Source organism: Gymnoscopelus braueri (genome assembly GCF_963280865.1).
Source record: "Gymnoscopelus braueri genome assembly, chromosome: 7".
NCBI classification, from domain to species: Eukaryota; Metazoa; Chordata; class Actinopteri; order Myctophiformes; family Myctophidae; genus Gymnoscopelus; species Gymnoscopelus braueri.
This window is the reverse complement of record NC_137608.1, coordinates 48,113,892-48,258,070: the sequence shown is the minus strand read 5'-3', so window position 1 is coordinate 48,258,070 and position 144,179 is coordinate 48,113,892. Positions and strand designations below refer to the sequence as shown.

The 144,179-nt window shown below is 41.1% G+C and overlaps 5 protein-coding genes across 7 annotated transcripts in view; all 5 read right to left on the bottom strand.

Annotated features, from left to right (window-relative positions):
- Positions 1-28,427: 28,427 nt before the first annotated feature.
- Positions 28,428-50,605, bottom strand: ovch1 (ovochymase 1; the record flags this gene model as incomplete). Its single annotated transcript, XM_080432650.1, has 12 exons — positions 28,428-28,586; positions 35,652-35,788; positions 36,922-37,017; positions 38,738-38,883; positions 42,494-42,725; positions 42,853-42,900; positions 43,708-43,861; positions 45,040-45,179; positions 48,098-48,287; positions 49,234-49,309; positions 50,011-50,194; positions 50,560-50,605. 12 exons carry the CDS (start codon positions 50,603-50,605, stop codon positions 28,428-28,430), a joined length of 1,608 nt encoding a protein of 535 aa, XP_080288776.1.
- A 7,412-nt stretch (positions 50,606-58,017) lies between these two features.
- LOC308088243 (uncharacterized protein) lies at positions 58,018-58,914 on the bottom strand (the record flags this gene model as incomplete). The annotated part of the gene is made up of 3 exons (XM_080432649.1): positions 58,018-58,324; positions 58,445-58,551; positions 58,629-58,914. The coding sequence occupies 3 exons, from the start codon at positions 58,912-58,914 to the stop codon at positions 58,079-58,081; spliced, it is 639 nt and encodes a 212-aa protein (XP_080288775.1). The 3' UTR covers positions 58,018-58,078.
- An 11,577-nt stretch (positions 58,915-70,491) lies between these two features.
- On the bottom strand, positions 70,492-107,227 carry LOC308088672 (uncharacterized protein). 3 transcript variants are annotated; one of them, XM_080433223.1, is made up of 9 exons: positions 107,122-107,227; positions 81,592-81,751; positions 78,353-78,599; positions 77,911-77,978; positions 77,042-77,347; positions 74,022-74,138; positions 72,827-72,985; positions 71,898-71,985; positions 70,492-71,810 (listed from the first exon to the last, which is right to left on the bottom strand). In XM_080433223.1, exons 2-9 carry the CDS (start codon positions 81,608-81,610, stop codon positions 70,952-70,954), a joined length of 1,863 nt encoding a protein of 620 aa, XP_080289349.1. In that variant the 5' UTR covers positions 81,611-81,751; positions 107,122-107,227; the 3' UTR covers positions 70,492-70,951. The 3 variants fall into 3 exon arrangements, with proteins under 3 accessions (XP_080289349.1, XP_080289350.1, XP_080289351.1); XM_080433224.1 differs by having other exon boundaries at positions 107,118-107,189; XM_080433225.1 differs by having other exon boundaries at positions 71,731-71,775.
- Positions 107,228-126,132: 18,905 nt separating this feature from the next.
- LOC308088242 (uncharacterized protein) lies at positions 126,133-138,948 on the bottom strand (the record flags this gene model as incomplete). Its single annotated transcript, XM_080432648.1, has 5 exons — positions 126,133-126,471; positions 126,591-126,700; positions 126,778-127,098; positions 135,328-135,621; positions 138,831-138,948. The coding sequence occupies 5 exons, from the start codon at positions 138,946-138,948 to the stop codon at positions 126,133-126,135; spliced, it is 1,182 nt and encodes a 393-aa protein (XP_080288774.1).
- Positions 138,949-140,811: 1,863 nt separating this feature from the next.
- Positions 140,812-144,179, bottom strand: part of LOC308088241 (CD5 antigen-like) — a gene marked incomplete at its 3' end in the record, with an annotated part of 5,057 nt that continues 1,689 nt past the window's right edge. Inside the window, exons 2-4 of the mRNA XM_080432647.1 lie at positions 142,782-143,087; positions 140,925-141,121; positions 140,812-140,835 (exon numbers count right to left, since the gene is read on the bottom strand). Coding sequence (XP_080288773.1) covers positions 140,812-140,835; positions 140,925-141,121; positions 142,782-143,087 — 527 coding nt within the window. The remainder of the gene's footprint in view (positions 140,836-140,924; positions 141,122-142,781; positions 143,088-144,179) is intronic.

The window sequence follows — 144,179 nt, the reverse complement described above, 5'->3', positions numbered from 1 at the left end:
TATACAAGATTTGTGTCAAGCATAGGCTATTCCAAATGTTTCAACTTTTTTCAAGATAATTTTGAAAATAGCAGGTCTACAAGCTCACAACGCATCGCATAGCGTCATGTTGTAAGCTTGTAGATCGGCTATTTTCAAATACCCAACTTATTATGATTAAAGTGGTTAAATAGATTTTTATGATGTTCATAAATTTTGTTGGGGACCCCCTGAAACCCCCTCAAGGACCCTACTTTGAGAACCAATGCTGTAGCCGACATACATTTATATCCATTCATAGGCGATAGATGTGTATTCCTGCATATGTTCAATGGTGTCTTATACTATTTAAGAGACCATGGCGCCAGGTGATGAGTAAAAGAATAGTACATAACAAACGTAATACTTTCAGTATTTTTTATTTTATTTTATCATCTTTTATGCAATTTTACACAAAATATGTCATAAATAATATACAGTATAGATCTAAGCAAAAAAAGATTAAATGTTCAATATAAATTATCTAGCATTCTTTTTGTCTCACTTCTCACCATAAATAGGTCTACTCTATTATTTACATTCGGTATTATCAAAGTTCCATACAACTGGCATATTTTATCACTCATCCCAATAAATAATCAATCATTGCAGTAGAAACTTCCAAGTTGGAGAGGTTGATGATGTCGCCCAAGTCTTGAAAAGCCAGGTCGATGTCGTCAAAAACCTCGGCCTGTTGTCGCCCTCTGCGGGGGAAAAACTGATACTGCAGCATGTCGCTCATGTCAGGCATGACGAAGCTGCTCTGTGTGTGTGCGTTAATATTATGCTCGGCCGTACCACAGCGGCTCCCAGTGGGCTGAGCTCCGTCTCCAAATAGAAAGTCATCGTCCTCTGGGAGAAAGACGGTGTTTGGAGCGACTTCGTTAAAATGTCCATTGAAGCCAGGCGTTTGGTAATAGTCCTGGGGACACCCGGGGACAGCCAGACAGTCCAGGGCGGTAGCCTGGTCTCCGGCGACTGGCGAAGTAGGACCGTTGGGTCTTGCCCGTCCCTGGCGGTGTCCCGGCATTGTAGGACTAAGCGTGGACTGGGGACTCCATGGCTGGGAGGCACTGCCACTCCATGCCTGGGGTAGACTTGGAGATGGGTAGCTCGGTGCAGAGGGGGAAGGGGTTGACATGGAGGAGGAGGATGATGGTGAGCTAGTAGGTGACATGATGTGACAGAACTGCGGTGAAGGGGGACTGCTTGGTGGCTGTGATGATGCGTCCCTGTTTTGTTTCTTGTTCTTGAAAAAGCGTGCGCGACGATTCTGGAACCACACCTGTAATACAAAAAGAAGAGGATGGTTAAGGCCACAATAAAGAAAGAGACACAATTACGCAACACATAACCCTCCGAGTTAAATGAACACAGAGGAATGGATTTTTTTCACTGTACCTGGATCTTATAATCCGGGAGCCCAGTGAGAGAGGCGAGGGCCTCCTTGGTCTTGACATCGGGGTAATGGTTGAGGGAGAAGACCCTCTCCAGCTCGCTCAGCTGCGCTTTGCTGAAGGTCGTGCGCTTTCTCCGGCGCTGGATGTCTGTGCGCCCCCTGTGGTACAACTGAGCATTAAGGGCCACTGCAGAAAGAACAACAAAAAAATATTAGATTATTATATAAATACCATCATTTAAGGTTTGACCTACTTTAGATACATTGATGAATTGAATACACATGACCCCAATGGAAACAAGCCATAGTGCTTTCTTGGGTTTATTCCTTTTAGCATCCTTTTGTATAGAACTATAGCCTACTCTCTGTGCTTTTTGCAAACTGTAAATAAAGTATTCAATCAATCAATCAAACAATGGATATATTTACTCTACATTTTACACTACATTCAACCGACTCTTTCCAGGGCAAATTACAACAAAAATAATACTTTTTTTACTTCAGAATGTGAAGGAACAACACCTAGGCTATGCAAGTTCTTCCTTCTGACAGAAACAGAGCAAAATGAGTGCATGTTGTTCCAAGGAATAAACCATAACAGTAACAACAGTTTTGTTTAAATTGAGTTCTTCTTACCTTTGGGCTCTGGTAAAAAGTCATCGATGTGGTACACATCCAGACATGATGATCCAGTTGACCAGTGATGTCCTCCTGGGTAAAGTGCACTCATCTCTGAAACATTAGTGTAATCCAATCCAAACGCCTCCATGCCTCCGAATAATAATAAATCTAAATGTGTATACACCAAAGAAATACAGGCTTAGTGATCCAGTGAGATCTTTTTCCTGGAGACTGGTAGGACTGTACTGACAAAAATAGTGCTGTCACCCTTTTTATAGTAGCACCAGACTACCCCCACAGACAGCCATCAGGCCTACCTGCCTCTCAACAGATATGATCACATGTCTTCTACCAACGGGTGCCTTTGAAGTGCTGTGCACCCTGGTCTAATAGGTGTCCCTGTGATCCCTGACGACCCCTAATGGGGCCCATTAAGGCCCAGAACGACCCAATGCTTATGATCCCAACACGGGCAGCAGGTGACAGGTCATGTGACAAAATGACAACACTCCTTTGACTTACACTGGAAATACTGCAGTAAAGTAAAAAATACCTCAAAATGTAATTAAAGTTACTTTACACCACTGCCTAACATGACCCAAGGTAAAAAAAACAATTATAATCATCAGTGTTAATGTATTATCTACTGTAACCCTGGCTGTAACCCAAATGGACACTTACGGGTCCATTTGGTTACATGTGTAGGCTACACTCTCGTGCATGGTCAGTGGTGTAAAGTAACTAAGTACATTTACTCAAGTACTGTAGGCTACTAACACCATTTTGAGGTATGGTTTACATTTAAGTATTTCCAATTTTCAGTACTTTTACTGCCTCATCTCAGATGCAAATATTGTACGTTTACTCCACTACAATTATTTGAAAACTTTAGTTACTATAGTTACTTTAGACTATTATTACAAAACATACAGTAACCACTTCAGCCCTATTTGGCCATTTGAAAATAGCCGATCTTCAAGCTCACAATGCATCGTGATGCGACGCATTGTGGAGATGGTAAAAGGCGTGAAAGTGTATTGGAGGAGGGGGCTTTGTACGTGTACTGTAGGTGTAGGTGACAAATCGGACTACTAGGCCTACTTGGTTCTTCTTCTTCCTGACCGGTAGTGTGTCGTTTCCTAGCCTAGACTTCAGAACGCCGGATGAAGGCCACGTCCAAAATCACAGTGCCAGACAGAGACAGAGTAGAATCCATAAACACCAACCGATTCATGTTTTTATTTATTTATGCATTTATGGCATGATCGAAGGCCACTTAATGCCACCATCTGTATGTCTATATAGGCTGTATAAGCTATATAGATAGACAGATAGATAGATTAGATATTTACTACATTTAGCTATTTATTATATACTATATGGCTACATAATCTTTCATTTCATTCATTCAGTGATTCAGTGATTCAGTGCAGATTTTGGGGAGAGGAGCCGGGCCAATTAGATTTTTTATTTTATTGTTATTATTTATATAGCCTATTTGGTTGACTATTTACCTGCTGTCATTATTATGTATTATCAAGCGACCCAACAGCAAAAGTCGTTCAAATTGCCATCCTTTACCAGGAGCAACATGAATGCAATAGGCCAATCCAATAATAATAATGATTAGCTGTACATTTTGTAGTATTTTTACATTGTGGTAACCTTTTGCTATAGGCCTAAATAAATGTATTTTAAGTAAAACCACCGATCTTATGCCTATAGTAGGTAATCTTATATCAAATCACAGGCTACAAATTAATGATATGAATATAAAAAGAGCATAACTGAACAGGCTACTTTCCATCAGGGCTGATCACATGGCGCAGCTAATGCCATGATAGATGCTCATTTACACCTGATGCTGCAGACAAAAGGTCGTTATGGCCTATTGTGATCATCATAATCCATGTTGGCCGCATGACATGCATTAAGACAACAATGCATCGATACCACGTGAATATGGGTCCATATGGATTATGCAAGCTATCGAAACTGGTTCGGGTCACATGCTTCTGATTGAGACCCATTTATGGCCGCTAACTATTAAATAGCCTATGAACAAAAACGTTTTTTCAAAGAAGTAGGCTACTGCTTGATTCCAAAAAGGTGTGAAGATATGAAGAGGATTGATTTACCACTATTCTAATGTGAAATATGTTGAATATACTTCATGATGATATTTTAATTTTGTTTATATTTTAGACCATGTTTGACCATCCTTATGCAGTGGTAACCAACCGGACGTCGATCACGATCGACACATCGATCTTCAAATCCGTCACAGTCGATCCCAATACAAACTTAGATTTGTGTATTGCGTTGCGTGGCCAAGCTCACAATGCATCTGTCATGTTGTGCTTGTAGATCGGCTATTTTCAAATAGCCAACATATATATGATTAACCCTTCATTCTCCATTGTATTAGGGTCTTTTTTGACCCGTTTTCAAGTTTGAATAGGTAAAAAGTACCCTTTACATTTCTTTATTGGAACGAGGCTTCATGATATCCTCAGAAATAGCCATTTTAACGCAACAAAATTATTTATCATCATTTTAATTAATTCTGATGGTCTAAAAAAATAAAAGTGACACGTCCGAAATGACCCGGCAAAGAAATGTGGCTCAATCCCCCCCCAAACTGTCAATGTTTACATGTTTGAGAGTGAGAGAGACTTGTCCTCAATTAGCATTTGCTATTAGGAGTAAAATAAAGTTTGAGTTTATGAAAAATAAATGACTTTTTACCTTCTATGGTAAACGGGTCATTTCGCATTTCACACCACTAGTGTCACTATTTTTAATAATTTTAACGTTTTTTAAAGTTAAAAAACTTTTTTTTTTTTTTTTTTTGTGTTCTAATTATTATTCTTAATTATTCTATTATAGCTAGATAACATCATTATCCATTGCCTTCATTATAGGAAATGTAATGAGATATATTGAAAGATGAAACCAATGTTTACATGGATATGAATGCATTACAAGTCAGCTATGAGGTGGGAGAAAAATAATAATGAAAATACTTATTTTTTGAGTATTTTGGGCTGATTTAAATCACGGGTCAAATTTGACCCGCTAACACCACAAGTGGATGCAGTTTTCTAACACAATGCAAGGGTTAAAGTGGTTAAATAGATTTTTATGATATTCGTTAATTTTGTTGGGGACCCCCTAGAAACCCACTTTGAGAAGCAATGCTGTAGCAGACACACATTTATATCCATTCATAGGCGATAGCTGTGTATACCTGCATAAAATCGTTGCTGTCCGGCAGGAACCAGCAAACTCAATTTTTCCGCTTTTGCATTTTTTTCCCCATAAATCAGTGCTATTGAACACCCTTTACGTCTGTGTGTTGGTAAAAAAAAATATTGAACCAATGAAAAGTATGAAAAAGTGCTTCTGACAAAAGCAGCTAACTCTGGATCCTCAAACTTTTTGGGAATCAAGCAGTAGGCCTACTTCTTTGAAAACCCTTTTTTGTTCATAGGCTATTTAATAGTTATAGTGCTTGGCATGGATGGCCCTTGGGATCATAAATGGGTCTCAATCAGAAGAAGCATGTGACCCGAACCAGTTTCGATAGCTTGCATAATCATATGGACCCATATTCAGGTGGTATCAATGCATTGTTGTCTTAATGCATGTCATGCGGCCAACATGGATTATGATGATCACAATAGGCCATAACGACCTTTTGTCTGCAGCATCAGGTGTAAATGAGCATCTATCATGGCTTAGCTGCACCATGTGATCAGCCCTGATGGAAAGTAGCCTGTTCAGTTATGCTCTTTTTATATTCATATCATTACTTTGTAGCCTGTGATTTGACATAATATACATTATACGATTACCTATTATATGCATAAGATCGGTGGTTTTAGCCTACTTAAAATAAATGTATTTAGCAAAAGGTTACCACAATGTAAAAATACCACAAAATGTATATCTAATCATTATGCAGAATGACCCATTTCACAATCATATTATTGGATTGTAATTAGTAGGCCTATTGCATTCATGTGTTCATGTTGCTCCTGGTAAAGGATGGCAATTTGAACGACTTTTGCTGCTGGGTCGCTTAATAATGCATCATAATGAGAATGAAAGAGGCAGCAGGTAAATATATAAATAATAATAAAATAAAAAATCTAATTGGCCCGGCTCCTCTCCCCATGAATCTGCACTGAATCACTGAATGAATGAAGTGAAAGATGATGTAGCCATATAGTCTATAATAAATAGCTAAATGTAGTAAATATCTAATCTATCTATCTGTCTATCTATTATATAGCCTATATAGACATACAGATGATGGCATTAAGTGGCCTTCGATTCCGCCATAAATGCCCCCCCCCCCCAATAAATAAATACAACCATGAATCAGTTGGTGTTTCATGGATTCTATTCTGTCTGTCTGGCACTGTGACTTTGGACGTGGCCTGCATCCAGCGTTTTGAAGTCTAGGCTAGGAAACGACACACTACCAGTCAGGAAGAAGAAGAACCAAGTATGCCTAGTAGTCCGATTTGTCACCTACAGTACACGTACAAAGCCCCCTCCTCCAATACACTTTCACACCTTTACTATCTCCACAAATTTGCGATGCATTGTGAGCTTGTAGATCGGCTATTTTCCAATGGCCAAAATGTAGGGCTGGTTACTGTGGTTACTGTGTGGTTTGTAATAATAGTCTAAAGTAACTATAGTAAAACAAATACTACAAATAATTGTAGTGGAGTAAAAGTACAATATTTGTAGCAGTAAAAGTACTGAAAATTGGAAATACTTAAAGGTAAACAATACCTCAAAATTGTGTTAGTAGCATACAGTACTAGAGTGTAGCCTACACATGTAACCAAATGGACCCGTGAGTGTCCATTTGGGTTACAGCCAGGGTTACAGTAGATAATATATTAACAGTCACTGATGATTATAATTGTTTTTACCTTGGGTCATGTTAGGGAGTGGTGTAAACAAAGTAACTTTAATTACATTTACTCAAGTACAGTACTTAAGTCACATTTTGAGGTATCTTTACTTTACTGGAGTATTTCCAGTGTACGTCAAAGGAGTGATTGTCATTTTGTCACATGACCTGTCCGTGTTGGGATCATAAGCGTTGGGTCGTTCTGGGCCTTAATGGGCCCCATTAGGGGTCGTCGGGATCACAGGGACACCTATTAGACACAGCGCTTCAAAGGCACACGTTTGTAGAAGACATGTGATCATATCTGCTGAGGGGCAGGTAGGCCTGATGGCTGTCTGTGGGGGTAGTCTGGTGCTACTATAAAAAGGGTGACAGCACTATTTTTTATCAGTACAGTCCCACCAATCTCCAGGAGAAGCATCTCACTGGATCACTAAGCCTGTATTTCTTTGGTGTATACACATTTTGATTATTATTATTCGGAGGCATGGAGGCATTTGGATTGGATTACACTAATGTTTCAGAGATGAGTGCACTTTACCCAGGAGGACATCACTGGTCAACTGGATCATCATGTCTGGATGTGTACCACATCGATGACTTTTTACCAGAGCCCAAAGGTAAGAAGAATTCAATTTAAACAAAACTGTTGTTACTGTTGTGTTTTATTCCTTGGAAGGTTGGGAGGAGGAACAACATGCACTCATTTAGCTCCGTTTCTGTCAGAAGGAAGAACTTGCATAGCCTATAAGTGTTGTTCCTTCATATTCTGAAGTAAAAAGTTATTTTATTTTTGTAATTTGCCCTGGAGAGTGTCGGTTGAATGATTGATTGAATACTTTATTAACAGTTTGCAAAAAAGCATAGAAAGTAGGCTGCAGTTCTATACAAAAGGATGCTAAAAGGATTAAAACCAAGAAAGCACTATGGCTTGTTTCCATTGGGGTCCTGTGTATTCAACTTTTTACCCTAAAGTTCACCCTTAGTTCAAACCTTAAATGATGGTATTTATATAATATTAATTATTTTTTGTTCTTTCTACAGTGGCCCTTAATGCTCAGTTGTACCACAGGGGGCGCACAGACATCCGGCGCCGGAGAAAGCGCACGACCTTCAGCAAAGCGCAGCTGAGCGAGCTGGAGAGGGCCTTCTCCCTCAACCATTACCCCGATGTCAAGACCAAGGAGGCCCTCGCCTCTCTCACTGGGCTCCCGGATTATAAGATCCAGGTACAGTGAAAAAAATCCATTCCTCTGTGTTCATTTAACTCGGAGGGTCATGTGTTAGGTCAAATCGTTGTGCGTCATTGTGTCTCTTTCTTTATTGTGGCCTTAACCATCCTCTTCTTTTTGTATTACAGGTGTGGTTCCAGAATCGTCGCGCACGCTTTTTCAAGAGCAAGAGACAAAACAGGGACGCATCATCACAGCCACCAAGCAGTCCCCCTTCACCGCAGTTCTGTCACATCATGTCACCTACTAGCTCACCATCATCATCCTCCTCCATGTCAACCCCTTCCCCCTCTGCACCGAGCTACCCATCTCCAAGTCTCCCCCAGGCATGGAGTGGCAGTGCCTCCCAGCCATGGAGTCCTCAGTCCACGCTTAGTCCTACAATGCCGGGACACCGCCAGGGACGGGCAAGACCCAACGGTCCTACTTCGCCAGTCGCCGGAGACCAGGCTACCGCCCTGGACTGTCTGGCTGTCCCCGGGCTGTTCGATGGACATTTTAACAAAGTCGTTCCAAACGCTGTCTTTCTCCCAGAGGACGATGACTTTCTATTTGGAGACGGAGCTCAGCCCACTGGGAGCCGCTGTGGTACGGCCGAGCATAATATTAACGCACACACACAGAGCAGCTTCGTCATGCCTGACATGAGCGACATGCTGCAGTATCAGTTTTTCCCCCGCAGAGGGCGACAACAGACGGAAGTTTTTGACGACATCGACCTGGCTTTTCAAGACTTGGGCGACATCATCGACCTGTCGGACTTGGAAGTTTCTGCTGCAATGATTGATTATTTATTGGGATGAGTGATTAAAATATGCCAGTTGTAGGGAACTTTAATAATACAAATGTAAATAATATTTAGACCTATTTATGGCGAGAAGTGAGACAAAAAGAATGCTAGATAATTTATATTGAACGCTTATTATTTTGCTGAGCTCTATACTGTATATTATTTATGACATATATTTAGTAAAAAATTGCACATAAGATGATCAAATAAAAGAAAAATACTGAAAGTATTAGAAGTGTTATACTATTTGTTCCTCCTCACCTGGTGCTGTGGCTTAGTTGGTTAAAGTTCCTGTCTAGTAAACAGGAGATCCTGAGTTTGAATCTCATCGGTGCCTATTCCAGTTGGTTCATTACGCTGAGTCGCTGAATCAGTCGTTTATTTTTCCACGACATCTAAAAACGGTAGCTTTGTGTTAAACCCTAATGAGGTGACATCTGATGGTTTTAATTTACAAATTGTACGGAAGTCATTAATCCCGCTGTGGCCAGACATAAAACAGAATGCTGTTGAGGAACAACTCTACTGTTTTCATCATGTGGTCAACTTCAGTTAGAAATAGCGTTCTAAAGGACTGAGTTAGCCTTGGATCAAGACTATCATAAATGTATTCGATCGATTTTGATATTTGCATATCTATGATCGTCTTGGGCTTTACCCCCCAGTTGTCGCTGAACATCCGCATGTCCGTATTTCTCCGAACAAGTACAAATAAGAAGCCGCGCCTCCGCCCAAGTGCAGCTTAGTATGAAACCCTGCTCGGCTTGTGTGTGTCTCTGTCCGTGTGTATCGTCTCTGTGGTGCACTGCCTGTGTGCAGCCGCGCCCCCATGTGACTCACGCTCTCATTGGCTCACGCCCCCATGTGACTCGAAACTCGTGCATAGGAGAACCATATACCCCCCATTAACTTCAATACGAGGCGAAGGCAGTCACGTGACTTTCTCTCTACGCTCTCCCCATCACGGTGAAATAACACGGATTACAAGTCCGTAAATACACAACATAACAATTTAAAAAAGACAAAAAAAAAATAGGGCTGCGTTCGCTTCCCGCGTTCGCGCGTCTTACTTGTTTGTAATAGAAAACAGACCATTAAACTACAGCCTGAATAAATAACAATACTGTTTTCAACTGAACATGAGCATAGCTGTCTTAATATATGAACCCTAGAGCCGCTATTCTGGGCAAAAAATCTGCGAAAATAGCACACAGCAACAGAAGATTTTGTATCATGTCTATTACTTTATTTGTCATAGAAAACAGACGATTAAACCACAGCCTGATACGTTTTCAACTGAATAGTTGTCTTATGACATATGAAGCCTAGTGTCCTTATTCCGGGGCAAACATTCGGTGAAAATAGCCGATCTACAAGCTCACAGCGTGTCGCTTTGAGAGCTTGTAGATATTATCAGTGATAGAGTTTTTGGGTATCTGGAAAAAAGGTAAGGGCCCATTATAGCCCTCTGGGGGACTCTTGCCAGTGAAGCATACAGGCTTTAAGTAGTTCAACATACAGTATCTACCATATCTTACACACCTCTGCTGCATCTCCACAACGATGTGGAAGCCTTATCCCTGGATAGAGAGGTTGTGTGAATGTGGTTTGAACTGTATGGAGGAGAGTAACTGTGTCAGAAACACAGTAGAATGACAGAGTACCTGCCTTGTGATCCACGTACACTGCCACCCTGGAGGAAAGAGGCCCTGACACTTTATTCATAACGTGGTTGTGGCGGAACCTGTACCCTTCATGACACGAAACAGATAAACTCCAGGACTTGTCATTGCATCCAAAAGCTGACAGGTTATGCTCTTTTCTGTTGATGTCTATGTAAGAGACTGCTATGTGAACCCACTGTCCCCTGCATTCTACTTCCCAGTAACAACGTTCAGGCAGACTCTCTCTACCCAACACCTGATGGTAATGTTTAAATCTCTCTTTAAATCTCAAATTAGGGTAATGCTGGTGTTGTTGTGTTCTGGTCACCTTCCTGTTCTCCCCCGACAGGGAAAGATAGTTGTTTAGTGTGTTCACGTCCAGTGACAGTGGGTAGGAATCTGTGAGAAGAACACATGACAAAATGTCAAAGCATAAAACTTCATGTACCTTATTGTGTTTAGAGTTTATACCTTCTGATTACTGTACAGCCTCTGTACCCACTCAGGTACGGCCGCCCATCAAACAAATAAATATAATTCAAACTATCAGTTTAAGTTGACCCATATAAATAAATGTCACTGTTTAAGGCTTTTAAACACATTTTGGGGCAAAATGTTATTATACCCACTTCTCCAGAAACTGATTAGGGATGTAACAATATAATAAAATGTTTCAATATTATTGTGGGCCGTCTCAGTATTATCGTGGGCCTGTGACAGCATCTGCCATATGTATTGAGGTCTAAAATTGAATCGTTTTGTTTGAACAGCAGCAACGTAATGAAGTAGTGAAACAGCCTGCCTCTACTTTGAAGCGACTCTCGCTGATCGCTTAGTTATTTAGCTAAACATCTAACCCGTGGTTGTACCCTTGCCATTTAGATTGCCAGCCATCTTAGCTTTAGTCAAACAGTGATGCCACTTCTGTCATAAAAGGGTGAACATTTGTACATTTGTTATTTAATTTATTTATATATTAAATGTAATGATAAATACATTGTGGACTTGTTATTGTGATGTTAGGGGCTGTGTCCACAGAAAGTGTTTTATGAGTGGAGGGGCGCTTTGGATATCATCTCTGTTGGGTGGAAACCTCATTTGTCCAGAACTGTTACTTTTCAGGAATAAAATTCAAAAATGGCAAAAGTAGCAGATCTACAAGCTCAAAACTCGGCACGTTTCGAGCTTGCGGATGTGCTACTTTTGATGCTTTTGTTTGACACTGTAGTATGATCAAGTAGGGGATTAATTTACGAAAAAACAAATGAGTTAGAAGAAAGGTTAGAATATGGAGATGAGAGGTTTCTGCCCGACAGCGACGATATCATGTCCATAGCGCTCGCATGCAGCGTTTATTGACAACATCTGAACCGATCAACAATTGCTGTCCTCAAATGTCCTGTCATCTGCGTTATCACAAATAAAAAACATGGCCTTCTGACGGTTGTGATAAATTACCGGGTTTTCAAGACACACCCACAAGGATGAAAAGAGCAGCGCTCCTATCAAAAGTTTAACTATTGTCTCATAATTCCGACCTCCCATTATTAAGACATCCCAATTGTCGGACGACAAACATTAGGTTAGTGTGAGGTTAGGGACAGTTATAATAATGGGGCCAGCCAGACTAACGGGACGTCGGGATAATAGGCTGTCGGAATCAGGGACGTGCAGAGGGATTTGGAGAGGCAGGGGCTGGAATTTCAAAAGGGCACCGAAAAATTACCATACATTTAGGCCCAAAAACCCAAATAACCCAAATAAATGTGTCATTGCGTGCTTAAAGTCACGCATCCAACAAGCTTTGAAATGAGCAGATTGGACCTTTACGTTCCAGAGATAATGGCCAAAACATCTTGAAAACGACCACTTTCGCCGATTTCGATCGAGTTTTGGCCATTGTCGCCCGTTTTTCTTTTAACCCGGGCTATGAAGGTCGGACGGCAACAAACTAGATACCTGACTAAAGTTCACTTTGAGCTGCATCCAGCACTACCACTGCCATGGCCTTACCGTTAGGCCGATAGGGGCAGTTTAAATTTCTTTTTTGGGGGTAATAGATATATATTTTTTCCCTGTCTGGAGAGGGCACCTTTTTACCGGTAAAAGGGCAGGGGCTTGAGCCCCCTTTCATGTCTATGTGTGCACGTGCCTGGTCAGAATAATGACATGCCCATGGCACTGCCCCCCCAAAAAAACGGTAGATGCAACGAGTGTTGAGGCACGATGCGAAGGCACTGGGAAGAGGAGCACTGCAGCGTGTCTTTACCATAGAAATGCATGGCAGACAGGCGCTGGCAGCTCAAAAAACACTCCGTGGACTGGACACGGCCCCTTATAGTATTGTGAGTTTTTGGTATCGTTACATCCCTACTACTGATTAATATGGACTCACATTGTAGAAGGATCTGTCTGGTCTGAGATGAGACTGCAGACACAGCAGAGGCAGCAGACGGTTGACCTCCTGGATTCCTCAACTTCTCCACAACCTGGAAGTAAAAAGTAAAGGAGGTGGACAGTCACTCACCGATGAAAACAACAGAATCGTGGATGAAAACACAGTGAGAAATGTTAGGATCATAGGAGTTATGGAAATGGCTTTCAATTACTGTTGATTGTTTTGTTACATTGTTGTGGTAGTAACTTGTAAACATATTCAAGTTGCAGGTAATCAGTGTGTTGCGAGATTTAGCAAAAGAGGCCAGGTCTATGAAAACAAGCCCAAAAGAAGCAACTAGGCTCAGTTTTACCACTTTACATTGGCTGAAGAGTGTTCATTTGAACCTCCTCACCTCAGCCAGCATGAAGTTCTTCCTCGGAACAGGTGTGGGACGGAAGCTCTCTTCGCACTGGACACAGCTGTAGGCTCCGCATCGGAAACAGCTGTAGGCTCTCTGCTGGCTCCATTGGCGCTCGATGCAGCCTCTGCAGTAACTGTGTCCACAGTATAGAGCCACCGGTTCCTTTAGGAGGTCCAGACACATGGAGCAGCAGAACCGGCCCGGGTCCAGAGCAACGACCCGCTGCTCACTCCGTCCGCACTGAGACGGGACTGCAGACACAGCGGAGGGCGAGGACGGTTGACCTCCTGGATCCCTCAGCTTCTTCACGACCTGGACATGAATATGCCAAGGAGGTGGTCAGTCACTCACTGATGATAAAATACATTACAACAGGAATCGTGGTGGAAAAAGTTAAAGTATCAATACTACAAGTAAAAGTCCGGAATTCTAAATTTACTTGAGTAACAGTACAAAAGTATTGGCACTAAAATATACTTAAAGTACCAAAAGTACTCATTATGCAGCTGATCTACACGCTCGAGCTTGTAGATCGGCTATTTTCAAATAGCCAAAGTTTAAATAGGGCTGAAGTGGTTAATGTATGTTTTGTAATAATCGAAATCTACAAAGTAAATAGTAACTAAAGTTTTCAAATAATTGTAGTGGAGTAAAAGTACAATATTTGCCTCTGAGATGTGGTGGAGTAGAGGTAAAAGTACTGAAAACTGGAAATACTCCAGTAAAGTAAAAACACCTCAAAATTGTACTTAAGTACAGTACTTGAGTAAATGTACTTAGTTACTTTACACAGAACAGGAATCATGCTTCATGATGAAAACACAGCGAGGAATGATAAAATCTACTAGGATCATAGGAGAGATTTCTAAACACCCTTTGACCTACATGCTGTTACATTGTTGTACAGTAACTTGCAAAAGTGTTTTTTTCTGGAGTACAAATGATACTTTATTGGGTTCAAGTACAGATGCCAGTTGTGAGGTATATGATACAGTTGCAATGTTGGGATGTGCACTGCAATCTTAATCCATCTAGAAATGCACAGAATCACTGTTTCTGTGTGGCTGTCCTCCTCATATCTTCAGAACGGCCCGGTCGACTTTGAAGTCGGTCGGATAAGCGGTTGTCCAGAAATATTTAAATGCATGCATACATATATTTATCTGTCTGTCTGTGACCATTAAATGCCCCATGGAGATCCCTAATATGATATCATTGTAGCCTACTCCTGTCAGACTGTCCCCCAAGTACTAATGGGTATTGGGTACACCAAGTGCTCTGACAAGGGGTACAATGGGTATCGCATATCTGGAGGGGCATGCGTTCCCAATGGGCATGGGCCTAGTTTGTATAAATATGACATCACAGTTAATCATGCATGGACACTCCCAAGTATACATGTTTGAGATGTGATCAGTGAATTAACGTTACCACTATTGCCATTACCGCCACTACAACCTTCTTCTCAAGTCTGAATCTCCTCACCTCAGCCAGCATGTAGTTCATCCTCAGAACAGGCCTGGGGGTGCAGCTCTCTCTGCACAGGGCACACCTGTAGGGTCTCTGCTGGTCCCATTGACACTCAACACAGCTCATGCAATAGCTGTGTCCACAGTGGAGAGCCACTGGCACCTTTATAAGGTCCAGACAGATGGAACAGCGGAAATGCCCCGGGTCCAAAACAACTACCTGTTGCTGCTGTTGTGACATTTTACTGACCAGTGAAGTAGGGACAGGCTTTCCTGGTTGTTGTGTTGTTCGGGAGGCGTGGCATTAAAGAGTGGCTGTAGAGAGAGGCCATGGAGATGGACAGAAAAGGGAGTGAGCTGAAGGAGTTTAGTGGGAGGCTACATACTGACTGACTGCAGACCTTGAGATTGCACTGCTAGAACTCCAGAGGAGTGGTGGACAAAGTATACAGTATACTCAAGTAAATAGGCTACTCAAGCATTCAAAAACACAAATGACTAAGTACATTTTCTTTACTATCAAGGCAATTTACTTAAATGTAACCCCCCCCCCCCCCCCTTTTTTTCTAATGGTTAATTCATAATTATGTTTTAGTAAGTTTGAGTCCCTTGCTGGAAATGTAGTGGAGTGAAAAGTACAGCATTTCTATATAAAATGTAGCAAAGTGAAGGTCATTATTCTGGCACCTGGGCAAGTATGAGCATGCATCACCGGATGGTCAAACACTCATCCTTTTCCTTTGAATGTTAACATAACATCCGTTTAAAGAATTGTGAGTGTGAAATACAAAAAAGGACCATGAAATAGCATAAACTACTAAATATTATGAAATACAATAAAACATGTAAAGATTCAATTCAAAATAGGAACATTTCAATGAGTTTGGTCCATGAGCCAACTGTTGTGACTAATTATCCTTTTAAACTACCAACACATTTTTTTATCTAGCAAATGTACAATTAAATAATACAACATGAAATGTATTTTTTCTTGTAAAGGAACCACTAAACATTGTAAACAAACATCAACTAATAGATTACTGTAACTTACAAAGCTTCCCCAAGGTTAAAACGCAGGTACCTGCTGGTCTCCAGCTTGCTTGCTGTAGAAGCTGTGTCTAATAATCTCTTGATTAACAAACTCAGTCTACTAATCACAAGACCTCCAAAACACATTTGACAGAAAACAAGGGATTGACGTATCAAATTCATGCATGTAACATGAAAAAAGTACTCGAGTAAATTTACTTAGTTACTCTCCAGCACTGTTGGAGAGAGTTACTCTCCAGCACTGTTGGAGAGGAAGGTTTCCACAATGTGTTGATTATTTCTACAGAAAATATAATAAATGAATAATGTACTCTTGCCCTGTCTGTGCGTCCTAGTGTCATGCTCCCATAATCTCTCACATTGGATGATAAGGGGACAGGAAGAGTATCTCATTAAAGGTGCACTTCACCAATATTGCACCCAAATCCCATTTTAATGAAGTTAAAATTAGGACAACTAGAAAAAGTGCTCCTCGGAGCACAGGTCTCCGCCAGGTCAGGTACGTTATTCTGGCCTCCTGGTGGCGCTATAATAGGCCAATGTGAAAAGGGTGCCAACCATGCCATTTATTCTTGCATTGACACTGCATTCATGATTTGAGGCATTTTGTTCCAAAAATGTGTTTTGCTAAATTAGACCTGCTGGTGGCGCTATAACAGGCCAATGTGAGAAGGGTGGCATTTCTTCCTCGGCTTAGTGGGAATGTGCGTGTGAAATTTCACGGAAATCGCAAGCTGTGTGTATACTTTGAGGCTTTTTGTTCAAAACGGACCAATCCTGCAAACTTTGGAAGCCAACCTTAGGCAATGAGGATGGAATATGGGAAATTGGACAGATCTGTGTTGATCACAAGACTATAGTGATACTGTGTACTGATTTGCATGACGTTTGGATCAAATTTGTAGGAGTAATATAAAAAAATGGGTTTTGCACAAATCAGCCTCATGGTGGCGCTATAACAGGCCCATGTGAAAGACTTGGGGCAGAAGTTCTGAATTGGCATCCAGGGAGTGTGTGTGCACAGTTTCGGAGCGACCGGGCCAACGGTGCCGGAGATTAGCTGGTGACAGACGGACACACACACACACACACGGACGGACGGACGGACAGGGGGTAAAACATACTCTCTCGCCATGCCTTCGGCCTGGCGGAGACAATAAACTTGATAGTGGAGTGAGTTGTCCATTTTCAGTGTTTAAAAATAAATAAAAAAATTAACACAATTTCCCCTGTGACATCACCGAGGTGAATGCCATGCCTTCCCGCATGGCACCATTGTGGGGTGAAGTATGAAATAATGCCCAGGTGCTCCGTCGTGCTTATTCGATTAATCGAGAAAGTAATCAATAGAATGCAGTAAACAATCGATAGTTGAACCCTACATGTGCTTTAAGATTTTGCGATAGATTGCATGCAATTCAGAGACAGTCATGAATGAAATTCCAAACAATATCTACGACTGTCAGTTGTCAGTTATGTTTTAATACAGCACTTTTACTTACAGATAAGAAAACGAAGCAAGAAATGCATCTATATAATCATCAGGTAACTTTATTTTCTTTCACAAATCAATATTGATTGTAGAACATAAATTTTAGACACAAAAAGTACAAAATCATAACGTAAAAGCAGCAGAAATGATCACAATGCAGTGTCATCAGTCAATACAGTAAAATCCATAAAATGTATTTGTTTGGGTAAAAGTAGGTGTTGCGGTGTGGATGTGCATATTGTCACTGTCGAGCAGAAAACTTGTATGTCCAAAACGGTTACTTTTAAGGAAATGGAAAGAGTAACCTGTGTTCCAATGGAACCAATGTAGTTATTTAGTCACTCTTAATTAGTTAATACTTTTCAGAGGTTGGTTACATATAAAACGTGTATAAAACACAGGCAGTCAGGCACACTTTCAAAACAAACAAAAAATTGCTGATCTTCAAGCTCAACCCGTCACATTGCAAGCTTGTAGATCGGCTATTTTTGCTACTTTTGTGTGACACTCTCGTATGACGAAGTAGGGCATTTACGGAAAAAAATAAAAGAATAAATATGGAGATAAAAGGTTTCTGTCCGACAGCAACAATATAATTTTCGTGCAGGCAGCCGCAGTGGGAAATTAACACATGCAGCGCCACATGCAGGGAGTGCCAGTGTTGTATCTGATGAACTGTGCAGAAGGCCATGCAGGCACGTTTATGTGTAAACCGCTCATGTAAATCTGAGTCCACGGAGGCTTTTTTCCCCCGGCTGAAAATGCCAAAGTGCTCGCCTAAAAACACTTCGAAACACCAGAGGTGAAAATATTTTGCTTCAAGCTTTAAGCAGGCAAAACAAAAATGCCACACGTGAGCGCCAGCACAGAATAAATGCTCAGCGCCACGCCAAGCCACGCTGCTGGTGTTTCCAAACATTCTGACGCTCCCATTGTAAACAATTCAAAAGCAATTTTTTTAGGGGGAAAAAAATATATATATATTGGTGTACACAGCCCCTGAGAGTCTACAAATGTAACCTTAATGGACCCACATTTGTAGACTCTCTTGGGTATCACTTTTTCCATACACAAGGTGCTTTGCATAAGACCAAGCCAACAATAATAATGTCCCCTTGACCCCTTACAATAAAGAGTATTTATTTCAGGCTATGGGGTGAGTGGCATCTTCCTCAAATGGCTTGTACTGCTCTGGATCCTGCATAATGAGAGTGTAGAAGACAGTACCTTTTTTTTTTTTTTTTTAGAAGGCGTGAGTCAGGACATAAAATATCATCGCTGTCAGGTGGAAAGCTCATATGTCCAAAACTGTTATTATTCAGGATTCAAATAAAAAAATTGCATAAAAATAGCTCATCTAAAAGCTCAAAATGCGTCGCACAGCGACGCATTTTGAGCTTGTGGATTGGCTATTTTTGCTACTTTTGGGTGATGCTGTGGTAAGACAAAGTAGGGCATTAGTTTATGAAAAACATGAAAAGTTAAAATATGGAGAGGTTTCTGCCCGACAGAAATGATAACATGTGATGTAAACATCATGGCAAACATCATGTTTACCACATTTCTATACTGTAGCTTTAGCAACCTGCACCCATCTTATTTAAATAGGCAACACAAATCTGACTGTCAGTAATCTAAAATAGTATGGCAATAATAGAAATATTGTTTGTAAAAAAATGTAAAAATTTAAGTCAACAAACTTACCTGAACTTGGGTAATAGTAGCAGAAAAAATATGAATAATCTAAATCTGTAAAGTAACGTTGAACATTTGCCACTGAGAGTACTTAACCGATAATAGTAACTTAACCACTTAAACCCCCAGCATCCGTATTGTGGGGAAAACCTTCGCAGAATATAGCAGATCTAGTCACCAGTATAGAGCCTTGAGGGACTCCGATCAACCAAGTATAGAGCATCGCAGTTCCCGCCCACTTCCTGGTTTTTCGTGGTGCCGGAAGGAAAAGCTCAATGCATTTTTCCCATTGACATTTCCAAAAATATTTATATCAATTAATTTAAGCCTCGAATCAAGCCATCCAGGGTCCTGGTGAATCATGACCATAACACGTTTTTTTCTGTGATTCTTTTTATTTTATATTTAATGATATGATATACTATATTTAATAAATACCCTCTGTTTTGCCGTTTTCAAAAAAGTTTTTTTCACAGAATCAAACGTTTTATGGTCATGATTCACCAGGACCCTGGATGGCTTGATTCGAGGCTTAAATTAATTGATATAAATATTTTTGGAAATGTCAATGGGAAAAATGCATTGAGCTTTTCCTTCCGGCACCACGAAAAACCAGGAAGTGGGCGGGAACTGCGATGCTCTATTGAGCGTGCCAAAAATCCTGAAGGGGGCGTCAACAAGTGTCTTTTGGTAGCTGCGGACATCTTTGAGGGGTAAAAACCAGGTTGACTTAACATTGCCCAATGCCACGCCCAATGCCTCGCCCCCGCAGGCTGATTTGCCCCTTCTGCTGGTGACGACACGTTGGCACGCTTAATAGGGTTTGAGTGGTTAAGTGCAGTACCTGAGTAAACGTACTTTAAACAACTGATGGTCAGTTGTGCTTGTCATACCTGGCTAACATGGTTGCTGTTAGGGATGCACCGATATATCGGCCACATATCGGCATCAGACGTTATTTGCCGTTATCGTCAACATCGGTATCGGCAAAAAAAAGAATCGATTGATTTTTTCTTTGCTGGTTAAAGTTACAGGAGTTTTTACTCTATGGTGTTTGTGATATGAAATGTAAGCTTACCATAATCACAGTAATTATCATGTCATATTAAAGGGCTTTTTTTTAAAACCAACTTCAGTCAGTTTCAGTTCAGCACAGCCGAGGTGTGTGTGTGTGTGTGTGTGTGTGTGTGTGTGTGTGTGTGTGTGTGTGTGTGTGTGTGTGTGTGTGTGTGTGTGTGTGTGTGTGTGTGTGTGAGAGACACTGCCCAGCTGGCGCTCGTTGACACTCGTTAATGTTACTTGCATCAAGGCAATTATGTTGTTTCTCTGCAGATTCCGAACAGTTATTTATTTTAATGAAGATGTATTTGTTTCCCTGGCACAAAAGGGGGAAATAACACCCAAAGCAAAATAAACAAATATCGGTATCAGTATCGGCTAAATTGTTATTTTAAACATCGGCATCGGAATTTCCATATCGGTGCATCCCTAGTTGCTGTGTTACTTAGTTACTTTACACTAGTGATTACCAGTTGCTTGTCATACCTGGTTAACATGGTTGCTCAGAGCTTTGATCCCCAACACAGCAGAGCTGATATTGACACACAGCTGCAGGACTGAAACAATGATCAACACTGCGGTCACGCCTTGGGCCAGCACCTGGGACAAGAACAATCATGGTTATCTTTTTTCAAATCAGTGGAGCCCCCCCAGATGAATATGATGTGTTTGGCAACGGATGAGACGCGTTGTCATTGTGTAGCCTTTACAAAAGGCATTACACAGATTATGAATTATATTAAATTAGATGTCAGGGCCGCTTTGCGTCTTTCCGTCGTCACATCATCATTCCATCGCGGCCCTCACATCTAGGCCCTAGATCTGAGGCCTGATCTGAGGCCTGATCTGAGGTTGGTCCAGACAGAGTCCAAAACTCATCAGATGTCAGGGTGTTCAAACTCTCCAAACTTTCCTCTGTCATCCCTTCTAAGAGTGATCCTGTGCTTGCTTACCCCGGACGAACTTTCGGAGCTTTTGTCAATTATATAGTAGTAAGATAGTAAGATAAGATAAGATAGTAAGATATTGAATATAGCATTTAAAAGAATGATCATGATACAAATAAGAAGTCTATGGATTCAAAGCCTTGTATGATTTTTTTTTTCCATTTAAAGAACTGGACAGCTTTCAGGTACTATAACTGCCCTCGTGTGTTAAACATAGCACTGCAAGTATCAATAATTTTCTTAGCGAATAATCTATCAACTACTTTACCGATCAATCAGATAATCGAGCTTTTTTATATTATTTCAATGCATCACTAATCACCACTTAAGCCCTATTATACTTTGTCACTCAGCAGTGTCCTGCAAAAATAGTGAAAATTGCCAACCTACACACTTGTGAGCTTGTAGATCAGCTATTTTGACTACTTAGAACAATTTTCCAATTTTTGGAAGATTATCGCCTATAATGACGAGCCCAAAATAGGGATTTATTATGAATCGATTATTTTATTAACCCATTAAAGACCTGAGGCCGATTCTACACACGCTTTCTAAATCAGTATTCTCAAACTTTTTCGTGCCAAGGGCCCCCAAATTGATATATATTTGGGGGCATAAATACATCTGAAAATGTTTTATGCCAGGGACCCCCATAAGAGAACATTAACATTTTTTTTGCACCCCTAGTTCAACACTCACAATCATAGCTGCTTCGACCTCGGTGCAGTAGATCTGTGCCATGGAGGTCGTGTCAGCAATGTGATCGCACAGTGACCACAGGTCACCCGGAAAGTAAGTGGCGTAGAGCACAATGGCTGTAATGGCGGCAGCAATACCGGCTACGTTCACCAACACGTTGACAAACATCTAAAAGATGTTTGAGTTGCCATATTAAATGTACAGTATATTGCACAGACACATTTTAACAAGTTGTTCATACAAGTAGCACTGATGCCAATTAAAAAGGTGGCTGGTATTATTCTGTCAGTTTGAACAGTGCAGAAGTACCCTTGAGTAAGGCACTGATAAATGCATATCGTCACTTTTGGGTGGAAACCTTGTATATCCACACATATTTTTTGTGGCACTTTAAAACAGCATGTAACTTTCCTCTTCTACCCCGGATTTGAACCTGGTTTCCTCCGTAAGTGCTGACATTTTTACCCGTGAGCAAATCGAGCCTGCCTGCTCGCTCAGGGAATCTTGTGTCAGATCCTGTGTCTAGGTGAGACATAAACTTTGACACGATCTAAATGTCTCAATAGAAGAGCAGGGAGACAAAATACAACCACCCCAATTGTATAAGTTATATTGTATTAACATATTCTACTATACAGATCGGACAAAATGACAATTTATTCATTAAAAAAAAGTTACATAGTGCTGCTTTAACTTCCACTTTCAAAGTTTCAAATTTCAATAGTGAGCTTGTAGATCGTTTATCTTTGCTACTTTTGTGTGACATTCTTTTATGACAAAGTACGATGCATGAATGGAGCGTTTTGTATATGCCCGATATATTTGAAAATTACAGTAACCTTTTGTAATCTTCAATATTTCTTTTTCTAAAGACATATGAACAAATAAATAGCTGAACTGCTTACCATGGGAGGACTGGGGAACTTCTTGGTCAAAATGCACAAGATGCCAATGCCAATAAACTAGAGAATAAGAAAGAGAAATTAACCAAGAATTCTGTTGTAATTGTATGGTGATTTTTTTCCCTTTACTTATGCCATAAATCAAGGGTTTTCAGGCTGCGACCCCACACAATAATCAAATTTGAACCGGGGACCCCCCACCCTGACAAGCTAATTATATTTAGTTTGACTCGGATCCACAGATAAATATTGTGAAAATAGCCAAACAACAAGCTCACGCCACCTCTTGTGAGCTTGTAGATCGGCTATTTTCGCAATGTTTGCCTCTTTCATAGTTGACAATTTGCCCAATTTGGTATCAAAAAGGTATTAAAATGTAACTTTAGAAATGGGCAGATACCCTGTATACACGTATACTGCATGTTGTTTTGTTTACTGTTGAGTGAGAAAACAATGTTGCACATTAAGCTAATCTGGGGACCCCCAAAAATCATTTGTGGACCCCCAAAAATCATTTGTGGACCCCCCCCCCGGGATCCCGACCCAGTTTGAGAACCAGTGCCATAAATTACATGAATTAATATGAGACTCCTTACCACACCACCAAGGACGTAGGGATACAAAAGGTCCAGCGCCATAGCTCTGTACAATCCCCCAGTATGATACGATCCCGCACTGCTACTGGCGAGGACGGCCCCAAGGCCAACGTTAAGACACCCAGCCATGATCTGCAGGGCCTGTGTGTGGAGGAAACGTCACCGAGTTGTAGTTAGTGATTAATATCAGAATACAGAGCTTAAACTCGTGGATTAAAGGTTTCATGACATGCTGGTTTACAAAACATTAAAAGTCTTTATCATGGTCCTTCAAATGTGTATTAAATGGTTTTAACTGAAAATTTCACTCCAGTGAGCCATGGCAGGTTTTTTTCTCTCCCGTGTTCTGAAGCCTTTTCAGCTGCAATGGTGTCGCTGTTGAGGGATTTTGCCTGTCAATCATCGCCTCTGCTCCGCCCCCCCCCAAAGGAGAAGGATAGGGGAGGAGAGGGGGCGGGATTAATGGACTGTGACATCAACAAGTCCACGGGCAAATCACAGCACTTTTCTGAGCCTAATTATTCAGAAACCCCCAGACCACAGAAAATCCACTATGTGTTCATTCAAAGTTCAGTTTATTTGGGTGTAAGTAAACCTAGAAAAAAAAACCTGAAAAATAGAAGAAATAGAAATTTGATGTCATGAAAACTTTAAAGTAAAATCAAATCTCATGACTGAACACATTTTTGTAATCTGTGCTTTGAGAAACAGCGTGAAAGGAGGAGCCCACCACACACTAGCGCTGTGTTTCATAAACAATTAGCACAATGTGTAGAATTATGAATGTTTTGGTAGCCATACGGCCAACCAGTTGAAGAAATTGCAGATTTAACGTTTGCTTTTATGGAATATGAGATCAATAGGATTCTCTGGAAGATTGAACATGTTTTGCTAGTTCGACCACTTCAAATACTCTTTAATATTAAAATAACGAATAACCGAAAACATTTTTGGTGCATGACAAGCTTCCATAGAAGACATTCCCAACTTCTATAGAATCCAAATGACTGAAATCGGTCACGGTGACTGAGAGCTTAAATCCAACCTTTTGTTTTAACAAAGAAATATCACTTACACTTAAATGCAAAGCCCTGTGTTAACTCATTGAGTACCATTCACGTGTTTCACGTGTTTTACCGCTATGGTGCAACGTGCCAACCACGTGTTTCACGTGTTTTTGAAAAAAAAATCAGAACCCAAGATATCATTACTTGAAGATTTGCAGCTCCATCCACTCCTTGTTTAACTTATAACTGAAAAAGGCTGTATCTCGCTTACAAAGCACTTTTTTTTTACTTTGAAAATAAAAATAAAAACAAATCGCACTGGCCAGAAATAGCCAGAAATTATTCTGGCACTCAGTGAGTTAATTGGTTGCACCAGACTGGCAAGTATAATTTACCCTTAACCCATTAAAACCGGGAACACATCAGTGTAACCACTTAAACCATTATTTTATATTTTCTTTGGCTATTCAAAAATAGCACTTTTTTGGGTTTTTTTTTTAAAGGCAAACATTTTTAACTCAAATATTTGCTTCTGGGGGGTCCCTGGAACAAAATATGTTCAGATGGGGGTCGGCGGCCAAATTCATATCGGTGGTCCTTGACATGAAATCCAATTCAAATTCATGAGGTGGTCCTTTACTTGACATGAAAAAGTTTGAGAACCACTGATAGTATAGTGTTAGTAATGTAGTAACGTTTTTCAGAAAACCGTGTAGGACTTTTTAAAAACATTTTGTAGACTCGGAACCTCAGGCCTTATAATGGATTAATTGTGCAACTTCACCAATCACTCACCCCCAGTACTGACTGAGAAGTAACCGCGTCGACCCTCAGCTTCTCCGACGTCGAGCAGCACACCGGGCTGTAGCAGAGAGCCCCGAGGATCTGGCACAGCGGGGGGCAGCCACTTTTGGGGTCGGCGGTTATAGTGACTGTCGTCACCCCCTCACCCTTGGTCATGGACATCGACATCCTGATCACTAATAAAAGGAAACTGAAAACAAAATACGGTAAAGAAGAGAATCATCTTTATCATCACAGGTTTACAGGTGTAAACAGTTTTTTTTTTCTTCTTTTTTTGAGCGTGCTCCATCAACTGTAGTTCCTGTGAGAAGAGAGTGGGTAGAGCAAGGGGTCCCAAACATTTCAGGCTGTGGCCCCCAAAAATAATCATGTCTGAACTGGGAACCCCCCACCCTGACAAGCACTTGGAATTGTAGGCATTACATATTTAGGTTGACTCGGATAAACATTGTGAAAATAGCCGAACTACAAGCTCACAATGCCTCTCGGCTATATTCACAATGTTTGTCCATTTCTTATATGAAAATTTGGCCAATTTTGATATAAAAAAGGTCTTAAAAGTCATTAATTTGTAACTTTAGAAATGTGCAGATACCCTGTATACACTTATACTGTATGTTGGTGGTTTGTTTACTGTTGAGTGAGAAAACAATGTTGCACATAATCATCTGGGGACCCCCCAAAATAATTTGGGGACCCCCAGGGGCTCCCGACCCCCAGTTTTGGAGCCACTGGGGTAGAGCAGGAGGTAAGGAGGTAAGGAGGTAAAAAAGGACGCAGGTCAAATATCAAAAGTGTTGCATAATCAAAGTGTCAAACTATATACATAGTGTATATATAGCATGCAGGTTATGTACATGATGTTTAGAACATTAGCATCGTATGCAGGTGTGTGCGTGTCCTTTTTGAGGAACATTAGAATCATAAACCTCATATGTCTAAAACGGTTTTTAGACTGTTCTTTTCAGGATTCAAATTCAAAAATATCAAAAGTAGCAGAACCACTAGCTCAAAAAAACACATCGCTTTTCGAGCTTGTGGATCTGCTGCTTTTGATGCGTGTGTGACGCTGTAGGATGATCAGGCAAGGCGTTAATTTACAAACAAACACAAAAAGTTACAATATAGAGATAAGAGATTTCTGCCAGACAGCAACGATATGCAGCTGTACACATACAGTAGGGCAGAGATTAAAGGAAGCAGCAGCAGGTAGTGTTAAGGTGCAGTTCAATAGGCCTGTTGAGTGACATAATATACATGTATATACACAATACAGAACGTGGGTCATAATGGTAAATCATTCATCTGCTTCAGTAGGAGGAAATATAACTCTAGACGTATTAGGTCTCCAGTCGTGACGTGTGTTGTAAGCTTGCAGATCTGCTATTTCCGCTATTCTTGGAAAACGTGGAATCATGGAAACGATTATGCAAAATAATTGTGATCATCTCACATAATTACGATTAGGCGATTATGTAATAACTAGAGATGTACTTCCACATCTTATATCTTTTTTTATCTGAACCACATTAACCCTGGAATCCCTATTTTGAAAAATATTCAAATTATTTTCCAAACCTTTGACAATAGTTGACTTTTTAGCAGATCTACAAGCTATTCACTGTATGACGGAAGTATACAGGGCTTATGGGTTACAGAGCATTTCTGTCTCGTATTGACTATGCAATTCCTAAAACATGCTGATCTCCATGCCATAACTTCAAAACATTTTCATACTTCATATTATTGTCTAATACAATGGTTCTCAAAGTGGGATCGAGGGACCCTTGTGGTTCCTTCAAGGGATTTCCGAATGGTCCTTTTACTCTGTAACTCGGAGTGTACAAATGGAACCCATAAGGGTCTGTTATGGGGATCCTTGAAATAAAAAAGGAACCAGTGATAATAAAAGCAGAGATACAGAACATGCACATAATGACATAACAGTCTTACCTGTTCGCAGCTATTTGGCTTAAGAACACTGTATGGCAAAATCCAGTAATCCACCTGTCAATGCTGGTTGGTGTGATTATTGTGCAGTTTATGAGGGCTTGTTCCGGATAGTACCTCCTCCAATGGTAAACTTAACCCTCTCCTGTCCACTGTTGGGCAAGGCTCTCAGGAAGAGTAATGCGTTACTAGTTAATCATTGATCCTTTAAAAAAGTTATAATACCACATTGCGCATTACTTGGTTTCAAGAGTAACTGGTCTAGTAACATGACAAGCTATGTTTTGTCTTTTTGTAAAAGAAAATCAGCATCTCCATAAAGCTCGTCAATAGACAGGAGCATAAAGTGATCTAAAATCTCTTGGTAGACGGCTGCATTGACTCCTGACTTGATAAAACACAGTGAACCAACACCAGCAGATGACATGGCACCCCAAATCATCACCGACTGTGGAAACATTAACACTGGTCTTCAAGCAACTTGGATTTTGTGCCTCCCCACCCTTCCTACAGAATCTGGGATCCTGATATCAAAATGAAATCTAATATTTACTTTAATATGAAAGGTAAAGTTTCATGGCTCGTTTAAAAGGCGTCTGACGTTTTGAGTGCATAAATGTACATACTTTTTAAAATAAATCAACATTTGCTTTAATAAATCATTTTTTTTAATTATTGGTCTTATGTAGGATAAGGATAAGGATAAGGATAATTCCTTTTAACAGGTCGTTCATGAAAGTCCTTGCGGTCTTGTTTCCAATGAGAACCTGTGAGCAATTGGGGTTAAGAGTCTTGCTCAGGGACAAATTTCATATCATCGGCACATATGCTGGGATAGCCTGGAATCGAACCTGGGGCAACCAGGGCCAGCTGGTTCCCTAGGCGGGCTCACTAACCACTCAGCTATGGCCGCCCCTGTATTACCATGTAATGTTGTAAAGTTTTGATACTGTCCCAAAAGAATGTTCAAATGTTTCACTTTAAGTGTAATGAATCTAGAAATTATGAATTGAATTACGGGAACATTTTGAAAAAAAAAGATCTCCACCAGGCTGGGTTGCCTACCCAGGGCTGTCAGTCGTGGACACAGTCATCAAGACCCACGGAAGCTGCGAAGGAAAATGTACGACAGACATGGCGACCCCCTAAAAAATTATTCAGGACACATGGGCTGCATAATTGCAGAGACCGATGTAATAGAAAATGTGCTCAACCGTTGAGTCCTGTGTGAACAAGGTTACTTTCAATCGATATACACTGCACACAAAGTAAAGTAAATAGTAAAAAATATTTATTAAATTATACAGTCAAATATTGACTGATCCATTTGCGATGTGCTGATATACTTGAGAAGACGGTGGGTTTGTCTGTGTTACAACGTCGGTTGCCCCAGGTGACCAAGCCAAACAGGTAGTAGACACCATGCTTCTGACAAAACAAAGGGGCTCCAGAATCCCCCTGTAGAAAAACAAAACAAAAATGCAATCTGTTAAACCACTGGTTCTTTAACCTTTTTCATGTGAAGGACCCCTAAATTGATGTGTAGTTGGGAATGATGCCCGTTGGGAACGATGTTTGTTGGGAACGCTCGGGATATGCAATACCCGCTGTAAAGAACCACAATGTGTTTTTATCCTTGACGTTTTCGTGAGAAGCATGCAACATGTGTTTTTCTTTTAATCATAACGTCCAATATGTAAAATCAAATACCCTTTGTCAGAGTACCAGTTTTACCTTTCTATGCCCATTTATTGAGATCTCTGTATCCGTCTGTTTTCTGGTCTCTTTTATGCCCATATATGGGCATACATTTTAGAGATCCCAACCACTGATCCGACCACATAAGGAGATTTGAGAATTTATCAATAATTGTTGGAGAACCTTCATAACGGGCCTCCCCCTCCTCGGGTCTATCGATTGGGCGGTTCCAAAGATATGCGAAAGGCAATCATAATGATCACAACTTCCCTTAATTAAAATGTATAGTAAAGCTCTTTCAAAACACAATCTCACAAAGAAAAGAAAATTACATACAATCTGTGTAAACTGATTGCAATTAAAAAATATATATATATATTATGATTTTATACTGTATACTGTATAATGTTGACATTTCTGTGTAGGGATCAATAACGGTTGATATTATCTTCCCGTTCTCGTGCCTCTCCTTTATATTACACAGCTTTATCTCTCAAGGTTCAAAGGTTAACAACCTCTAGACTTTAGTGAGATGGACCCGAGTTGGCTCTGTATTTGGACCACTTTTCCCCCCTCTTTTTTTGTGCTTACGTTCCCGGCAAAAAGAATGGATGCTGAGACTCAAGTGGTTAATATGTTATTGCATAACAAGTTTACACTATAACTACTAGAAAGGAGCGTGTGAAGTCATTCTGTGACAGCTTCCTTAGACAGCTGTTACATTGCAAAATAAAAATAAATAAATAAAATGTGCAATAACAAATACAAAGACACTGTATATATATATACACTGTATAGAAGGCACAAGAAAGGAACTGCTAAATGTATGTAATCAAATATACAACAGGTCAAAACAGTGCATGGAAAAAACCTGCAAATCCTTCCCCCCTCAATACTAGACCAACGCACATTCTGTATCTGTCTGTCTGCGTCCCTTTTATGCCAACACATGGAGATCTTTGTATCTGTCTGTGCCCCTTTTATGCCCATATATAGAGATCCCAACCACTGATCCGACAATATATGGGGATTTATCTATATTTTGGGGGAAAACCGCCAATCCGACCGACTTTAGACTGGGCACCGCACCACCGCAGGTCGATCGGTTGGGCGGTTCTCAAGATATGCGAAGGAAATATTATACACAGACAAATTGTGAATACCACCAGATCTTCAAACTCAAAACACGATGCATTGTGATCTTATAGGTGGGCTATTTTCACTTTTTTTAATAAGCCTAACAGTCTGTTTTTAATCGGTTAGTTTTCAACCTGAACTGGAAAACAACTACAGAATCAGCCATGCCCTTTTAAAGACGAGCTCTGTTGACCCTTTTAGAGCATATCAGTGGTCATTGTTGGGACATGGTTAATATATGCAAAACAGAAGGAAAAGTGTGCATTTTAATTATCAAAAGTCAAATCTTAAAATGAAAACACCTTTGTGGACATTTTAACGTCTACATGGGTTTTTATAAACCCATTGTAACATTGATAACACACGTCCCCGTTTCTGGTGACTGAGTCTTTCTAATGCGTGAGGGGGCCAACCCAGAGTCTAGGACCTGGCTAAGATATGTATGCACTTAATTGAGGAGAGAATATCTCAAGTGTTCTTGGCTAATATGACCCCAGGGAACAACTTAGGAACTTTGACCAATTCTCTATCCGGGACGAAATACCCACGCCCTTTTTAAAATGACCATAACCGGTGCACTATTTCCAACATGGAAAACCGTTGGAGCTACAGATTTACTGAGGTGCTCAAAATGTTCAGAATACTTATGTTTAGGCAAACATAGTAAAGTGCAACATTTCTAATTTGATATTTTATGACAGAACAGCCAGGGCTTAAGCCCTCTCCAGACCAATCTGAGTCGGCCCGATTTTGGGCCGAATTGGCTTCGGGAAGCGTCGGCCAGTCGGTTAGGGGTCCGTCGGGGGGTCCGTCGGGACCTTTTCGGCCGACCCAGAGCCGACCGAACATGTTCAGCTTTTTAGCCGACTGGTAGCGCAGTGGCAGTGACAACAGAGGGCTGTCGGTGTTGCCAGATTATGTGAGAGAAACAAGCGACCATGTCTATGAAAACCTACATTCACTGTTTCTTGTTGTTGCTCCCAGAGAGAGAGAGATTGATTGATTTGCCCTACTTTTGCGCTGTGGTGATTGGGAGCAGGTGTGTAAATTTGTCCAGTGACGGAGTCACATGCATCCGTGTTTATGTATAAATATGTAATGCGCAAGTATGTAAACATGTCCTTCTGAGTGGGAGTTCAAGCATTGCATGAATAGGCTCGTAAAGCAGGGAGATAGTGACAGAGGAAGAGTGGTAGAGGGGGATAGAGAGGGGGGAGAAAGAGAGAGAGAGAGAGAGGGAAAGAGAGAGAGAGAGGGAAAGAGAGAGAGGAGGGGAGAGAAAGAGAAAGAGAGAGGGGAGGAAGACAGAGAGAAAGTGGGAGACGGAGAGAGAAACGGAGGGAGGGAGAAAGAGGGAGGTAAAAAGCGGCAGAGAGAGAAGGAAAGAAAGAAAGAGGGAGAGACAGAGGGAGAGAAAAAAGGGAGAGTGAAAGATTGAGAGAGAAAGAGCGAGCGAGAGATTGAGGAGACGGAAAGAGGGAGAGAGAACGAGCAATTAAGTGAATTGCTTTCACCTGCTGCTGCTGCTGCTGTGCGGAGTGTGCTACAGGGCATATCTCCGCCAAGCCAGGGTGACCTACCCAGGCTCATGAAATTCATATTCAGGCTAGTAGCCAATTAGAATGAAATCTTCAAAAACGGACTCATATACTGATACAGAACCATATATTGGCTATATATTATGGCTGTCGGGTGGAAATCTTGTATGTTCCTTTTTTATTATTATTTAAAAACAATTTAAAATCGTGAAAATAGCCAATCTACAAGCTGTAATTATTAATAATTAAGAAATACTATATTTTAAAGAGTGAAAAATCAACTAAAGTCATTATTAGTGCAAGTTCATTCACATTTCATTTGAATGAAAATAACTTGTGGGTAAAATACATTCTGTGAATCTAATGTGATTAATGTGACCGCTACTTCAGTCAGTGAAGTCCAGGGCTGAATGTGACATATTGAGACCTATATAACTAAATATTGGTCATTTGCCAACACATTATTTTGTGAAATAAATGGGTAATATTTCACAGATAGTTATACTATTCTTATAATATATTAAAATACAATCATCCTTAACCTTCAAGTTAAATGCATTATTTCCGTGGACTTAAAAATCATTTTTGGACTTAAAAATCTTTATTATTTTTTTGGATGGCCTTCCTGCCCTGGCAGGAAGGCCGGGCAGGGCCTTTGTGCCCTCCAAAAAATTACAACACCAAAGGCCAAGTGGCCTTGCCCCTAAAATGACGAAATTCCAGGCTTGAATGCAATAGATGTACTCTGAGTCTGTTACAAGTAAAAGTCTGGAATTCAACATTTACTTGAGTAAAAGTACTAAAGTATTGGTATAAAAATGTACTTAAAGTACCAAAAGTAAAAGTACAAAAATGTTTGAAAATAGCAGATCTACAAGCTCAGAACGCGTGCATCGCAACACGTTGTGAGCTTGTAGATCTGCTATTTTCAAATAGCTTATAGGTATAAAATAGGGCTAAAGTGGTTAATGTATGTTTCATAATGATTTATATCTGCAAAGTAACTAGTAACTAAACATTTCAAATAATTGTTGTGGAGTACAAGTATAGACAATTGGAAATACTCCAGTAAAGTAAAAGTACCTCAAAATTGTACTTAAGTACAGTACTTGAGTAAATGTACTAGTTACTTTACACCACTGCACGTCAGTGAAGAAAAAACGCTGGGAACATCCCTAAGTGGCTTTGCAGGGAAACAAGCCCAAAGTCGCTTATAATAAGCAGACCTGGCAACGCTGGCACGCTAAAAGTCAAATTAGCACATGAATGGCCAGTCGGCTGACAGACTTAAATGGCAACTTTTGCCAACCGAATACCAGTCTGTTGCAGTCTGGAGTAGTCTGCAATAGTCTGGACGAGTCTGTTTGGTGCGGAGTTGCCTTTACAGTCTGGATTACAGTCCAGGGGCATAGGGATTTTGTGCTAACCCTAAAAGCACTACATTTGTCCCAGATGTAACCCAGGGCATGCTCTAATGATTTAGCAAGGGTGCCCGAGCCAAACTTGGTGTCTAAATCATGTGTTTTGACAATTAGAAACATGTTTGAATGCTTATCTTTATGATTTAATCAATCTAGAGGACACTAATTTGATTATCACAAATATGGCCACTATGTTATGAAACAACCAATGTATCTTACAATGTAATTTTATTGAAACAATAGAATTTAAGAGTAGAACTCATTCCTAATGATACAGCTACAGCTAGTGCAGTAGGTGCAACAATGCTCAGCATAAAATGTAATACTATATAGTATTACTATATACTGACCATCTTAATCCGGCCCGCCAAGTCCTCAAAGAAAAACAAAATGCCCCCCCCCCCCAAAAAAAATAATAATAATATATATATATATATATATATTTACATTCTAAAAGGCTGCCATATGTTAATAGTTTTGAGGTTTTGAGTACTATACCTACTTGCATTCCTCCATCCGTATGTACTCAAATGTTTTATGTTTATAATGTAACAGTGAAACAGTCAACCTTGAATCCATATTTATAACATAATGCAATGTGTTTGATCAGTGACCTAAGGATTGGTGCATATCAGACAAGATACGGTCTAAATTTATAGGCTCATTTAAAAGTTGATACAGCATTGACGTATGCAAGTACGTCAATTGACGTATGCAAGTACGATTGTTTTATGCAAGTAATCTTTTTATTGTAAGGCCAGAGTACACCAGAGTGATACAGTACAGCTGTAAAAAAGAAAACTGATTATTGTGAAGACAAGTACCTTATTGTAGTAAGGTAGGCTACTGTCTACCAAATTCATGCAGTTTTAACATAATTCAGCACCATGTGTTTCACGTTTCAATTCAATTGTACAATGTGTGGCCCTTCACTCACTTTATCGAAGTCCGTATGAACCCCTGGAAAAAAATCTTGCCCACCCCTGGACTAGTATGATATCATACTAGTCAAAGGTGTATAGAATTGTTTACAATAGTTTATATCACATTATGGTCTTGGTGTTACAACAGCAACAGCTTTACTGGCACCTGCAAGCTCCAGTAAGGTTCACAAGTCTTAGTAATGGAGTCCCAGTACCAGCACAACCTATTGAGAAATCTGGGATATTTTGTTGGACAGAGGTTGTCTGATCCAATAGAAGCTGGTCTGAAGCAGTTTTTACATGCTGAATCAGTGCAGCTTGGGTGGGAGGAATGTTCTTGAGGGACTGAGAAAAGCCACTGTCAGGATTCATCTACTCTGCTGTGGCCACAGCTCTTGCTGTATGATGATGACCATACACTCCAATCTTTGGACATGGAAATTGGAGTTGATCTTTTCAGGCTCCAAGGTGAGGGTGACCAGGGTTTCTGTGAGATACCTGCACTCCTTTTCCCATAGTCATGGAAGGCTGATGTTGGTCAAATGGTACCAGGTCCCTTGAGAACCTTCCTCCCACCCAAGTGTCAGAACCTTAATGGACCCATCTTGCAGATGCCAGTAAAGCGTGCACTATCCTCCTCCACAGTGGCTGCAAGAGTCATTTGGTGGACACAGCAAATGCTGCAAAGCTGGAGTCTGTTGCATTTCGATATATAGATGTATGATTAGGACATTAAAAAACAGTCATCTCTTTGTGTGTGTGTGTGTGTGTGTGTGTGTGTGTGTGTGTGTGTGTGTGTGTGTGTGTGTGTGTGTGTGTGTGTGTGTGTGTGTGTGTGTGTGGCAGTACTGTATGTATCAGTTATTGCAGAGCTGTTCTGTTGTTGTAGTAACACCAAGACAAATTCCTAGCAACCATTTGTTGTTTAGCAATTAACTTTTCTGATTCTAATTTAAACATATTGCTCAAATTCCATACACCTTTGACTATTATGATAGTGTTCAATGCATGCTGAGCATTGATGTGCATAGTGTACTGGCTGTTGCTGTATACTTTGGGTTCTATATTCATATTATATTGTTTCAATAAAATTACATTGTTTTCTCCAGTTTGATCTTAATTTGATCTACTGTATACACTCAATTTGGATGAAACTTTATATTAAATAACATGTTTGGTATAGTGGCCATATTTGTAATAAGGAAGTCAGAGTGATCTAGATGGATTCAATCATAAATATGAGCATTCCAATGTGTTTCTAATGCTCAAAAAGCATAAAGTAGACGCCAAGTTTACCAAATTTTCAAAACTAATATTTCTTTGAAATATGTAAAATTGAGGTCCAGCCACACCCAGTCATAAAGATAAGCATTCCAAAATGTTTCTAATTGTCAAAAAACATGATTTAGACACCAAGTTTGCATTTATAGCTCATCTGGTTCAAAAGTTATAGCCAAACCCGTTTTTAGCTGTTCTGTCATAACATTTCAAATTAGAATTTGAAATTAGAATTTTTCCCTAAACATAAGTATTCTGGACATTTTGAGCCCCTCAGCAAATCTGTAGCACCAACGGTTTAGCAGATAGAGCCATGTTGGAAGTAGTGCACCGGTTATGGTCATTTTAAAAAGGGCGTGGTCATTTTCAGGTATTTCCTCCCGGATAGAGAATTAGTCAAAGTTCCTAAGTTGTTCCCTGGGGTCATATTAGCCAAGAACAGTTGAGATATTCTCTCCTAAACGAAGTGCATACATATCTTAGCCAGGTCCTCTACTCAATAGTTACAAATGTCACTTTAACACTTACCATACAGGAGGCCGAGCCAGCTGAGTGTGTACACAAGTGAGTGTTCTTGAGGCGATCGCCTCCCCAACGGTCCCTGCAGGCTTTCTTGTCGACTAGACTCAGCTTAGCCTGGTGCAGAGTATCAGGATTCACATCCACTGGGGGGGGACAACACCACAGGAATGAACCCATTAAGATGTGAGGCCGATTCTATATTAATGTCTTCTAAATACTAACAGTTATAGCAACTTATGTTGCTATAACTGTTAGGATTATGTTACTTATGTTGCTGCATCAGTGGTGCTCAAAACTTTTTCATGTCAAGGACCCCCAGAATTACATGTATTTGGCCACGGACCCCCATCTCAAAATATTTTGAGCCAGGGATCCCCAGAAGCAAAGATTTGCGTTAAAAATGTTTGCTTTAATAAACATATATTCAAATATTTGCACACATTCAAGATTTTTCAACTGAACTAAATATTGGACCTGATCACCACAAGCCACCCAATCTTCCCAAGATTTTCATACTAAAATGGCTTTTGTTCAGAGAGACAAATCAGGAGAAAATGTACTTTATTATCAACCTTTCTCTGTCCCAGCAATACACTCTCGTGGGATCTAGCACCAGTAAACATAGGAGAGGACGTGCGCAAGATTTGCCATCAGATGTCGTGCCTACTTAGGAGACCATTTGTAGGATTTGTTTGTGTACCATTCGGCCTCTAGTGGCTCCAATTGGGATGGCGGATCTTCCAAAATGAACCATCTTTGACTAACCTCACATCCACTTGGGGGGGGACACAACAGGAATTAGCAGGAGCCAGTGGTGGAAGAAGCCCCCCTCAGATTTGTTTTACTTAAGTAAAAGTATCAATACCACACTGTAGAAATACTACAATTTCTCAGAATTCACAAAATAAAAGCTCTACATTCTCAAAAACAAGTCACGATGCGTTGTGAGCTTCTAGATCTGCCATTTGTTTGATAAAATCAAAAATCTAAATATTGAAACAAGCAATTGTCTGGGTGACAAAATTACCCCAGAGGTTTTTGAAATTTAAATACCCCTTTCAAAAGGGAAGTTTCACAGCTGGAAGAAGCTGTATTCACTCAAAGTTAACAGTATTTGTAGTGGGAAAGAGAAAAACACAGGTCAAGTAAAGGTTTTGGACATAAAAAGTTTCAGTCCGACAACAACGATATTGTTGGACATTCGGGACTGTGTGGAATATATTTAAATGCTGAATCACGTTAACAGTGTTTATACAGTATATGACAGTCTTATTACCTGCTTCTCTGCTTTTCCCCCAACCTGTTGTGACACAAGACCAGCTGTCATCCAGTGTCACATCATGAGGGATACAGACTGGGAAAATGGCTGTACCTAGGGACAGTAAGAGACAAAAGGATGACATTGGACCTCTACAGCAGTGCTTCTCAAAGTGGGTCCTTGAAGGGGTTCCAGGGGGTCCCCAGCTAAATTATATATAGTTAGGAATCAAATGGAACCTTACAGATCTGTAAAACAGTGTACGAATGTAACCAAATGGACCTGTGTTACATTCGTACACTTTCAGAGTTTAAGGGATATTTCACTTTCAAACATGTTTCGGGTCATTTTAACATTTACTCGGGCTTGTGTGAGCACCCCAGACAGTTTTTAAGTTGATTGATTCAGCATTTAGATAGTTGATATTCATTTTATCTGACACGCAGTATACAAACATCCTATACAAGCCCATTGAAACTTCAAACTCCATTTTAACCATGATAGATTCATCAAAAACACCCCTCCTTGGTTCTGGTGACTGATATTGTCCTCTAATAGGGGCATGTTTTGTCAATTAATTTATTAAATAATTAATTTATTAAAGAAAAAAAATCCCCCCAAAATGTGTAATACCATGGGTTTGTATAGGAAGGGGGCGTGTCTGATAAAAACGTGTATCCAACATCTAAATACTGAACCAAGCAACTGTCTAGGGTGCTCGCAAAAGCCTGAGTAGACATATCCAACATATTTGAAAGTGAAATATCCCTTTAAGTTTTCTCCAAATATTAAAAACAAATTCAAACATTTTCAAAAAATAGCAGATCTACAAGCTCACGGCACGAAGTGGCGCGCTGTGAGCTTGTAGATCTGCTATTTCTGAATAGCCAACATAAATGGATAAAGTGGTTAAAATGATTGTGACGCTATATTAACTACTTTAGTTAGGACCCCCTGGAACTTTGAGAACCACTGGGTTAGGTCACAGGTTTTCAAAGTGAGGTCCACCAGAGGGCGTCACAGAGCCAATATTAAATAACTAGAAAATACATTTAAAAAAAAATGGATGTGCCAGTTTAACCACTTTCAACCTGGCATTTCTTTTAACCATGACCCACCTGGATGTCACATCACTGTGACTGTGTTTACCACGCACCAACACACACAATAACAGAGGACATTACCTACCACTGTGCAGCAAACTCAGGTGTACTCTTGATTAAAAGTGGCGTAAGTGGTAGTTTTAAAAAAAATTAAAAGGTTTTGTTAAAAGGTTAAAAGTTCTATATTCAGATAGAAATCATTGCTATATAAAGTGTTTGTTCAGTAACAGGGGTCTCCCCGTCTCGCCAGCTCTTAAGTGAACAGAAAATACATTCCTTGCGTCGGACAATTTTTACTCAGTCAGTCAGAAGAGAGAACTCCACACATATCATTTAGCTTCAATTTCATAGTGTTCCAGTTCCAATTGCATCTGCAAATTGTTTTTGTCTCATCACTTTCAATTTGTATGAGTTCTCACTTCTGGTGTTCTCTCTCCTCCCTTATTGTGAAATGTCTTAAAAGGAAGAAAGAGAAGTCGTAAAAACATCCATCAATAAGCTCACAACGTGAGAAGATAAGACTGTTTAGCCATTTCAAAATAATTTGACAAGAAAGTGGTTAAAATGGCACAACAAGTGATATTATGTGTGTGAGTGTGAGTGTGTGTGTGTGTGTGTGTGTGTGTGTGTGTGTGTGTGTGTGTGTGTGTGTATTTTACCATTATAATTTTTTTTCTCCTTTCAGGCCCCTATTTTGAAAACCACTGGTCTGTGAGTAATGAAAAAAGTACCAATTCTGGCAGGGACACTGAGGTGGATGAGCGACAGGTCTGAGCTCCCGTCGTCAGGCGGACTGTACACCTGCTCCACCACCACGCTCTGGACGGCCATGTAGTTCAGGTCATGAACGCCTAGCACCACCAGGTCATTTCTAGGGCTGGAGGAAGAGATTACAGTGATTGGCCAGGTTTCCCAAACGAATTTGGGCTCATGCGCAGCCTAGAAGCTGCGTAAGAGCCTCCACGCACCTGCGCAGTAGCAACCCCGCCACGCACTATCTTCATTAGTAGCAGCTGTGTGTGCTCTACGTGCCATCTAAACTGGCTTCAGGAGGCACCATCGTCGTAGTTTCTCATTACGTGTGTGCTAAAACTACATTCGCGAGACAGCATAGACGAAAAGACCTCCTGGACGAAGTCTACGTAAAGCCGACGTAAACTACGTAGTGCTGTCCTACGCTACACTGCAGTTTAAACACCCTTTGCGAAAGTGAAATGGATCATAAAAATACCAGAGCCAACTGTCAGATGTCCTGAAGCAGTCCACTCCAAATACAACTTTTGAATAATATATTTATGAATGAAATTACAGTGGTGAGTTGACATCTGCAAGGTAAATAAAACACTAAAGTGTCCCCATTATGCAAGTAAATTAAATATACTTAAAATACCAAAAGGAATGCAGAATGTCCCATTTCCCAAAATTAATATGTATTAAAATATTTTGAAAATAGCAGATCTACAAGCTTGTGAAGCGTTGTGAGCTTGTAGATCTGCTAGTTTCAAAAGATGTTTTAACCATTCATAAACATGGCGAGCGCAACAGCTGTCACTTTGTGAGAGGAACTGGGGACTTTCATCATAACGTTTAACTATAAAACTTCGAAATTAAGTAAACATGTTTAGCTCAGCATCATTTATATACCTTTAGTTAACTTGGCATATGCTTAATATTTTTATCAGACGATCGGATCATCCGTGAGAGTACAATTTGTAAACTTCGGGTTCATGCATATAGAGGACGAAGCCCTGGTTCAGAGCGTTAGTGAACTACAGCCACACATGTCCGTAAAGCGTCCGTCAAGTTGCCGTACGGACGCCGGAGGTCCCATCCACTCCCATGTTAAAAAAAAAAACGGAACGGTACTTCCGGTTTTAAACTTAACATGGGAGTGGATGGGAGTTCCGGCGTCCGTACGGAAACTTGACGGACGCTTTACGGACATGTGTGGCTGTACCCACTAACGCTCTGAATCAGGGCTAGAAGCAGCGCAGCTGCCCGCGTTGGTTGTGTGTGTGTGTGTGTGTGTGTGTGTGTGTGTGTGTGTGTGTGTGTGTGTGTGTGTGTGTGTGTGTGTGTGTGTGTGTGTGTGTGTGTGTGTGTGTGTGTATATATATATATATATATATATATATATATATATATATGTGTGTATGTGTGTATGTGTGTATGTGTGTGTGTGTGTGTGTGTGTGTAAATTATATGTGTGTGTGTGTAGTCGGTCTTTTCATAGATCTATTTCGCTACGATGGGTGTTACTAGCGCCCCAGGGCGCTAGTAACAAACTGCTTCGTAGGACAGCACTGCAGGGCTACGCCTCTCGCAGAAGTAGGAGGAGAGTAGGATACGCCATTCTGTCTCCCAAATGTAGTTTTAGCAGACACGTAACGCCGTGGACGTGGGAACCCATAGCACGTTGGGCACAACCAGCTGCTACTAATGAGGGTAGAGCGTCGGTTTCGCCGGGTCCCAGGCTCTTACGCAAGCTGCGTAGGCTGCACATGACCTGAAATCTACGTGGCTGCTATGGTACTGCGCAGACTGTGTGGACACACGTAAGACCCGTCGTAGAACCTGCGCAGATGCTCAACGCAGCATCTCTACGAATCTCTTTGGGAAACGCGGCCATTATCAGTTATGCCGGGTGTTCAATTTGTAAAAGAAAAATGGCTGTTTTACAAGCTCACAACACATCCATACGTTTGTCAGCTTATCGATCAACTTATAAAAGAAAACATTTTGACATTTTGATTTTTTAAGTTGTTAAATTGCGATATTATTTTCAAACCTAAACATAAATATCAAGCACAGTCTACATTTCCCAAAAGGAAATGCATGAATATTTAATCACTCTCACGTTTTTCACCCCCGCTAAGTTTTTCCATAACTGGAACCCTTTTATCAACCATTTCAGTTCCTTACAAACATTACCCCCTGACTGAATCCCTCCCCCCCTCCTCTTCCCCGCCCTCCCCCGTACACCTTGTCTTTTTTATTATAATTGTATCTCTTCTTTCCATTCATTATTTCCTTGCATTTCCCCTTTATTTTATTGTTATCCTTACCCATTTGATTCTGTTTTACTGTGCTTCAATAGTTTTACCCATTTGATTCTGTTTTACTGTGCTTCAATAGTTTTACCCATTTGATTCTGTTTTACTGTGCTTCAATAGTTTTACCCATTTGATTCTGTTTTACTGTGCTTCAATAGTTTTACCCATTTGATTCTGTTTTACTGTGCTTCAATAGTTTTACCCATTTGATTCTGTTTTACTGTGCTTCAATTGTTTTACCCATTTGATTCTGTTTTACTGTGTTTCAATAGTTTTACTAACATTGTAAGTTTAAATCCTCATACCATGCAATAACTGCAACGTCTAATACACCCAAAGAACGACACACACGGATACTGCTAATCACTTTGCTATTGTCGCTCAGTCGTTCGTTTCTTTTTCAAAAATTGTATTATCAATCAAATGTTTTATTATCATCATTTCTCCATGTATACAGAGATAAAGGGGACAAAAACTAAAAAAGGGAATACAAATGTACACCTGTACCTCTGTAACTATGTACTTATAATTGTCGCTAATAAAAAGATTAAATACAAAAAATAATAAATTAATTAATACTCTGACCAGAAGGTAGATTCGGCTATTTTTGGCAAATGTTCACCCATTTCCCCCAAATATTCGCCTGATATGGCATGGCCAGAATAGGGACAATAGGGTTCAAGTGGTTAAGGGTTCGGGTGCAAAGAAACCTTCGATGTAATGAGCAGGTCTCCACCATGGCAAAAATAAACGTACAGCTCACAAGCTCACGATGCTTCACATTGCGACGCGTTGTGAGCTTGTAGATCTACTATTTTCAGCGAAGACATATGTGGTAGAGGAGTGGGCCAAAAATAGACCCCTGGGGAACCAAAGTCAACGACATATGGGTTTAACCCATTTAGACCGGAGGCCGATTCTAAAAACGCCTTCTAAATCCCGACCAATATTTATTCAAAAATTACAACAAATGTATGTTGCTACATGGCCCATCCTGAAAGGTATAGTTACAAATGGGGGTTCCCGCCCGACATGGAGCTGGTTGCTCGTTTCTCTCACAGAATCTGGCAACACCGAGGACTAGCTTCCACGTCGTTCTGCATGAACGGCAGCTCATAAGGGTACATTAAGTGCATGTTTTGAGTGTCAGGACACTGCATAATGAGGATTAGTGGGGGAAAAAACAAACTTTGGAGCTGCTAAAATAGGCGATTTTCGTTGTTACACAGTACTCCATTGTGCCAGTGGAAGGGGTCTCCACAATGGACAACAGGGGCTTCTATGAAAAAATTAAACTGCCCCTGGTATGTTGGCGAGTGATTAGCGACACATCAAAGCAAACACCTAATATGACTGGAACTCTCCTTTAAGTTGTGAAGATGTTTGTGTATCGTGACAATAAAAGCCATTTCATATTTGCGCTGCGCCTGTCACCTGCTATGGCAGTGGCGGGGTGCCAGCACCCACTGTTTGTGGATCAGGGTGCCACTGCAGTAGTGGAAGCCGTCTGCCGTCTGCAGACTGACTTGCCAGGGCCAGGCGTTTCGGCACGCCGCGGTCACGCCGCCCAATCGCACCCGGCCGTCCTTGGATAGGGTCAGCTCAGCCAGGGTGGGCTGCACGGGACAGGCTGACCTCTGCACCGTGCCACAATTCTGTGGGATCGCTAGAGTGGTGGAAGTAGTGATACAACAAGGTAGAAATATTTCATTACAAGCAAAAGGTCCTATTCAAGGCAATCAATGCAAGGTGACAATATTCAAACATTTGTTTTAATGGTAAAACCTACATACTTGCAGACTCCAGCCCAGGATCCGGATGCCCAAAGTCTTCAAACATGCCTGCATGCACGCGCACACACACACAGCATTTGGATCATTGTCAGTTTTTTCACTTTTCATCTGAACATAGAGGATCAGCTAAAACAAATACCTATCAGTTGCTTAGATTAAAGGTAGGGTAAGTGATATTTTTTGGTTAAAACAAAAGGTATTTTGTTAAAAGGTTAAAGCACTATATTGTGATAGTAATCATTGCTATAGAGTGTTTGTTCAGTAACAGGAGTCTCCCCGTCTCTCCAGCTCTTTAATAAACAGAAAATAAATGTTCTGGTAGGTGTCAAAATCTCAGCCAATCAGGAGAAAGTACAAATTTGTAAGCTTAATTTGTATAGTGTTCCAGTTCCAATTTTGTCTGCTCATTTCTTAGTGTCATCACTTCCAATTTCACTTGTTTAATCTGTATCCTGATTGAGTTCTCTGTCCTGGTTGGATAAAATTGGAAATGAAACTGAAACGAAAATGAATTTTCCGTTTTATAAAGAGCTGGAGAGACAAGGAGACTCCTGTTACTGAACAAACACTCTATAGCAATGAGTACTATCAGAATATAGAGCTATTTAACACTTATTTTAACTAAAGTAAATCACTTACCCTACCTTTAATACAACTACTACTACTAATAATAATAATGGACAGCAGATGTGACGTGCTGTGAGCTTATAGACTATTTTCGCTTTTCATCGTACGAGACGATAAGTGGTTACTTTTCGTGTAAAGTGCAGAACCCTGAGGAACCTCTCTTTCACATGCCGTCACAAAATATTAACGATCACCACATCAGTCCTGGTTCTAAGGTGGCGTCCTTACCGGTCAACTGGGCATTGATCCAGTCCACGTGGTCCTTTAGTATGGTGTAGACCCCTGGTCTCCTGGCCCGGCCACAACCCACCCCCCAGCTGACCAGCCCACCCAGCTCCCACCTCGTCCCAGTGAAGCAGGACATAGGACCACCAGAATCCCCCTGAAGAGCAGAGATGGGGTAGTTATTATTAGGAACACAAGAACGCTCGCCCTGGGTCAAGACCGGCGACCTTGGACCGGTCGCCACCAGGTATTCCGAAAACGTAACCTCAGTAAAACTATGCCTAACCCTAACCTTATTTCCAAACCTTAACCTCAGTAAAACTATGCCTAACCCTAACCTCATTTCCAAACCTTAACCTCAGTAAAACTATGCCTAACCTTATTCCAAACCTTAACCTCAGTAAAACTATGCCTAACCCTAACCTCATTTCCAAACCTTAACCTCAGTAAAACTATGCCTAACCTTATTCCAAACCTTAACCTCAGTAAAACTATGCCTAACCCTAACCTTATTTCCAAACCTTAACCTCAGTAAAACCATGCCTAACCCTAACCTTATTTCCAAACCTTAACCTCAGTAAAACTATGCCTAACCTTATTCCAAACCTTAACCTCAGTAAAACTATGCCTAACCCTAACCTCATTTCCAAACATTAACCTCAGTAAAACTATGCCTAACCCTAACCTTATTTCCAAACCTTAACCTCAGTAAAACTATGCCTAACCTTATTCCAAACCTTAACCTCAGTAAAACTATGCCTAACCCTAACCTTATTCCAAACCTTAACCTCAGTAAAACTATGCCTAACCTTATTCCAAACCTTAACCGCAGTAAAACTATGCCTAACCCTAACCCAGGCGCGGAGATCCCGGGCGGGACGGGGGATTTTGTCTTTCCCTAGCTTCAGATTAAGGGTAAAGGTTTGTCTGGCTGATCTAAGATTACGGCTGGGTATGTGAGGAGACAGGAGGTCAAAAATATGATTTAAAAACAAACAATGTAATCTTAAAATCAATTCTGAACGCCACTGGTAGCCAGTGCAGCGAGGCAAGAACAGGGGGTAATGTGGTCAAAACTCCTTACCCCCGTGTTCTTGCCTCACTGCACTAGCTACCAGTGGCGTTCAGAATTGATTTTAAAATGACATTGGACCACGTCATAAAAGGACCACTTCACCCATTTTCAACCCATCTTCGTATAATTGGGAGAGAGAGTGAGTAGAGGGATAGTGTGCCATCTTATAAAGAGCATTTGTGAGGGCAAATTATATGAAGATAAGGTTAAAAATGGGTGACGTGCTCCCATTAAAACGTACAGGCATGTTCATATCTTACCTGGCAGGCATCCACGCCTCCCTTGGAGTCTCCAGCACAGACCATGGTGGGCTTGATTCTCCCGCGGTAGTATTGGTTACAGGTGCGAGAGGACATACAGGTCACATTCACTTCTTGGAGCCTGTGAGCCCGTGGGCCCTCTGAGAAAAAGGTGCATGTGGTTGTAATACGCTTTTGATTTGGAATTTCTGTATATTCTAATCCTACCTGAACAATTATTATTTATTTATTATTAACTCTTTAACTGCCAGCATAATAGTGTAATAGTGTGCCACTACTGCCAGCGAAAACGAGCGATTTTACTGTACCTTTAAAAAATATATATATTCTTTACTCCGTCCTCACGGAGATTGGCTCATTACACACATTATCCGCTCCGGGTAATCCATTGCACATCTGTGGCCATTTGAATGAGGCTTGTTTTTGCCGTAAAGCAAGAGGAACAGAGATAAAGCAATTTCCCAACAGGAAATAAACAGGAAGTAAATGCCCTTTTTATGGTGTGGCAAAAACCCCAGGAACTCCTTCAAAAAGGTCAAGAGTTTGTGGCGGACTTGAACTTCCTAACCTGTTATTTTATTACTGGGCCACAAATATACAAAAATGTATACATTAGATCCGTTCTCCAGATGCAGATTGGAGTCAATCTGAGGCCAACTCATGTATTGCAACATCCCTCGCTGCTCTGGTTACAGCCAAGCTACCCCCATCTCCCAAACAATTCACTTCAGACCTCGTGGTTATATCTACTCTTAAAATCTGGGCCCAATTCCGTCAGCATTTGAATTTTAGTGGCTTTTAGAAGGCCCCATATGCAACAACCATTTGTTTCTCCCTGCTAAACTGGATGCCAGCTTTGTGCACTGGAAAAGATCAGGCCTGGACAAATTCACTGACCTTTACATAGACTTTTGCCACTTTCAATGACCTTTCACTCAAGCTCAACCTTCCCGTTCACATCTAGTCCGGTACTTTAAAATCAGACACTTTGTTAAAATCCAAAGTTCAACCAGTCCTAATTGTCTCCGCCAGGCCAAAAGGCATGGCGAGAGTATATTTTGCCCCCCACGTACGTCCGTGTGACCGTCCGTCCTTCAGTCTGCGAGCAGCTAATCTTCGCCACCGTTGGCCTGGTCGCTGTGAAACTGTGCACACACACTCTCTGGATGCCACAGCAGAACCTCTGCCCCACATTTTTCAGATCAGCCTGTCATAGCGCCACCATGAGGCAGACTTTTGCAAAACATATTTTTTTATATTACTCCGACAGATTTTGTCCAAAAAACATGCACATCGGTACACAGTATCTCTATAGTCATGTGATCAAAACAAATCAGTCCGATTTTCCATATTCCATCCTGATTGGCTAAGATTGGCTTCCAAAGTTTTCAGGATTGGTTCGTTTTGAACAAAATGCCTCAAATCATGAACGCAGCGTGCGATTTCCGTGAGATTTTCCACGTAGATTCCCACTTGGCCCAGGAAGAAATGCCACTTAAAAACTTTCAAATCAGCCTCATGGTCGCGGCATCAGGCCGATTCACGTTTTTACCTATAACTGCACCGATATGCGTGAAACTTTGCATGCACACACCTTTGCCCTGCATTTTTCACATCTGCCTTTTAGAGCGCCAACATGTGTTGTAAAACACATTTTTTGCTCTTACTCCTTCAGATTATTTCCAAAAATCACGCACATCGGTACACAGTAACTCTATAGTCATGTGATCAAGATGGATGTGTCCGGAATTTCATATTCCATCCTAATTCCAAAGTTTGCAGGATAGGTCAGTTTTCAACAAAATGCCTCAAATCATGAACGCAGTGTGCGATTTCCGTGACATTTTGCACGCACATTCCCATTAGGCCGAGGAAGAAATGCCACCCTTTTCACATTGGCCTGTTATAGCACCACCAGCAGGTCTAATTTAGCAAAACACAGTGTTGGAACAAAATGCCTCAAAAATCATGAATGCAGTGTCCGATTGCCGTGAAAGGCCTAAGAAGAAATGGCACCCTTTTCACATTGGCCTATTACAGCGCCACCAGGAGATCACAATAACCTACCTGACCTGGCGAAGACTTGTGCTCCGAGGAGCACTTTCTCTAGTTTAGAATCAGACTTGAAATTTGATATTTTGTTACAGACCTCTGCTCAACTTCAAGGTCTCATATCAAACATTTACAGTTCTATTTCTTTTCATTTAATAACTCCTCACTTAGCAAGATTAAGGGGGACTGGGACGGGGACCTTGGTGTAGAGATACCGGAGGACACTTGGGACCGGGCTATGAGTGCAGTGAATGAGATTACTTCCTGTGCTCGTCTCAATCTGATACAGTTTAAAGTTCTCCACCGTGCCCATTTTAGCAAGGCTAGATTAAGCAGAATCTTTCCCGACTTGGATGGGAGCTGTGAGAGATGTCAACAAGACTCAGCCAACTTGACTCACATGTTCTGGTCCTACCCCAGTTTAATTAACTTTTGGACAACCGTGTTTAAAACACTCTCAGATGCCTTTGGGGTGAATATTCAACCTAGTTTTGAAGTCGCTATTTTTGGGGTGCCCGTGACCAAAAAAAAATCGAAAACTCTATTGCCTTTCCGTCCTTGTTAGCCCGTAGGAGAATTTTACTAGAATGGAAATCAGCCACCCCACCTAGAATATCACTCTGGTTACAGGACCTCATGTTCTTATTAAAATTAGGAAAAATAAAGTACTCAAATGTTTTACTCCACCTGGGGACCCTTCCTCTTGTATTTCCAAAAACAAAATGCGCTCTCTCCACATTAAATCGTTTGAGTGGGGGGACTCTAAGGGTATAATCTCAATCTTTATTTATTTATCTATTCATTTTCCCTTTCATGGTCTGGGCCCACTTGTAGGTCAGTGCGTACACGTTATGACGAACCCCCCCCCAAACTTAACAGTTTGTAGTTGATTAGGCAGTGTGAACTACAAACTATAACAAAAATCAAAATTTTAATACATTTTAGTGAAGGCTGAGTCAAACTAAAATACCAAATAAAAGTTTTTTAAGTGAAATATATCCCTTACTCTCTCTGGTGGTACCCCAGCCAGTAACGGTGCACTCCAAGGGGGGCTTGAGCTCTTTCATCCATACGTCTATTGGTCTGACAAACTTGTTGAAGGTCAGCTCATCCTTGAGCTTCAGAATGGCCAAGTCATTCTCCTTGGTCTTTGTGTTGTAGCCATGGTGGCTGATGATCTTGGCCACTTTGACCGCCTTGAACAGAATGCATTTTGGTTGAATAGTAAAACATGTGCATATATACAGCGTGTATTATTACATCGCATTCACACTAGAAGCGACAGAAATTCTTAACAACTAAGTCACCGGTGAAGTGTTTGTGTGAAGTGAATGTCCGTATGTGGGAGCCACGAGCGAGATATACAGTAAAGGGAAATATAAAGCCTTGGATTCAAAATAATGAGTTCCCCCCCATTACAAGCAGGAATAGGCTCTATGCACAGCAGCCATATTGGAAAGAAATTGGGCCTCTTCTTACTTCCTTAACAGGTGTTACCAATAATGCTAATTAAGGCTCTGTTCCATTCTGGTCAAACAGAGTCAGGGGGCTGATGTTGTGCATGTGGGTCCATTTGGTTCCATTTCTACACTCTCAGAGTTATGGGGGTCCTTGAAATTAAAACGTTTGAGAACCCACTGTGCTACACGAAATGGAACAGAGCCTTCATTAGTATCATTGGTAAAACCTGTAAAGGAAGTAAGGAAGAGGCCCAATCTCTTTCCAACATGGCTGCTGTGCATAGAGCCTATTGATGTCATTGTATGGAGAGAGAAGGGCAGTGGAAATGGTGGAACAAAAACATCATTGACGATTCACTGCATCACTGGAGAGCTGAACCAAACTGAAGCCAGATCAACTTCTTTCTGTAGCTTTTATAACTCGTCAGGCAGTGACAAAGTGTCGGGCGTCAAGTTTGTATAGACGAATCCACAGACGCGCTGCCTGTAGCTGCCTGTAGGCGGCCATTGCTGCGGTGTCGCGGTGCGGAGCGTTGACACCGCAGCTATGGCTGCCTACAGGCAGCGCGTCTGTGGATTCGTCTATAGATCTGTATGTGGCAGGCTTCCATTGAAAATGCCTTGTAGCCTGTCGCTTTGTGTCTGCTAGTGTGAACGCAGCGACACGTCAAGAGTCGTTCACCTGCTGACTGCTTTCATGAGGATCCTCCAGGTCGTGTTTCCCAGCCATCACCATCCAGAAAGAGGCTTTGTTATACCTACGAAATGACACCTATTATTGTTACTTTTATGCCAATATCAAGGGCTTCAAAGAAAGAAAGAAAAAAGATTTAATAAAATCTTTACGTTTAGATCTGTCACAATGATAAAAGTTTAGTTGACAATTTATTGTCGTACAAATGTGCAGTGGTGTAAAGTAACTGAGTACATTTACTCAAGTACTGTACTTGCATACACTTTTGAGGATTTTTTACTTTACTGGAGTATTTCCCATTTTCAATACTTTTAGTTCTACTCCACTACATCTCAGAGGCAAATATTGTACTTTTACTCCACTACAATTATTTGACAGCTTCAGTTACTAGTTACTTTGCAAATTTAGATTATCATCACAAAACATACATCAACCACTTCAGCCCTATGTATATTTCGACCATTTGAAAATAGCAGATCTACAAGCTCACAATGCGTTGCGACGCATTGTGAGCTTGTAGATCTGCTATTTTCAAAAGATTTGTATACATTTTGAACTTGTGAAATGGGACATTCTGCATAAAGATTACTTTCTACTTTTGGTACTTTAAGTTCATTTTGATACCAATACTTTTGTACTTTTACTCAAGTAAATTTTGAATTTCAGACTTGTACTTTTATTTCTATATTGCAGTATTGATACTTTCACATAAGTAAAACTTGTTAGTACTTTTTCCACCACTGACGATATGTTACGATGTCTCACCGTTTGAAACAGTGTGCGGCGGTGAGCACGTAGTTGGGGTGGATGACAGCCCCTCCGCAGGCTGGCATGGTGGCAAAGGTGAGAGACACCTGCCAGGGCCAGGAGTGAGCCCAGGACTCCTGACCCCCGATGATCCTGGTCTTTACTTGTTCCTCCTTAGTGAAGGTACGGAGCCCTGATATAGCTATAAACACACACATACATACAGTATAGTAAACAAAATGTTGCGCGCACAAAAGTAGCAAAAATATTCTATCTACAAGCTCACTATGCGTGCGTCACACTTGTAAATATTGTATTATTTTGCTATGTGTCTGTGACACATTGTGAGCTTGTAGAATGTATTACTTTATTTTGGAAATATTTTGGAAATGTTCATGAATATTTTGTCTTGCACTAGGAGTAAATACATCCAAAATGTGTTGCAATTTTGAATTGGATCTCTTAGTGAAACTAGCGATCTTGTACAATAGATCAGCTATTTTCACTATTGCGCACCACCATGGTTGTTCGAGTCAGTGCGACTAAGCATAAGATGGTCTTGCATACCAAGATATCCAGGATGGATTGCTACATCTTCATGTTCTGTACCCATTCTGTCGCTACCATCATCTGAGGAAATATCAAATGGGAAAATGTGTAATTGTGTTTTAATTATTAGTTCTACACACATTCTGATATGCAGCCTACATTGCACATACTGTATTAAAATGGTAGGGTAAGTGATATGTTTTTTGGTTAAAACAAAAGGATTTTTGTTATAAAACGTTAAAGTTCTGATAGTAATCATTGCTATAGGCGGGTGTTGTTGAGTAACAGGGGCCTCCCTGAATTTCCAGCTCTGTCATAAACAGAAAATACGGAACATGTTCAGGTGGGTTACCAATTCTAGCCAATCAGGAGAGAGTAGCCACAAGCAACTATTAGATCCTATTTTCAAAATCTGGAATCTAGAGTTGCAATACCAGCCCATGACAGCCCATGAATCCAAACAGAAAAGTCATATCTGATTGTATTAAACAACGTTAAACTCACCAACATTGCAGCTGTACGGAAAGCTTGAATTATCTCGGTGGTTCTCAACCAGTGGTCTGGGGACCACCAGTGGTCCTCGGAGGGGTACCAGGGGGTCCCCAGCTAAATTAGTTAACATAGCGCCACAATCATTTTAAGCACTTAGTTTTGGCTATTAAAAAATAGCAGAAAACTTAATAAAATTTAAGTGAAAAAAAATAAATAGCAGATATACAAGCTCATAGCGCCGAGCTATGAGCTTGTAGATCTACTATTTTTGAAAAATCTTGAGAATGTGTGCATATCTTTGAATATATATATTCTTGAAAGTGAACATTTTTAACTCAAATCTTTGCTTCTGGGGGTCCCTGGTACAAAACATTTTCAGATGGTGGTCCGCGGCCAAATATATATCAATTTAGGGGTCCTTGGCATGAAAAAGGTTGAAAACCACTGCTCTATCTGCATAGTTTTTGTTTCATAAAAACCCACCACAGACATGATGTTATGAGCTACTTTCTGTCAAAAAAATCCGTGCAGGCGATTATTTTTCTAAGTGTTGGAGTTTGGAAGCGCTCGTGGGAAATCACTCAACGGTCCTGCGTACCACCCGATTCTAAATAGCTCATAATGCAGGAGGCAGTAGGACGTTGCGTTGAAAACGAGCACTTCCAAATTCCTACACGTAGAAAAATACAGAATTTCTTGACAGACAGTAGCTCATAAAATGTCTACGGTGGATTTTTATCAAACAAAAAACTTTAAAGATATAAAGAGGATAATTCAAGATTTCCGTACAGCTGGCAATGTTGGTCAGTTTCGTTTAATACAATCAGATAGGACTTTTCTGTTTGGATGTATGGGCTGTCAACTGTCAAGGGTTGGTATTGCAACTCTAGATTCCAGATATTAACAAGACCAGGAGACCTGGTTCTGCCAGACCCAGACTTCACATGACGTGTCAGCCTGTGTCTATGCCCATGTATGGACGAAAGGGGGACAGACTTTTATGGCTGGGGCCTCAGGACAAAGTGACCAAAACCAGTTTTTTGCCCATGTATGGAGAAAACAGGTACAAAACATGCCCATGTATGGACGAAAGGGGGACAGACTTTTATGGTTGGGGCCTAAGGACAAAGTGACCATGCCCATGTATGGAGAAAACAGGTACAAAGCCTCATGTAAGCCAGACGACCCCCTGGGTCCGGCAAAAATAGAATCTAAGAGTTGCTTGCGGCTAGGGAGACCCCCGTTACTGAACAAACACTCTATAGCAATGATTACATATCTATTTAACAATTATATTTTAACAAGAAAATCACTTACCCTACCTTTAACCCATTCAATCCGGGGACGCATCGCTGTCATTTTAGATTTCTTTGGCTATTCAAAAATAGCAGATCTACAAGCTCATAGCTATGAGCTTGTAGATCTGCCATTTTTTCTTAAACGTGAAAATCTTTGAATATATCTTCTTTAAAGCGAACATTTGTAACTCAAATCTTTGCTTCTGGGGTTTCCCCTGGTACAAACATATTTTACAAATGTTCGCTTAAAACAAAATATGTATTTCAAGATTTGCACACATTTTCACGATTTTTCAAAAATAGCAGATCTACAAGCTCATAGCGCGGCACTCTGAGCTTTATCTGCTATTTTTTTAATAGCCAAAGAAATCTAAAATGACACAGATGCGTCCACGGATTGAATAGGTTAAGCAATCTATATTGGGTCAGACAGTAGGCCTGCCTACTGCATGGTGCTTAATGTTTCTTTCTCTCCACCTTATTGCATGTATAACTCCATCAATAATATAAACATTGCATAATCCAGTGAATATCAATTCCTACCATGAAAAGTAGTAGCTGAATTGATTGACCCAACAGTTGTGTTTGTTGTTGATGGAAGTGTGGTGGTTTGGTTGGTGGACTCAACTGTAAAAAACAAAACAAAAAAAACAATCAACATTGTTTTCATGGCTCTCTGACTTAATTCTAGCTCTGGTCCATAGTGTTAGGAGTTCTCCTTAAAGGGACACTTCACCCCAAAAAAACTTTGTTTCAATGGATTAGTCACCCCATGGAGACTTGACTACCGGAACCACTGCCGGTCATCAAATTATTGTCTTAGGAATGAGACTAAAAACTTAAAAAATATCCATGAATGCAAGTCTCCATGGTGACTAATCCATTGAAACAAAGTTTTTTTTTGGGTGAAGTGTCCCTTTAACGCCATCTTGCTTTCGAGCCGTTGCCGCACACCCCTAGTAGTGCAGGCTGATTGTAGATCTGCAATTTTCAAAAGATTTGTATGCATTTTGAAAACTTGTGAAATGGCACAGTCTGCACAATGAGTACCTTCTACTTTTGGTACTTTAAGTGCACTTTGATACCAATACTTTTGTACTTTTACTCAAGTATATTTTGCATTCCGGACTTTTACTTGTAGCAGAGTATTTCTACGTTGCAGTATTGACACTTTTACTTCAGTAAAAAGTGTGAGTACTTCATTCTTCCACCACTGCAAAGCAGCTTGTAGATCTGCCATTTTCTGAACAGGAGACCCTTACCAAACAGCACCCATACATTCAGCAGCATGATGCTTGATGTGTCTTTCTTTCCACCTTATTGCATTTATAACTCCATCAATAATATAAATATTGCATAATCCAGTGAATATCAATTCCTACCATGAGAAGCAGTAGCTGAATTGATTGACCCAACAGTCGTTGTGTTTGTTGTTGATGGAAGCGTGGTGGTTTGGTTGGTGGACTCAACTGTAAAATAAAAAATAAAATAAAATAAATAAACATTGTTTTATGGCTCTCTGACTCAATTCTAGCTCTGGTCCATAGCGTTAGAAGTTGTTCTCCTTAACGCTATGTTACTTTCTAGCCGTTGCCCGCACACCTCCAGTAGCGCAGACTCTTGTCTTTAGTAAAAATGAAAAATACACTTTTGCTACTCACCAAAACAAAGACGGTTTTAAAATGTTGATAGCCTACTTTCCTTAGTGGCAACACTCGTAGCCCCCCACCTCACGTCTAAAATACACTTTTTTGCCAGAAAATAAAATATATATATAACCAGAAGGAAAACATGTTTTAGTTACTCCACTGCGCCCCCTACAGATCTGGTCAATGGAATTGATCTATTGACAACATTTCTTCCTTCCGGTGAAATATTTTCTTTTCTGGACAAAAAGTTTATTTTAGACGTGAGGTGGGGGGGTACGAGTGTCCCCACTAAAGAAAGTAGGCTTTCAACATCTTAAAACCGTCTTTGTTTTGGTGAGTAGCGAAAGTGTATTTTTTATTTTTACTAAAGACGAGAGGCTGCGCAGCCTGCGCTAACGGGGGTGTGCGGGCAACTGCTTTAAAGTAACATAGCGTTAAGGAGAACTCCTTCTAACGCTATGCTCCAGAGCTGACTCAATTCCAAATACACCAAACCTTGCATTGTGTTTCTTACCCCGCCAAACACCATGCAACAGCATTGATGTGTGCAAGAAAACACACGCCAAAGAAGTCAACATGGCTAGAGTTGGTTGGGCTCCTGCCAAGAAAAACACACGCTGCTGAAGCTGCACTGAAACTGGTGACCTGTAGAATTCTGTGACTCCAGCCAGAGCCACCCTGAATAACCCATTTTTAACTCTATGGAATAACCTCGCTCGCTCTGCAATGCAGATTGATTGATTGTTTGTTTGTTTGTTTGTTTGTTTGTTTGTTTGATTGATTGATTGATTGATTGATTGATTGATTGATTGATTGATTGAATATTTTATTAGACAGAAACAGCACTTTGTCTAAAAGGATAGAACTGGTCTTGTTTCCATTGGTATTCAATTCATCAACATATAAAATAGCACCATCACAATGTAAAAATAAATAAATACAAAATAAATAAAAAGGGGGGTGAGGGTAAAGAAAGGGGGGGGGGGGTTAAGGGAGAAGTGATAACTACCTCCCCCTTTGGCCTCCTGAAAGGTGAATTTTCAGGGATGTTTTAGGCCTAGGCTACAGAATCTTTTTCTAAACGGATATATATATTAGTCCTCCGTTTTCAAAAATAATCCCAGGCCACATGACAAAGACAAATCCCTGTCCACACTAAGCGCAGAAACGCATTGATCAGCTTTCAATTTTATATCAGGTTTTATATTTACATTTATTTTATATATGAGGCCGGGGCCAAATATACATTTTGAATCACATGCTAGGGCCCAATACTGCAATAGCTGCATTATCTTAATTGCATACGTGAACAAAAATAAACGAAAACAACATTATTATGGCGCAGCTGCAGTACAAAGAGATGAGTTTTTACTTCAATTCATTCCCTGGGCAGCCGGAACAGGTCGTCCCAAAACACCCCGCCCCACGCACCTTTTGGGCGGGCCACCCGCGGCCGGTGAGCGGCTCCATGGTCGCTGGATTTTGACCCGGGGTGATTGTGTTTTAGGACGACAGACAGTGGCGTAATGCAGAATCGCGGGGCCTCTTCACGTACATGCAAAATTTCGGGTCTAATTCGGGTCTAATTCGGGTCTAATTCGGTTCTATTTGACCAATATAAATCACCTTTTTTATTTTTTTTGGCTGTAAAAATATTTGTATCAGCGCAGGCGGGGCCCCCCCTGCTGGTGGCCCCCCCGCACCGCATCACTTGCTACCCCTCCGTTACGCCACTGACGACAGACCCCGCATTCAACCCGTGTGCGCTACTCGGCGCAGAAAGAGGGTTTTCGTCACAGTATGGACTGATAGTAAAGCGCAGGGCTGCCAACATTGGACTGTCAGAATCCAGGAGATTTGGGGGGCTAGTGGCCATGACCCCACAAGCCACACCCTCACACAAACAACCCATACACCAATATATAACATTGCATTATACAGTGCTTTGTTATCAACTGTTCCACAGTCACAGACTCTGACTGCATTACAATGATCAAAAACAGAGTCAACAGTAACAAAATAAACATTACAATATTTGGACAGTGAGAATCAAGGAATGATGGATACAATTTCATCCATTAAAAGAAGTAGGTCTAGAGAAATTGATTTGATGACTGATGAAGCAATGTAAGACCCATCTTTAATAACCATTCGTTAGTTACTTAAAAGTTAATATCTCTGTATGATTGACCACACGACCCAAGTGGGGGGTCTGGGGGTCCAACCCCAGAAACTTTGTAACATATTAGATGTAATTTCCTGTGTTCTGGTGAATTTCGGGAGTCAATCCAGGAGATTGTCAGGAGACATGGTTGAAATCCAGGAGACTCCTGCAGGATCCAGGAGTGTTGGCAGCAGGATGATCATAGCATATTTTGGATGGTGTAACATAAACCCTATTTATGATCTTGAAATGAATACATTGATGAGTGACAGTTTAGAGTTGCAATTGAGATTATTATGTAGGCTACCAATTAGAGTATAGACCTGCATGTGTGTGCTGCTGCAGTATGTTTGAATGTAAGTTTAGATATAAAGCTATGATGGGTCCTATACAGGAAAGTGTTGAATATGAGACTGACAACAATCAAACTCTCTCATGATATCATTTGCTTTTCATGTGTTAGACTAGATGAATACTATCTAATGACTGAATGGTTCATTTCTATATTTAAGTTATTTGTCTTATCTTCCCTGTGCAACTTTTGTTAAAGGAGTATAGTTCACCCCCCAATTTTTTTTCTTTTTTCTATCAATTAGGCTACAAGCCTTGAATACATGGTGATTTTTTTTGTTTTTGTCGCATTCCTAAGCCAATAATTTGATGACCGTGTGGCTGCTACCAGAGACTGCGCCGGTCATCAAATTATTGTCTTAGGAATGCGACGAAAACAAAAAAATCTCCATGAATTCAAGGCTTCATGGGGTGTGTAATTGATAGAAAATAAATCTACTACTCATTTAAGCCTAAACGCCTAAAAGGCAATGTTCAATGCAAAACTCACAATTCAATCGTTAATCACAATTATTTGTGTGACGATTTGTAAAATGAATCAAGTAAAATTGTGTGATTGTGTCAGCCCTAAGAGTAGGTTATATTCATTTCTCAGCAGCTTTCATCTGATGCTTGTTGGAAAAACTGTGTGGCCCCTGCTGCTGTTATGAAACAATTGACAAATGTGTTCCTGTTCATTCAGGAATTGAATTGTTTTTATTTGTGAAGGTACAATTACTTGAATTGTATTCATAAAATGTTAAACATTGTTGACAGATTTAAAGCTATTCAAAAAGTCCACCTTACAGGGATTAGGTCTGTGTGCTTTTGAAACAGACAGTGGACTTTGAATGGGTTAGGCTCATCCATAATGGACCATACCAACTTTCAGTTCAAGTTCAAAACAAGAAGTTACACAACGTGTTCATCCAACAACAAAGTGGAAAACGTCCACAAAATGGAAAGTGGAAAAAAGTATACAACGACAATTGCTTAACTGATATTATATACTATGCCTACTTTAAGTGCCCATAAAACGATTGAAATAATAACAAACTTATACATGTATGTACATTGTTTTCCTGCTCAGAAAAAAATCTAAGCAAACAACTTAAATAAAATCAAACAGCTGATCCTTTCAACATAGAACACACGGGCATTATATATTCATTGACAATAACATGATCATGCTATTACCCATCAAAAGCAGTGATTTAAATTTCTAAAAGACAGAAGTGCATACTTTGTACAAATCTATATGTAATATCAGGAACAAACCTGCCAGTTCTATTCTGCTAATAAACATATCTTACAGTCCAACTAGATCCATACAAGAAAGTATTACTTATTTATCTCAGGACCTGATGCTTCACTATGTGAGAATCTATGAACTGACACATACAATCAACACATTGATGTTTTAAGATCACATAAGATCAGTTACAGTGAAATCTTGACTGAGGTGATGAACCGTTATTTTCATTTTATATTTCATTTTGAGATGAGCTCCTTGGAGTCACAACTCCGTTTCCCGGATCTCTGCCCCGCCTCATGGGAAATCCACCTCATACAGGTGGACTCTTACCTCTTCCCTCGGCCCAGATTCAGCATCCTCCTTGGCTATCCTCCTCTTCCTCTTCTTCATACTGGTGGTATTCTGACTCCTCACTCGAACTGGCCTCAGCACCTCCTTGGATATCCACCTCTTCATATTGGTGGTACTCTGACTCTTCACTCGAACCGGCTTCAGCACCAGAACCAACAACGTTATAGTTAACTATCTCAATGTTCTCCCGTCTTACTTTATAATAAACCATCTCAATGTTCTCCACTCCTGCATTCCTCCTGGCCTGGAAAAACACAACATCACCAATATTTAACTTACTGAATCAGATCTGTCTGTCTTAAATAAAAACAGTCCAACTCTCTCATTTATATTTCAGGCATGCATTAAATACACTATACATTACCCTCCAGAGATGATAGAGATGATAGAGGACTCTGAATATCAGCATCAACAGCAGCAGCAGCAGGATTGCGATGATAGCTCTGATTATTTCCGATGTCAGACGAGACGCTGTGAGAGAAACATGTTGGAATAAGATAACCAAACAGCATATTACGGAACAGTTCTCAATTAAAAACCTTACTTACCAGGGACAGTGAGAGAGAGGAGCTCGCTCTCAGAGGAGAAATTATGAGAAAAAACATTGATGTGATAAACACAGCTGTAATTCCTGTGGTGGTGGGTGTGGTTTGCTGCAGGAAACGTTGGCAGAGTGATTGACAGCTGGCTGGGTGTGGTTGTCTGCTGTGTCTGGGCCAGTGAAGGTGAGGTGGAAGGAGCCTCCTTGGTATTGTGGTTGGATGGAGCAGGTAATGCTGAAGTTGTAACCCTCATGAACCTGCAGCCCCTGCTGCTGCTCATCAGAAATGCCATTTATGGAGGGGAGGAAGGTGATGTTTGGCTTAAACAGTAGATCTGTAACATGATAACAGAGGTCATTTGCTGAAACAACAGAATTAAACGGAGGGAGCAAAATTAAATCAATTTAGAGATCAAACATACTGGAAAGAAATATAATGTCAAAGTTGAAGGAGGCGTTGAAGGAGGCTACTACAGTAGGTGATCATCAAAAATGCTTGTATTTTTAGCACACACTTCAAGGTATGAATATGCATATGTTTTTTCATGCCCATTCATCAATCCATTGAAAAAAATAGTTGTTAATTATATCTCCCAATGTGACCACAGATATGCTCTAGGACTGTGAAAAACACTTAATGAAAGAGAAACATCCCGTGTTTTCCCTTTAATATTATAATAAAGGAACATCCGCACTCTCTTCAGTTATATTCTTGGTTTATTCTTTAAAGGTGAACAGCCGCAGCAGACATGACTATCTAGAGAAACGGACGCGTTTCGGCACGTCGGCCTTCTTCAGCGTTTCAAACTGTAGTTTGAAACGCTGAGGAAACCAAGAATATAACTGAAGAGAGTGCAGATGTTCCTTTATTATATGTATTCTCAAGAATCTGCACCCAGTTAATCCCACAAGACTACTCCTCAAGACTCCCCTTGAGTAGAGCACGCCTTCTCCTGACGGTATTATCCGGTAGGAGAGCTGTCTTCATTCCCTTTAATATTAGACAGAAGAAATTAGAGACTGTAAAGATTACTGTTATTGTTTTTGTCACCTGAACAGATCACATCCAGTCTGTGAGAAGAAGAACCAGACTTCTTTGCTCCACACTCCCTCAGTGAAGACTCAGACCCCACACAGGAAGATATAATCCTCCATACAGGTGCGTGTGTAGAACCAGAACTACTTTCTGTTGAAACAGAAGAGCCAGTCCAGCTGTCTACACACTACAGACGATGAATTCAGACGAATCATCCGCTGGATTCCACAGTCCCTGGTGTTTCATCTCCACTATGCTAATACAGTAACTGGTTCCTCCAACCAATCTGACACCAATAGACTCTGTACAGAGACAATCATTCCCTGCCAGAGGTTTTTTTTTATTTTACTTCCCCCAGTGCCAGTGTTTAATTTTTTTTTACACAGGAGCCGAGATACAGGATTTTAAAGTAATAAGTTAACCAAGGAGTGAATGGAGCTAGAAATCTTTGGATCGTGATATCTCTGGTTCTGTGTGGATAAATTAAAAAAAAAAAAAAAAAAAAAAAAAAAAACTATTTTTTTTTAAACGGTTATACTCGTGGATGGCAGTAAACGGGTGTATTTTTCATCAACGGTTATACTCGTGATTGGCAGGTAAAGTGTAAGAGAGTAAGTAGTAAAATAACTTTCATAATAAAATTATAATCCAAATAAAAAGCGCAGTATCGCTTGTTAATTAATTTGCTCCAGGTGTCTGTGTAAGCTCAGAAGCTCATTTAAGTGGGCATTGGGCAAAATCAGAGCCCCTGTGACCGTTTTGGTTGATAAAGATAGCAGTAGTTGTAGTTGAGCACTGTTTGGCAGTACTTGTTGCTACAGAGCATGCTAATGAATGCTAAGTGCTAATGACAAATGTATGCTATATAACGGATGTCACTGGTTACAATGTGGAATAGAAACGACGGACGCTTCCCATCAGCTGTCATCAGGCAACAGTTTCAAGTGATAGGAAAAAATTTTGACTGATCAGAAGTAAATCAACTTGGATGTTGTTGTGCTCACACACACACACACACACACACACACACACACACACACACAGTTTGAGCCTTCACTTGCTGTGCTGCTGCGCAACAGGGCAGATCTCCACCAGGCCAGGTGGCCCTACCCAGGTCCATGAAATTGATAGGCAGTCTACAGCAGCCAATTAGAATGAAATCTGCTAAAACTGACTCATACACTAATACAGAACCATATATAGGCTAAATATTGTCTCTGACTCTCTGTCGGTTGGGAAAACTGTTCCTTTTATTTTAAAACAATTTCAAATGGTGAAAAAAGCCTATAATTATTAAAAATTAAGAAATACTATATTTTAAATAGTGAAAAATACAGAAAATAGGGGAAATACATAAAATCTCTAATCTGTGATTCTAATGTGATTAATGTGACCCCTACAGTCAGTGAAGTCCAGGGCTGAATGTGACAAATATTGAGACAAATAGGCTATAACCCAATACATAATTTTATTAAATAAATGGGTTATATTTTACAGATAGTTACACTATTCTTGTACTATATTAAAATTAAATCATCCTTAACCTTCAGGTTAATTCATTATTTCCGTGGACTTAAAAATCATCGTTTTTTTTGATGGCCTTCTTTTTGATTGGCCTTTTACAGGCCCTACCAGCCTGTAGGGCCACATTATAATACCAGCCTGTAGGGGGAGGTAAAGAGTCACATTATAATACCAGCCTGTAGGGGGAGGTAGAGAGTAACCTATTATAATACCAACCTGTAGGGGGAGGTAGAGAGTAACATATTATATTACCAGCCTGTAGGGGGAGGTAGAGAGTAATATATTATAATACCAGCCTGTAGGGAGAGGTAGAGAGTAACATATCATAATACCAGCCTGTAGGGGGAGGTAGAGAGTAACATATTATAATAGCAGCCTGTAGGGGGAGGTAGAGAGTAACATATTATAATAGCAGCCTGTAGGGGGAGGTAGAGAGTAACATATTATAATACCAGCCTGTAGGAGGAGGTATTATATCGGTGCCGCGCTATGAGCTTGTAGATCTGCTATTTTTGAATACCCAAAAATCTTAAAATGACACACAGATGCGTTCCCGGTCTTAATGGATTAATACAGAGGTCTTCAACAGGGGGTCCGCGACCCCTAGGGGGTCCGCGGAGGTACTGCAGGGGGTCCGCGAAATTGTTGTTTGATTAAACAATATTTTTGTTTGAAAAAAGAATTAAACTTGTTTTTATTTTTTTCCCCCAAAATGTCAAATTGTCTTTACACTTAACATTAATCCATAGCAAACAGATAATTGGAGGCACAATGCACAATAACATGGTATGTTTATACATATTTTGTAGAGATTTTTTTTAATACTATTTTTATTTTGCACACCTACTGGGGCAGGTGCGTAGGAGCAGGCAATATAAAACACAATTTTATACATAAATATACAATATGTGGTAGCCCCCCCTACCCTACGAGGTAGGGGGTCCCTGCTCCATCTCCCCATCAGTTTGGGGGTCCCTGGCCTGAAAAGGTTGAAGACCCCTGGATTAATAGAAGTTTTACCACCGCTGGCCTGCACTCCCTTTGGCCAATTTCAATATAGGAAGACATTGTTGCGACATTTATTTGGGTCTTAAATTACATTTGTTGAGGTCTTAAAAGGGTCTTAAAAAGTCTTACATTTTACTTTCAAAATGGTGCAGGAACCCTGTAACAGAGGTAATTTGCTGAAACAACACATTTAAACGGAGGTAATGTGCTGTACACTGCACGGCACTGTACTGTACTGTACTGTACTGTGCCGTGCCGTGCCGTGCCGTGCCGTGCCGTGCCGTGCCGTGCTGTACTGTACTGTGCTGTGCTGTACTGTACTGTACTGTATTGTTATAGCACAGCATAGCACAGCACTGTACTGTACTCTACTGTACTTCACTGCAAGGGCGTACCGTTATAGAGGCCAATGGGGCCATGGCCTGGTCTGGAAAATTCTGCTCCCCCAAGGGGAAAAAAACAAAAAAACAACATAACATTAGCCCCAACATTGGCCCCTCACCCTATTCTCTTCTAGCCAACCACAGGAATTCGCCTTTGTTTTCAAGTCGGGCTTATTTGCATTCGGCCAAATTGTTAATGGGGGGGTCATTAAAAACCGGTTTCCCCGTCAAACCGAAACCGGTTCTCTTGCCAGGTAAACAGTATAAAGCGGGTCCAGAGATAGCTCTACATTTCATTATTGTTGTGACTTGTGACTAGTCTACTACTCTACAACATGAAGAAGCTCAAGCCACCAACCAAAAAACGATTCGTCCAGAGCAGCATGCTACTACACTTCGCCGCCAGCTCCAGCAAGACGCCAGCAAAGGAGGACAGCAGCAGTGCCAGGACACCAGCGCTCATCACCGTGCCAGCGGTGACGACTGCCCCACCAGCGGCTGCTGGTGGGGGGCCAGTGGGGCCACAACCAGCAGCGCCCACCACAACGCCAGACCCGCCACCACCAGCAACCATCGCCGTGGCCAACAGCACCATACCAGTGCGCCCCTGCTCCCCGGATTCCAGCGGCGCAGTTGCGCCTACAGACCTCTCTGCTACGGACATAAAGAAGGACTACAAAGATACCTGGGATACAAAGAAGTAACCGCAAGTGGCCGTGGCTCAGTCCTAAATCAGTTGACAAACACTGATGGGATTTATGCTGAGAAACTCGAGAAGAACCGCGATCATCTCAAAGCTGTTTTGGACGTCATCCTTGTCTGTGCAAGCCCCGTCGTATTAAGCTGTAACAGACTAGGCTGCTATATGTTTGCACTGCAGTGCACTGTATTTGATTTGTTAACTTTGTTAACATTGATTATACTTGCATATTGTGTTTTATTCACGTTTCTCTCTCTCTTGCATTAACGCTGATGGTAATTCTCAAAGACTGTCACTTATCAGCCATCGTTGCGCATCGTACGCGCCTGCTTCACTGTACTGTACTGTACTGTACTGCGCTGCACTGTACTGTACTGTACTGTACTGTACTGTACTGTACTGTACTGTACTGTACTGTACTGTACTGTACTGTACTGTACTGTACTGTACAGCTGTTACGACCAGTGGCCGTAGTTATTATTATTAGTATTATTATTATGATTGTATTTCCGAGACTATGTTATTTTGTATTGGATTATGCTGCTAACTACCCACGGATTGGTCCATTCACTTCGTCGCCATGGCAACGACAGGCTGGCAGGCCGCACCTCGTCTATATAAGCTCAGTCTGGAACTGTCAGCTGGGGGGGAAGCAACAGCACTTGCTACGTGCTAGCGTAGACTCTGATCCTCCTTTCCCCCTCAACCAAACCTAATGATATCACAGTGACTATGATGGTGCTCTGAAGATCCCTTCGGGGAAACCTTCTTTTGTTCAGTTATAGTTAGATTCTATTGTTGGTTAGCCTGATTTAATTCCTTTGTGTTCTGTTGTTTATTTCTTGAGTTCATTCTATTTCAAAGACATATATATACAATGTCAAAGTCATATATATTCTATTTAAAAGACATTTATCCAACCATTGTACCATACAATATTGGTTAATAAATTCACTTTATTTGCAAAAGCTGTTGTTTCCTTCAATTGTGTTACGATTCTTACCCTAGACAACTGAAATGTACTGTACTAAATTGTACTGTACTGTATTGTTATTGTACAGCACTGTACTGTAATGTACTGTACTGTACTGTTATTGTACAGCATACTGTACTGTACTGTACTGTACTGTACTGTTATTGTACAGCATACTGTACTGTACTGTACTGTTATTGTACAGCATACTGTACTGTACTGTACTGTACTGTTATTGTACAGCATACTGTACTGTACTGTACTGTACTGTACTGTACTGTACTGTACTGTACTGTACTGTTATTGTACAGCACTGCACTGCACTGTACTGTACTGTACTGTACTGTACTGTACTGTTATTGGTTACTAGTTAACAATTTAGTGAAGAATCTAGGCCCTGAAAAATCCATTGGCATCCTTTTCTTTCACGCTTTCACTGGATGTGATTTTGTGTCAACCTTTCGTGGAAAAGGCAAAAAGACAGCATGGAAAACCTGGCAAGTGTGGCCTGAAGTGTCTCATATCTTCCAGAAGCTCAGTCAATAGGCCTACCCACCAGTAACTGATGACGCAGATCTCAGCATGCATGAGAACTTTGTCATTACAATGTATGACAAGAACAGAACTGCTGATGGGGTTGATGATGCAAGATTTGACCTGTTTGCATGGAAGCAGCGGTCCTATGATGCCACTCCACCTACAAGGGCATCTCTAGCACATCATGTGAAGCGTGACACTTATCAAGTTGCCTGTGTCTGGAGCCAGGCAACTAGGGCTGTGAATCTTCTGCTATCTCACGATTCGATTTGATTCCGATTCTTGGGGTCACGATTCAGTTTTTTTTCAAAAGAAAGGATTCTCGATTCAAAAACGATGTTTTTCGATTCAAAACGATTCTCGATTCAAAACATAGGATTTCAGGATCTAGTCCAGTCTGCTGGCATGAGAGCAGAGTACATTTACGTAGCTTTTATAATTGTAAAGGTTTTATCAACTAAACACACAAAGGTAAATCCAAGATCCCCCCCAAAAAATATAAATAATTAAAGCTGCAAGCAGCGATGAACGGGCCCTCGATGTTCTGTCCAAGATACAACCCTGTAAGAATACAGGGCTTAATTTCAGCCTGTCCCTATTGGCCGTCTAAGTGTACCTAGCAAATTTCGTAGGTATTCGATGCTCAGAACCAGTGTTATGGCTGTTTAAAGGCCGGCCAATAGGAAGACAGAGGGGGCGGGGCTTCAGAAATTACAGGTCGTCCCTATTAGTGGTCTAAATCCACATACCAAATCTGTACTCTGTAGCATGCTGCGAACTCGAGTTATGGCTGTTTAAAGCCCAGCCAATAGGAACACAGTGGGGGCGGGGCTTAAGCAATTTCAGCCATAGACATATAAAGGTAGACGCCTCATTCGGCTCTGAAGCGTTTGTATCTCGGGCGCACTTCCTGCTTCCGCAGGGCTGCCGTGTGCGTCACAGAAGCGGAAGTTTGGTAGGCCAATCAGAGGCAGGTGGGGGCGGGTCTTTTTGTAACCCAGCTTTTTAACCCTTTAAGAGGCAGCAGCTGTGCGCAGCATCTAGTTAGTTGGAACTTGGCAAACTCCACACTCTATTTGTGAAATTCAAATAAGAGACATGGTCCTTTTTCATATCAAGGTCCATTATTTATTCAGCATTTGAGTCACGGAACACCGTTTGATAAGCTGGTAGCCTCTCACACCCAAAACGTAGAATATGTTATCGTTCGATAAGATGTTGTCAAAATAACAATTGTTTACGTTCTCTAATTGTGTACTTGTTTAGTAAGTAATTCAGATGTTTAACAATCTGACTCTTGACAGTGTGAAATGTTATACTCAAGATTTAAAGATCTATAAGGGTCCATTTGGTTATCAACTCTCCATCATTTAGCTGGGTACCACCTGGAACCCCCTCAAGGACCACTGGTGGTTCCCGGACCACTGGTTGAGAACCATTGCACTGACAAGTCCCGGAAAAGACGCACTGTGATTGGCCAGTAGTCAACGCACTGTGAGCGCTGTGATTGGCCAGTAGTCACTTTGAGTGACAGGTTCCCTGCGGAAGACGGAAGAGCCGCCGTGTATTGCGATACCAGTCGCCCCAATGAACTGCAGAGGCCAATGAGGTATCTAGGTTTCTAATATCTATGATTTCAGCCTGTCCCTATAGAGCATCGCAGTTCCCGCCCACTTCCTGGTTCCACTTCAAAAAACTCAATGCATTTTTCCCATTGACATTTCCAAAAATATATATATCAATTAATTTAAGCCTAGAATCAAGCCATCCAGGGTCCTGGTGAATCAAACCATAAAACATTTTTTTCTGTGATTTTTTTTATTTTATATTTAATTATTTAATAAATACCCTTTGTTTTGCCGTTTTCAAAAAAGTTTGGCTTGATTCTAGGCTTAAATTAATTGATATAAATATTTTTGGAAATGTCAATGGGAAAAATGCATTGAGTATTTTGCAGTGGAAACCGGAAGAGGCAATAGGAATTGTAGATCGGCTATTCTCACTTTCTGTTTGGCGTTGAAGTTTGACGCTTTGCCACGGTCATGCCGTTTTACGAAAGCTTTTGATAACTTTTCATTGTTAACGTCTTTTGTGTACTTTGAGCGAATTTGAGGCTGATCCGACAATCCGCCTTGGAGGAGTTCGTTAAAGTACAACGCGTGAAAATGGCGTGAAATGCACAAAAACGCTACTATCAATTCAAAATGGCCGACTTCCAGTTTGGTTTCGTCATGGCTCCAAGAGACTTTTTCGTAAGTCGGGACATGATACAGGTGTATACCGATTGTTATACGTGTAGAAAAACCGTATTGTCGGGCTTGAAGCACAAACTTTTGTAGGGGGCGCTATTGAGCCATTAGGACACGCCCCTTTTTTAAACAATTAAAATACGTAATTCTTCGCCACTTGTGATATGTGTGCAAAGTTGCGTAACTTTTGGAGTACGTTTAGGCCCTCATTTTCCCGATTCATTATCGGGAAAATAATCATTGCAGTTTCAATAGGGCCTTGCACTAGTGTGCAGTGCTCGGGCCCTAATAAATTATAAATAAATTAAAGCCGCAAGCAGCGATGAACGGGCCCTCGACGTTCTGTCCAAGATACAAGCCTTTAAGGCTACATAGCTTAAAGGGATATTTCACTTTCAAAAAAACTTTTTGTCATTTTATCGTCTATTCAGGCTTTTGTGAGCCCCCCAGACAGTTTATAAGTTGCTAGATTTAGTATTTAGATATTTGATATTCATTTTATCAGACACGCCCCCTTCCTATACAAACCCATTATAACTTCAAACTCCATTTTAACCCGTTAGATTCATCAAAAACACCCGTCCTTGGTTCTGCTGACTCACCCTGCCCTCCTAATACGTGAGGGGGCCGTGTTTTTTTGATAACTTTTTTCACAATTGATTTGTCACAACTATATTCTGATGCCAAAATAATCAAAATTGGATTATCCAATCACAATCCGAGTCAAAAACCACACAAAATGTCTTTCGCTGGCAGCCATCCTGGAAAATGGCAGCCATATCGTTTTTTTTTTGCATGGCTAACGGGCTTTTGTGAAAATGTGGCGCTTGTACGATTCTTTAAAAAAATGGACTTAAGCTGCCTGACTATTAGGGGGCCAAGCACGTAATGCTGTGACTCCCGAAGAAGAATACATCCGGAAATCAAATGGAACCATTTGGTTCCATTTGTACACTGTAATTTAACCATTAAACCCTGTAGTGTGTACTTAGTTGACTGGGGTCCCCCAGGGCTCTACACTAGCCCCGCTGGTATTTCAATGTGAAATGGGTTCCAGGGGGTCTTTTTATACGTTGGCGATTAGACAATAGCTGTGTAGCTTTGTGTTATGGGCTTTGTGTGCTCCCACCACCACCCCAGCACCACCAGTAGGCTCTGCTTTCCCTAAGGGCAGCTACACACATGCAAGGCTCACGTGATATATGCGCGAGACAGAGACAGGACGCTATTGATTGACGTTAAATAATTATCTCTCTCTCTCTTTCTCTCTCTCTCTCGCTCTCTCTGTCAAAAGCGTTGCTTGGCTTCCGCGCATTTTAAGCTGGAATATAAACCCGAAATCAAACCAACCACTACCACTGGTTATGTGCAGCATTTCACTTGATGTTGAATCTCAACCAGACAACTGGTGTCAACCTTATTGAGAGGAAGATAATGCAGAGGGGGAACGGTGAAATCAGCGTGGGCAGTGCAGTCAGGGGGCCCTACGGCCACAGTGGCCGTAGGGCATGTAATTTTTCGAGGGGCATACGGCCAAAGAGAAGGGCCGTCGTGGCCGCCGTGAAATTCCTGTCCTGGCTGCCTTATCACTGACTGATCACTGGGGGAGATGCGGTCATTGTGTGTACACGTGTGCACAAAGCGTGCACATGTGCGGTGCCGGCCAGTCTGTGTCTTTAAGTGGCTTGTGTGAGTGGTGCACTGTGCCTCATGTTTGAGCTAAATTATTGTAATTAGTTGTGGCTTTGTGTCAAGCAGTGACGTATGTTTATTCCATACTCATACAGACAGATGCGGCTGGCACCGCTTACCAATACAAGCTCAGAGTGTGTCAGACAAAGTGGTTAATGCATTTGAAAGCATGGATTGAATTGATAAGACTATCTAAAATATATATATAAATATATATATATATATATATATATATGGCAGGCTATACATTTATTCCTGCTACAAAATATTTGCTCTCATGTACACAAGATGTAATAAAGAAACATTACAAAATGTCTTTGGCCTACAAATATATAAACTTGGGCCAGTGCACTGCTGACTGGAGGAGTCTGATTTCACCTTACCAGAGTAAAACTTCTTTGTACTAAACCCAATATACTTCTAAAAACACAACATCCAAACATTTATGACAGCACTCACTCAACAAATAACTTTTAAAAGAAAAAAAAGGAAAGAGACAAAGTGTCTTTGTTTGAAACTTCAGTTCTTTTTTTTAGAAAAATACTGTAAAAAATACTGTAAAAATAAAACAACAAATTATGCCACAATACAACTGTCTTAGTGTGAAACCTGAGCTTGTTTTGCTGAACACAGAGTTTATATCCTGGCTGAGTCAAGCACACACGGAGCTCCCAGTTGACCACCAAAACACTCGCCCCAAAACACAGTCGCCCACCTGGTATTCCTAAACGTAACCTTATTCCTAAACGTAACATCAGTAAAACTATGCCTAAACCTAAACTTATTTCTAACCTTATCCTCAGTAAAACAAATACAAGAACCGCTGGTCCGCGAAAACAAATGGGGAGTAGCGTGCTTTGGGGCGAGACTTTCGGTTACCCCAGTCAGCCAACGTCGCTGCAGCCGTGGAGTAATTAAACAAATTACACGGATTATGTTCACACTAACACCCTGGAGCGATTTAGAAGCACTTTATATGAAATCTAACACTTATGTAGTGTTTTATTGTTGGACATTCATCATGGCAGGTTATAACATGGACTTTTGGGACAGGACAGCCCCTCTTTGCCGGTACGACGTTCAGGTCCGCCGTATCGGCCCGTTCCGACCCACTTTCACCCCTGAGTACCTGCCAGGCGAGTACAGTGATGGTCCCATGAAGACAAAGCCACACATTTGCAATTATGTGTGCGAGGGTCGATTCACTGCATGTGTGTCGGTGTCCGCGGACGGACGATGAGCAATGGCGCCCATGACGCATCTATTGTTCTGGGGGGAGGGGGTTGATTTCTTTCTTTTTCATTCGGCACACCTAGCATTATCCTCACGGCACAAAAAAGGTCCGATTGCCAGGGTTGACAAACACTGGGATATGGTATAAGTGAAAACTTAAAGCCATGAACCCATAACTTACAGCATACAACAGCACCATCTTGTGTCTGTAGCAATAATGAATTTTGCAGTAGCTCTGTGTGGAACATTGATTGATGGCTGCATGTCATGATGTCATTGGTTGAAATGTGTTGGTACTTGCTGATAAGCCTGCATTATATTTGTCTTACATGAAGAAATCTCACACACACACGCGCACACACACACACACACACACACACACACACACACACACACACACACACACACACACACACACACAATGAAAAAGTATAATTTAAAATGGTTAAGTTTCATGTTTCATTTCAGCTTTAATAACCTACCAGATACCAGTACACACAATACAACTGATTCATTTGTACAGTATTGCCAGATGTGTCATCATCATCATCACACATAAAGGATCCATCTTTTGAGCTTGCTTAGAGTATAACACTCTTGATTTTGTGTTGTGTTGTGGTCTGTTAGATTGCCTTTGCACACAAAACGAGATGCGGCATCTCAAGGGGTTATCATCATCATCATCATCATCAACAGAAATATTTACATCATCAACAGCAAAGTCATAGTTCACAGTTGTTCATTGAACTCTTCCCCCTTGTTTCATGATATTTGCATAATTATATATCCAGATACATTTACGAATTCCATAATTACTCCACATGAAGCTCTTGTCTAAATAGACCTTCCCATCCCCACACAATCATCACAATTATGTTAACAACTTTCATGCATTTATCAGTTTAGTAGTATATATGCTACAGAGATTCAAACAATATGGAATTCTCTGTCATTCATGTTTTGCACCCAGGTCTCCCGCGTGGAAAGCCAACATCTTAACTCCAAATGATGAGATTCCCTTTCATCATTTCTTCATATGCGAAGAAGGATTGGAAAGTCAAAACCAAACCCAACACGATACCAAAATTGACACCAGCAACACTAAGAGTAAAAACAATGCAGAAACAAAACCCTATAACCTTTCCAATAAATTTTTTAGGGTCTTCTAGGGTCTGAACAAAACAACAGAAAAAACAAAACAAAAAAACAAAACCAACAATAATGACATTAACAAAACCAACATCAGCAACCACACCACTAACAACACATGACCCCACAAAACCAAAAATAGGTTTCTCTATATGTCTATATGTATCAGGGAAATAGAATGGTAAAAAAACAAGAACAAAAACAACAACACCAACAGTAAGACCAATAACTACACCACCAACACCAGCAATCACACCACCAACAACAACACTACATACAAGAACAACATACTCTACATCCCTACGAGCAAAATGACGCTTAAGACAATTAAAACCTATACAAACACCAAAAAAAAAATACCCAACAGCAACACCAATAACAACACCACAACCAGTGACACAACCAAAAACAACACCACAAACATCAACAAACACAACATAACTTATACCACCAGCAAAACCATATTTCTCAACAATAAAGTTCAAAGGACCAAAGGTACATAACAAACAAGAAAAAGTTAAAACAAAACAACCAACAAAAGCAACAAAAGCACCATAAAGTACAGTTAAAACAAGCCAACCAACAAAAGCAACAAAAGCACCATTAAGTACATCAGTGATGTTTCTTGATGATGAAATCTCTCCACATGTAGAATCACTTGAATGATTTCCTGGTGTTATCAGTTGAAGTCCAATGGATTCACAGCTGGAATAGTATTTGAATTAGTTCATGTTAATTTGATGAATTTGCATGATGAAGGTTGGACTTGACTCTTCTGTAAATGACACTTACTCTGTGTGTTGTTGACAAGTTGTAAATGTACCATCTGAATATGTTTCACCAGTACAGTCAGCACACACAGTATCTGTAGATGATGTTCCTATAATAAAACAAAACAGAGTCACAACACAAGATACAAGGTCAACATACTTCAATAAATATTCCAGTTCATATTTGCAAGGGAACATATTACCACATGAACCATAGCGTCCCTCAGTGGTGGTAAAAGTACTCACATTTCTTACTTAAGTAAAACTATCAATACTGCAGTGTAGAAATACTGTTACAAGTAAAAGTACAAAAGTATTGGTATCAAAATATACTTTAAGTACCAAAAGTAAAAGTACTCTTTATGCATAATATCCCATTTCACAAGTTTTCAAATGTATAAAACGTATACAAATCTTTAGAAAATAGCAGATCTACAAGCTCATTGTGACGCATTGTGAGCTTGTAGATTGGCTATTTTCAAATGGCCGAAATATATATAGGGTTGAGGTGGTTATTGTGTTTTTTTTATAATAATCAAAATCTACAAAGTAACTAGTAACTAAAGTTTTCAAATATTTGTAGTAGAGTAAAAGTTATTTGCTTTTGAGGTGTAGTGGAGTAGAAGTAAAAGTACTGAAAATTGGAAATACTCAAGTAAAGTAAAAAAATACCTCAAAATTGTACTTAAGTACAGTACTTAAGTACTGTACTGTACTGGCGTCCCTATTCTGTGCATGTAATAACGGGCCAACATTCAAAAATAGCAGATATACAAGCTCATTGTGGGCTATTTTCAGCTTCTTTATTTTCTTTTCAGCTTCTTTTTCTTAATTAAAAATCCTGAAGAACATTTCAGGGGATCTGCTGAAAGGTATTGCTGTGAAATGATACATCTTGATTGCTCCTTGTTATTATCCTCCTATCATTAGAAGCAGTAGAAGCAGACTAACCTCTTTGAACAATATATTGACCAGGCTTGCAGTTGATGTGTTTCTGTGCTTTAATACATCCCTCCTTTGTTGGTGATACACAGTAGAATCCCTCTAGTGGTTCAAAAACTGCATTTGATGTTGTCCTAGCAGGCCTCTTCACTTCCAAACCACCAGGACCTGTCAATTACATTGAGTAGAAGTTACCGATTGTGTATCAGTATGTTGACTGGATTTAAGATTTTCCACTTAGGAGCAACCTTCCTCTAAAACACAGTAAACATGCTGTTTATGTCAGTCTAATGATGGAATACCTTCATATTATGCTTTATGATCAATAGGTTTTACTATCCATGGTATTAACATCAGAACACCTTGGAAAAGCTCAGCAGGTTGTCCAATGCTGTGATTCTCATCATGGGGTCCCCAGCAAAATTGCACAAAGAGCAGGGTTCCCCAATCTGGGGTAGTCTATACTTGGCGCATTGGCTGGGGGTCCACGATAACCTGACTTCGCCAAATGGAAGAAGCTTGTGACACACATTTTGTTTCACAGCCTACTTCCATCTGAGACTCCGGTAGCAGAATCGATGCCAGACGGCGTTTCATTTTTTCAAGCTACTCGGCAGGTGATTGGATGATCCTGCCCCTAGCAGCCGCTGATTGGTTCGTACACGCAGAGACCGGGCAGCTTAACTCCCTGAGAGATTCCAGACCAGGGTGTATTGTGAAACTCAATACCGCCCTCATCTGGCTGAGTCAGGTTAGGTCCACGATGCCATGCCTCATAAAAATTATACTTTATTACTACTGCTTTGGGTAGCAAAGAAAACAAACAGCATAGCCTCCAAGGCAATTAACAACAGCATTAAGGACTCAACGAGAGTGGCTTCCCCCTCCGCTCGCCACAGCTGCGGGCAGCGGGGCAACTCGCTCGGTGTTCAAACTGTTCTTGTTAAGAGGGGACGATCAGCGCAATCAATTTGTACCTTTTTCTGTATTTTATGAAAAAAGGAAAGGTATAATCCCGTTAAGCTACAGATGCCTGTAGTTCCGACCGTCTGGAAAAAAAGTTATCGATGGATGAAACAACCTTTTAAACCAGGTTTTTAGCCAGCCTGCCACTCCATGTTGAATATAAACGCGTGTCCATTACCGGGAAAGCGCATGCACTATTCCATTCTATATTAATGTATCTATAACATTACGTACTCACCAAGGACTCGCTGGTTGTCAACTGGGCCACGGTAGACCACGACTACAGACGTAAAAACCCCAACCAGTGCCAGCACCATGAGCCAGGTGTAGAAGCGGCCTCTTCCAGAAGCAGACACTGAAAAAGAGACAAGCAGTTAAGGGCCTTTTGTCGCTTCAAAAGTTAATCCTATTTGTGTTGCACAACAAAACTGTTGGAATAAAAATTGTGGAATATAATAAACAGCCGAATAAACAACAGAAGCAAATATACTGGTGTTCCATTTACATTGGTTCAGAGTGATGCCTGTACATCATGTGTTCCTATGTTACAAATTAGAAATAGATATCTGACTTTGAGGGTAGAGGCAAAAAAGGAGAAAGAAAGAGAGAATAGATGATTTTACACTAGAGTTGAAGATCCTTATTTGTGTTACCTATCTCTAAAGTGCAAGATCTTCTATTCCTGTAAAAGGCTGTCTCTTGCCTATTCTTGCTTTGACATCTGCATCTGTACCTCTCTGTTTGTTTGCAGGAGTGCTCTGTTTTGAACAAAATGCCTCAAATCATGAACACAGCATGCAATTTCCGTGAAATTTTGCACGCACATTCCCACTAGGCCAAGGAAGAAATGCCACTTTTTTTTCATCAGCCTCATGGTGGTGCTATAACATGCCGATTCGTGTTTTTACCTATAACTGCACGATCTGTGTAAAACTGTATGGCACTCCTTAGAGGCCAAGGAAAAACCTTTGCCCTGCATTTTTCACATCTTCCTTTTATAGCGCCACCAGGAGGACGACTTATGTAAAACAATTTTTTACTCCTTCAGATTTTATCAAAATTTCACTCAAATCATCACACATGATCTCTATAGTCATGTGATCAAGACGGATCTGTTTAATTTGTCATAATGTGTCAATCTTAGCCAATCAGCATGGAATATTATTCCATGCAAAAGATAATTTCTTTATATTACTCCCACAAATGTCACAAATTTTCAACACCACGCAAATCGGTACAGATTATCTCATGGTCATGTGATCAAGACTGATATGTCCTAATTTTCTTATTCCATCCTGATTGGTGAATTCCGAAAATTGCTGGCCCACAATAACCTACCTGACCTGGCGGAGACCTGTGCTCCGAGGAGCACTCTTTCTAGTTACATTATGAGTTGCTACAGGGGGTGATTGGGGGGTCAGTCATATCTTGGTTATTACTAGTAACAGAGCATTTTATAGCATTGGGAAATCTTTCCATTTGATGCCGATTGATGCCTTCCAAATCCTAACGGTTTTCTGAAAAAATTCAGTGTAACGATAGTTCATGTAGACACGGAAGGCAGAATGTTTATATTCTTCATTCACACTCCCCAGACCTAAATGAAGTGTCTAAATGAACTATGTTGCTATAGCTAAAATCTAAAATGACAGTGTGTGAGTGTGAAGCAGGGCCTTCCTGAAAAAGGGAATTTGTTTCCAGCAAACCTATCTTGGGTAAATAAAGGTAAAAAACAAATACTTGAGAACAACTAGAGAAAGTGCTCCTTGGAGCACAGGTCTCCGCCAGGACATGTAGATTATTGTGGCCTCCTGGTGGCACCATAATAGGTCAATGTGAAAAGGGTGCCATTTGCACGGCAATCAGACTTTGCATTCATGATTTGAGGCATTTTGTTCCAAAAATGCTGGTGGCGCTATAACAGGCCAATATCAAAAGGGTGGCATTGGTTCCTCAACATAGTTTGAATGTGCGTGCAAAGTTTGACCGCAATCGGACGCTGCGTTCATGATTCGCGGCATTTTGTTAAAAACAAGCCACAACTGCAAACTTTTGATGTGAATCTTCATGATTTGAGGCATTTTGTTCAAAACGGAGTACACAATTTTAGCCAATCAGGATGGAATATGACAAATCTGAAAGACCAATTTTGTGTAATAACTATAGAGATACTGTGTACCGAATTGATTTGTGGACAAAATCTGTAGGAGTACTGTCCAAAAATGTGTTTTGCAAAAAGCGACCTCCTGGTGGCGCTATTAAAGGCCCATGTGAAAACTTTGGGGCAGAGGTTCTGCTCTGGCATCCAGGGAGTGTGTGTGCACAGTTTCGCTTCGGTCAAGCCAACGGTGGCGGAGATTAGCTGTTCACAGACGGACACACGGACGGACGGACAGGGGGCAAAACATACTCTCCGGAGACAATAACGTCTCATATTGTTGAGAAACGTGTCAGTATCATGGTCAGTATTATGGTCAGTATCATGTCAGTATCAGGTCAGTATCATGTCAGTATCATGTCATTATCATGACAGCATCATGGTCAGCATGATATTAGTATCATGGTAAGTATCATGGTCAGTCTCATGCTGTCATGACAATATCATGACAGCATGATATTAGTATAATGTCATATCATGTCAGTATCATGTACCAACGTGGTCGACTAATGGTTATACTAGTCAAAAAGCACACACACACACACACACACACACACACACACACACACACACACACACACACACACACACACACACACACACACACACACACACACACACACACACACACCTATTGGTTGGGCTTTAAACAGCCATAACTCCCGTGCCCAGCATACTAAACTTCCCAAACTTAGTAAGTGCTCTTAGACGGCCAATAGGGACAGGCTGTAATTGCTTAAGCTTCGCCCCTCTGTGTTCCTGTTGAGCAGCCTTGAAATGAATGGACAGGGATTTAACATTGTTCCTCTAGTTCATATAGCTTAATGAAATTAACTCATCAAAGGCACCACTCACTTCACACTGGGTGTGACTTTTTTTGTTAACCAATGGTCACTACCAAACTTTTGATCATGTGTACATTTTTCTTGTAGAATCGATTTCTGTACAATCATTATATAATCAATACATGTATTGGTAATTTGGCTTTAGGTTATAAAGTGTGTTTATCAAATGATAAATTTAGATTAGATATTGCAGATCAATTATTCAAATACAATTTCAAGGCATGAGTTCTTCTCATTCCATCAGTCAGTACTCACCCAGCTCGTCTTTGCACTCGACGGGTTTGGTGGCGAAGGAGAACCTGCCCTGTCCCACCTGGTTGACAGCGGCCACTCTGAACTCATAGCTGGAGCCCTCCTTCAGGCCGGCGTGTGTGAACGTCTTCTCCAGCAGGGCGCTGTCCGCCCCCACGCGGCTGAAGTGGTCTTTGCCCAGGAGGCGGACCTCCAGGACGTAGCCGGTCACCTCGCAGCCGCCGTCGCACTTGGGTGGTCTCCAGGCCACCGTGACGGATTCCTTGGTGATGGCCATAACTTCCAGTTCCTCGGGGCGCTCGGGGACAGCTGGGACGAGGAGGAGGAGAGAGAGAAAGGAAGTGAGGAAGAGTTCTGTTCTTTTCTTTACGCAAAAAGTTAAGCAGATCTACAAGCTCATAGCGTGGCACTCGGTGCCACGCTATGAGCTTGTAGATCTGCTATTTTTGAATAGCCAAAGTATAAAATAATGGTTTAGGTGTTACACAGATGCACTCCATTCACATGTTTTTCTCTTGGAAACCGTAAGGGCTAGTTACAACACTTGGAGGAGAGGTTCACAGTCCAGTGGCCTACGCAGGAACAAAATTGTGACACCAGCCGGCCTCATAGTGGCGCTATAACTATAACAGACAGCTTTACCTTTTGCTTAAAACTCTTGAACCGTAGGCTGTAGAATCAAAATTGTTGAAACTTAACACCATATATCATGAACGCAGGATCCGATCAAAAAACAAATTAGAATTGCATGTTGTGATTCTAATCTTTTGTATTACATTTTGGGGGGTTCAAAATTGGAGTTTCTGCATACCGACCGATAGGGGGCCAGCCCAACTAGTTTGCGACATCAATCAACTTTAAACAGTACTGACCTGGGTCAGATGCACTTGCTCCTTTGCGATGTGCTACACTGAGTGGTGGAGGAGAAGGCTGAGGGCACCTGATGAGAGATGCAAAATGTTACTAACTATATATATATATAAATCTACCAATTCAAATGAATGTTCGGTGTAAATACCAAACATGTGTCAGTAATTCAAATCAACATGTTTTGTCTCTATAAGACCACTTCACATTCACCTCACGTAAAGTTTGCACCACAATAAAACAAACAAGCAAATTTAAAAACGACATTCCTGTCAAAATAATGAAGGAAATCCTGGGTAACTAATTCAAATTTGTAAGAATTAGAAACGGAAAGAGGATACTTGAGAATGATACATGATACTTAAAGTATAATGGCCTGAAAAGGTGCATTCTCTTGTACTAATACAACATTTAGCCTAAACATGAATTTAAATGTGCATTACTTACAGATCATCAAGCAGATACTCCTCATATTCCTTAAGACCTTGGTAGAAAATGTCTTTGGCCTTTCTTGAGTTCAGGAATTCATAGAGTGCCCTCATCATCTCCTGAGTGTTGGCCTTATGTCTCACATTATCATAGCCCTCTTTGTTGATGACATTCTTCTCAAGAAGCATATCCAGGATGTCATTGACCTTTTTCACATTCTGTATCAGCTTACTTCGGTGTTGATCAATAAAGTGTTTCGCTGGAGCTAAGTGGAATGAACATTGAGTTGTGGGTGAGACTGTGTGGGCAAAAAGTATTTAAACACGTTTCTGAACATTCTATGTGTGAGGGGTAGGACCCTAGGACCTGGGAGCCTAGAGCAGACAGCGGCAGTATAGTATAGGCCATAGAGCACCGAAGTCTGACGTAATTTACTCATCCTACCTGGGTTGCGGTTTATTTCCCCCATTCAGAATTCCCATAGACTTGTTTAATATCGCGTTATATAAGAACTGTGTTCCAAAAATAAACAAATGACCTCAGCGGTTTGACTCATATGGATATGAAGCATCAACTGACGGTGAGAAAACGCTAATGTTACTGCGGCCAAATTAGTTACATTTTCGCCAGAAATAGACTTTATGAAATATGAGTGACTGACTATCATAAACGATACAGCGACACCTCCCTGACAATATCGCCGGGACAGTTTGTTTATTTTTGTTTGTTTATATGAGACGATTCTAAGATGACCCAATGTTATTCTCCATAGATAAATTACTTCCGCAACCCAGGGGATGAACGAGTGACGTCAGGACTTCAGTACTCTATAGCAGTGGTGGCCATTTTGTGGTGCCACAGATGGAAAACCCATAGAGATTTCCGAAAATATTTATATAAATTATGTTAAGCCTGGAACCAAGCCATCCAGGCTCCTGGTGAATCATGACCATAAAACATTTAATAATGTGTCAAAAACATATTTGAAAAGGGTATTTATTAAATATAGTATATAGGAGTGGGACAAAATATCGATATTGTGATGTGTCGCAATACTTCCCCTCACGATAACTATATTGATACACAATCGGCAAATATCAATATTTTACTACACCATGCATTTGGCTCCCATAACCTATTATATTTGTCATTATTTTATTTTCACTCCTATTTATTTTATTTTGCTAAAAAGGTCTGGAAGTTACGTTCTGACGACTTCCGGCCGTCGCCTTATATGGTAGTGTGCCGGTTGAGAGCTCACTATCTCAAAGTGAGTTTCGCTTCCGTGAAGACGGATGTGTTTGTATTTGTTTGTAAGCACCTCGCTGGCAAGGTTTGTTTTATTGTTTTGAAGGTCAACATTTGTGTTTTATGTTAGGTTTCATTATGAGTTTAATTGATCGATTTGTTGTTGTTTCAGGTTTGTTAGTTAGTTGTTCTTTTGGGTTTCCTGGACGCATTCCCTTCACTGCAATATGTAGCCAGTGAGGTCAATTTCATTGCAAGTGTATTTTCTTTCATTATGTTGTCATGGCAGGTCTGTACTGTCTCTTTAACTTCTGCTTGTTTGTCCATTAGGTTGGAGCGGCACTCTGCTTGTGGGGAGGTGTGTCCTGGCAATTACCTGGCTGTCTTCCATCCTGCAATTACCTGGCTGGCTACTTATACCTGGTTGTGATGGCACTTAGTGCTCAGTGATATTTTCCAGCTAGTGCACACACTGGTGCAGCTAGTACTAGGTCAGTTCTGCTGTTCTCTTAGCTTTAAGACCAGATTCTTTCTTGACCACTAGTAACTCCTGATCTCTTCCACAGTCCAACCTGGACAGAAGACCGCAGATCTATAAGGAGGACTGCCTTTGCTCCATGCTACTTTGGACCCCCTGCTTAATCTCCTTTGTGGTGAAAACCTACCTACGTTATTACTCGGCTCTTGGATCCTGTACCTTCGTTCTTTTGAATAAAAGACTCTTTAGTTTACTTAAATTAAGTCTCCTTTGTTTGTGTTCTGCATCTGGGTTCACTCACTGTCTGCCTTGACATATGTTTTGTATGCGTTACATGTTATGTTTATTCTGATCGTTGTTTATTTTTGTGTCTTTTGTACCAGTTTTGATGTTGGTCTGTGAGCCGTAAGTGTGCTTAATAAACCATCAATCAATGAGAAAACATCTGACTTTGTTTGTGAAGGGAGTGACAATGCATGTGCTCTATGGATTCCCCCCGTTGCCACAGACTAGAGTGCAGTACTTCATGTCGCCTGTCCTGTCTGTGGTGGCGATATTGAGATAAATGAGGGTAAACTAATAAGTTTGCATAAAACAAATTGGTGATATTTGCTAAGCACTGTCAGGTTTACATAAAACAAGTTGCTACTCACTGCTAAGAAAGAAGTTTTCCCCTGTTAATTGTATTTGCACAATATTTTTGTGAGGGGTTATTTTGTATCCTTTCTTGTTTGCAGTCAGTTTTTTACTGTTAGGAGGAAGCACTATGCATGCATATTTTTGTCCATTGTACTAGGTCAGTTCGTTATGCACAAAAATGTAATACGATTTTGGGATTAATGCATAATTACAGATTTTTGACTTTAATGGGGGTGTTTTCAGTTACAGATATTGGGATATAATTGTTGATAAAAATATATATAATATATCGAGTATCGCAGATATCGTGTATCATGATATTATCGTTATCGAGGGCCAAATATTGCCACAGGTATCGTGAGCATTCCGTATCGTCCCACCCCATCCATCTTCAACCGCCGGAGTCGGGTTCCGGTCCCACCCCTAATAGTATATAATATTTCATAATATTAATTCAATTCATAATATTAATTCAATATTCAAACATTTGTTGACCCAGAATCAAATGTTTTATGGTCATAATTCACCAGGAAAGAGGGGAAGTCCGCACGCCTTTAGCTCCCAGTAGAAAATGATTTAATAGTTTCAGCCTGAAACTATTAAATCATTTTCATCATGTAAATCATGTACGTATTGTTGTCCAGCACCCGATAAGTTGTTTTGGGATGTGCGTGCTTACCTCTGGACTCTTAATTCACCAGGAGCCTGGATGGCTTGTCTTCCAGGCTTAAAATTATATATATATATATATATATATATATATAAAAAATATGTTTTTCTCTGAAAGCTCTATGGGAAAATGAATGGGTTTTCTATCTGTGGCACTACAAAATGTCCACCACTGCTGTGCCCTATAAGGGAAGGGGCGATCCCGTGGGATCAAACTACTTACCGTAATCAGAGGCAGCCATAGCTGAGTGGTCAGTGAGCACGCCTGGGCAGCCAGAGGCCCTGGTTGTCACAGGTTCAATTCCAGGCCAGCGATGTGTCCCTGAGCAAGACTCTTAACCACTAATTGCTCTCGAGTGCCACACGATGGCTGCTCACTGCTCCTAGTTGTTATAGGATGGGTAAATGCAGAGGACAAATTTCACGTATGTGCAAATATACAGTGACAAAAACACACCCCAAGGAGTGGGCCCTATATTATAATATTGCAATTTAGAATCTCTTGTGCTGTGGTGAGAATTGTGTGGATTCCAGAGGAGGTAGGAGGTTCAAGGTTGTTTCGTGCCGGACCAAAAAGTTAGGGCTCCGGACCATACCTCAAACATCTGTACAGTTTGGAAACTACCGTTAGTTTTTGGTTATGATGTGGCGAAAAGGGTAATCCACGGACCCTTTGCCCTACATTATACTGTAGTCATATGATTATACTGTAGTCATATGATTATGTCACGCACAAATAACATACAAGCTTAGAAGTCATAAAGTGTCACATTGTGACCTTGTAGATCTTCTATTTTTGTAATTAATGAACGTTTCCGCCAATAATGATATCCCCAAAACCAGGACACCAGGGTTAAAGTGGTTAAAGTGTCATCATGTATCTTTGCTGGTGACCAGGCTCAGAGGACATTGATCAAACAAAATAACAATATGTAGGCAATCTAGGTATCACATATTGTTTCAGTCACTTAACCTTTCAACATGTTCACAGGGTAGTTTTTATTGAAAACACTGAATTACTTTGCTGTTACAATAAAACAACGTATTTGCATACACACAGTAAGCAAATTAAAGCCTTCACTGACTATGTACAAGTTAAGCATTTCCTGTTATGCCATCCTCATATAGCCTATAGATCTATAACAGATACATTGTCAGATTATTATAGCCTACGCTTGTTTTCTATACTTTAGCTATACGTTCAAAATTCACACATTACATTACAGTCAGTTAGCAGACGCTTTTATCCAAAGCGACTTACAATAAGTGCATTCAACATAGGTAGGGAACAAAAACTACTAATCACCAGAAGTCTAAAGTGCATTTTCTGCAAAAACAAGCAACCAAGAGTATACCTAGCGCTAAGGTAAAAGTGCAATATATCAGCTACCTATTTCCTTAAACAGATGAGACAAAATAGCAAAATCAAATGAGCAAGAGCTAAAACAAATAAGTGTATCGACTAAACAATATCCAATAAAACAATACAACAATAAAACAAACGTTCGTACAACTAGTTAACAACAAGTACAAACGTGTCCGTGGCAACGGACAAACGTGTCCGAACCCCGGCATTTTGGTAACACACACACACACACGCACGCGCACGCACGTACCAACACACACACACGCACACACTGAATGAATCTTTAAAAAAAACGCTCCTCAATAGAGCAGGTTATATTTTATGTATGTATGTATTTATGTATGTATTTATTTATTGAAATGAAATGTAGGGGTGCTTGAGCACACCTAAAAGGCATAGTATAGTATATATGGTTTTATCTTGTAGTTTATGTTGTAGTCATGTAAAGGGGGTTCTTGGATTCAGAGATCAAGGAAAGGGTGTACTGAAATCCAAAAAGTCTGAGAACCACTGGGCTAGACAACTCAAATATTCGGTGGAAATACAGACAAACATTGGGCGAAAATAGATGAACATTCTGTGCAAATGGCATTCTACAAGCTCATAACATGTCGCAATGTCACGGCTAGATCAGCTATTTCTGCTATTTTATGTACAATAACGTAGGATTTAAGTGGTTAAAAGCCCCTCCAAAGACGTAACCTATACTGGTCTATAAGCTCGTAGATCCGCTATTTTCACTACTTCATTACTTTTTTTGGAAGTACAAGGTTTAGCTTTAGGTTTTATTTTGTGTCATTTTAGATTTGAGCTATAGTATAACATTATTATATACTTTGGCTATTCAAAAATAGCAGATATACAATATCTGCTATTTTTAAAAAATCTCGAAGATTTGTGCAAATCTTTGAATACATACATTTGTTTAAACAACATTTTTAACTCAAATCTTTGCTTCTGGGGGGTCCCTAGAATGACATATTGTGATGGGGATCGGCGGACAAAAACATAATTTTGGGGGTTCTTGCCATGAAAAAGATAGAGAACCACTGATATAACATAGGTTAAAAAAAAATATCTGCGTGCAAATATTTGCACACAGATCTACAAGCTCATGTGCCGCGCTACGAGCTTGTATATCTGCGATTTTTTAAATAGCCAAATAAATCTTAAAATGACACAGATGCGTTCCCGGTCCCAATAGGTTAAGGGTGGCCATAGCCATAGGTTAGTGAGGCCGCCTGGGCAGCCAGTGGCTCTGGTCGTCCCAGGTACGGTTCCAGGCCAGGACAGTGACGTGGTTAGGCTAAGATATGGCCTAGTCATTCCCCGGCCTTTGTTGACCCCGCAGCAGCTGGGTGACCTTGCCGAGCAACGCACTCTGCTGAAGAGGAGGAACAAGTGCGCCGGGCGACAACGTAGACATTGGAAGGCAAATCAACCCCCTGCTGCTGTTGACACCATCTCTGCTTCCTGATGCTATCAGCCACCACAACTTCCTTTTACGCAATGACTTGCTATAAAACTATACTTTTCGCTCACATGACCAAATTGCTATGGCAACAGCTGAAATGTTTTAACTGTTAGAAAGAAAGCACCATATTAGGTTTGTCTACTGAAATGATCTAGGCGATCCCATATTTGGTGTGACGGATGTAATAATATGGTATAAATACTGCTGTATATTCTATTGGTGGGTTGGTTGGTAGAGGAGCCCGGTGTGCGTATGAGGTGTCAGAATGTTCCCCCGACTTAAGATCGGGCGAGGGACATAGCCTTGTACGGAGCTTCTCCCATATTCCCCCCCCCCCGCCCAATAATCTATTGGGCTCTCTCCTTTGGATCGTCTTGGTGACCAGACTGCAACGAGGCTGGTTGGAGCAATATTGCATTTTGCTGTATTTGACTAGGACCTTGGCATTGCCCATAATCTGGTTGAATAAACAGAGAATTTTGTCAGCTCCTAGTATTACCGATTGCTGTGTCATTTTATCTGAGGTAGCCTTATTGCATGGGATAGATATTTTCCAGATCTGACTCTGGGGATATGTTTGTCAATGACCGTGTAGGTCGCAGAAATTGAGGAATATTATCCAGATGGTCATATGTCACTGTAACATTAGGGCGGGCCATACTTGGTGCCAAAATGAATTTTAAGGAAATCCAAAAAAGAGGGGTGTCTATTTTATGTGTTTTTTGATGGAGAGTTCAAATATGACATTATTTTTTGGATAGGACAACTCTTACCTACATCAATTAGCATTTTTTAATCGCTAATTGTACCCGTTCTAACTCATTCATAAGATATTAAAATCCAAAGGAAATCCTAACATGTGGGGTGTCTAAATTATGTGTTTTTTTATGGGGAATTCAAATGTGACATTCTTTTTTGTGTAGAATAACTCTAACCTACATCATTTCTTACTTCAAAATGGCGAATTTTGCCCTTTTTAACCTCTTTTTAGGATATTAAAAGACATAAGGGAAATAATTTATATTGACAAAGCCAAATCAAATTTACATATTTATTCACAATGGAAGTGCATGTATATCACTGGATACAATTATGAAGATCAATTTCCACTTCCTGAACTTTTGAAGTCCTGCTTTGACTCAGCCTTAGACATCAGTCTCCTGCTGGTCTCCTGAGTCCTGGTCTCCCGAGTCCTGATCCCTCCATCCCTCTTTTCCTGAGAGAACTACGTAGAAGAAGCTTCAGTCACCATTTTGACAACCCTCTCAATGCTCTGAGTGTGGCAGGGCCAGTTGGGCACCTCCATGCAATGAAGTTCTTCATCTCCGATGTGTTTAGTATGCACGTGAGAGGTGGCTCTGACACACCTTCTGACCAGCTAATCAATCCACCAATGCTGGAAGCATTATAATTGATCTCAGTTGTCCCTCTGGTTCTTACAGAGGAGTCCCACCGGCGGAGTGTCTGGGTCTCCTTCTCCCCTGATGGCCAGGATTCTCTCCACCCCCTTAGCGCACAGCAGTGTTTGGAGGGTGGCTTCATTGTGGGCATACCAAGCAGATCTTCTAACAGTTGGCATCACAATGTCCAGTACCTACTTCCTCTGGAACTTCAGGCACTCCAGCTGAAACAGGATGTGCCTAGGCCCTTCAATCCAGGACTAATTGACCTTCACATTGAACCAACATGGATAATACACTCCAATGATGTATTCCACAATGAACTACAGATTTTTCTGATTCTTTCCTCTCAGTCCATGCTTTGACACCCAGAGCCTGAGAAGTCTGTTTGCTGTGGTGAGCCAGTGGCTGTGGTTTACCCGCCCAATATCCAACAGAGCCAGCCTTGCAGGAACCACTCTGTCTCTGACTGCACAAACAATTTGATAGCCATAGTGTTGATCAGTCGAGAGATCTTGAATGACCTTGTCAGGCAGCTTGATCAGTGAAGGGCCATCAGAGATCCTGGTGAATTTTGGATTGATATCCAACTCTGTACCTGAATCAAGGAGCTTTAGTATTGGTCCAGATAATTTGTTGTCTGACAGAGTAGGACCTTCAAGTTCAACAATGAGCCGGCGGAGGGGCAGTTCACCAGTGTGTAGGTTCACACCAACCAGACGAGGTTTCTGCCCATGTGCAGCTCCAGCTTCCTCATTACTCCAGCTTTCACACCACTGTTGACATTTGTTGAGTCTCCTCCAATGGCCCACAAGGTCTTATGAAAATCTTTCTCTCTCAGCCAAGCAAAAAGGACCTTAGCAATCTGCTCTGCATGTGACTCCTCTTTAGTTGCTGTTTCTGAGGTAAAATGGAACATATAGTTGCTGCCAGGTTCACTGACAACACTATATTCTTCCCTCATCTTTGCAGGAAAAGATTGGTCACTGCCCTCAGCTTCCATCATTACATTGGTCAGGTCAATCCGTCCATCAAAGAGGATACAGGATTCACACGCCCCTTCCCCCCCTCCTTCCTGCACTTCTCCTCAAATTCTTCCCCCAGCTCTCTTATCAACTTCTCCTGTGCTATCTTGACCTTGTTTTTATCAATCACTTTTCATGGGGTGTCTTCTCTGATTATTCAATCAGAGCTGCAGTTGCTATTGCTGCAGTTGGCCTGAGCGAATTAATCACAAATTAATGAAACATTTACAATAATCAACTGCAAATGTATGTAGGTTAGGTTTATCAGAATTGAACATTTCTTCAGATTTGTGTTTTACACACAAACATCTGTTATTTGAACAGGAATTATTTATAAAAGCCTCCCAACTTAATTTCTTTCTTCCAGAAGAAAATCGCTAATTAATCAAAGAAATTTACAATAATCAATTGCAAATTGATGTAGGTTAGCTTTATCAGAATTGGAAAATGTCTTCAGATTTGTGTTCTACATGCCAACATCTGTTATTTTGAACAGGAATTATTTAAAAAGCCTCCCAACATGATTTGTTTCTTCTAGAAGAAAATCGCAAATTAATAAAAAATTTGACAATAATCAACTGCAAATTGATGTAGGTTAGGTTTATCAGAATTGAAAAATTTCTTCAGATTTGTGTTCTACATGCCAAAATCTGTCATTTGAACACCCCTCTTTTTTGATTTAAAAAAAAAAAAAAGTATGGCCCGCCCTACTGTAACATATACAGTATGATGATGACCATACACTCCAATCTTTGGACATGGAAATTGATCTTTTCAGGTTGATCTTTTCAGGCTCCAAGGTGAGGGTGACCAGGGTTTCTGTGAGATACATGCACTCCTTTTCCCATAGTCAGGGAAGGCTGATGTTGGTCAAATGGTACCAGGTCCCTTGAGAACCTTCCTCCCACCCAAGTTGTCAGTGTTGGTGCACACAGCTAATGTTGCAAAGCTGGAGTCTGTTGCATTTCGATATATAGATGTATGATTAGGACATTAAAAAACAGTGTGTGTGTGTGTGTGTGTGCGTGCGTGCGTGTGTGCGTGCGTGCGTGCGTGTGCCGTACTGTATGTATCAGTTATTGCGGAGCTGTTCTGTTGTTGTAGTAACACCAAGACAAATTCCTAGCAACCATTTGTTTAGCAATTAACTTTTCTGATTATAATTTAAACATATTGTTCAAATTCCATACACCTTTGACTATTATGATAGTGTTCAATGTACGCTGAGCATTGATGTGCATAGTGTATTGGCTGTTGCTGTTTACTTTGGGTTCAATAGTCATATTTCATTGTTTCAATAAAAAAATTAAAAGTTTGATCTTAATTTGATCTCATTCCTACACCTACTGTATAGACTTAATCTGGATGAAACTTTATGTTACATAACATGTTTGGTATAGTGGCCATATTTGTAATAAGCAAGTCAGAGTGATCTAGATGGATTCAATCATAAATATGAGCATTCCAATGTGTTTCTAATGCTCAAAAAGCATAAAGTAGACAAGTTTGCCAAAAATGACAAAGATTGAAGTAAGTAAAACAAATTGTCAAAACTAATATTTGTTTGAAATATGTAAAATAGAGGTCCAGCCACACCCAGTCATAAAGATAAGCATTCCAACATGTTTCTAATTGTCAAAAAACATGATTTAGACACCAAGTTTGCATTTATAGCTCATCTGGTTCAAAAGTTATAGCCAAACCCGTTTTTTAGCTGTTCTGTCATAACATTTCAAATTAGAAATATTGCACTTTTCTATGTTTCCCTAAACATAAGTATTCTGAATATTTTGAGCACCTCAGTAAATCTGTAGCTCCAACGGTTTAGCAGATAGAGCCATGTCGGAAGTAGTGCACCGGTTATGGTCATTTTAAAAAGGTCGTGGTCATTTTCGGGTATTTCGTCCCGGATAGAGAATTAGTCAAAGTTCCTAAGTTGTTCCCTGGGGTCATATTAGCCAGAACAGTTGAGATATTCTCTCCTAAATTAAGTGCATACATATCTTAGCTAGGTCCTCTACTAACATCAGCAGGTGTACAGCTAAATTGCTAAAGACTCTATTTGAGACCCAGGTTGTGGCACTCTGTTTTCCTGTTCAGGTTACATAAAAGGCACCGCTCCGAACACGGAGGCTCACACTTAGGGCTGGGAACCTTTAGGATTTCACAATTAAAATGTCTTAACTATTCCCTGTTAACGATCCGATTCCCATCCTGTATTACTATAAATATAAAATTATGACAAAAACTTATAATTTTGAACTATGGTTGCGAACGCAGCGGAAGAGGCGCGCCGCCTCCGCGCAAGTGGAGCTTACTATGAAACCGTGCTCGGGTTGTGTCTCCGTATCTCCGTATCTCTGTGTGCGTGTCTCTGTATCTCTGTGTGCAGTATGTGGCTCAAATCCTCAGCCCTGTGTGCAGCCAAGTAAATGTCCAATATAGACGTACCATACATCAAATGAAAGGTCTTTGAAAACTGAACACACCTGTCAAGGTTGCGTTTAAGCCCGCCCCTTCCCCCGGAAGCCACGCCCCGGAGAAGGCTCCTAAAAACTCCCCATTGAAACCCCATGTTAAATGAAAAGTGCCCGAATCGCTCCCAAACTTTTTCTACCCCCCCTAAGTGGGGGTCTACGAACAAATACTTCGGGCTCGGATTTTGGCTCTGCCCCCCGGAAGTGGGTGAAACAGGCACTTCAAACACTTTGTTGAATTGTTCAAAAACATTCAACGTTTTTTTTTTGTGAATTTGTATTTTTCTAAGATGCTCCTTTTAACGCAGATTTTTTTTAATTTATTTTTTATTTTTTTATTGCTTACTTTTTTTAAAATATATTTTTTCATTATTTTTTTTATTTTTTTGCGTTCGCTTACCGCGTTCGCGCGTCTTACTTGTGTACTTTTCAATAAGCTCAAGTTCAATTTTAATACAGTGTACCATGAAGGTTGCTAAATCTTATAAGAAGTCTGTTTAGTCAGGCAGGATACAACGTAGATCACCATAGAGATAGACTATCTACTAGGTCACAACGCATCCTGTGAACATTCATTCTCATAGTGATTGCAGGTTGTAGCCCTGCTGAAGGAACAGCAACAAACGCGACAATGTTTTTAAATGAACTACTATATGTTCATATTTGACTCTTGCGTAAGGCTGTATGCGTTTGAGCCACTGACTGCTTCACTCTCCTCACTGCTCCCTCACAGCAGGAAACGACTCACGCTAAGACACTTATGCACAGCCAAACAGAAAAAACAATAATAATAAAGAATACAGAGTAGACCTATTTAAGAGAAAATTACATAATTAAGTTAAGTTAAATTCTGGGAATCAGTATCAGGAACCGTTAATGTAAGTTAGTAGGACTACAAACATGGTAGCAAATATAATTAAGTTTAAATTAATTATTATTGCTTTTAGGCGGAATTGGACTTGTATACGAGAATATGGCAAATCAGTTATAATTTATATTAAAAAAAAGATATATAAATTTGACTAAACATTTGTATGGAGTGTATAAAGGTAGAAGCCCATACTGAGATGTAATACCTATACGAGGCGATTGGCGATCGCTTGGTAGATGTGTCCGCTCGGTATTGTTGGTCTGACAGGTTCTAGATACGGTAGGCGGTAGCCTATTTCGCCGTATTTCTTCCAGCCGCATGGCAGGAAGAAGAGAGGGGGACCTTTAGCGTCCCTGACAGTGAGGATTGAAAATGAAATCTCCTCACTAGGACATGTGGGTGTCATTAAGTGATATTATTCCCTGACGTGAATAATATTAAGACTAAATAAGAAATAGCCTATTAGAGTGAATTGCAGGGCCCTTAAAATAGACCGGATGATTAGATAGATAAATATTAGATGGATATATATTTGAATACCAAATAAAACATCAAATTAACATAGTTTCATAATTTGTTTATAACAAAACCGAAAACTATAAATAAATTGGATTACAGATTCAAGAGTGAAGAGAGCAAAAGGAAAATTCACTAATTTAATTAATAATAAATTATTATGATAAATTAGCGTAGGGTTATGTTAGTATTTCTATTTGCTACAACACTACACTATTTGTGTCTTTTACCCAAATGGTACCGTAGACATACGTACGTATACACATTTGACGATTAGAAGAGCATGCAATGAAGGTGCTAGAAGTGGGTGGGCTTTTAGCCATGACAACACTTACTTCCAATAGGCTATAGTAGGACCAAGAATATGAGGAAATCATATCATGTGTGCTGTTACCGAATATTGAATTAATGTTATTGTTTTTGTTGATCTCATGTGCTTTTAAATGTCTATATGTACTTAGTTGTCTTTTCCCTTCTCCATGATATACTCACTATGGGATAACATCGCCCCCTGGCGATGCACAGAGCAACACACATGGACTCCCCCAACAATTTTTTTGATTGGCTAGGGTTATGTTACGCGTTCCGGCAATCCGGAAGGGGTATAAAACCCCTCGTGTAACTAGAACACGCCCTCTTACTTCACTCTGCTACGCAATGCGCACAAGCCAAGACACACTACCGGAGAAAAATCTACACGAAAACCAGCGTTAACCCAAAGCGGGGTCACTTGTGTCCCCCACGGGAGTTTCGTTAAATCTTTCTGTTAAGCACGCTCCCGCGGCTTATTTTATATAATTTCTTTCTTTCCTATCTTCTCAGTTTCCATCCGTGACTCAAGGCTAGCTTGGAAGCTACGTTAGCAGGCTAGGCTAGGCTAACGAGCTAAGGCTAAGCGAGGCTAAGTGGCTAGTTAGCCCTTTGTTCTCGCCACATGTTGAGATGGAACCTCCAAGACAGTGCGGCCTGGAGGGCTGCGCATTCCTCGTCGCCGCGGACGACCCACACCGCGTCTGCATTGCTTGCCTGGGGGTGAACCACGCGTTCGTCGCCAGATGGTACCCAGGTGACGAGGACGCCTGCAAAGCCTGCGCCGCTTACACGGTTTTCCACCTCGAAGGCCGGCTTGCGAGGGCTAGGACCCTCGCAGCTAAAACCAGCAGTGGACACAGCGGAGCTCCCCTCGCCGTGGGGCCTAGAGCCCCGCTAGAGGAAGAAAGCCGAGGGGCCATGGGCCCACCTTCAGGCGTCGCCCCGAGGAGCAGCAGGGTTGTGTCTCCGTATCTCCGTATCTCTGTGTGCGTGTCTCTGTATCTCTGTGTGCAGTATGTGGCTCAAATCCTCAGCCCTGTGTGCAGCCAAGTAAATGTCCAATATAGACGTACCATACATCAAATGAAAGGTCTTTGAAAACTGAACACACCTGTCAAGGTTGCGTTTAAGCCCGCCCCTTCCCCCGGAAGCCACGCCCCGGAGAAGGCTCCTAAAAACTCCCCATTGAAACCCCATGTTAAATGAAAAGTGCCCGAATCGCTCCCAAACTTTTTCTACCCCCCCTAAGTGGGGGTCTACGAACAAATACTTCGAGCTCGGATTTTGGCTCTGCCCCCCGGAAGTGGGTGAAACAGGCACTTCAAACACTTTGTTGAATTGTTCAAAAACATTCAACGTTTTTTTTTTGTGAATTTGTATTTTTCTAAGATGCTCCTTTTAACGCAGATTTTTTTTAATTTATTTTTTATTTTTTTATTGCTTACTTTTTTTAAAATATATTTTTTCATTATTTTTTTTATTTTTTTGCGTTCGCTTACCGCGTTCGCGCGTCTTACTTGTGTACTTTTCAATAAGCTCAAGTTCAATTTTAATACAGTGTACCATGAAGGTTGCTAAATCTTATAAGAAGTCTGTTTAGTCAGGCAGGATACAACGTAGATCACCATAGAGATAGACTATCTACTAGGTCACAACGCATCCTGTGAACATTCATTCTCATAGTGATTGCAGGTTGTAGCCCTGCTGAAGGAACAGCAACAAACGCGACAATGTTTTTAAATGAACTACTATATGTTCATATTTGACTCTTGCGTAAGGCTGTATGCGTTTGAGCCACTGACTGCTTCACTCTCCTCACTGCTCCCTCACAGCAGGAAACGACTCACGCTAAGACACTTATGCACAGCCAAACAGAAAAAACAATAATAATAAAGAATACAGAGTAGACCTATTTAAGAGAAAATTACATAATTAAGTTAAGTTAAATTCTGGGAATCAGTATCAGGAACCGTTAATGTAAGTTAGTAGGACTACAAACATGGTAGCAAATATAATTAAGTTTAAATTAATTATTATTGCTTTTAGGCGGAATTGGACTTGTATACGAGAATATGGCAAATCAGTTATAATTTATATTAAAAAAAAGATATATAAATTTGACTAAACATTTGTATGGAGTGTATAAAGGTAGAAGCCCATACTGAGATGTAATACCTATACGAGGCGATTGGCGATCGCTTGGTAGATGTGTCCGCTCGGTATTGTTGGTCTGACAGGTTCTAGATACGGTAGGCGGTAGCCTATTTCGCCGTATTTCTTCCAGCCGCATGGCAGGAAGAAGAGAGGGGGACCTTTAGCGTCCCTGACAGTGAGGATTGAAAATGAAATCTCCTCACTAGGACATGTGGGTGTCATTAAGTGATATTATTCCCTGACGTGAATAATATTAAGACTAAATAAGAAATAGCCTATTAGAGTGAATTGCAGGGCCCTTAAAATAGACCGGATGATTAGATAGATAAATATTAGATGGATATATATTTGAATACCAAATAAAACATCAAATTAACATAGTTTCATAATTTGTTTATAACAAAACCGAAAACTATAAATAAATTGGATTACAGATTCAAGAGTGAAGAGAGCAAAAGGAAAATTCACTAATTTAATTAATAATAAATTATTATGATAAATTAGCGTAGGGTTATGTTAGTATTTCTATTTGCTACAACACTACACTATTTGTGTCTTTTACCCAAATGGTACCGTAGACATACGTACGTATACACATTTGACGATTAGAAGAGCATGCAATGAAGGTGCTAGAAGTGGGTGGGCTTTTAGCCATGACAACACTTACTTCCAATAGGCTATAGTAGGACCAAGAATATGAGGAAATCATATCATGTGTGCTGTTACCGAATATTGAATTAATGTTATTGTTTTTGTTGATCTCATGTGCTTTTAAATGTCTATATGTACTTAGTTGTCTTTTCCCTTCTCCATGATATACTCACTATGGGATAACATCGCCCCCTGGCGATGCACAGAGCAACACACATGGACTCCCCCAACAATTTTTTTGATTGGCTAGGGTTATGTTACGCGTTCCGGCAATCCGGAAGGGGTATAAAACCCCTCGTGTAACTAGAACACGCCCTCTTACTTCACTCTGCTACGCAATGCGCACAAGCCAAGACACACTACCGGAGAAAAATCTACACGAAAACCAGCGTTAACCCAAAGCGGGGTCACTTGTGTCCCCCACGGGAGTTTCGTTAAATCTTTCTGTTAAGCACGCTCCCGCGGCTTATTTTATATAATTTCTTTCTTTCCTATCTTCTCAGTTTCCATCCGTGACTCAAGGCTAGCTTGGAAGCTACGTTAGCAGGCTAGGCTAGGCTAACGAGCTAAGGCTAAGCGAGGCTAAGTGGCTAGTTAGCCCTTTGTTCTCGCCACATGTTGAGATGGAACCTCCAAGACAGTGCGGCCTGGAGGGCTGCGCATTCCTCGTCGCCGCGGACGACCCACACCGCGTCTGCATTGCTTGCCTGGGGGTGAACCACGCGTTCGTCGCCAGATGGTACCCAGGTGACGAGGACGCCTGCAAAGCCTGCGCCGCTTACACGGTTTTCCACCTCGAAGGCCGGCTTGCGAGGGCTAGGACCCTCGCAGCTAAAACCAGCAGTGGACACAGCGGAGCTCCCCTCGCCGTGGGGCCTAGAGCCCCGCTAGAGGAAGAAAGCCGAGGGGCCATGGGCCCACCTTCAGGCGTCGCCCCGAGGAGCAGCGGTGCTAGCCGGGGACGGCGTGGCGTCACCTCCAGGGCCGTCTCCTCGACGCCAACCCCCGCCGCTGCTGTGGTGTCCAGTGGGGTTCAGCTCCACTACAGCAGCGGCACCTCTCCCTCCCCCTCCATCCCACAGTGGGGCGACACACCGGAGGGAAGCGTCTACGACGACGGTGGAGACGACGACGGAGCCGAAGACAACATGGAGGAGGGGGACGGAGAGGAAGAAGAAGGTGAGATCACCTCCTACCAGGAAGCCCAGGAGGTCACTATGACCAGCCCCGGACGGGTCGATCCTCCTGGGCCCACAGCGGAGCCTTCTGCGGGACGTAGAACTCCTCGAGCCTGTTTCGGCGGTGTTCAGACGGGCCATCGCCCGGTGAGGTCTTGAGCAGCCGATGGAGAACCTACAAATGTCCGCCGAGGCTCCCGTTCCAGGTTTCCAAGGGCTGGCGCCCCATCGACCTCGGCAGGTGGAGTCGAAGAAACTCCCCGAGGCCAAAGGCGTCAGAGAGGCGCTTCACTTCTCCTGGCTGGCCCACAAGGAGCCCACCAAGCTTAAGTTCCCCTTGGAGGTGCTCACCGCGTCGGAGTTGGGGCTCGGCGGCCTCCCCCCGATGGATCCGGTGCTGGCCAGGGGCATTGAGGACAGCACAAAGGGCTCCGTTTCACGGCCCTCAGGGGCCGGGCCAGTGTTTGCCGACGCCGGCAGGAGAGCCACCTCCGCAGCTGTGGACAGGGTCTACAGGGCCTCGGGAAACAAAGAAAGGAGGCAACGTCTGGCCTCCTGGCTCCGACCCCCCCCCCCCGCCGTGCCCCGACCTCGCCAGGAGAGGTCGCGGGCAGGGGACGGGCTCCTAACCGTCAGCCGGCGTCGTCCCGCTCTTCATCGACCAGAACCAACTCCATAGAGGGTCAACCTGGTTCCCTAGGTGTTGGCGACGTCAGGCGCAAAGACAAACAGCCCCCCCCCACCCTCTTCCCCTAGACCCCCACGACGAGACACGGGAGCTAGCCGCAGAGGTAAATGACAGTCGTATCCCGGTTTCCCCGGGCGTTCAGCTGGCCCCTCCACGGCCACTCGGTTGGCGTGGAGAGAGGCTCGTCCCCCAGTCGTTGCTGGGGAAGAGGACTGGCGCTCATCTTGCCCCGATGGACAGAGCCAAGGACTGGCGCTCATCTTGCCCCGATGGACAGAGCCAAGGGCGACTCCTCTGGTACAAAGAGACTCAAACAGACGCTATGTTTAATGAACAAAGTTCAGTTGAAATGTTGTCCTATTGTTCCACTGTGTGTCCATGTGCAGCCTGTGTGTGGAATAAAAGTATTGCCAATTACACAACCGCCCATTATTTCACATATCAGGAAACGATGCGGATCGGCCCCCGAAGAAAGGGGGGGCCACCGTCATCATCTCCCTTCTTTAATGAGCCCACAGTGCTCGGAATGTCCTCTTGGCGACATTCCGAACACTGCTGGGACAAACCCTGTGCATGCAATGAACAAAATTAATCAAATGCAGGTAGTACAACCTTTTGCAATGAATCAAATGTCTCAAATGTATCAATTATAGGGAGTAAAACAAGTGCCCCCTTTAAACGTAAAAATGCAAACCGAATCCCTGGGTGTTACACACCGTTCAAAAGGGCTACAGGTTGCAATTCTCCAGCAAACCTCCTATGACAGACAAAGTGTTGTCTGTCATGGAGATTGGTGGACGAGCATAGACCTCAAGGATGCCTATTTCCACGTTTCAATCTACCCGCTGCACCGAAAGTTCCTGCGCTTTGGCTATGAAGGAAAAGTGTACGAGTACACAGTGCTCCCGTTTGGTATGTCTCTGAGCCCTCAAGTGTTCGTGAAGTGCACCGATGCGGCCATAGCTCCACTGAGGCAGCAGGGGCTACGCCTGTCGACCTACATCGACGACTGGCTGCTGACCGTGGACTCGAGGGAGGAGGTGGCGCGGCACACGGAGGTGGCCATTGCACACCTGACATCCCTGGATTTCACAATCAACGCTGAGAAGAGCGTTCTGATCCCATCTCAGCAGGCCACTTTCATAGGGATCTCGCTGAACTCAACCACGCTTATGGCGCGTCTGTCTCAGGACAGGATAGCCGGTTTTCTGGCATGTGTGAGGTCTCTTCGCCTGGGACGTCGAGTCACGTACAGAACATGCACGCAAGCTCATGGCATCGGCCATACACCTGGTTCGGTTGGGCAGGCTCCACATGAGACCATTTCAGAGGTGGATGCGGGCTCTAGGGATCCCGCACACCATGGGTTCTCGGAAGGTGGTGGTGTCCTCACAGTGCGTGGAGGCACTCCGACCGTGGTCACAATCGACTTTTCTGTCCGAAGGGGTCAGAATAGGCGCTGTAATATCACGGAAGGTTATTACCACAGACGCAAGCCTCTCGGGATGGGGGGCTGTCCACAAGGGCTACTCGGCCAGGGGGACGTGGGATCCCGTTCTGCGGGAGGCCCACATCAATTACCTGGAGTTACTGGCGGTCTTCCTCGCTCTCAAACATTTCGAGGGTCGTATTCTGGGGTGTCATGTGCTGATCAGGACGGACAACACCACAACGATGTGTTATGTCAACCAAACAGGGGGGCTTGGCCTCCCGTGTGTTGGACAGACTAGCACGTGATCTGACGCTCTGGTGCAACTCGCGCCTAGTGTCGATACGAGCGTCTCATGTTCCGGGCTTCCTGAACTGCGGGGCGGACCTGCTGTCCAGGGGCGGGCTTTGGTACGGGGAGTGGTTCTTTTTCAACTGTTAAGGTGTACCTGGCGGCCATTTCCGCCATTTACGGTTGGTCATCATCCGCTGGTGCGCCGTTTCATGAACGGTGCTAGGCGGGCCAGGACGGTTAACAGGCCTCTGTTCCCAAAGTGGGACCTGGCGGTGGTGCTGGATGCACTCTGCCGTCCTCCTTCCGAGCCGTTTGAGTCTGCGGATCTGAGGATCGTGAGTCTCAAGACGGTCCTCTTGGTGGCCCTGTGTACAGCTAAGCGGGTCAGTGACATGCAGGCACTCTCAGTGAGTTTGGAATGCATGTGGTTCTCAGACGACGGCAAGAGGGTTCTGCTTAAACCCAACTTGGCGTTTGTGTCTAAGACCGGGATGGTGGCCCGAGCCCCTGTTGAGCTGGTGGATTTCCATCCGCCACCTTTCGCCTCGGCGGAGGATAGGCGGTTGCACTGTCTTTGTCCAGTAAGGGCTCTAAAGCTCTACTGCCAGAAGACGGCGGCCGGCCGTGGGTCGACACAGCTTTTTGTCTCTTTTGGCCGGACTGGTCAGAGGAAGGCAGTGGCTAAGCCGACGCTGTCCAGATGGATCGTGGAGGCGATCAGACTGGCCTATGTGAGTAGCGGCTCTACAGTTCCGGTGGGACTGAGGGCTCATTCTATTCTACTCGGGGCGTGGCTGCATCTTGGGCCCTTTACAAGGGTGTTTTGATGCAGGAAATATGCTCGGCGGAAAACTGTTCGTCTCCGTCTACTTTTGCGGCTTTCTACAGCTTGGACGTGGCGGCATCTTCGATGGCGCACACTGTCCTGGGGGTAGCAGCTGTTTCGAGCCAGGGGAGAGATGAGCAGGCCTAGGGGCCGTGCTTTATCTCCTGGTTTTTATCCTTCCTCTTAGGCCCCCCCTGGACCAGCTAGGCTTGGGTCCTGGGGGAGGAGGCCCTGTTCTTCATTTTAGTATGGGATAGACTCGTGTCTGCCCGTTAGTTGAATGAGGCAGTCTGTCAGGGTCTTTCCTTCTGGTACTTTTCCACACCCTGGCCCGGAGGGCCGGGGCGCCCTTGGGGCTGGGGTCTCGCCCGTGGGGCGGGACCTGGGGGCTGAGGTTGTGCGGATCCGTAGGGTCGTGTGACTTAGTGCCCCAGGGGGGTTTATGAGTCCCATAGTGAGTATATCATGGAGAAGGGAAAAGACAACTAGAGGTTACATATGTAACCCCAGTTTCTTTACCTGTGTGATATACTCACCTAACACCCCTTCTGTGCGCATTTGGCGTGCAGAGGGAAGTTCTTAAGAGGGCGTGTTCTAGTTACACGAGGGGTTTTATACCCCTTCAGGATTGCCGGAACGCGTAACATGACACTAGCCAATCAAAATAATTGTCGCAGGAGTCCATGTGTGTTGCTCTTTGCATCGCCAGGGGGCGATGTTATCCCATAGTGAGTATATCACTCCGAAGGTAAAGAAACTGGGGTTACATACGTAACCTCTAGTTATGTATCAGACAGAGCACAATAGAGGTTATTTTCTATTCTCTAAGTCTAAGTGAAAGTCTAAGACCTAGGGATGAGTGTGGGTCATTTCTGGTAACAACAGACAAGGTGCGGCCTTTGCGGGCTGCTAAAGGGAATCCCATGACCAGGGGTCTGTCTGACCGGTCGATTATATGTCCCGAGGTGGACTCCCGGAAGATAGACCATGCCAGAAGTTGAGTGGCATGGGGTCCCCGGTTCGATTCCTGGGCCTTGGCAAGGTGTAGAGGGGTCATTGAGCAGGACACTAACCCCTAACTGCTCCCCCTCCCCCCAAGGTTAAATTATTATTATTTCCCTGATACATGCACGCTGGCGGGCCTTCACCTATGAAGTAGAGCGGTCTGACGGAACGGTAACCAGCAGGTTTTTCATTCTGTTCAGTCCCAGCTTTACTTTGGCAGGTCCCTATTAAGTCCCTATTAGGGAAGGCCCGGGCAGATGTCGTATAGCACTATGGGGGAAGAGCTATATGGAGTAGAGATTGCAGGTATGCTAGCAGGCTCTAAGGTCATGACCATGGCCTGGTGTATAGTTGCCAGGTTGGTCGTTGACCAACGTGTGAGGGGCCGCATTCCGAATTAAGGGAGCTGCAGGACCCAATAACAAAATTAATTAAAAAAAATGACACTCATGTGGCCCTGAGTGGGTTGTTGAGTAAAAATGTGTACTGGACAGGTGTCTATTATCCACTGTCTATCAAATATAAGGCCAGCCTGGTGGTTCCACTCTGTGAAGGTCATTGTACTCCGAGCCAGTGTGTACAGGTGATGTGCTGTATAGAATGTACTCATCATTGTTCCACGCTTGTTGAGTAAAATGTGAGTATATATGTGTGCTGTATACCACGGAGGGAACGGAACCCGCCAAGCCAGGTGTGGAACACATAGAAGGTGTGACCCAGCGCTTTCTGTCAGACGTTGTGTCGAGCAAAAACAAAAGAGACTGTCGTCCTTAACCACACCATGGCTGGTCTAATACTGACTGTAGAGGTGTCCCCAGGCCTCAAATCAGAGTAACCAAGTGGTGTCAAAATTCCAGGAACAAGGTAAAAAAACAACAAAAAAAAAGAGGCCTTGGACTGAATCGTGAGTGGCTCATATGTTCAACTTGACCTGCCCAAATAGGCTCCTGTCCTGGTTCATCGCTGTGACTGCCTAACAAGGCTGGGAAAGTAATGGTAGGATCACCAGATACATGCAGAGGCTCAAAGTCATGAGCTGGGCAGAAAAAAAATAATAAAAAGAACAGTAGCACTTCAGCCTAAGTGTTGCGCTCACTTCTGTGTCCCGTGGACCAAAAGTTGGACCTCAGGGACCGGTGTGGGGCTGTTTGTATGCCGATGTTAAGGTTATGGAGACTGAGCCGTGTCTGTACCTAAGTAGAGATGGTTGGCTGAGGATGGTTGATACCGGACCGCTGACCAGAACACCTATAATGGGACCCTAAGATTTGGTAACGCATGCTCACTATGTTGTCCCATCAGCATGGTGGATATGGCCATATGGAGCTTATCCTGACTGCCGGGGATTACTGGGAGTAACGTGGAACCAATGACAAAGGCAATGAGGTGTTTCAGATCTCTTCAGGTGAGGACGGAAGTTTGGCTCCATTGCCCGTTGGCTGCAGAAAAGGTATTGAACCTGACGTGACAAATGTGCTATGTGCAGTATACTCCGGGAGATGAGTAGCCTGGTATCCAGCCTGCTTCGCTACGTTCGGCGGACTTTATTTTCTCTCTTCGCTTCTCAGTCTGGAAAGCCTCCTATCTCCAAGGGAGGCGGTACATGGCATAAGGTAGGCATCGAACCGTGGCTTCTGATTGGTCTGTGGTGCGGGGCGGGACAAAAAAAACAGTGTGATCGTTGTGATTCGTCATTCGTTTGAACAACATCCAATCAGCAACGACGTTGCCCAACGTAACATATGTAGTTCCAGTGTAGTTCTGCAAAACGAGTCAATAGGGTGCTCTCCAGACTGAGAAGCGAAGAGAGAAAAAAAACGAACGTAGCGAAGCAGGCTGGATCCCAGGCTAGGAGATGAGCGGCCGTGGGCGAGAGCTTTGCCATTTGCCCCATAGTAGACCCACTGGGTCCGATTTGGAGTGGCACATGTGGCACACAGAGGCCTAGCCCTGGAGTTAAAATGCTGTAGTACTGCACTGAAATTATATTTATTTGAAATAAAAAGAAAAGGATGAGACGCACCAGGCGACAGTGGAGGGATTTCTGCACCCTGTCACGCCATGCACGTCCAAAGTGTGAAGACATGCCATGGGCTAATGGAGAATACTGCTACAGGTGTTAATCTGGGTAGTACGGATTGTAACATACAGTTGAAGGTCACATCGTACTATGAGAAATGAAGCTCTAAACCTCAAGAGTTGTCCTACTGTTCATTACCCAAGCGGGTGATGACCTATGTTAGAGATAATATGCTGACGGGAGAAAGTGGCTATGCATAATATATTGTACTTTTAGGCGGTGGAATGTTGTTCGGATAACAGGGGAAGTGGACCTGGTGGGGCGAGAGTCAGATATAGGCAAAATTACACAGCCATACAGGACTCAGCCGCCTGGGAGACTTACCCAACACGCCCAGACAGTCAGAACTTTGACTAATTCTCTATCCGGGACGAAATACCCGAAAATGACCACGCCCTTTTTTTAAATGACCATAACCGGTGCACTACTTCCAACATGGCTCTATCTGCTAAACCGTTGGAGCTACAGATTTACTGAGGTGCTCAAAATATTCAGAATAGGGAAACATAGAAAAGTGCAATATTTCTATTTGAAATGTTATGACAGAACAGCTAAAAAACGGGTTTGGCTATAACTTTTGAACCAGATGAGCTATAAATGCAAACTTGGTGTCTAAATCATGTTTTTTGACAATTAGAAACATGTTGGAATGCTTATCTTTATGACTGGGTGTGGCTGGACCTCTATTTTACATATTTCAAACAAATATTAGTTTTGACAATTTGTTTTACTTACTTCAATCTTTGTCATTTTTGGCAAACTTAGTGTCTACTTTATGCTTTTTGAGCATTAGAAACACATTGGAATGCTCATATTTATGATTGAATCCATCTAGATCACTCTGACTTGCTTATTACAAATATGGCCACTATACCAAACATGTTATGTAACATAAAGTTTCATCCAGATTAAGTCTATACAGTAGTTGTAGGAATGAGATCAAATTAAGATCAAACTTTTCAATTTGTTATTGAAACAATGTAATATGACTATAGAACCCAAAGTATACAGCAACAGCCAGTACACTATGCACATCAATGCTCAGCGTACATTGAACACTATCATAATAGTCAAAGGTGTATGGAATTTGAACAATATGTTTAAATTATAATCAGAAAATGTAATTGCTTAAAAAACAAATGGTTGCTCGGAATCTGTCTTGGTGTTACTACAACAACAGAACAGCTCTGCACTGACTGACTGACTGACTGACTGACTCTCTCACACACACACACACACACACACACACACACACACACACACACACACACACACACACACACACACACACACACACACACACACACACACACACACTTTTTAAATGTCCTAATCATACGTCTATATTTCGAAATGCAACAGACTCCAGCTTTGCAACATTAGCTGTGTCCATCAAACACTGACACTTGGGTGGGAGGAAGGTTCTCAAGGGACCTGGTACCATTTGACCAACATCAGCCTTCCCAGACTATGGGAAAAGGAGTGCATGTATCTCACAGAAACCCTGGTCACACTCACCTTGGAGCCTGAAAAGATCAACCTGAAAAGATAAATTTCCATGTAAAAGTCTGGAATTCAAAATGTACTTGAGTAAAAGTACAAAAGTATTGGTATCAAAATGTACTTAAGTACCAAAATTAAAAGTACTGAAATGTTTGAAAATAGCAGATCTACAAGCTCACAACGCGTCGCGATGCGACGCGTTGTGAGCTTTAAGATCTGCTATTTTCAAATAGCCTAGGTATAAAATAGGGCTAAAGTGGTTAATGTATGTTTTATAATTTTATATTATAATAATTTATATCTGCAAAGTAACAAGTAACTACATTCTAATAATTGTAGTGGAGTAAAAGTATGATATTTGCCTCTTAGATGTAGTGTGATAGAAGTAAAAATATAGACAATTGGAAATTCTCCGGTAAAGTAAAAGTATAATAATATTAATAGTAATATTCCTATTTGAAATGTAGTTAAAGTCATCAGCTTGGAAAAGAAAAGAAAAACAAACTAGAAAAAGTGCTTCTCGGAGCACAGGTCTCCGCCAGGTCAGGTAGGTTATTGTGGCCTCCTGGTGGCGCTATAATATGGCAATGCGAAAATGGTGCCATTTCTTTTTCGGCCTTGCATGGCAATCGGACACTGCATTCATGATTTGAGGCACTTTGTTCCAAAAATGTGTTTTGCTAAATTAGACCTGCTGGTGGCGCTATAACAGGCCAATGTGAAAAGGGTGGCATTTCTTCCTCGGCCTAGTGGGAATGTGTGCCCAAGATTTCACGGAAATCGCACCTTGCGTTCATGATTTGAGGCATTTTGTTCAAACGGACCTATCCAGCAAACTTTGGAAGCCAATGTTGGCCAATTAGGATGGAATATGAAATATCGGACACTTCCATCTTGATCACATGACTATAGAGATACTGTGTACCGATTTGCGTGATTTTTGGACAGAATGTGAAGGAGTAATAGCAAAAAACTAGACGCGTCGCAATTCAGGGCAATTGCAGAGTGTGGTTGCGCCGACACGAGTCGCGGGTTGCTGCCGCCGGGACTCGAGGAATACGCTGGGAGGAATACCGTCGGAGGCTGTGCCAATTACATTGTCACGCAACTCCTGAGATCACTTGCGTTTCATTTTGAGAGGATTGGTCCCCCCAACATAATGGTTTTTGCATCAAAAGGTTACATTTTGAGCATTTGTGGCGCCCCCTATGGATCAAAGTGGAAATTATTTTGGGGATTTGTTGAGTAAACCACACTTGACATGTGATTCAAATTTGGGATTGACTGAACGTTTTGTTCGTGATTTGTGGGCTTTTTTGTAAAACCGCCCCCTCCCGCTAACTTTGGAAGCCATTTACGGACGAACGGTATGGACTATCAAAATGTTTCGGTCCAGACTATCGCATGGGTCCAGAGATCATGTGTACCGATTTTTGTGAAATTTGGACAAAATATATGGGAGGAGGAGCTAAAAGTGTGTTTTGAAGAAAATTCAAAATGGCGGAAAATCTATCCTGACGCAAATGGGCGTGGCCTATATGGGGAGTTGCGTCATGACCCAAGGAATCTAGGGGAAAAAAGATTTTTATTCTAGGACCTACGGCTCAAAAGTTATAGGCCAAAAACGTAAACTGGGCTGTTATAGCGCCACCATGAGGCCGAATGATATAATTTTTCTTTTAATAATTTTGCACTAGATTATGAACCTCCCCTCCAAGTCTTGTAACTCTAGCCCTTACGGTTTCTGAGAAAAAAATACTTGAATTTGAGTTTTTTCACTTTTCCATTAAAGTGGATGGGGACATTTAATGCACTAATAAATCAATATCAATAAAACTATGCAACCAATCTCTTAGCAAAGTACAAGCGCACGATTCCCGATGAAGCCGGTCATTTTGACATATGCCACTAAATTGGGAAAAATAAACTGTGGGAGGAATAGCGGTTTGAAATATTGTTTATCTATAAAGAAGGAATAAAGTTTATCTATAACAATAGTCTGGTTGCCCATTCGGGCAACCACACTAACTAGACGCGTCGCAATTCAGGGCAATTGCAGAGTGTGGTTGCGCCGACGCGAGTCGCGGGTCGCTGCCGCCGGGACTCGAGGAATACGCTGGGAGGAATACCGTCGGAGGCTAAGCCAATTACATTGTCACGTAACTCCTGAGATCACTTGCGTTTCATTTTGAGAGGATTGATCCCCCCAACCCCTCCCACTAAATAAATAGGCCCCTCCCACAAATGTAGCGGGCCAATGACATCGTCCTGTAACTCCTGAGATCACCTGCTTTTCATTTTGAGAGGAGTGATCCCCCCAAAAATCATGTTTTTGCATCAAACGGTTACGTTTTGCGCAGTTGTGGCGCCCCCTATGGATCAAAGTGGAAATGCTTTTGGGGATTTGTTGAGTAAACCACCCTTGACATGTGATTCAAATTTGGGATTGACTGGACGTTTCGTTCGTGATTTGTGGGCTTTTTTGTAAAACGGGCCCCTCCCTCTAACTTTGGAAGCCATTTACGGACGAACGGTATGGACTATCAAAATTCTGTTTCGCTCCAGATTTTCGCATGGGTCCAGAGATCATGTGTACCGATTTTTGTGAAATTTGGAGAAAATATGTGGGAGGAGGAGCTAAAAGTGTGTTTTGAAGAAAATTCTAAATGGCGGAAAATCTATCCTGACGCAAATGGGCGTGGCCTATATGGGGAGTTGCGTCATGACCCAAGGAATCTAAGGAAAAAAATATATTGATTTTACGACCTACGGTTTAAGAGTTATAGGCCAAAACGTAAAGGGGGCTGTTATAGCGCCACCATGTGGCCGATTAGTGTAATTATTTGTAAGATAATTTTGGACTAAATTATGAACCTCCCCACCAAATCTGGTAACTCTAGCTCTTACGGTTTCAGAGAAAAAAATACTTGAATTTGAGTTTTCTCACTTTTCCATTAAAGTGGATGGGGACATTTAATGCACTAATAAATCAATATCAATAAAACTATGCAACCAATCTCTTAGCCTTATACAAGCGCACGATTCCCGGTGAGGCCGGTCATTTTGACATATGGCACTAAATTGGGAAAAATAAACTGTGGGAGGAATAGCGGTTTGAAATATTGTTTATCTATAAAGAAAGAAGGAATAAAGTTTATCTATAACAATAGTCTGGTTGCCCATTCGGGCAACCACACTAATAAAGTGTGAAGATTACTATAGTCTGGTTGCCCTGTTAGGGCAACCACACTAATTAGTTTTCCAAAAGTCAGCCTCCTGGTGGCGCTCTAAAACATTCACAACACATCAGCATTGATAGATGTGTGTCCACAGACAGACAAACAGAGACAGAAAATATATGTAGGCTGTCTGATAATTCTATTCCAATCTCACTACTTCATAAGAAGTTATATTCATAATTAATTAACGTGTGTTATTAACAATATGCCACTTGAGTATTAAATAATAGTTAAAGGTAACACAAGCAAATTATTTAATTGTATTTTAAATAGGAATTAAATCCCAATACACAGAATTAACAATGCAATGAGTAAATACAATACAATAAGAATGAATCCTAGGTCACCTTACTTTGTTTTGATCACTAAATAACACCAAGGTTCAGGGTGAAAAATAGCAAAAAAAATTCTAATGGGATCCATAAACGTGCTTTATTATGTCCTCACAAGTATGAGACAGAGAGTCTCGTCCTCAACATGGACAGCGTCACACTGGTGCGACAATAGACGCTCACGACACATCGCCACGCATTTCAATGAGCGGGTCCCCATCAGCGTGGGGACAGACCAGGGATGTCTGTCTTCGGCATGCCCCGAAACTACCATCCTCAAACCCAGCTCCGTTGCTAGCTGGGTTTGAGACGCATTGTGAGCTTGTATATCTGCTATTTTCAAAAGATTTTTATACATTTAGAAAACTTGAAATGTAACATTAGGCATAATGAGTACTTTTACTTTTACTCAAGTACATTTTGAAGTCCGGACTTTTACTTGTAACAGAGTATTTCTACATTGCAGTATTGATACTTTTACTTAAGTAAAACAATTGCGTACTTTTTCCACCACTGCCTACCATATAGATTGGACAAAATTGCATATTCATAAAAAAAAATCTAATCTTTGTCTCTTTGTATTTAAAAGCAAACTCACCAGTGAAACGGAACGGCCAAGACTGCACGTCAGGAGCTGCAAGCTTGACTGAGTGAAACTGCTCTAGTGTTTCACCACAGCACACAACGCCGCAATGTCAGTAAGTTAATTCTAATTCTAATTTTAGTAAAGAGGAATTAACTTACTGACATTGTCGTCATCGTGGACATGAGCAGCACTCAGGCAGTTAGTACCCGGATAGCCCTGGTTCAGAGCGTTAGTGAGTTCCCTCTAACGCCCTGGAAGACCCCTCGATCTGCGCACGTACAAGGAATTCCACTGCCCTGCCAGCACTCAAGAGTAGTGAAAATAAACTAAACCATTTCGCTACTCACCGAAGCAAAGGCTGTTTTGTGTTGTTGAAAGTCTATTCTCCGCACTGGGGAGCCTCTCAGCACCCCACCTACTCTGTAAAATACACTTTTGTGCCTTGAAATAAACCGACGTACCGGACAGAGAAAGTTTTTCTTCTACTACTTCATTTTTCTCCCCACCAATGCTTTACCTACTCACCACTGCCACTTAATGGTTGCGGAGTGAATTGCACCTGATGGAAACTATTAAGCATGACGCAAATCTCTCTCTCACAGTGTTTATTAATATAAATTTTGACAAACTATGACTTTAGAAAAAATTATTTGCAACATTTTGGTATAATTTCCATAAATAGTTGTACATTCTTAAATTGCATCATTTTACACGTGCATTATAATTTGATAATTTCATAAATACTTTTAAATAAAATATTTTATATAAAATGTTGTAGTTTGTTATTTGTGTTGTTCCTTTATTCTTTCATTACAATTGTACTAGAATTAGCATTTTCTGCCATTTCTGTTAATCACTCAGCATCAATCACAATCGAGATCAATTAACCAGCATGCATCTGCATGCCATTGCTATTCCTGGTTGGAAGTGTGGAGACATTGCAAACAAAGCCAGAGTTGTGTCGGCTGTTGTGTGAGTTAGTACACGTTGTTTGCACACACACACACACACACACACACACACACACACACACACACACACACACACACACACACACATATACATATATATATATATATATATATATATAGAGAGAGAGAGAGAGAGAGAGAGAGAGATCAAACAAGGCTTCATCATGGCTGAGCTGCCTGAGCAGGTAATGGAGGACGAATTGTCCAAATGCAGCAATTATAGTGGCGATATCACCAAAAGAAATAAAGGCTACAACAGACATAGACTAGCAAACCTTGCCAGTCCCACAACATGCAGTCTGTTGTTCCCCAATGTGGATAGACTGAATTATATTTGTTTTAAATGTACTACGCATTTAAATAAAAATACTAACAGAAAGGGACGTAAGAGGACTGTGGCTGTGGGCAGTACTTTGAGAAAGATGCAGAGCATGACTCTAACCGAGATTACAGCCACGTCCCCCAACAGGACCCCACTGGAGACCCCCCAAAAAATACCAACCAACACCCCAGCCCAGATATCCACCTTAATGCCAAACAAGATCCCACCCCAGAACCCCACCATGATGCCAAAGACCTCAGTTCAGACCCCCACCATGATGCCAAGCAAGACCCCACCCCGGATGTTTGGGCGTTTAGCCATAAGAATCCAGAATTGTATCTCATTATGTTTTACCTTACTTGTTTTGGGTTAATCTATCTTTACCCAGTGAGCCATAGTCGTCTATTAGACCTCCGTCTAAAACTAGGTTATAATTGGTCTAAAAGTGAAAGTTTTTTCAACGTCTATTCTTAGCCTAGACGTTGATTAGCTGTTTTTTAAGCGTCTATATTTAGACCGTCTATATTATAGACGTCATTTCAACGGCTATGATATAGACGGTCTATATATATACGCTTAAAAAACAGCTAATCAACGTCTAGGCTAAGAATAGACGTTGAAAAAACTTTCACTTTTAGACCAATTATAACCCGGTTTTAGCCTAGACCTTAGACGTTTTTTAAACGTCTAATAGCCCGAAAAATGCTCAGTGGGTATTTTAATATTCAATCTAAGTTTGAGCTGATCAGTCTTTTGTTGTCTGGTTTTAGATACTTCTCACTCAACTAGTCATTATATTACGATTATATTAAAGTCTTTAATACAATCATAAAGAATACCACCAAATATAGTTTTGTTTCTTGAAATAATTGTAGGCAAATCAGTAATCCAATATTACTTTTCATAATTTCAATTTCAGGTGCTCACCGAGTTCAAGGACAGAATGACAATAATTGTCATGCGAATCTTGGCAGACAACCTTGTGGCTCTGCAAGACATAAAGAAGTATGTTATTCGGCACATCCCTCACCAGTACTCCGATGAGATGCGAGAGAGAAGCACTATAGTAAGTTCTTGTATTCCACAAAACTTGTTAATGTTGAAGTATAGCAGAATGTTATCAAGGTTAATAGTAGATATTACTTTAAGTAAGCCATTCTTTATATTTACATCAATTTATGTATGTAATTGTGTAATACCATGTAATTTGTAGGTGAATCTGGGAGTTCTGGAAACTAACCTGAGCTCAAGGGCTGGTGTCCTTGAAATCATGGATCACCTTCATGGTTATGTGCCACTCATCAAGGACAAACCAGTGCCCATTCTGTGCGGAGGAGACGGGTTAAGTTTTGAGAGGATGGAGCAATGCCACCAGGCCAGAGTGCAAGGAAGGACACCCACTGAGAGACTGGAGGGATTGGTGCCATCCCCCCAAGAATTTCATAAAGAAATCCTCCTAATGCAGGTGATAAGTGAAACAAACATTGTTAATCTTTTTTTCATTCTGCAATGGATTATTTTTATTTCATTTTTGTATTAATTAAGTATTACCCAATTTGTTTTCTTTTTATTGTAGGACACATTCAACATACAACATACCATGTCCCCCTGGCAGCGAGGCTGCCAGGGGGACATTGTCCCAACTGAAAACATACTTCGACCACAGAGGCCTTAAAAAGGAAGTGAAGGACAATGTCCATCATGCATGGGACATGATAGAGGTAGTTAATTGTGCACTTCTGGACAACAGGATTAGTTGTACATCCCCTCAAAAAAGTATTTTATCTTATTTGATTGTTGACAACTGTGGGCTTAACCTCTATCGTAGAAGTAGAGCACTATAACAGTCTTTATATAAATATATGGGCAATTAATGCACCAAATCTTTTTCTCAATTAAATAGTCTATTTGAATAAATGTTCACTCAAAATATAATTTAATAATATACTTATTTTGTGCTTCACATGATCAAATCTTCTAATATTTTGTAAAATATTGTTTTCAGTTTTCTACTGCAGCTTACTGCACCCTTCTAGCAGCAACAATTTGTGGCATGGAGACTGTGGATCAAGTCCCACCTGGTTACCTGGAACTGGAACAGGAAGACAAGCTGGAGTGGCTGCATGCACTGGCACTCCAGGTTGTTGATTTTTGCTGGATGCCACCAGACACAGAGGACATCCAAAAAGCAGCAGCAGCCACAGATGACACTATCTCCAGCTACCCTTTCTGTGCCTGTATGGAAGGTAGGCCCTTGTGTTTTTAATATTACGTGGGCAGTCATTTCTTTTGATGTGTCTTCTACAATCCTCCTCTAGTTTAAATTTGGTAAACAGACTGTTACATCTGCAAACATGTAATATTGATCACTGAAATCGAATGAAGCATCGATTAAAATGTAGGATCTCAACTTGATCATTAAAGTAGATTTAATAAGAACTGTAATGAACTTGTCTACATTTTAACAGAAAAAGAAGGGGAGTTGTTGTTTTGGTGCTGCAGTGAGAAGTGCAAGGCAGCGTGGTTCCACCTGTCTTGCACTGAGCTTGATATACTACCTGTTGGGGACTGGTACTGCTGTGTACCTCTGTGACAATGACGGTACGTATGCGTACTGTGTTTGCCACGAACGCTTGGGAGGGCAAATGATCCAGTGTCACAGAGGTCACGACTGCCTTCGTTCAGAATGGTACCATCTGAAGTGCTTGGGCACTCTCGCACCTGAAGACACTGAAAGTAAGCATGATCACTGATCATCAAATTTTTAAAACATAAGTGTTTGCACTGATTAATATGTACACACAACCCGTATTAAATTTACTTGTTTGCACTTCTTTGTGGACTGACACATTCTACAGGCACATGGTTTTGTTGTGAGGAGTGTACTTTTGGGACAGAGGGAGAGGACCACCTCCAGAATTATTCAAAGGCCTTAATGTGGGAGGGACTATGCCACCTGACCCGCCGGGATTGTGTCCGAGAGGGAGATGGACCTGCTATGGTCAACAGCTGGAGGATGGACATCTTATATTTCTGGCAAAAGAAACACTGGAAATATTTTGCCATATGCCACAAGCTGCTGACTGGTTAGTAAACTTTTAAGCAGATAACATGAATAACACTAATGCACATTTATGCTCAAGTTTGAAGGGGCAGATAGTGTCCCCCTCAAAATTCAGAATTAACAAATATCAATAAGATTACTGACATTAATTTGTAACTATACATTGTCAGGGATAAGCGGACAACTTCCAGAAAACCTGCGCCAGGACCTCATATGGAACCGGGTGGCAAACCTTCAGGGCCGACCAGGGGGAAATATCGGTTTGGATCTGGTGAATGAATTTATAAACGGAGAGTTTAAAGGTAAACACAGTAAAGTTTTTTATTTATTGTTTCAAACAAGACTCACTAAATGAAAATAATAGTTATTACTGTAACTCAAAATTAACTGTGAATTGACAGATGGACACAACAAAATGCCTAATGGCTAAGGTGCATAACACATGGGCTCAAATACCCCCCAAAAAAAGCCTTGTTCAATTCTCTCTCTCCAATGTACCTTTGAACAGACTATAAAACACCTCCAATAAAGACATATTAATAAATCAATAGCTAATAAAAACAATAAAAATATTAATAATGTTGCATTGATATGTTTCCCTCCCTAATTGTCTTTGTTATATCTTTTCCCAAAAGAAATGCTAAAAAACTCAGGTGGAAGGTACACTGACACACAGATCGAGCGATTGTCAGGTGCCTTTGGTAAAGAGATGCACCGCATCCTGTCAGCATCAGGACTTGGCCAAGCATCAGCCCCCATCACCACCAGCAAGGGCTACAGGCAGAGACTGGGAGCAGACATCGCCAAGTTTGTGAAAGGCTACAGTCATGACGGCCTGTTCAGATATCTCCCCGGGTGGTCCCATGAAGGGTTTCCAGCATTCACCTACCAACAGAAAATTCGACAGCCAGAGAAAATGGGACAACACATAAAGAAATTAAACAAGGACATTGATAAGTGGGACCGGTTGAGGAATAGGAGACAAGGTATGATCATAATACTTACAGATATGTTCCATCACAGATAGCACAGCATCCTTTTCTGTTGCATGCTGTCAGTATGGTGTCCCTGTCCATTCCTTTAACAAACAAGTAGTCCAGTATGGCCTTTCTGTAGCACGTTTTCGTGTCCACCACCTCCATCATGCTGTTGTCAACCAGATTTTTGGCCGTTGACCTGGGGAAAGCATAATAGGTGTGCATTCCCCGGTGCGTTATCTCTGGAACACCTTCCGACTTCTTGCCAGTAGGCCAGCAGGTTCTCAGATGGTCCCCAGTGGATAACATGTCGAACATCTGGTATATTGACACCCAGTCCAAACGCCACAGTTGTGATTAGACACCTGATGGTGCTGTCACAGCGGGGGAAATCAGCCAAGATCTCCTTTTGAGATGTGGGGGCACTGTGGCTGTAATATAACTCGACAATGCTTTTTCCTCCGTCCCAAGCACTTTCACCCAATTTGTCCATCAGCTCGCCATACACTTCGGTGACTGTTCCTATTGTCCTGTAATGACAGATTAGTATGATTGATGCATAATTAAGTAAAATATTAGTTTAAGACATACATGTGAAATGTAATAGCATATCAATATGTTCTGTTATTGCGCCTGACCTGCAGTAAACTATTGTCTTGTCTGCCTTTTTTCCCCCTGTCTGCAGGTGCTGAACAAGCCATGGAACCTCTTGGGTGAATGCATCTGTGGGACACCTGCAGATTCCCAGGTGAATATTTGGCCTGTAGCCAAATATTTTGGTATTACTTCACATTGATTGCAAACTTCAGTTTGTCTTAATGAATAAATATTCATATTCAAGACACACGTGTGTTGGTCATGTTTTTGTGTGGAATTGAGAAATAGTTTGTAATGCTGTAGTTATTATAGATACTAGAACTGATCAACATTATTACCTGTCTGGGACAACAGCTATTGTCTCTGTGGTTGTGGACAAATGCATCATTTCGGTTATTTGAGTAACCATGGCTTCCGTTGCAGTTGCTGTTAACATGAGCACAGGTGCACTGAGAACACCCCGAAGTTTGGATAATCTCAAATAATCTGGTCTAAATGACGATCCCCTGAAAGGCATATAATAGTCCATGGGCCAGACAAGATGTCGGTACCCGAAAGGTGACAAAGGTTACTTATAATTTTGGAGAAGCTCTATGTCTGTAGATAACATTTTGGTATGATAACCCTTCCTGAGTCACAGCCAAAATGGGTGTTATCAGCTGCTGCAGTTACCCTCCCCCATAGAAAAAAAGCCATTTTAGATGCAGGTGCATATCTTGGTATTGGCTCCTATTGAGTAAATATTTCAATATCTTTCACTATGGTGTTTGGTATCATTTTTAAGGGGACACTTTAAGCTTTCATTCAAGCCATTTTGTGTATATGTGGGACAAGTACAGTGGTTACTGGAGCTCTTCAAACTCAGAATAAAACATTTTTTACACAATACTTGCCTAAATCATATTTTTTCTTTTAGTCCTGTGCCATCAAGAAACATCACTGGCACAAAACACATAATCTGGAATGCTGACATGACCCTAAGGATTCAGGAAATGTATAATTTACCCATATTATTTCATTCTGAGGGACAGATTTTCAGCCTTATATTAAAGTTGTACAATGCAGAATCACAAATAACGATTTTTAGCAACCTCTGCTGGTCACTACCGTCACTGCATACAATTTCCGTAGTCCTCGATTACCCAGAATTCCATTCGTTTTCACCGGAAGCCGGAAGCGTTTCAAAAAGCGATCTTTTAATTGTTTTATACTATCTACGGATCGTTTCTCTTAGCCAGTGGAGAATTAGTTACCATGAGCTGTGCTTTCTTTTTCTATTCTTTTTCGATCTTCCAATCCTACATTCTCTTGAAATCAGCGTGAGGTTCCCTTTTGTTATTAGCGCGGTAGTTCCTGGCCAAACAGGAAACCGTTGCGGTATTTCCTGGCCGACGTCATGACGTCGGCCAGGACGTCGGCCACGACGTCATGACGTTGGCCAGGAACGTCATTTTCCCGGGAAAGTCCCCCCAGTCCACGTTCAATAGAAAATATATAAATAAAAGGCTTCCGGGGGTGAAATTCATGGAGTGGGTGTAGTGAAACTTTTGCCACTCACAAAAGATATACAATTTAACTTTAGTTTTGTTGAAAACGTTACCTAGTATGCCTTTAAACAAGCAGTTTTAATGCGAAACTAATCAGACTAGTCCGTTCCAACACAGACTTGTTTTAAGTATTTGTTCGATAGTAGCATTTTATAATAAAGTAGTTCATGAGTCACAGTAGTAGTCAAATCAACATGAAATTATGTGCATGAAATGATGTGTCCTGCCATTTGGAGCAACAGGATTGAGGCAGTTATTCTCCATAAGATCAATGAAAGTCTTAACATCCTCATCATCTCTTTTTATCCTTGGACCCTGTAGATCTTGATGGGACAGCTTGGAACTGCCTTGACCTATCGAGTCTCTCAGATGTCTGAGGAACACGGTTCTGTACTTGGCTGTAGCAAGCCACAGCTCCTGGCTTCAAGCTGAATCCCTTTGTCCCTCCAGCTGTCTGGGTGTCTTTGTTCACCGTTTCTTCTATGGCTTGGTCAACAGCGATTCAGGCAAAGCGATTGGTGGAGCCCATTTGAACTGAGAAACCCCCTTCCATGAATTAACAGGTGCAACTAACTAACCCATGCCTAAAAGTTATTAAATCATATTTACTCTATTACCCCTTTTAAAATGTTTGTGACCGGACTTTAACACCTTAATTTCACAAAATGGTTTGCTGTTCTGTTTTCATGGGACTTAGTTTATTTTCATTTATGAATTACAATATTTATACCTGGATGAGTTAGAAATAAATTCATTTATATTATAAATGATATCAATAAATTCTATCAAATTAGATGATATCACTGTCACACATGAATGTGTTACTTTCAAAATGAAATGTGACCTACTGTACATGACTTTGGTCTGTTTAGCTTCTTAAAATTGTTCGTGTAATATAAGGCTGAAAATCTCCCCCGCAGAATGACATATTATAGGCAAATTATACATTTCCTCAATCCTTTGTGTCATATCAGTATTCCAGGTTTTGTGTTTTGTGCCACTGATGTTTCTTGATGGCACAGGACTAAAATAAAAAATATGATTTAGGCAAAAAAAAAAAAAAAAAAAAATCGAAGTTTGAAGAGCTCCAGTAACCACTGTGAATGAATGCTTAAAGTGTCCACTTAAAAATGATACCAAACACTATAGTGAACAATATTGAAAGATGTACTCAACAGGAGCCAATACCAAGATATGCACCTGCATTTAAAATGGCTTTTTTCAATGGGGGAGGGTAACTGCAGAAGCTGTTAACACCATTTTAGCTGTGACTCAGGAAGGGTTATAATACCAAAATGTTATCTACATAGATCTTCTCAAAAATGAGAAGTAACCTTTGCCACCGCTCGAGTACCGACATCTCGTCTGGCCCATGGACTATAATGATCATAAAATCTGCAAAAGCAGGAACTGTGTACAAATATATACATTTGGGATAGGTACTATACATTAATTAAATGCAACTAACTTACTCAGGCCTTTGGTGAACTGTTTAAAAAAAAAAGTGCTCTATAATTAAAGTTGGATTGGATAATATGTAGTGACAGGTGAATTTATATGTTTTTGGACATACTGTACATGAAGGCAAAGAAAATTATAACATACCATGTGCACAGACAATGAACCTCATCAATTGCCAACAGACATATTACTCCTGCATCTGCTGTGGACTTAAGCCAACTCCACCACTGGTCTTGCAGAACCACTTCAGGTGACATGAAGAGTAATCCAAATTCACCTCTTCGAATACCTGACAATAACAGACAAGACATTCATATGTTAGATTTCTTTTTTTCATTTGGCGGATCTCATAACATTTCTGAAAAGGTTTGCAGTTGCTACAATAACAAAAAAAAAAAAATTTTTAAACTATCTTCGTATAATTTGTCCTCACTAATGCCCATGATAAAGTGGTACCATGTTTTTCAACTTGATCTGTGTCTCATAGGAGGGCTGTGGACACTTCTGAAACCCACTTAACAGTGACATCGTCATTAGGCAGGTTATTTGTTTTTAAATAAGATTGTTTTATTTGAATTTTTATTAACACAATGACAATGGCATCCATTATAGCATGCTAACTTTCCAGGAATAGAAATACTGTAGTTTATATTAGCTTGGATTCATCATCGATGATGACACGGGTAGGCGGGTTTCTGAACTGTCCACCATCCTCTGAGACACAGCACAGAGTAGACGAAAATTGTGCCATATTAGAGCAGTAGTGAGAAAGAATTATATGAACATAGGTTGAAAATGGGTGAACTCGTCCTTAAATTATAGCCATAAGATCACATTTGATACTCAGGCATTGCAGTGTCACTCTCCATGTCACTGGTTATGGCTGCAGCTGGGATGCCAAGGTGAGACCAGTGCTTGACCTGATCCCTCATCAATGCCTTCAACGGGCTTATGACAATAACTTTATGTCCTATTGCAGGGTTCATCTAAAATAGGGAAGTGTCTTTAATTGGTACTCACTTTTATTTGTACAGTGCATAGAGTAACTACCAGTGGTGGAAAAGGTACTCAGATATTTCACTCAAGTAAAAGTTGCAATACCACAATATAAAAATACTATTTTAGAAGTAAAAGGCCTGTGTTCAAAATGTTACTTGAGTAAAGGTACAAAAGTATTGGCATCAAAAGATACTAGCAAAAGTTAAAGTAGCCTACTAACATGTTTGAAAATAGCAGATCTACGTGTTGTGAGCTTGTAGATGTATAAAATATAGATAAAGTGGTTAATGTATGTTTTATAATATAATAATGTATATATGCAAAGTAACCAGTAACTAGTAAATAAAGTTTTCAAATACCTGCAGTGGAGTAAAAGTACAATATTTGCCTCTGAGATGTAGTGTAGTAGAAGTAAAAGTATTGAAAATTGAAAATACTCCAGTAAATTTAAAAATATCTCAAAATTGTACTTAAGTACAGTATTTGAGTACATGTACTTAGTTACTTTACACCACTGGTAACAACATATTGCAACTGTTGATCTAGACATACATTTAAAAAAAAAGCTTGTTATGCTTATTTTGCAATGAAAATAAAAAAATAAATGTTAATATATAATCAATATATACTGCGAAATACATTGTTATTCTTTTTAAATGTGCCCAGTAATATCAGGTGTCCACTTTTCCTGTTATGCATAAATAAATGAGGTAGACAGGCTATAAAGACAAAAATATATATAAATAGATAGATTTTGTTGATATGTAAAGTATATATATATATTTTTTTTACTTACTTTGTCCATGATTGCACCGAAAATGCCATAGCAAACACTTTTGCCGTAACAGGGCAAACACATTATTTCCATTTAACAGGGCTTCAATTACCCTTTTTTGTTGTTCTTTTAATGGAAAAGGCAAAAACAAAGTGTCTACCATCTCTGCTAAAGTTAAGCTATTTGCCATATTGATATATCATTCATTCAATTTGTCTTTTGTGAAGGGATATTTGTTTTCTCTTGAAAAATAAACCACTTTGTAGCGATATTCACTAACTAGGTAGGTGCAATTCATTATTTCAACTGAGGAGGCACTATTCTGCATTTTCAGTTCCCAGTGATTTCCGGGTTTGTGTCTTTTGGATGCTTTTTATTTCAAGGCACAAAAGTGTATTTTACAGAGTAGGTGGGGTGCTGAGAGGCTCCCCAGTGCGGAGAATAGACTTTCAACAACACAAAACAGCCTTTGCTTCGGTGAGTAGCGAAATGGTTTAGTTTATTTTCACTGCTCTTGAGCGCTGGCAGGGCAGTGGAATTCCTTGTACATGCGCAGAGCGAGGGGTCTTCCAGGGCGTTAGAGGGAACTCACTAACGCTCTGAACCAGGGCTAGTACCCGGACCGCCAAAGAAGTCAACATGGCTAGAGTTGGTTGGGCTCCTGCCAAGCAAACACACGCTGCTGAAGCTGCACTGAAACTGGAGACCTGTAGAATTCTGTGACTCCAGCCAGAGCCACCCTGAATCTAACCTCGCTCGCTCTGCAATGCAGATTGATTGATTGATTGATTGATTGATTGATTGATTGATTGATTGATTGATTGATTGATTGATTGATTGATTGATTGAATATTTTCGACAGAAACAGCACGAGGACAGTCACTAGCTTTGTCTAAAAGGATAGAACCAAAAAAGTCCTTGCGGTCTTGTTTCCATTGGTATTCAATTCATCAACATATAAAATAGCACCATCACAAAAACAATACAAAAACAAATAAATACAAAATAAAATAGAAAAAGAGAGGGGGGGGTGAGGGTAAAGAAAGGGGAGGGGTTTGTCCTCTGTCTAGGGGAGAAGTGATAACTACTTCCCCCTTTGGCCTCCTGAAAGATGAATTTTTAGGGCTGTTTTAGGCCTACACGCAGATATGGATCTTTTTTTAAACAGATATTTTAGTCCTCCGTTTTTAAAAAGCATCCCTGGCCACATGACAAAGTTTTTTTTTTCAAATGCTTTCCACACGTAAACGCAGAAACGCATTGATCAGCTGCAAGTTTCACTTTTATATCACATTTTATATTCACATTTATTTTATATATGAGGGGCCAAATATATACATTTTTAATCACATGTTAAGGCCCAATACTGCAATAGCTGCATTGTTTTAATAGCATACGTGAACAAAAATAAACGAAAACAACATTATTAGGGCGCAGCTGTAGTACAAACAAATGAGTTTTACTTCATCAATTCATTCCATGGGCAGCCGGAACGGTCGTCCCAAAACACTCCGCCCCACGCACCTTTTGAGCGGGCCACCCGTGGCCGCTCCATGGTCGCTGGATTTTGACCCGGGGTGATTGTGTTTTAGGACGACAGACCCCGCATTCAACCCGTGTGCGCTACTCGGCGCAGAAAGAGGGTTTTCGTCACAGACTGGACTGATTGTAAAGCATGATCATAGCATATTTTGGATGGTGTAACATAAACCCTTGTGGTATCTGAACAGTGTGCAAGTTAAAACATATTAAGAAATGATACTAAAGTAACCTAGTAATAATAATGTGTTGTAGACAGACAGTCTGGCTATTCAAGTGACCTGTTGTTTAAGAGGGAGCCTAGCCTGGCTAGGTGTGAAGGACGATTTACATCTTCTATTGTTAAACTGAGAGACTTCACTCCCTTCCTCCAGGCACTTGCAAATCATGTCAACCAATGTTCAAAGAAGTTGGTCAACAGCTGGTGGGGGGATTCTCTGCCACCCACCCACCTGTTATTGTAATGTCACCTATACAGTGTATAAGAGAGTGTCTGTAAAATGGTTAGTTGGTACTGTCTCACACGACGTGAGGCTGTCGGGGAGCCCCGGCTCCCTGGCTCTCTCTGCTATGCTGCTTATTGTGGTCTTTATGGAATAAATGAGTAACCTGGTAACCTGGAAACCTGACGTCTTCTCTTCTTCTCCTCCACTTAATTACAACTACAAGCCTGCTACCCGCAGTTTAATGCCTCATAATATACGACATTTGGCGAACCAGCGGCTATTGTTGCTTTCCTTTCCGAAGGCGCTTTAGAGAAGAACCTGTGTATTTTGAGGTGGCCGTGGGAGCGGGGCCTGTGAGGAGGATCGGATCCATGGGAGTCTTCCTACGACGGGGAGGACCACCGCGGAGCAAGCCATGGAGACGTTAGCGCGACCTACGATGAAGGGCCTCCAGCGGGGACGCTGTGATGACTACGACCGCTCATGACCGGATCTCAGATGGCTACACCTCTACTCTACTCGACGGAGCGCTTGGCTGTGGAGACGGCGGAGCGGAAAACTTTCTGTGTCGAAGTTGTCCGTGGGGGGAGGGGTTGTGTGAGCAGCGGCTATCTTTTGGCTGGAGGACAATGGAACCACCTGGAACTGCGCTCAGCTTCTCTGGTGACGTGCGTGGACATTGAGATAGAGGCGATGAAAGCAGCATTATCGGATGGAACACTGAACATTCGGGACGAGAGGTTGTATTTATAGTGATAAAGTGGTTTAAACTACAGAGTGTTATTTTTGTTGCCGTGCGTAAAAGTGTGAAGTGAGGATTTTGTTGTTTCACTTTCTGGTCTCTTGTATTTAATGTGGGTTTACTTTGTGATTTATTATTTCATTGAGGGTACACTGTCCTTCTGTTATCAATGTGGGCACTTCCGTTGGTAGTTATCGTATGTAATTAAATGGTTTATATTTTGGTTGCTCGGCGGGGGGGACATTGGTCGGGAGGTGGGTGTTATCGGCTTGGTGAGTGTAATTCAACTCTATGCTTTCAGCTTCTATCGTATTAGGGTGGGCGTGTGTTATGGTCCCTTTCTAGGTAAAGGAGACATTCGTTCATACCACAGAATATTATGGTTTGCTGTGTACATTTTATTCTAGAGTTTAAAGAAAACAGAAAGGCCTGCACACTGATTAGAAGGGTGTGGTAAATTGATACACATTTATGGACTTATAGAGCCCAATTTGAACACACACACACACAGAGACATGAGGCTGATACTGAGTGGTCTACAGTGCACATTCCAGAGTGGTTGCTTTAACACTAGATGTCCAGTTCAAAGGATGCTTCCCAGAGGGCATCTGACCTTAGCTGACCTCTAGGATCTTGGGGTGTTGTTCTTCTGCACAATGGACACACACACACACACACACACACACACACACACACACACACACACACACACACACACACACACACACACACACACGAGATGTAGCACACACACCTAGCTACGTGCACATCCAATGTATGCAAGTACATAGACACACATGTGAAGTCTGATTATAAATACTGTGAGGACAAAGTAACCGTCCCTTCTTCTGTTCTGTTCCGGCCACACCATGTAGCAGCAAGGCTGACATGTGCTCTGGTGCTCTGTACTCTGTTTTTGTCCAATAAATCGACTTGGGGAACATTACTGACACACACACACACACACACACACACACTCACACACACACACACACACACACACACACACACACACACACACACACACACACACACACACACACACACACACACACACACACACACACACACACACACACGAGATGTAGCACACACACCTAGCTACGTGCACATCCAATGTATGCAAGTACATAGACACACATGTGAAGTCTGATTATAAATACTGTGAGGACAAAGTAACCGTCCCTTCTTCTGTTCTGTTCCGGCCACACCATGTAGCAGCAAGGCTGACATGTGCTCTGGTGCTCTGTACTCTGTTTTTGTCCAATAAATCGACTTGGGGAACATTACTGGTCTGGACCTTTCTACTTCCTTTCAAGAATATTGTCACACTTGTGCAAAATACACTACATTTGGCGAACCAGCCAGGACGTTTAAATGGTTTGGTCTTCTTCAGACTACAGTGTTGGACACTGGGTGTCTGTGACCGTTCCACACGAGAAGAACTTGAGAAGTTGAGTACAAGCTGTGATTTTCTTTTTGGGAGAAGATTTTTGAAAGCTCATCCGGACCAGATGCAGACCATCTTCCTACACAGATGCAGACCCACCAGAGGAGCAGGCTATGGAAAATTGACAAGAATTGATTTCCATAGATCTACGATGGAACCTCACAGCACCAACCCTGTGATGACACTAGTATTCAACCTCACAGCATCAACCCCTGTGACGATATGTAAGAAAACAAGTAAAAAGAGGGTTACAGGAGAACTTCAGAGTATGGACAGAGGACAGAAGCAAGTTGGCTTGCTGGAACAGCACTCAGCACTGAGGGGCACAAATGGCCCCCACCCATTCTTTGCCTATGCCACAGGATCCATCTCTCCTCCGTGTGACTGGACTTTGTGTTTGTGGACGCGATGGAAGGTTTAACATGTAATGTATGTTGGTTATATGTTTGTGATAATGGTGATTTAAACTGCGGAGTGTTTGGCTGCCGTTTTATTGTAGTGTTGTGAAGGATTATTTTTCACTCTCTGGTCTCTTGTATTTAATGTGGGTTTACTTTGTGTTTTATTATTTCACTGACGGCACACTTTCCCTTCTGTTATCAATGTGTATGCTTCCGTTGGGTAGTTACCATAGAGTTACCTTATGTAATTACATTTCAGGGTTAGCTTTGCCCAGTATTAAGACTGTGGAAAGTTTTACGTTGTCTTTGGTTATAGTTTGGTAGCTCGGCGGAGGGGGCATTGGTGGAGGGTGGTGTTATCGATTAGTGAGTGTATGATTCATTGTATTCTTTCAGCTTCCATTGTTGGCTGATTAACATTTTTTCCCAGAGTTTAAGGAACAACAGAGGGTCCTACGCACTGATTGGAAATGCGTTGGCACACAGGGGATTGTGTCTATGTTTATTCTATGCATCTAGAATAACCGCCATACCACGCTCAGTGGTGTTCGGTGTATGAATTGATGTTAATGAATCTCTGTGTCAGCTGTAGAAATGTTTTGGGTTGTTTTGTATTTTAAGCATGATTGAAGTAAGTCAGTCCCAGTGTTGCCTTTCTGTGTCAGACGAAATACGCCTCAGGATGTGAGTCGACACGCTTCTTTCTCCTGATATTTTGTTTGATTTGTTATGCAGTCCGACTATTTTTACTTTAAATATAATGTGAATCACCTTATGACAATACTGTGTAATCTTAATGCCTGTTTTATGTTTGTCTGTTTGTGTCCCAGTACTTTGTCTATCAAGGGGGGTCAAGGTGATGTTGATGTTGTGGTGTGATGAATTCTGTCTTTTTGAGGAGTATGTTTTTGAATTATGGTTTTCTTACTTGTGTTTTGGTTTTCTTCATTGTACCCTTGTTTACGAAGGACCAATAGGGCCCTCCGTAGGGGGGAATGTGGTAAATTGATACACATTTATGGACTTATAGAGCCCAATTTGAACACACACACACAGAGACATGAGGCTGATACTGAGTGGTCTACAGTGCACATTCCAGAGTGGTTGCTTTAACACTAGATGTCCAGTTCAAAGGATGCTTCCCAGAGGGCATCTGACCTTAGCTGACCTCTAGGATCTTGGGGTGTTGTTCTTCTGCACAATGGACACACACACACACACACACACACACACACACACACACACACACACACACACACACACACACACACACACACACACACACACACACAAGAGATGTAGCACACACACCTAGCTACGTGCACATCCAATGTATGCAAGTACATAGACACACATGGGAAGTCTGATTATAAATACTGTGAGGACAAAGTAACCGTCCCTTCTTCTGTTCTGTTCCGGCCACACCATGTAGCAGCAAGGCTGACATGTGCTCTGGTGCTCTGTACTCTGTTTTTGTCCAATAAATCGACTTGGGGAACATTACTGGTCTGGACCTTTCTACTTCCTTTCAAGAATATTGTCACACTTGTGCAAAATACACTACAAGGGGAAATGCATATTTGATGATCTATGCTGAAGTGCATGTTGATGTATTTTCTCTGTGAATAAGGTTTTCTGAGTTGTTTTATATATTTAAGCTTGTTTTATTTTTTAAATAGTTCCAGTCTTTGCCTTCGGTGTCAGTCGAAAGTCATGTGATCCATGACACACGCGTCAGCTGTTAGTCGATCCGTTACTAAATACTGATATTCTTGCTTGATTTTGTGGAACAGTTTGTCTATTTTTGTTCTGAAATTTGATGTAAATCACTGTATGACTACTGTTTAATTGCGATTCCTGTATCTGAGTTGTTCTGTCTGATGTGATGTTCTTCCTGAAATGTCCTTTGTTTAAACTTCCAGTCATTGGTCTTGGGGGGTGGGAGGATGTTATTTTTTGGTGTTTTCTCTTGCAAACTGTTTATTCAATATACCTGGTTGCGAAAGAAGTTAAATTCTTCCGTGGGGGGTATAGTGTGGTATCTGAACAGTGTGCAAGTTAAAACATATTAAGAAATGATACTAAAGTAACCTAGTAATAATAATGTGTTGTTCACTCCCTTCCGTGACACTCTCTTATACACTGTAGGTAGGTGACATTACAATAACAGGTGGGTGGGTGGCAGAGAATCCCCCCACCAGCTGTTGACCAACTTCTTTGAACATTGGTTGACATTTGATTTGCAAGTGCCTGGAGGAAGGGAGTGTACAGGAAGGGAGTTTACAGACACTCTCAGAGTGTCTGTAAAATGGTTAGTTAGTACTGTCTCACACGACGTGAGGCTGTCGGGGAGCCCCGGCTCCCTGGCTCTCTCTGCTATGCTGCTTATTGTGGTCTTTATGGAATAAATGAGTAACCTGGTAACCTGGAAACCTGACGTCTTCTCTTCTTCTCCTCCACTTAATTACAACTACAAGCCTGCTACCCGCAGTTTAATGCCTCATAACATACGACACCCTATTTATGATCTTGAAATTAATACATTGATGAGTGACAGTTTAGAGCTACCAATTAGAGTAGGCCTATAGACCTGCATGTGTGTGCTGCTACAGTATGTTTAAATGTAAGTTTAGATATAAAGCTATGATGGGTCTATAGGCCTACACTACAGGAAAGTGTTGAATATGAGACTGATAACAATCAAACACTCATGATATCATTTGCTTTTCATTTGTAAGACCAGATATATGAATAGGAAAGGAGTAGTTCACCCCAAAAATATGAATTTTCTATCAATTACAAGCCTTGAATACATGGTGATTTTTTTGTTTTTGTCTTATTCCTAAGCCAATAATTTGATGACCGTGTGGCTGCTACTGGAGACTCCGCCTGTCATCAAATTATTGGCTTAGGAATGCGGCAAAAACAAACATGAATTCAAGGCTTCATGGGGTGTGTAGGCCTAATTGATAGAAAATAAATCAGTTTTTGGGGGAACTACTTCTTTAAGCCTAAAAGCTTAAAAGGCAATGTTCAATGCCAAACTCACAATTCAATCGCTAATCACAATTATTTGTGTGACGATTAGTACAATGAATGAAGTAAAATTGTGTGATCGTGTCAGCCCTAAGAGTAGGTTACATTCATTTATCAGCAGCTTTCATCTGATGCTTGTTGGAAAAACTGTGTGGCCCCTGCTGCTGTTATGAAACAATTGACAAATGTGTTCCTGTTCATTCAGGAATTGAATTGTTTTTATTTATGAAGGTACAATTACAACAAATATCATACAATATTGTATTCATAAAATGTTATACAAGCTATGTCCAAAATGTCCACCTTACAGGAATTAGGTCTGGGTGCTTTTGAAACAGACAATGGACTTTGAATGGGTTAGGCTCATCCAATGGACCATACCAACTTTCAGTTCAAGTTCAAAACAAGAAGTTACACAATGTGTTCATCCAACAACAAAGTGGAAAACGTTCACACAATGGAAAGTGGAAAAAAGTATACAACGACAATTGCTTAACTGATATTATATAGCCGCATAAGTGCCCATAAAACGTTTGAAATAATAACAAACTTGTACATGTATGTACACTGTTTTCCTGCTCAGAAAAAAAATCTAAGCAAACAACTTAAATAAAATCACACCACTGATTCTACTTTTCAACAAAACACAGGCATAATATATTAATTGACAACATTATCATGCTATTACCCATCAAAAGCAGTGACTTTAAACTTCTAAAAGAAAGAAGTGCATACGTTGTACAAATCTATATGTAATATCAGGAACAAACCTGCCAGTTCTATTCTGCTAATAAACCTATCTTACAGTCTAACTAGATCCATACAAGAAATCAATACTTATTTATCTCAGGACCTGATGCCTCACTGTGTGAGAATCTATGAACTGACACATAAAATCAACACATTGATGTTTTAAGATCACATAAGATCAGTTATAGTGAAATCTTGACTGAGGTGATGAACCGTTATGTGTTGATTTTGAGATGAGCTCCTTGGAGTTACAACTCTGTTTCCTGGACCCCTGCCCCACCTCATGGGAAAACCACCTCATACAGGTGGACTCTTGCCTCTTCCCTCGGCCCAGCTTCAGCACCTCCTTGGATATCCGCCTCTTCATACTGGTGGTATTCTGACTCCTCACTCGAACTGGCCTCAAACTCTTCATATTGATGGTACTCTGACTCTTCACTCGAACCGGCCTCAGCACCTCCTTGGAGATCCGCCTCTTCATATTGATGGTACTCTGACTCTTCACTCGGCCCAGCTTCATCACCAGAACCAGCAACGTTATAGTAAACTATCTCAATGTTCTCCCGTCCTACATTATAATAAACCAGCTCAATGTTCTCCACTCCTGCATTCCTCCTGGCCTGGAAAAACACAGCAGCACCAATATTTAACTACTGAATCAGATCTGTCTGTCTTAAATTAAAACAGTCTAACTCTCTCATTTATATTTCAGGCATGCATTACAAACAGTATACATTACCCTCCAGAGATGATAGAGATGATAGAGGACTCTGAATATCAGTATCAACAGCAGCAGCAGCAGCAGGATTGAGATGATAGTTCTGATTATTTCCGATGTCAGACGAGACGCTGTGAGAGAAACATGTTAGAATAAGATAACCAAACATCATGTTACGGAACACTGCTCAATTAAAAACCTTTCTTACCCGGGACAGTGAGAGAGAGGAGCTTGCTCTCAGAGGAGAAATTATGAGAAAAAACATTGATGTGATAAACACAGCTGTAATTCCCGTGGTGGTGGGTGTGGTTTGCTGCGGGAAACCAAAAGTTGGCAGAGTGATTGACAGCTGTCTGGGTGTGGTTGTGTGTTGTGTTGGATCCAGTGAAGGTGAGGTGGAAGGAGCCTCCTGGGTATTGTGGTTGGATGGAGCAGGTGATAGTGAAGTTGGAACCCTCAAAAAGCTGCAGCCTGTGCTGCTTGCTCCTTATGAAGGGGAGGAAGGTGATGCTTGGCTTAAATAGCAGATCTGAAACAAGACAGAGTTAAACAGAGGGAGCAATGAAATAAAACTTCATTATATAATTAATAATGATGTAATTTTAATTGAATTGACAGAAAGAAATAAACTGTTTCCCTGTTCACAATAGATGGATGAGATTAGAGACTGTAAAGATTACGATCATTGTTGTTGTCGTTGTTTGTTACCTGAAATCAGATGTAAGCGTACTCCATTCAATTATTTACTTAAGTAGGCCTAACTTAACATTAACTTAATATGCAACATACTTTTTACTTTTACTTTTATTTATTTGTGAAAGAGAAATGCTACTTTTACTCCGTTAAATTGGGCTACGCTCGTTATGTTTGGGCCGTATTCCCTTTTCGCAGGGGAACGAACTGCTGATTGGCTGAAGGGGTTGTCAGTCAACGGTACTAACTATTTGACAACAGTTTTTTTCTTTTTTTGATCTCTGAAGTTGCCTAGAACTCCTTTAAATCAAACTAATCCCTTATCTATTGGTTGTCTTTACTGAAGGAACATATTTAAGGGAGAGATAGTTATGGCCTGGTTTGTTCCCCTAGTTACATTGATAAGCTCATGATATATTTTTTTTTAACCATAATCGTAATTAACACAATATGAACTTTTATACAAAATGGGCTATGACCAAACGATAAAGGAGAAGAAAAAAGCCTATGTTAAAAATACACTTGTCTTTTTAAGAGGTCAATAAATGCATGATGTTTCCAAAGTCAGTAATCATATTAAATAGTCATGATTTCAATATTGACCAAAATAGTCATGCCAACTCACTGTAAAAAAGTTAAATATTGAACCATGCACACACAATCACACCAATTACAGTATCTGCCTCCACGGGAACACTTATTTATGTCATTCTCAGTACTTGAGTATTTCTTTTCTCAAAGACTTCCTTACTTTTACTCAAGTCATTATTTGGATGACTATTTTTACTTCTACATGAGTCACTGTTATTTTTAAAGTAACAATTTGAGACTGTTTTTATTTAACAGCTAGTCATTGCGAATTTTTGCAGTTTAGTTTTTTTTCATTTCATATGAAAGCAGAAACTACAGCTTATTGAACTGAAGTTAAAAACCTTAAAGGATGACTCCAACCATTTTCAACCTATCTTTACATAATTGGTCCTCACTAATGCTCATTATAATATGGTACCATTTTTGTCTATTCACTCTGAGCTCTATAAAGGATGCCTTAGGTACCGCCAGGTCTTATTCCTTAATTTAAGACATGGAGGCGTGACCAATGCCATTTTGCTATTATGGGTGCGGTAATCTGCGTACTGCACCAAGGTGCTATGCGGTAAAACAGCCCTGAATTAGTCATGGGTGTGTTTGGGCGTTACTTTAATCAATCCAATCAGAGTATCCGCTGCCATTCCCTTTAAGATCAGTGCAAGAGTGTTTCATTGCTTAAGCGGTGAGACCAAAGCTCACATTGAAAGGAGACATGTCCAACTGCAGGCATGGCCGTCATAACCACTGTAGCCTCTATCTAATTATGTGACTGTCTCCTATGTCCAAAACACATTGATATCTCTTGACAAGCTACTGCTGCTCAAAATATCTGATCTCCAAGCCAAAAAACTGTCGCCTGTTTGCGCAGTATTATGTGAAAGCGAAAGTAGAAATGTGGAGAGTAGTGTTGCCAGATTTTGCGAGAGAAATAAGCAACCAGGTCTATGAAATCAAGCCCAAAACAAACAAGTATAAGCCAAATGACCTATATACATATATATATATGTTACAGGTAAATTGGCATTCCAGGTAAATTGGAAAAGGGGCGCTTGTTTTCACCGACCCCCAGGCAATTCTGTAGAACCAACGCTAGAGGGCAATGCGAGCCAGACACGCACGCGCACGCGCACACACACACACACACACACACACACACAAACGCGCACACACACACACACACACACACACACACACACACACACACACACACACACACACACACACACACACACACACACACACCCGAACAGCCTTATTCCATGCAGTTGAAGCACAAGGGGGCGAGCCTGAGGGGGCGGGGCTGGCGGGCTATGTTAGTGCAGTGAGTGGCAGTTGGGGCAAATCATAGAAGGGCAAACGCAGTCCCCACAACATCATTTACGATTCTGTGCCTATCGGTACATAACTCGGACGGCGCTTAGTTGACTAGCAGACCATCGGCCGGTCGGCGCGGGCACTCGCGCCTGGAGGCGCTCGGGCGCGCGTCCTCGGCCTCAAGGTCTGCTGAGTCGGCGCGCCTTCGTCATGGTCCAAAACTATACTTTATCGGCGAAAAAAAGTAGTCCGCGGTTGTTTGAAAAAGTGAGGCCGGTGCTGAGATTGGGTATTCGGGCTGTATAAGAATGTGACGTCCTAACTATTCTAATCGTTAGTTTTTATACAAAGCTAGCAGCTAATGTAAACTGGGAGCTAGCTAGGCTAGAGCACTATAGCTTCCTGGTTGCTATGTTGTTGTTGTTGTTGTCGTCGTCGTCCTCGCATCAAAGCCCCGCCTCGCAGCCCCGCCCCGCGCCTAAAAACAAGCGCTCCCCTTCCAATTTCCCTGGAATGCCAATTTACCTGTGACATATATATATAATGAAAATAGCCGATCTACAAGCTCACAACGTGTCTTCATAGAAAGACTTCATAGAAAAACAAGCCCAAAGTTGCTTATAATAAGCAGACATGGCAACACTGGTGGAACGCAGTGGGAGAGAACACTCTCCACTTCTAAGCTCTCCACTTCTAAGCTAAAAGCAGCAGTAAAAAGCTTTATTTTATTTTATTTCATTGGATTAATGAACCTTTGAGATGCCACCTAGAGTGGAACACGAGTCTTTCAGATCGGATGGATTGAAATGGCGTGAGGGGCTGTCTGTCCATATGTGCGTAATATGGCCAAAGTTTCCTTTTCGCTTGATATCGTTTGATGGAGAGATAATCAGTCTTTTTAAGTCAAGGTGCAAACTAGTAAATACTGCATTTTACCCTTAATTAACATATGAACACTCCCCTATGCGTAAAATATGCTGGCGAGTCTTATTCCTTAAGTGTTTGCGTTCAACGCATAATAGGGATTGCGCATAAGATGGTGGCGTTATCACTTAATTCACCCTTAATAGGGACCAGGTGTCTTAAAGGAGTGCTGTGGACAGTTCAGAAACCCCCTGACCAGTGACATCATCGATGGGTAATCCAATCTAATAGAAACTACAGGCTTTCTATTCCTGGAAAGTTAGCATGCTATAATGGAAGCCATTGTTCGCACGTTAATAAACGTCTAAATACATTTTTTGAAATCTTGTTTGAAAAACAAATCTGCCTAACAATGATGTCTGGAGCTTGTTCAGAAAGCTGCGGCTCGCCTGGTGTTCAACCGCCCCAAGTTCTCCCACACAACTATCCTTCTCCGTTCTCTACACTGGCTCCCCGTAGCGGCTCGCATTCAGTTTAAAACCCTGGTGCTAGCCTATAGGGCAGTGAAAGGAACAGCTCCTTCTTACCTCCGGGCTATGGTCGATGCTTACACCCCTGCCCGACCACTTCGGTCTGCCACCTCGGGGCGACTGATTGCCTCGTCACTCAAGGGTCCTTCTGGTCGATCGACACGGTCACGACTTTTTTCTGTTCTGGCCCCACAGTGGTGGAATGAACTTCCCACTGATGTCAGGACAGCAGAGTCACTGCCCATCTTTCGCCGCAGGCTGAAAACCCACCTCTTCAGGAAACACTACCCTTTCTCTTTGCCTGGCCTACTTGTTGTTAACTAGTTGTACGAACTCTTGTTTTATTGTTGTATTGTTTTATTGGATCTTGTTTAGTCGATACACTTATTTGTTTTAGCTCGTGCTCATTTGATTTTGCTATTTTGTCTCATCTGTTTAAGAAAGTAGGTAGCTGATATTGCACTTTTACCTTAGCGCTAGGTATACTCTTGGTTGCTTGTTTTTGCAGGAAATGCACTTAAGACTTCTGGTGATTAGTAGTTTCGTTCCCTACCTATGTTGAATGCACTTATTGTAAGTCGCTTTGGATAAAAGCGTCTGCTAAATGACTGTAATGTAATGTAATGTAATGTCACTGGTAGGCGGGTTTCTGAAGTGTCCACAGCCCTCCTATGAGACACAGACCAAGTAGAACATGTTTTTACCATTTTATCATGAACATTAGTGAAGACCAATTATATGAAGATAGGTTGGAAATGGGTGAAGTCGTCTTTTAAGCACAGATTTCACCTTTTGAATGGCACACATTTAGAGATAGTAGCCTACTCTGCTCTACTAAGCTATCAGTCCCATCATGCTTTGTGGGATTTGCATTTATTTTGTCAGCTGGGCTGCACCACCTCTGCCACCTGCTGGAACTGGCTGGAACTAGTGCCCCAGGAGGATATAAAGAGCAACTTTTACACGACGGTTTTAACTAAATATCATTGTTAATACATCTTTCTTTGAGATTTACATTAGACACAAGCCAACAGACTAGTGATACCTTTCAAAACTATTAGGAAGAAATCACTGATTTTACTGCAATTTTGCAACATTATGGACAGAGCTGAGGTAAGTTTTTGCTATACTAGTGATTGCTAGCTCTATTCTTATATCTTACAGTATATGTTTAAGCATTTATTTCATGTTTACATGTCCATTTAAGCTCTGAAATTTATGTCAGACATAATCTAGTATGTGAAGAGTCCTCCTGTGCTATCAACTCATTTTGGATAAAAACATAGTTTTGTGAGGTTTTTCTGCTTTGCTTTATAAATAGACTAAACTTCCGTCAGAAATCGTCACATATGACTCCAGTTTTTGGTTACTCTACGCACCTCTGGAACATATGACGTCCCATCTCCTCCGGGTTTCCAGGAACTTCTCCTTTATTACACATTCCCTCAGTGAAGACTCATTCCCAACACAGGATGTAATTTGCCATACAAATTCCTTAGAATCATGTTTAATGAAACCCTCGATTAATGAAACACCAGAGCCACAGTCCAGCTGTCTGCACACTACAGTTGATAAGAGTAGACCAGTGGATAGATGGTCTTCCATGTTAGTCCATCTATCCACTGGTCTCCACACCCCCAGTTGTTTCATCTCCATTCTACCATTACAGTTACTGGTTCCTCCCACCAACCTGACATCAGACTCTGTGCAGAGACAAAAGAAAAAACAGTAAAATAACGTCACTCTGACTCAGCCATAACCATATAAGGAGTTCAATACAGCTAAGCCTAAATATGGAGTGTGTTGTCTAACCTCAATGTGTCGTTCTGGCATCAGCCGCACAAATCAGTCAGCTCATATATGGGCACAAAAGGGGCATGCCCATATATGGGCATATACTGATGACATCAGCGATCTCCATGTATGGGCATAAAAGGGACAAGGACTGACAATATTATATATATATATATATATATATATATATATATATATATGTATATATATATATATATATATATATATATATATATATAGAACCAGGGAAATTGGAGAAGGCGCGCTCGTTTTTACCACCCACCCAAGCAATAATGTAGAACCAACACTAGAGGGAGCCACGAATGCAAGCCACGAGCCAGGCTTCCCAACCACAGTGCACTAACATATATGGCCCCGACCACACACACACACACACACACACACACACACACACACACACACACACACACACACACACACACACACACACACACACACACACACACACACACACACACACACAACTCGGACGGCGCTGATTCGACTAGCAGAGCATCGGCCGGTCGGCGCGGGCACGCGCGCCTGGAGGCGCGAGGGTGCACCTCCTCGGCCTCAAGCTCTGCTGAGTCGGCGCGCCTCCGCCATGGACAATAACTATTATCACGTGTGCGTGTGAACGTGTGTTCAGCGTTCCCCTATCGTAGCTTCCTGGTTGCTATGTGGGGGGGAACAAAAGCCAGGTCCGCGTCGCATCAAAGCCCCGCCTTGCGGCGCCGCCTCCTCCTCCTCCTCCTCCTCCTCATCATCACGCCGCCTCGCATCAAAGCCCCGCCTCGCGCCGCCGCGTCCTCCTTCTCCTCCTCCTCCTCCTCCTCCTCCTCGCGAGCCTCGCGTAATAAACACTGTCTCGAAAAGCCCCGCCTCGCCCCGAAGCCCCGCTCCTAAAAACGAGCGCTCTGTTTTCAATTTCCCTGGTTCTCCAATTTCCCTGTGACATATATATAATATATATATATATATATATATATATATATATATATATATATATATATATATATATATATATATTTATATTGTTGCGAACGGGCATACCTACCAGCAGTAGCCCAATACAGAGATCCCCATAAATGGAGACGATCGACAAAGTCTGACAGCATAGAATTTCTAGAAAGGGAGATTCCTAAACGTACCTAGCTCTGACATCAGAACACCCCTCCTGGGAACTCCATAATGGAGATAACCGAAACATCCAGGACTGACATCATAGCACACATATATATATACACACACACACATACAATTATTATTATTATTATTATTATTATTATTATTATTATTATTATTATTATTATTATTACCTGAGCAGTTGAGTCCAACAGCCTTGTCAGGTGAGCAGGTGTTTCTAATTGAGGTTGAGGTTCTACAGTCCAGGAGAACAGACTCATTGCCTTCACAGTGGAACTCTTTGGTCCACATTGCAGCTTTGGCTTCTCCATAGAGCGCCTCCTGGAGGACTGAGGGAGACCCGCAACCAAGCTCCTTACAGACCACCTCTGCATCCTCCTGGTCAAAATCACCTTCACACACTGAGACCCATGACTGATTAAACTTCACCTCCACTCTGCCTGAACACAAACTGGTCCCATTCAACAACCTTACAGACTCTGGAGAGAGAGAAAGAGAGAGGGGGGAGAGAGGGGGGGGGGGGGGGTAGAGAGAGAGAGAGAGAGAGAGAGAGAGAGAGAGAGAGAGAGAGAGAGAGTCATTTATTAATTGTACTCCCTTAAAGGTACTCCATACAAAACGAACAATAACACAGTTTCAACCAGGAGTATTCTCTCACTCATACACAGAGAGAGAGAGAGAGAGAGAGAGAGAGAGAGAGAGAGAGAGAGAGAGAGAGAGAGAGGTAATAGAGGAAGAGCGGCTTTGTACTTATTGTGACATGGATTAAATTGAGAAACCTTTTACTGCCCCTTATATCATGAACTGCGTAAAACATTGATTGGATATGGTTCAGTGACACAGAGAGACTTGCATGGATTCTTGAAAAAACATATATACTCGCAGAATATTTAGAGAAAGCATGGCACAAACAGATATATATATATTTTTTGGTATTAACCAAATATTTTCATTTTTATTTGTGCAGTTTTCTGTTTCCAAGAAGTGAATGTGGGATGGGTCTCAATAATCACAAAGGTCTGCGGTACTTATTTAATTTAATATGTTGAATTCATATATAAAGTTAATCCACCATCATAGTGTTCTTTAGTGTTATCAATATAAAGTCAATTTAACATCATTGCATTATTTAGTGCTCTTGATATTATTACATTACATTTATTAAAACCCAGAATACCCACCTTTTGAATTGTTTCAAATAAAATGTAAAATTAATGAAAAAATAAAAGAACTGAGGTTTGAAACGAACCGTGGTTCAAAAATCAAGGTTCGAACCAAACTGTGAATTCTCTAACCGTTACACCCCTAATTGCAGGCAGACATGAGACCTGCTGCCCTAGAAGACGGTGTTCAATGGAAACAGAACTGCACTTCTTTCTAAACTGCCCTCACTATGAAAATGATACACAAACATATTCCATTAGACAAAATTCCATAGAATGCGTCATTTTGACAAACTCACTGATAACAACAAACACCTATATAATCTCAAATACAGTTAAACTGTAAGTCTCTAAGTGTGCTGTTGCAACTGATATTTTTATAAATAGCGAAGAGACAAGAAGTGACTGAATATATTATCTCAACTGTCATCAGATATCTTAGTCTATTTTTATAGTATTCATCATCCAACCTAATCATTATCTGATCATTATTTTTCTAATATATTTTAATAATAATATTGCTTATTGTATTTTGCTTAAATGTCAAGAAAGTATTTTGTATTGAATTGAGAGAGAGAGAGAAACATCCTCTGATTCCATGTGTACATTCCAATAGATCAAATTATAAACTGTAAAGATTACTGTAATTGTTTAATCTGTTACCTGTACAGGTCACATTGAGTCTGTCCCTGGAAGCACCTGAACTCTTCATGCCACACTCCCTCAGTGAAGACCCAGATCCAACACAGGAAGATTTAATCTTCAATACAGGTTGATTTGTAGAACCAGAACTGTTTGGTTTAGACAATTTTACAGGGCCACAGCCCAGCTGTCTACAAACTACAGATAATACATTATGGTCAGTCCAACTATCCAATGATGTCCACTCTCCCTGGTGTTTCATCTCCAGTATACCAATACAGTTACTGGTTCCTCCCACCAACCTGACATCAGGCTCTGAAACAGAGACAAGACAGTATGTAATATAAAATATAATATAAAAATTAGGCCTAATATAACTTTAATAAAAAAATATGAATCCAAACCAAAAGTCTACTTTGGATTTTTTTTTAAATCTCAGGCTTGTCATCACTTCTGAAAATGTCCTTTCGCGTTAAGGCCTCTTCATAGTTTTTATTTACTTTATGTTCTTATTGACTTTTTGTAATTTGATTTTAACTTTATATCTTATCTGATCCATGTTATGTTACTGTAATTTTTTCAATGTAATCTTGTTTATAATAACACTGTACAAATACCATTTATTGTTATTATTATTGAAATTACTGTCCAGCATTTCACACTTTGTCAAAAACATTCCTAAGATTCCTTAGGTTTTGTGCAGTTTTTGTAAAGTGTATTTAGTTTGTTTGATTAAACAACTTCTCTCCTACAGAAAAAGAAAACTAAGAAAATCCATCACAAAGTGACACTGTATATGTCTAGTAGCCTACTAGGAAAGTATTTTAGTTATGTCTAGAATAGTTGTTGATTTGTTGGCTTCTATTTAGTTCCCATTTGAATACATTTTTTCACATAGAGAAGTGCTGTAATGTGTCATAACGCATTATAACCAAATGTTTATTAAATGGAATAATGTCTTATAAACATCAATAATATGCTATAACATGACTTTGAGACCTGTAAGTAAAGTGGCCATATATTCATGCGTTATTAGACATTGTATCATACTATAATACCCTATAGCATGACACAGTGACCTTTAAGTAAAGTGTAAACATTCTTTAATGGTTATTAGCACTTGTATCATACTATAATACCCTATAGCACGATGTAGTGACCTTTAAGTAAAGTGGAAACATTCTTTAATGGTCATTAGCACTTGTATCATACTATAATACCCTATAGCATGACATAGTGACCTTTAAGTAAAGTGACAACATTCTTTATAAGTCATTAGCATTTGTATCATATTATAATACTCTATAGCTTGATGTAGAGAGAAGGAATGAGTCCATATCAGTGTGTTTTGAGTTTGATCATTTTACATATTATGGAACTGCAACAAGACAGTTAAACACATAAACAATGAATTTAAGGCACGTTTCTTCATCACATCATCATAATAGGATGCATTGGCTTTCTTTTTGATTGATAGCCATACTGTAACTGGACATAAACAGAATAATACATAACAGAAATAACATCACATTTAAATATATTTTTTTTTACAAAAATATAACATAAATACATGACACCAAATAGTTCTGTTGTTTCCAAAATAGTATTACTATTACAGTGGGGTAGAATTCATTAATTAATCACAACACAGTCACACAGTAGCAGCTTGGGGCCTCTGCAGTCACTACTTCAGTGCATGTTAGCTTTAGCTGCTAAGTTAAGATGCTAAGCTAAGATGCTAAGCTAAGCTGCTCAACAACTGTGTTGTTGCTATTCAAGTTCATAGTAGATGTCATGGTATTACAAGTTAAATAGTTTCAAAGAGAGAGTTCACGCATAAGTGTATTTCTTTTCTGTCATATTGTTGTAATGTTAGTCTATTTACTTAATAGTCACTGTGTTCCATTCCTGCAAAAGACAACACATACAGAGCATTAGCTCCACCGCGCCACAAGGGGGCATTACACTCCAGTGAGCGCTACAGGATTCTGTCAGTCAAAGAGGACAATAACATAACATCCTGTTATGAAATGTGATGAAGACTGGACAGAAACATGCCTTAATTCATTGTTTAATTATGTGTTTAACTATCTTGTTGCAGGTGGGATATCATAAAGTGGGTAAACTTAGACACATAAAGTAGCATATGACCAGGGAGTATTTTGATGGTGGGAAAGTTGGCCATTTGTCTCCACAATGTTTGTAACTACAATTGTCCTCCATGCCGAGCAGCTTAGCTTAGCATCTTAGCTTAGCATCTTAACTTAGCAGCTAAAGCTAACCGTCTGAAGTAGTGACTGCAGAGGCCCCAAGCTGCTACTGTGTGACTGTGTTGTAATTAATTAATGAATTCTACCCCACTGTAATAGTAATACTATTTTGGAAACAACAGAACTATTTGGTGTCATGTATTTATGTTATATTTTTGTAAAACATTTTTTTGTTTAAATGTGATGTTATTTCTGTTATGTATTATTTTGTTTATGTCCAGTTACAGTATGGCTATCAATCAAAAAGAAAGCCAATGCATCCTGTTATGATAATGTGATGAAGAAACGTGCCTTAAATCATTGTTTATGTGTTTAACTGTCTTGTTGCAGTTCCATAATGTCCAGTAAAATGAACAAACTCAAAACACACTGATATGGACTCATTCCTTCTCTCTACATCAAGCTATAGAGTATTATAATATGATACAAATGCTAATGACTTATAAAGAATGTTGTCACTTTACTTAAAGGTCACTACGTCATGCTATAGGGTATTATAGTATGATACAAGTGCTAATGACCATTAAAGAATGTTTCCACTTTACTTAAAGGTCACTACGTCGTGCTATAGGGTATTATAGTATGATACAAGTGCTAATAACCATTAAAGAATGTTTACACTTTACTTAAAGGTCACTGTGTCGTGCTATAGGGTATTATAGTATGATACAATGTCTAATAACGCATGAATATGTGGCCACTTTACTTAAAGGTCTCAAAGTCATGTTATAGCATATTATTGATGTTTATAAGGCATTATTCCATTTAATAATCATTTGGTTATAATGCGTTATGACACATTACAGCACTTCTCTATGAGCCTTTACAACTGACTAAGTTAGGGTAGTTATAATGTGCTGTTCCACTGAGCATAATAATGCATTATGACCAGCAGTTATAATACGTTATAAATATAAGTCGTTATACATGATTATAAACATTTATAATGAGCATTGTAATGCCTTATAAGGGCATTATAATGCATTATAAATGAGCTTATAAAGCATTATAGAGGCGACCTTCATAGAAAGTGTTACCCAAAAGGGTAGTTTGTCTTTTACCTTAAAAAAATGTATTATTTATTTCATATTGGTATTGCATTTTTCATCCTTGACTTTCTACTTTCTTTTATACCTTCTATTTGTTTTAATGCAATACCTTTTTATAATTTATCTCATTGTTTTGTAAAAATATACATATATGTATATAACCTTGTTTGTTACAGATCAGTTTATTCTTTATTATAATTATTACCTGAGCAGGTGAGTCCAACAGCCTTGTCAGGTAAGCAGATGTTTCTTGTTGAGTCTGAGGTTCCACAATCCAGTAGAAAAGACTCGTTGCCTTCACACTGGAACTCTTTGGTCCACATTGGAGCCTCGGCTTCTTCATAGAGCGCCCCCTGGAGGACTGAAGGAGCCCCACAGCCAAGCTCCCTACAGACCACCTCCGCATCCTGTTGGTCAAAGTCCTCCTCACACACTGAGAACCACGACTGATTAGACTTCACCTCCACTCTGCCTGAACACATACTATTCCCATTCACCAACCTCACAGACTCTGAAGAAAGAAAGAGAAAAAGAGAGAGGGAGAGAGAGAGAGAGAGAGAGAGAGAGAGAGAGAGAGAGAGAGAGAGAGAGAGAGAGAGAGAGAGAGAGATTTGTTTTATTAAAGGCATTTTATGCAAAACAGACAAGAACATTACATTTCAACAAAGAGCATCAGCATACTCCTGTATGTTCTTGAAGTAAACTGTGAGACCGCTAGTCCCATTCAACAACCTTACCGCTATATAATAAATAATTTAACACGAAAGTCAAATGACTGAATACATTACATCTCCACTCTCATTTTATATTTTCATTAATAATACACATCATCCAAAACCTAATGATTATTATGTGATTGAACAAAGGATACTTGTTTAGGTAAGTAAGTAAATAAGTCAGTTGTAAAGGGAATTTTAACTCAGTCGACGGAAAAGAAAAAACACCATCTGTTACCCTGTTTACAATAGATACATAGATAGATTACCTTACACTTTAAAGTTTACTGTCATTGCTGAAGTCATTTTTTGGGTTACCTGAACAGAACACATTCAATCTGCTGGAAGTGGTAGAATCAGACTCATTTATTCCACACTCCCCGAGTGAAGACTCAGACCCAACACATGAGGATGGAATCCACCATACATGTTGCATTGTAGGACCAGAACTAATTTCTGTTGAAACAGGGGAGCCACAGTCCAGCTGTATTGCATTTTTCATCCTTGACTTTCTACTTTCTTTTATACCTTCTATTTGTTTTAATGCAATACCTCTTTATAATTTATCTCATTGTTTTGTAAAAATATACATATATGTATATAACCTTGTTTGTTACAGATCAGTTTATTCTTTATTATAATTATTACCTGAGCAGGTGAGTCCAACAGCCTTGTCAGGTAAGCAGATGTTTCTTGTTGAGTCTGAGGTTCCACAATCCAGTAGAAAAGACTCGTTGCCTTCACACTGGAACTCTTTGGTCCACATTGGAGCCTCGGCTTCTTCATAGAGCGCCCCCTGGAGGACTGAAGGAGCCCCACAGCCAAGCTCCCTACAGACCACCTCCGCATCCTGTTGGTCAAAGTCCTCCTCACACACTGAGAACCACGACTGATTAGACTTCACCTCCACTCTGCCTGAACACATACTATTCCCATTCACCAACCTCACAGACTCTGAAGAAAGAAAGAGAAAAAGAGAGAGGAGAGAGAGAGAGAGAGAGAGAGAGAGAGAGAGAGAGAGAGAGAGAGAGAGAGAGAGAGAGAGAGAGATTTGTTTTATTAAAGGCATTTTATGCAAAACAGACAAGAACATTACATTTCAACAAAGAGCATCAGCATACTCCTGTATGTTCTTGAAGTAAACTGTGAGACCGCTAGTCCCATTCAACAACCTTACCGCTATATAATAAATAATTTAACACGAAAGTCAAATGACTGAATACATTACATCTCCACTCTCATTTTATATTTTCATTAATAATACACATCATCCAAAACCTAATGATTATTATGTGATTGAACAAAGGATACTTGTTTAGGTAAGTAAGTAAATAAGTCAGTTGTAAAGGGAATTTTAACTCAGTCGACGGAAAAGAAAAAACACCATCTGTTACCCTGTTTACAATAGATACATAGATAGATTACCTTACACTTTAAAGTTTACTGTCATTGCTGAAGTCATTTTTTGGGTTACCTGAACAGAACACATTCAATCTGCTGGAAGTGGTAGAATCAGACTCATTTATTCCACACTCCCCGAGTGAAGACTCAGACCCAACACATGAGGATGGAATCCACCATACATGTTGCATTGTATGACCAGAACTAATTTCTGTTGAAACAGGGGAGCCACAGTCCAGCTGTCTACACACTACAGATGATGACTTCAGGCTCCAGGCAGACTGGACTCCATCCACTGGTTTCCACTCTCCCTGGTGTTTCATCTCCAGTCTACCAGTACAGTGACTGCTTCCTCCCACCAACTTGACATCAACAGGCCCTATATAGACAAGGGAGTATGCACTATGCAGTAAATGTAATATAACTTTTATAATAAAATGACGATCCAAAACAAAAGGGTAGCTTGTTATGAAAAAGAAAACAATGGGCCTCATGCAGCAACCGTTCTTAAGAGGACATTTTTTCTTAGACCCACTTAGGAAGTTTTTAAGAAGATTTTGGTATACTCCAATGTTTTCTTAGCTGTGATCTGTTCTCAGGTAAGAACAGAATCTACACACACTGAAGAGGACTCTTAGGGTGGCCTTTGAGTTCTTAAGTGTGACATGTTTGTGCAAAAATAATTAATTCTCGTTTCTTCAATTCTACAGTTGTATAATATAGGATTCAAATTACAATAATATTTTTATCATATCTTTAGAACAAAAAAGGTTCTCAAAAGTGTGGTCTGGGGACCCCCAGGGGTCCTTGAGGGAGTTCCAGGGGGTCCACAGCAAACGAGGAACAATTTAATCACTTTAACCCTATTTTATACTTTGTTTGAAAATAGCCGATCTACAAGCTCACAACGCGTCCCATTACTGGCCATTTTGAGCTTGTAGATCGGCTATTTTCGAAACATTTTGATAAATCTTGAAAACATTTCCCTAGCAGAAAATATTTTCAGGTGGGGGTTTGCAGCCAAATGCATGTCCATTTGGGGGTCCTTGACATGAAAATGTTTGAGAACAACTGCTTTAGAGTTTTCAACGGGTCTGACATTACAATCTAACCCAAACGGACCCGGTTGAGTTGAAGCCCCAAGCCCCATACCCACCCCATAACCCCCACCCAACCCACCCATCCCACCCTCATGGGTGGGATGCGTCGACGGCCAACTGGACAAAGTAGCACTTGACGCGTTATCGCGTCGTCCACAGTCAAAGAGTTAAAGGCCCTCCATATCCACTCACCAGCTTTCAGTAATAAAATGTTTTATATCCACTACTAACGCTACTCCTGAACATGAAATATGGATAACATGCTAATTTCAGCAAATTTACATTGATGTCTAGTGGTGATGAGTAATGTGAGAGAAATAATACAATAGATTCATAATTAAATTAAATAATTGGCTGTTCACTTCAGAAGTACCTCCACAGAACTATTGATTTATTTATTTTTATGTTTGGAGTCTGATGTTCAACCATCTTTAGACTTTAGTTTAGGTATTCTTTACTTCATTCTCTCAACTTTATTTCTGTGTGATTTCCTGTAATTTCTGTGAGCAGCAATCACACACAGGTGTGACTGCAGGCAGGGCCATGCAGTCATGCCTTATATGGAGATTGGTGGGGCGGCTACCTATGGTAATTAGGATTAACTGGCACACCCCTTCAAGTTACAAGGATTGGGATTCATCATCATAAGAACATAAGTTACGAACAATTCTAACTTTTAAGAACGTTTCATGAATCTGACTCGACTTCTCTTAGGAATTCACTTAGGAAGAAATGTAAGAGGAAACATTAGGAAGTTATTGCTGCATGAGGCCCAATAATTCCAGACTTCACTTCTGAAAACATACTGTACTTTTTTGTCCTTTTGTCCTTGGCATAGTGCTTATAATGTGCTCATCCTTGTATCCCATTTCATGCCAATTCTACATAATAAAAATTTGTTTTAATTTGATATTTCTTCTCTATAAATTTCATTGATACCTGAGCAGGTTAGTCCAACAGCATTATCAGGTGAGCAGGTGTTTCTAGTTGATTCTGAGGTTCTACAGTCCAGGAGAACAGACTCGTTGCCTTCACACTGGAACTCTTTGGTCCACATCGGCGCCTTGGCCTCTCCATAGAGCGCCCCCTGGAGGACTGTAGGAACCCCACAGCCAAGCTCCCAACAGACCACCTCTGCATCCTGCTGGTCAAAGTCACCTTCACACACTGAGACCCACGACTGATTAGACTTCACCTCCACTCTGCCCGAACACAAACTAGTCTCATTCACCAACCTCACAGACTCTGGAGGGAGGGAGAGAGAGAGAGAGAGAGAGAGAGAGAGAGAGAGAGAGAGAGAGAGAGAGAGAGAGAGAGAGTTTATAATTTATTAAAGGTACTTCATGCAAAAACAAACAAGAACATGAGGAATACACCCACCCACCCCCGAGTTTCAACAAAGAGCATCATTACACACACACACACACACACACACACACACACACACACACACACACACACACACACACACACACACACACACACACACACACACACACACACACACACACACACACGCGCGCGCGGGGGCGTGTATGGGCCCTGGTCGTGGAACGACCTGCAGACCAGCCTCAAATTGGCTTTTGTGATCGATCCCTGTTTGCCATGGACACGCTCCTGCTCCTCCTGCTTTGGTAGCAAATGTTGTTGCTCTTAGCTTTATATTGGTCACTTTGTAGATTATATTTAAACATTTAATTTCCTTGAGCTTCCTAGATAGTGGTTATGTTTTTACGGATGTTATATGTCTGTCATTGTTATGGTCCTGTATTTGTTGTTACTGGTAGAGCTGTGTAGCATGTATGCCTCTTTAGCAGTTCACACTCGTAAAAGAGACTAGTCTGAATGTGGTTTTAACTGGTTAAAAAAGGTTAAATAAAATAAGTCTGAATTTTGCTCATCTGATCACTGAAGCTGAATGATCTGTGAATGTGATTTTTTTTCTTGCAGTGCTCATTATGCAAAATAAACGTGGAATGTGCAAAAGTGCATGGGGCTAATACAATATAGGCCTACAGTTCAATGATTTTCTTTTTCGTCCGTCCGTCCGTGTGTCCATCTGTCTGTGAACAGCTAATCTCCGGCACCGTTGGCCCGGTCGCTGCAAAACTGTGCACACACACTCCCTGGATGCCAATTCAGAACCTCTGCCCCATTTTTTTACATGGCCCTGTTATAGCGCCACCAGGAGGCCAATTTGTGCAAAACCCAAACCTACAGATTTTATCCAAACATCACGCAAATCAGTACACAGTATCTCTATAGTCATGTGATCAACACGGATCTGTCTGATTTTCCATATTCCATCCTGATTGGCTAAGATTGGCTTCCAAAGTT

What these genes read in the sequence shown, in the direction of transcription:
- LOC308088672 (XM_080433223.1), bottom strand. An exon ending in AGCAAGTGCATCTGACCCAG is followed by an intron (nt 77,348 to 77,910) that starts GTCAGTACTGTT and finishes TCCTCGTCCCAG; the next exon opens with CTGTCCCCGAGCGCCCCGAG. An exon ending in TGACAACCAGCGAGTCCTTG is followed by an intron (nt 72,986 to 74,021) that starts GTGAGTACGTAA and finishes TGTAATTGACAG; the next exon opens with GTCCTGGTGGTTTGGAAGTG.